Source organism: Rhinolophus sinicus, chromosome 1 (genome assembly GCF_057876585.1).
Source record: "Rhinolophus sinicus isolate RSI-liver-muscle chromosome 1, RSI-T2T, whole genome shotgun sequence".
NCBI lineage: Eukaryota > Metazoa > Chordata > Mammalia > Chiroptera > Rhinolophidae > Rhinolophus > Rhinolophus sinicus.
In genome coordinates, this window is record NC_142501.1 from 27,070,803 (window position 1) to 27,214,981 (window position 144,179).

At 35.2% G+C, this 144,179-nt stretch overlaps 2 protein-coding genes, 1 non-coding gene and 1 pseudogene across 7 annotated transcripts; 1 reads left to right on the forward strand and 3 right to left on the reverse strand.

Annotated features, from left to right (window-relative positions):
• Positions 1-17,551: 17,551 nt before the first annotated feature.
• Positions 17,552-80,509, forward strand: LOC109435566 (ubiquitin-conjugating enzyme E2 S-like; annotated as a pseudogene). The gene is made up of 2 exons (XR_016021121.1): positions 17,552-17,879; positions 72,942-80,509. The product of XR_016021121.1 is annotated as a ubiquitin-conjugating enzyme E2 S-like (transcript).
• LOC109435528 (ovostatin homolog 2-like) lies at positions 21,784-61,309 on the reverse strand. Of its 3 annotated transcripts, XM_074326044.2 has the most exons (36): positions 61,196-61,309; positions 60,687-60,870; positions 60,005-60,161; positions 58,133-58,185; positions 57,671-57,691; positions 55,756-55,924; positions 55,161-55,245; positions 53,009-53,126; positions 50,489-50,600; positions 49,818-49,927; positions 49,347-49,505; positions 47,559-47,786; positions 46,556-46,610; positions 45,971-46,116; positions 45,470-45,616; positions 42,504-42,674; positions 41,298-41,439; positions 38,649-38,745; positions 37,993-38,221; positions 37,486-37,615; positions 35,844-35,962; positions 35,062-35,113; positions 34,166-34,249; positions 33,277-33,453; positions 32,419-32,500; positions 31,650-31,806; positions 29,382-29,456; positions 28,357-28,522; positions 26,958-27,169; positions 25,771-25,980; positions 25,207-25,331; positions 24,011-24,101; positions 23,573-23,641; positions 22,864-22,966; positions 22,092-22,161; positions 21,784-21,919 (listed from the first exon to the last, which is right to left on the reverse strand). In XM_074326044.2, exons 1-35 carry the CDS (start codon positions 61,258-61,260, stop codon positions 22,109-22,111), a joined length of 4,353 nt encoding a protein of 1,450 aa, XP_074182145.2. In that variant the 5' UTR covers positions 61,261-61,309; the 3' UTR covers positions 21,784-21,919; positions 22,092-22,108. The 3 variants fall into 3 exon arrangements, with proteins under 3 accessions (XP_074182145.2, XP_074182146.2, XP_074182147.2); XM_074326045.2 differs by lacking the exons at positions 60,005-60,161; positions 60,687-60,870; positions 61,196-61,309 and having other exon boundaries at positions 58,018-58,141; XM_074326046.2 differs by lacking the exons at positions 60,005-60,161; positions 60,687-60,870; positions 61,196-61,309 and having other exon boundaries at positions 53,009-53,142; positions 58,018-58,141.
• Positions 80,510-90,536: 10,027 nt separating the features above from the next.
• Positions 90,537-111,676, reverse strand: KLRB1 (killer cell lectin like receptor B1). 2 transcript variants are annotated; one of them, XM_019713479.3, is made up of 6 exons: positions 111,530-111,676; positions 107,474-107,572; positions 106,672-106,746; positions 104,837-104,991; positions 104,354-104,469; positions 90,537-94,482 (listed from the first exon to the last, which is right to left on the reverse strand). In XM_019713479.3, exons 1-6 carry the CDS (start codon positions 111,615-111,617, stop codon positions 94,353-94,355), a joined length of 663 nt encoding a protein of 220 aa, XP_019569038.2. In that variant the 5' UTR covers positions 111,618-111,676; the 3' UTR covers positions 90,537-94,352. The 2 variants fall into 2 exon arrangements, with proteins under 2 accessions (XP_019569038.2, XP_019569039.2); XM_019713480.3 differs by lacking the exon at positions 106,672-106,746.
• Positions 111,677-140,272: 28,596 nt separating this feature from the next.
• LOC141570298 (U1 spliceosomal RNA) lies at positions 140,273-140,433 on the reverse strand. The gene has a single exon (XR_012494303.2). It is a non-coding gene; the product is annotated as a U1 spliceosomal RNA (small nuclear RNA).
• Positions 140,434-144,179: the final 3,746 nt, after the last annotated feature.

Genomic DNA, 144,179 nt, shown 5'->3' on the forward strand with positions numbered 1-144,179 from the left:
GGGGCCAACGCTACAATGTCATGGTCCTTTTTGACAACGCAATTTGGAATTCACAAATCTTGTATATTGAAAAACAAAACAAAACATAGTTATAAATAGTAGTTCACTTCTGCCATTAGAACATTTCATTGTAAGTTCAACTAGTTTGTGTTTGGGCTTAAAAGCTAACCACCATTTATGACATTTTTAATGGGGAAAAATGCTCTGAATTCCTTACAACTTTCTTATAAATGACCTTTCTGAGGATGGAGACAGGAAGTACGTGATAGAGTCACATGGAACGAGTGTTTTTTGGCTCCAAAGTCAGCAGGGCAAGTGAAGGAAGAAAAATTGCTTTGAGTTGACAAAGCCATGCGCAGATCCCTTCAGTGTTGGGAGAAACTTTCGCCTGACAGAGACTAAAGCAACATGACTTTTGTCAGCTCATGATCTTTGCTGGCAAATATCATGGAATTGGCCTCAGTTGAGACTTTGTTGCCAAACTACTTAATCTTTTGGCTTCAGGTCTCGAAGCCTCTTCTGGAAACTGTGAACATGGCCCAGAGGTTCTGCAAAGCTTTATGAAGGGTGACTTAAGCAAACTTTTCTTTCTCTTCGTTGCACCTTAGCAACTGACATTTTTTTTTTTTTTCAGAAAGGTATCAGAAACAGACCAGAGGACCAGAGTCAATGGTCTCTTATACAAATCTGGTATTTTAGAATGGCTCATAAAATATTATTAAGGAATTCAAACCTAAGAACCCAAGGTTCTCAAGCATGTCTTCTTCCCACCAACAGGAATAAAGTAAAACATATGAAGGATTTAAATAACCCCATTACTTGGATATATCTGGATAGAATTTTAAAGTTTTGCAGAAGTCAGTGGGCCTTGCTGCTAGAAAGAACTGTAGCTTGGGAAAGGAACTGTCCACATCAACAGTGAAGAGCAAAGGCCTAGAGTTAAGGTTAATGAGGAAAAAAAGGAAACAATTACAAGTGAAACCAGCTTATGAAGAGAACAAACCCAGTCCCTGGTGAATGAAAGGCAGAGATCCCTGTGTAAGATCTGGCCAAGGTTTTGAATGGCAGAAATGGGGCACCTCGGAGGATGAGGGTACAAAATCTTTCCATAAAGCATAAGACTGAGAATAACTTTGTGGGTTTTGTTGACAGATTCCAAGGAAAAGAAACCCAGATGTTTCAAGAAAAGACTGCAGAACAATACACTGGGGCTGAAGTGAACAGGTTGCATTGGGGGTTCAGCGGTAGTTCCAGGAATGAGTCCTTATCCATAAAGGGTAAATGGCATTAGGATTGGAGGGGGTCGTTTATCCAGAGGTATCTCTACTACCCTCTTGGTCTTTCAGCTTATGCCTTGCTTCACTGCCAGCTGAGCATTCAGGCTTGGCTCCTGGGCACTGTCTGCTTCTCTCTGCCTTCTATCTCATCTGGCTCTTTTCTGGGCAAGATGCTCCTTGCCTCTCTAAGGTCTGATTTTGGGTCGTCTCCTTCACACCAGAACACATGGCCCTTGAGTTTGTTTAGGTATGCCAAGGGTGAAGTGGCAGTGACTGGGGACCCCAAAATGTCACTGTTCTTCCTACCCGGTGGGTTCAGATGCTGTCAAATCTGTGTAGATGTTGATTTGTCAAAAACACCAGTACTCCATCCCCCTCACCCCCCCACCCGGCATTGGTCCTTTTAGGTATATTCTGAGGTTGTTCATTTGGTCCAAAATATTAGATGCCATCCTGTTAGGCCTGCTTGAAAGAATCGCTTTTTCTGGACTTCTAAAAAGATTGCTCGATTCTCCTCCCCAGGGCTTCATGGCCTTGGAGCTCCCAGGCCCTGGAACATGTCACCCACTGCTGGGCACTTTATTCTTATGGAACTCTCAGAAGCAATACAAATATTGATGAGTTAGGGGAAGGAAGAAGTGTGGGTTTTAAATGAAAATTGTCATTATTTCCGCCACCCACCACTATTATATGTATGAGTGCAGAAAATTTCAAAATGGGCCTAAAGTACCCATTTTTAATGTCATACTTATTTTTTCATGTAACAGAAATATATTTAGGACAGGTAGATATATAAGGATTACAATGGGCTTCTGATGCCTTAAGAGAATTTGTGCGAATGTCAACATTAGATTGCTTTTTTGTAAAAGATAAGAAGTTTTTCACTCTAAAATATATCTACAACACATATGAGTGAATATTTCTATGTTAAAATAAATCCACATCATGTCTTAATTGTTTTATCAATATTATTATAGTGATTTTATATAATTCTTACCTACAAAAACCATAGGATTATTGATCACAATTATTGCACAATTTCAGGGATTCAAAAAATGATGTTGAAATAGGTTGAGGCCAAAGATGAATCTGAAGGGCAGATTTCAGCCAAATGTCAAAGTCAGGGATCAATGTCCCAGCATTCCAACTTTTTTTTTTCTTCTAATTTATTGGGGTGACAATTGTTAGCGAAATTACATAGATTTCAGGTGTACAATTCTGTATTACATCATCTATGAATACCATTGTGTGTTCACCACCCAGAGTCAGTTCTCTTTCCATCACCATATATTTGATTCCCCTTACCCTCATCTCCCACCCCCCACCCCCCTTACCCTCTGGCAACCACTAAACTATTGTCTGTGTCTATGAGTTTTGTTTCTCATTTGTTTGTCTTGTTCTTTTGTTGTTTTTGGTTTATATACCACATATCAGTGAAATCATATGGTTCTCTGCTTTTTCTGTCTGACTTATTTCACTTAGCATTATACTCTCAAGATCCATCCATGTTGTCACAAATGTTCCTATATCATCTTTTCTTACCACCGAATAGTATTCCATTGTGTATATATACCACAACTTCTTTATCCATTCATCTATCGAATGACGTTTTGGTTGTTTCCATGTCTTGGCCACCGTAAACAAAGCTGCAATGAACATTGGAGCACATGTGTCTTTATGTATAAATGTTTTCAGAATTTTTGGGTAGATACCCAGGAGAGGGATTGCTGGGTCATATGGTAATTCTATTTGTAATTTTTTGAGGAACCTCCACAGTGCCTTCCATAACGGCTGCACCAGTCTGCATTCCCACCAACAGTGTGTGAGGGTTCCTTTTTCTCCACACCCTCTCCAACACTTGTTACTATTTGTCTTGTTGATGTTAGCCGTTCTGACTGGGGTGAGGTGATATCTCATTGTGGTTGTTATTTGCATTTCTCTGATGATTAGTGATGGTGAGCATTTTTTCATATGTCTATTTGCCATTTGTATGTCCTCTTTGGAGAAATGTTTCTTCAGGTCCTCTGCCCATTTTTCAATTGGGTTGTTTGTTTTTGTTGTTGTTGAGTTTCATGAGTTCCTTGTATATTCTGGATATTAGCCCCTTATCGGAGGCACTGTTTGCAAAAATCTTCTCCCATTCATTTGGTTGCCTCTTTATTTTGTCAATGGTTTCTTGGTTTCTTTTGCTGTGCAGAAGCTTTTAACTTTCATATAGTCCCATTCGTTTATTTTAGCTTTTACTTCCCTTGCCTTTGGAGTCAAATTCATAAAATGCTCTTTGAACCCAAGGTCCATAAATTTAGTACCTATGTTTTCTTCTATGCAGTTTATTGTATCAGGTCTTATGCTTAAGTCTTTGATCCATTTTGAATTAACTTTGGTACATGGTGACAGATAGCAGTCCAGTTTCATTCTTTTGCACGTGGCTATCCAATTCTCCAGCATTCCAACTTTTAATAGTAGATAGTCACTTAACTCGTGTGAATGAAAATAGAGTAATGATATTCCAGTCATCGGTTTAATAGGAACTCAACAAATATTTGTTGAATGAAAAAAAATGACTTGACATCATTCCTGGCTAAAGTAATGTTCATACAGGAAGTAAAAGCACATGGAAAATAAACAATCTGAAATACAACAGAAGAATGTTTTAACTGCTCAAAGCAGCACACCATAGTGGTTCAGAGAATAGACTCAATTGTCAAACTGCCTGGGATAGAATTCCAGGTTCCTCACTTACTGTGCCATTTTTGACAAATTATATAACCTCTTAATGCTTCAGCTTCCTCATTTGTAAAGTTGGCTTTTCCTATGATTGAATTTCATTAATTAACATATGTAAAGCACTTAGAAAGTACCTGACATTGACACTTATATAAGTGTCAGTTATTATTAGTAAGACGGCATTTCAGTTAATGTTGTTGATTTTTGTCTTAGAAACTCTTCTTTATGCAAGAGACATTTGCTATACCTACTTGATGTGTAAGATCCATGGTTTTGAGCACCAAGTATAACTAACTGAGTCAAGAAATCCCCACACAAAAGGTAAAAATGCATCCACCAAATCATTTACAAAAGCAAAAATTAATACTGGTAAAACTTTAGCTAAGTGGAAATGTTTATTAGCAAATAAAACACATGTTGTATATTGCCTTCATAGATTATTACACATCTATCAAAAGTAATAACCATGAAGACTTTACCACAACATCAAAAGCTTTAGTTATTTACTGTTATATGAAAAAGACAGAACAAAAGCTAAGTTATGACTCTAAAAATGACATTAAATATTTACAAGGACTAGAGAAGACTAAAGAAACATGACAAGAATTGACTTTGTAATTGCTGATAATTCTGATATAATGTTAATTGTATAACAGATTTTTAAAAAGTTTTAAATAAAACTACTTAAAAAAAAAAAAACTATGAAAGACACCATTACCTTTGGACATATTTCTAAACCAATGTTATTTCCAAAGAAAAATGTGTTTACAGAATGTTGAGTAACTATGAGTGCGTGAGAATGAGTGTCCTTGACATCTCAGTGTAAGTTGGGGGAGGAACAGTTAGAATCATTACCATATGTAGAATGAAACTAAAACTCATATTAACATGTACGGGACACTTATAGCAATATTTTAAATAAATAAAATAAGTGGGAATCCTGGTTGTGGTGATTTATCCTTCATGATAACTTGCTGATTTTCTGTATATATTTCTTCTCATTTTGAATAGTTGGCCTGGTAGAGAGCAGGTTGGAAAATTCTGGGTCTTGAAGGACGTATTTCCATCTTTCAAGGATTTTCTAGCACTAATTATGAGAGGCAGGACAAATGATAAAAAGACTACCAGGAATGTGCTATTTTTGTCTTATTAGGAAGGCTCATGTTTAATATTACCATGTTGATTCATAGATGAAGCCACTGGGCTTGTCAACTGAGCTGTGATTCCTCCAAGCCTGCCTTATTCAGCCTGCAGTGGTATTTTCTTCACATACATCATTAAAAACTGCCCTAGAGGTAAAGCAGTGTCCTATCCAGCCCCATCTTCTTCCTCTGAGTCATCAATGGAAGTTTGTACAGGAGACTGACATTTTCTAAGCATACCCCTTCCCCACCATGATCCTCAGTCCCCACACGTCCAAATCGGTTGACCCCTCTACCTTGTCTGTTTGAGCCATACTAAACTCTTTGCTTCCCTCCCGTACTTGAGAACATTCCCGCCTTAAAGACTTTGTGCTTTTTGTTCCCTTCTCTGTATTTCTCTCCTTTCAGGTGTTCACGTAGATAAGTACCTCACTTTAAACCTTTGCTCCTCTATCAACTTCTCAACGAGAAGCAAGTGTCATGTCTCACGGGCACATGATTCTTCACCCACTTATTCACCGAATAATTATTGAATGCTTGCTATTCCTGAACATAATTCTCATTGAGAAGTGACCAACAAGACAAAATCTCTGCTTTATATTTCAATGAGAGGAGCCAGGCAACAAGAAATAAATATAATAAGTAAGTGCAGTATATGTCAGAAAACAATAAGTGTTATTTGAAAAAGAAGGCAGGGCATGGGAGATCAGTAGTGTCACAAGATAAAGAGGTAGACTGAAATTTTAAGTGCTGTGGTCAGCATTGCATTTATTGTTTATTGCATGGCTCCTCTCACTGGATTATAAGGGAGAAGTTTTGTCTTGATGGTCACTGTTCCTTGTCAAAGAGAGCTGTATCCAGTAATAGCAAGAAATCTGCAATTTCCTAAGGAGAAAATAAGCATACATTTTTAAGGAACTACTCAGAAAAATAAGTTGATTATTTGGAGGGAAAGCTGCCCTATTTTGAAAATATTAAAGGGATCCTTCAGATCCCCAGATGACATAAAAGAGCTCCAAGCTGGAGGGAAGAGGGAGAGATGGCTCTATATCTCGCCCAACTACTGGGCTGGACTCAAGAGTGGGATAAATTAAATCATGGAAAGTGCCCCTCCTTTGGGTGTGGAAAATCCAGCAACAGAAGTAGGTGCTGCTTAACTTCTGATCCAACACTTTTCAGAACTACAAGCCTGCCGATGCTTTTCATACCAAGAGAAGCCCAGGACGAGTGAGACGGTAGTTCCAATATAGGACTGAAGTTCTCCACCCCCGACACACACCAGGTTTCTGTGCAGCTCTGTGATGTATTGGCTTAATATGATTTCAAATCCACTTGTTTATGACTTAGTGAAGTTGTTTTAATCCACTTGTTTATGACAATGACCAAAAAAAAAAAAGTTGTTTTGATATAAGAATGAAATAAGTTGTGCCAAGATGTCATCATTTGACATCTGTTGTCATTGATAAGCAGTCTGACACCCAGCTGCTGAGGTGCCCCGCTGAGGGCCTATGGATAAGAACATGTGGAGAAGCAACTAGGACAAAGGGACCTTAACTATAAATACTGAGACTTTGTAAGGTCGGTTTGAGAGTTTCAGTTCAGACAAAGCGACATTTTGCTAATCTAGAAACTCTCTGAAGGCCCTTGAAACATTAGCTCCTACAGGGACTCTTTGGTCAGTAGTGCTATTAAACTGTGCAGTAGTCTCAGGAGTGATGATCCTCAGAGAAGCTCAGCCTGTCTGCAACACTGATGTCTTCATTCCCAGGCAACGTGCTCTAGCAAAGGGGACATTTACTTTTGTGCTGGCATCTAGAAATCAGCTTATTATTTTATTACAAATAGTCGTTAAAATTTTTCAACATTAAAAAATCTGTATTATATAAATTGATGTATTTTTTTAAAAAGCACTTCACTATGTCTAGTTCAATAAGCATTTTTTAAAAAATCACAAGCTTGCTGTACAGTGTCACAATTTTTTCCTTTAACACCTATGAGAATTATCATATGATAATTTTCTTTTTAATTTACATCAAATTATCATATGATAATTTTCTTTTTAACTTACATCAACAGATAATGTTACTTAATTTCTGTATATTGAACCATTCTTTAATTCCTGCAGTAAAGCACACTTCTTCCTAATATATTATTTTTTTAAATCCTTTTAAGAGACTAATACACCTATGTTAATGAATGAGATTTGTCTGCAGTTTTGTTTTATGGTTTTAAGTTAGTATTACATAGGAAAAAATATACGTACTATTAAAAAAAAAGTTAGAATGGAAAGAAACGTTTTGTTAGTGCATAACATTTTTTTTAAAATTTATTTTTTAAATTTATTGGGGTGACAATTGTTAGTAAAATTACATAGATTTCAGGTGTACAATTCTGTATTACATCATCTATAAATCCCATTGTGTGTTCTCCACCTAGAGTCAGTTCTCTTTCCATCACCATATATTTGATCCCCCTTACCCTCATCTCCCACCCCCCACCCCCCTTACCCTCTGGTAACCACTAAACTATTGTCTGTGTCTATGAGTTTCTGTTTCTCATTTGTTTGTCTTGTTCTTTTGTTGTTTTTGGTTTATATACCACATATCAGTGAAATCACATGATTCTCTGCTTTTTCTGTCTGACTTATTTCGCTCAGCATTACACTCTCAAGATCCATCCATGTTGTCACAAATGTTCCTATATCATCTTTTCTTACCACCGAATAGTATTCCATTGTGTATATATACCACAACTTCTTTATCCATTCATCTATCGAAGGACAACTTGGTTGTTTCCATATCTTGGCCACCGTAAACAAAGCTGCAGTGAACATTGGAGGACACGTGTCTTTATGTATAAATGTTTTCAGATTTTTTGGGTAGATACCCAGGAGAGGGATTGCTGGGTCATATGGTAATTCTGTTTGTAATTTTTTGAGGAACCTCCACAGTGCTTTCCATAATGGCTGCACCAGTCTGCATTCCCACCAACAGTGTATGAGGGTTCCTTTTTCTCCACAGCCTCTCCAACACTTGTTACTATTTGTCTTGTTGACGATAGCCATTCTGACTGGGGTGAGGTGGTATCTCATTGTGGTTTTTATTTGCATTTCTCTGATGATTAGTGATGTTGAGCATTTTTTCATATGTCTATTTGCCATTTGTATGTCCTCTTTGGAGAAATGTCTCTTCAAGTCCTCTGCCCATTTTTCAATTGGGTTGTTTGTTTTTTTGTTGTTGAGTTTCATGAGTTCCTTGTATATTCTGGATACTAGCCCCTTATCGGAGGCACTGTTTGCAAAAATCTTCTCCCATTCAGTTGGTGGCCTCTTTATTTTGTCGATGGTTTCTTTTGCTGTGCAGAAGCTTTTCAGTTTCATATAGTCCCATTCGTTTATTTTAGCTTTTACTTCCCTTGCCTTTGGAGTCAAATTCATAAAATAGTGCATAACATTTAGTAAGGATAGAAAGTAGTACAAGAATTACTCAAGTATATATTTATTTAAAAAAAACGGAATTCAATGGAAAGTAAGATGATAGAATAAATACATTAAAATATATTGAGGTAAATTATATCATTAAACAACAAACATTAATTTAAAATAAAAAATAGATTAAGCCTCGGTCAAAATAGAATTACTGACCTAGATAATAAGTATGAACTGAGAACAAAATAATTATGAGTTTAAAGGAATTAAAAAAGAAAATAAGTTTGATGCTCAGAGAAAAATAATTCAAAATAGATATCACTTGTGTCTTCCAAAGCATACTAACAAATGAAAAAGGTATTTTTAGGAATGAAGATGTCATACTTTGTCTTCAAATTGAAAAGTCACCTTTTGGGTGCAAGGGTAGAGACTTAGAAAGAGTTAGCAATCTGGGAAAGTGACGTGTTCAGGTCTCCAAACAGGTGAAGGGATTTGCCTCAGAGGAAAATGGAAGTAAAAAAGACATTAAGATGAAAGTCCAAAAATAGAGAGATACACACTTCAAATTGCTAGTTTTTGAGCATTGATAGACATCATCATAGAATAAAATTTAAAAAACGTAATTTAAGTGACTAAGACTTCCTGAAACAAAATTGCATTAGGGACTATGCTTACAATGATCTCTCATCTTCACCAAGATTTTTTAAACTTATTAACACATATATTTTGATTCTGAAGCAATAGGAAATACATGAACTATTTTAAAGGAAATGTTAATGACAGACCCATTAAAACTGTGCTGACTGAACTAACCCTGTATTTCAGGCTGGTGCCTGACTTAATCACAGCGGAGGCAGGAGGCAATTGATTCCATTAACTGTGTGAAGGGCCCCTGACCTCTTTCATGGGTCTGTATCCATTTCATTGTGTCAGCAGCCCCTCTGCCCCTCCAGTCATCTGCTACTCATCCAGTAACAAAGCAGAGTGGATGTGCATACTAGAAAAACAACTTGGAAGAGGGAAGAGTTTGATATTTTGTGAGATTTTGTTCTTTTGCTGAACATTATTCTAGGTTTTTTTTGATCATGGCTCGGAAGTTGAAAGCCAAGTAAGGAAGACTTTACAGTTCTTTTATTCTAGGAAGACTGAGTTCTATGGGGGAAAAAAGCCCTTGCAAAACCTGTATGTTGTACACAAACATTGTACGTTGTATACAGTAATATTGCATCAATGGACATACGATTTTCTTAAACAAGTAATTTCTTCAGTCACTCAAAAGACATTGATTATAAAATAAATTAGAGTTTCTGAAGTTTTGTTCAATAAATAATTTTCTAAAAGGAATCCTGTTGTAACAAAGAACTGAACCACTGATTTCCCAAGTGAATGAAGACTAAATTAAGACAAGTGCTGTTGTCAGTTTTTTTAATTAAACTTGTTCACATTATAGTTCACTTCCTCATGTATACTCTTTAGTAAAAAGTTAAAGAACTTTACAAGTCTCTGAAAGATCAGTTTTATAAAAAAATTGAGAGGAGATTTAGGAAGTATTTTTCCCTAATGAGGAGTGATTTCCTTTCCAAGGACAAATTGAAGTTTGTTTGTTTTTTTTTTCATCCCAATAGGGCAAAAATTCAAGGATAACGAGATTAAAAAAAAAATAAAACAGTCAAAGAAATTCACGAATACTTATTTTGTCCCTAAACACATCGTCAAACTGATATTTAATATTACTGGAATAGGAATGTCTTTCAGTTCCACCTAAAGATGGACAACAGCCCTCAAGCACAAAGTAGCATGCTGTTCTCTCGTGTCAGGATTTTCTGGAGTAGTATGGATGAGAAACATCATCTTTAGTTGATTTCTCTGTAGGAACTTTGGCTGATCTTGTTCAAAACAAACAAATAAAACATTTCTATTGAGCTGAGGAAGAAAAACCATCACTATTGACAGAGTAAAAAAACATCCTTTGGAATCCATCAAACATTTTTTAGTCATCACCACAATGCCAAGTTTACATTCCCTTTCTCAAATCCAAATTCTGGACGTGAAAAACACTGAGTCTGAACAGAAGAGCTCTTTTTTGGGGGTAGCCTCTCAATATAGTTATACTTAATCTTTTTTGGCACCACTATAGATCTTCCTAAATTTTAGGTGCAGGATAAATACTAATACGACTGTGTTTAGACACTAGACTCTCTAAGGATTTTCAACATGACTATTTCATAAATCGGCTTCAGGGATTATACGAGCCCCTCAGAAAATTTATGCACTAACATGAAAGGGAGAATATGAATCTTCATGTTTAAAGAGTCTAATGCTTTGATTGGGTTATCAGGGACACATGCAGCCTCACAGACCTGATCTAATCACTTGATTTACATCCAATTTAATCCCTTTGTTATCATTGATTTAATTTGCTTTCCCTTAAAAAGCACATCCTCTTGGCGGAAGTCTCTCTTCTGTGATTTCAGAAATGGAGTGCTTGCCATCCAAGGTTAAGTTGTCATTCATTTCCAGGAGTTAGAGGTAAATTGGATTAGCAGAAAGCTAATATCAAGATTATATAATACTTTTAGGACAAAGAGCATTCACAGGATGCCAAGAGAAAATTGACACGGACACATAAAAGTGCTAGTGACTGTGTTCAGGGCATGCTTTAGATCAGGCGTGTCCACACTTTTTTCAACATTTTTTACCAAGGGCCATATGCGGTAAAATACACAAACAGCCGGGCCACTCACTCGAGGTAAAGTATGTATTGCCTCACCTGGTTTATTTAAGCAAACTAAATATATTTTTTGGAATTTGCTGCGGGCCAATTAAAAATGGATTGCGGGCCGCAGTTTGGACACCCCTGCTTTAGATGGAGGAAATGTTGCATGAAGAAAGTATTAGTGGCTTGTCTAAGAGCTGTGTGAGCTCTAGAAAATTGCATATAACTGTAAATGGACTTGTGAGGTTTATGGTAGTATAAGGATGGAGCATGAGTTCACTGCAGCTGTATTGGATTTGTCACAAGCCCAATATTGGGCACAAAATCACAGTGGCATTGGGGCAAAGCCACAGACTGTAGAACTCTTTCCAACTTGACGGCAATGACCTAATTGCCTGTGAATATGCCAACTAAAATCCTTTGGATAAAATTTAAATCTGTAGGGATAACCATAGCCTTAGATTCACTTTATCTCCTGAGTGACAATATTTAGCAAAAAAAAAAAAAAGACACACATGTGTCAGATGAAGTCATCTACCATGTTCAATACATCTGAATAGCTCCCTTATGTTTAAAATTCTCACCGAAATAAAACTATTCTGAATTTTATTTTCCAGAATCATTCATTGGAGAGTCCTTTGAACATACTCCAAGGAGAAGATATCTCCCATACAGGTATGCCTTTCACAACATTGTCTTTCACCTCAGAAGTTGTGTTTATTATTGTTTTGTGTGTTACCTTTAGGATCCTTAATATTTATTTGTTGACTTTTTCAACAGTTTTCTAGTCTGGTTAAGGAAAAACATCAAGGCAGAAGACAAGACTATAAATTTAAATTTTAAGAGATTTGGGTCTTGTGTGAATTTAAATCCTTTCTACCTCTGTTTCACCGGAATACCTGTGCCACTTCTTATCGCTCTCAGATTGTGCCTGAATACCTGTGCCACTTCTTATCGCTCTCAGATTGTGCCTGGCAATTTCCCTCTTTTTGTTATCTAAATTTTTTTTTTTTAATCCTTGTTCTCCATTCCACCCGACTGGTACCATAACTCTAATTCATGAAGTGGGGGGTATTACCACATGTTGAGTAGGAGAAATATTCTTTGGTGAACTACACTTTCCTAGGAGGCTCCAGTTTTCAGCATTTTTTTTCTGTATTATCAGGTAAACCCTTCATTGGCAATGAATTTCTGGGAAAGTTTTTACAAAACTATGAAATGTAAGATGTTCAAATACTCTTAGAGATGTGAGCAAATGGAGAAAAAGAAACGGCAGGAATGATTGATGTCCCTGAAACTACTTCACCAGGTTTATCTGTCTACAAGAGGTTTTATAAGATAATTGGAATAAGGTAAGGGGTCTAGATGGGATGTGAGAGGTAACACATTTTATTCTTGGTTTCTTATATTTGCTAGGACCTATTTCAGGTTCCTAGCTGCTATCAATTAAATTGCTCATGCATACATTCATCCTTGAGTATATATATTCCTATATGCATGGGTCATGACATCAAATATCACTGAGTCAGGAAAAACTGACATTTGTTGTTTTCCCCTCAGGGTTTGTTGTTTTTGAAGGGCCAAACTTGAACCTCTATAAAGAGGAGGTAGAAAAGAAATCCTTGGTTTCTGAGAGTGACGAGGATGGAGACTAAGAAAAGAGAAGATACTGAGGAAAACTCACCGCCATTCTAGAAAAGAAGTAAGGCCAATAGCAATTTGTGAACCAGAGTCATCTCTCAAAATGCACATCTATCTTTATGTCAGAGGCTTCCTTGAAAGCAATTACCCTCATTTTGTTAACACTAGGAAGTAAAAGATACTGGTTTCTAATATTTAAAATTCCCCAAAGATCTACTCTGGAGAGTACACAAACAGACAATTTTACAGTAATTAAAAAAATGGACAATGTAATAATATAATTTTCTATTAGGTTGGTGCAAAGGTAATTGCGGTTTTTGCGATTATTTTAAACCACAATTACTTTTGCACCAACTTGATAACTTTTAAATTAAATAGGATTGAATAGTAAATTATAATTTAATTGTATTTTAATTAAGATATTCCTGCTCCACAAAAAGGAGAGAGCATTTCTCAAAATGTTGCATGAAGTAATGGAAGAAGTGAAGAGCTGTGTGAGCAATTTTTCTCAATCTGCCCTATAGTCAGTGAATAACTCTCACTTCCCAATTCCTTTGTTTCCTTGCAATGCTTATTTGGCTTGACCAGCATCTGTGGCTTTAGGTTCATATTAACAATGAAACCCATGAGCCACAAGGCTTCATTGTGCCCAAGTTTACTTTCTTTATGAAAATATGCAGGATAGGCAAAACAACGTTTTAGGGAACAGCATTCTGGCATCCCCAAATCACACAGCAACTGGGATACATGTGGTCATGAGGTCATGATAGATAGTACCGAGTTGGCTCAGGCCACTTTAGCTCAGGGCAGCCATCAATTCTGCTCTGTTAGTTACATCACCCTCCCTGATTAGTATCCCAGGCATATATGACTTGCCCTCTTTCTGGTGTCTATGTCTCATTGCCATAGGTTACTCTTTACTTAATAAACTTGACAATGAGTACAGAGTAACCTCATCCAGATTCCCATTTGTCTTAGATCTGATGTACTCATAAATTAGTTGAATTAGTGTGTCAAGGAGAATTTGACCAAAGATAAAATCCTCAGGCATCCCTGAGGCTGGAAAAAGGGTCATAAACCAGCTGTTTCCCCTCTTTTCACCTTATTTTTCTTCCTTTTTTTTTCCTGCTTGCTTTTTCTTGTCCTTCCGTGTCTATCTTTCTCTCTTCTTTTACACAGACTCTCTTAGTATTGTGATGGAACGTCTTACAAATCTTATTCGTTGTCTATTGAGTTCTTTAGAATACCATGAGAGTGTTTAGAATGTATTCTTCAGTCCAATTAAGAAAATATTTCTTACCACACTTTGTTTCTGAAATGTGTATTTTATCCAAGCCTTCAGCTACCCATAAATACACAAGGCTGTACAGTTAATTTAAATATTGTCTTTTCTTTCAGGAAGAACTTGTTTCAAATATCCTGCATTTTCTGAAATGAGCACTGCTTTTAAAAGATAAACCAACTGGAAATATTTGTGAATTTTCTTTCAGTGATTCATGACTCGTGCATACTAACAATACATTTAGTTTTCCTTTCAAATACTGAAACATTGTACATATATGTTAATATTTTCTACATTGGCCCTTTGCTTACTTATCACCAGCTCAGTGAGAAGTGTAAGGGCAAAATCTAAGTTTGAGAAATGTCTTTTTAAAAGGACCTTTAATTCTGATTGGTGAAGAATCCAATGAATGTGCATTGTTGACATAAATTATATTTTAAAAATGTCTAAATATTAAATTACTTTTGTATTTTGTAAATAAAACTTATTTTTTGATATATTCCTGGTTTTTATTTGATAACATTTCATCTGAATTTTTTTATCAATACTCATAATTGATATCGATGTCTGTTTTCATTTATGGAACCATACCTCTGGATTTTGGCATTAGGCTGACTTCATAAAGTGGAGTGGAGGTGAAATCTTATTGGAAGTCTCTAGCTCTCTAAAGGTTAAGTATATCGCAGTTAGGAAACCATACGTAGGTGCCTTTATTAGTAAAATTAAAACTTGCTAAGCTTTTCTGTGGTGTTCCTTCCGGCTTTCCATTCCCTTTGGATCAATTTTAGTCATTTATTTTATACCAAGAAATACCTGTTTTCTCTCTAGTTTCAAATTCTTTTCCTGATATTTATTGTAATAATCTCTTGTAATTGGGGAAACTATATACTATATTGCCCAATTTAGGACTTTTGAGAACAAATGGCCACTATTAATAATCATTTGAGGCCAACACGCACAAGGCAGTTGGTCCCAGGCCAACTAGGATTTAGGTTTTCCACTCATAAATTTTTCGATGCTTACATAGACATAAATTATGTATCCTTTCTCATTCCAATGCTGTTTTTGATCTCTGTTCTTACAATTTTTGTGAGAGGATTAGTTTTTATATGAGTATTTTCAAAGAATTCACTTTTAGATTTCACTGCTTTTTTGGTTTGACTTTCTGTTTTATTTATTTTTCCTTTGAGCTATATTAATTCACTCAAGTTTTCAGTTAGCTTCTTGCAATATTTTTTTTAATTTCACAAATTGACTCATAGACACCTTTATTTATAGTCTTTCTTTGATGATCATATTTTAAGTCATACATTTTCCTCAGAGTACTAGTTTTCTTCAACTCTGGTAGTTATAGTATGAAGGGTCTTTGATTTTCATTTTTCTTTAAGTAGTTTGTAATCTCAATTTTATTAACTCTGCAAGTAATTTTCAAGATAGAATATGAATAAGGCATGTGTCCAAGTCTGTGTAACTTGTGAATATATTGCAATATTATTATTCATAGATATGATATACCTTTATTTCCACCATATATATATATACACATATATATGTATATATATACATATATAGTATACAAACACATCTTATATCCATATAACCTTGTCTACCATAACAAATGGTTGAAAAGTATACAAGCAATAGATACTCTTAAAAAGTAAGTAGGTAATACATACTTGTGAAAAGTAAAAAGAAAAAGAGTAAAGTATGTTTCCAGTCTTAATGAAAATATATTCTCAGTTCCAAAGTCAATTTTGTAGTAGAACTTCTGTTCTGCTTTATGTCCTTCCCACCTTTCCTGTTTTATTTTCTTTAAAGTATGGCTCTTCAGATTGTATTTATAATTTTAATATTAGAGAGATATAAAACTTCTGGAAAGAACCCTAGCCATTTTCCAACCTTTGTCTATCATTACTTTATATCACATTTTGTGTTAGGCAACCTTTCTTCTTAGACAGAGTCTAAAGGGCATAGGGGCAATCTGCCAGGGGCTCACTGTGAGTTATGAAACAAATGAGAACTTTTTCCCTCCCCTCTCCAGTACCTGTTTTTATTGAGAATTCCACCCACCACCTCAGCAGGCAGATATGCCATGCAATAAATGGCAAACTATGCTCCTCTGTCTTTTCCCTTCAGACCTCTCTTGTGTGGAGACCCACACGGGTATGCACCTGTGGTAGTGACACTGTCAGGGGTAGCAGGCTCACAGTGCTCTCTTCGGAATTATCGTTACTGAAAATAATAAGTTGTCTGTAAACTTGTTTGGTGTTTAGCAAAGTTGTCACAGCAAGTTATAAAAATTTCCAGAATCTTTTTGCAAACAGAGGCAGACTTAGTCTTTCAGTCAGAGTGTGGTTGGGAATAAATGAACCCTGGTGGGGAAGTTTTATAGTCAATGCAACCACTTTGAATGAAAGAGTTATACTTTTGTTGTAGCTCAAAGGAAACTAGATTTACTCACCTTGTCTTGTAAACATTAGTATATTAAGAATATATATATATTTCTGTGTGTAGAATGTTTCTTCTTTTCTTTGCAGGCAGTTATAGAAAAGTACTGTGGTGCTGGAGCCTCCCAGCCAATGTTTGGATCCTTGGTAGAAAGAGTGGGTTGTGGGAAGAGAGAGAGAGAGAGAGAGAGAGAGAGAGAGAGAGAGACAAAAAAGGAGGAGGAGGAGGAGGAGGAGGTGGTGGAGGAGGAGGAGGAGGAGGAGGAGGAAGAGAAATTCTGATTAAATTGCTCCATACTTTTTTATTAACATCCCAGGCACCTAGAAAGTTCCAGAAAAATTCACCGCAGAAAAACATGACTCTTCTAACACACTTGTCCTAAAGTCTCAAGAAGAATGAGTACAATTTACTTTGATACATGAAGTCCCTTTGTGAGTACGTTTTTCTAAGTAAGTAAATGATCAATGTGCAGTTCTCATTTTACGTGACTAATCAGCAGCACTTCATACCAATCATTCCTTTTTTCCTTGATACACATTTTCATTTGACCTCCGGGAGACCACACTGCTTTGGTTTTCATCTTACTTCACTGGTTTCCCCTTCATGGTCTCCTTTTATTGATTCCTCCTCAACTAGTCCCTTCTCCACTTCTTAATGTTCAAGTGCCTCACAGCAACTCCATTGATTCTGAGTGATTTCTTCCCATCCATGGTCTATGAGGTCTGCAATTAAGTTTGTGAACTTGTTGCAACAATGTTGCTAACCTTTTTTTATATTAGAGGGATGATTCATTATGAATTTGTACCAACTGGACAAACAGTTAACCAAGTTTACTATTTGGAAGAGCTGAAAAGGCTGTGTGAAAAAGTTAGACTACCTGAACTTTTCGCCAACGGTTCACGGCTCTTGCATCACGACAATGTACCAGCTCACATGGCACTGTCTGTGAAGGAGTTTTTAGCCAGTAAACAAATAACTGTATTGGAACACCCTCCCTACTCACCTGACTTCTGTCTTTACCCGAAGATAAAGGAAATATTGAAAGGAAGACATTTTGATGACATTCAGGACATCAAGGGTAATACGATGACAGCTCTGATGGCCATTCCAGAAAAAGAGTTCCAAAATTGCTTTGAAGGGTGGACTAGGTGCTGGCGTCGGTGCATAGCTTCCAAAGAGGAGGACTTCAAAGGTGACCATAGTGATATTCAGCAATGAGGTATGTAGCACTTTTCCTAGGATGACTTCGCAAACTTAATTGTCCGACCTCATATTTGCTAAAATCTCACAAATTTATATTTTTAACCCATAGCTCTCTCCCAAACTCCTGTTACTGATTGTTCAATTTCCCACTTGATATCTCAACTTGAGTACAGCTGACTTGTGAAAAATATGGGTGTCAACAGCACGGGACCACCTATAAGCGGATTCTTTCCAATAAATACAGTTGTCCCTTCCTATCCGTGGCTTTCACATCTGCAGATTCAACCAACCACAGATGGAAAGGCAGACTGTAGAGTCAAAGTTATATGCAGATTTTCAACTGTGCAGGGCATTGGGGGGGGCGGTCTACTCCCCTAACACCTGTATTGTTCAAGGTCCACTGTATATAAAATCACAAACTCACTACTTTTAAAGATGAATTCCTAACCTTCCACCCAAAACTTACTTCAACCATTGCCAGCTCAGGTGATGGGAATTCTATTTTCCAGTAGCTCAGACTACAATCATGGGAATAATCTCTAATCACTCTTTTTCTTATTCCTTACATTCTATCCATCAGGAAATCCTATTGGTTTTGCCCTCAAAATACACCTAGGATCTGATCACTTCTTATCATCTCCACTGGTATGACCCTGACCTAAGCCAGCATTATTATTATTATTTTTTAACCTGGATTACTGCAATGGTCTCTAGAAGCAAGCAAAGGTCTCCTTGCTTCTACTTTTGCACGCCTATAGCCTATTCTCAACACAAAGCCAGATGACCATTTTTAAACACAAGCAGAGCAAGTCAGTCCTCTTCACAAAACCCTTTATTGGTTCCCAGTTTTGCTCAGAGTGAAAGCTAAAGTCCTAACGGTAACCCTCAGTCCCCTACTTATTCTGTCTCCCTGTTACATCCGCATCTCCTTACCTACTACTATATGCTCCTCTTTGCTCTCTGTTCTGGCCACTCTGACTTAGTTGAAGCTCCTTGAGTTCACGCTGCTTGAGTTATGCCTTACGCCCTCTTCCCCTTTATATTTTCTAGCTGCTCCCACTGTCTGGAATAGTCTTTCCTCAGATATCTATGTGGGTAACTCCCTCGCCTCCTTCAAACCTTTGCTCAAATCTCACTGCCTTAATGAGGCTGACTGTAAATTTCCCACTGGGTATTTCAGTCTTTCCCCTCTTCCTATCTCTTTGGGAATTCCAGATCCTCTTACCTATTTCTACATTTTTTATGACCCATAATACTTATTACCTTCAAATTCCCTATATTTTGCTTATCTAGAATGTTGATTTTGTCTGTATATATTGTTTGATAGTATTACATGTATTATTTGTCTCCTCCATTAGCATATGAGCTCCACAGGGCAACCATTTTTATTATTTTCATTCATTTTACTATTTCATATTGAAAGCATCTAGAAGAGTGTTTGGCACATATAGGCACCCAAGCTTGGTAGTCTGAACTATTGCAGCACAGCCGTGGTGGATAAAAACAAGTGGATCCATAATCATTCAGGAGATAGATCAACAATGATCAATTATCAAGAATAATTAATAGAATGGGAGACTGAGAGAGGGGAAGGGTTAATGTTGACATTTAGGTGATTGTTTGATGGTGATATTTTCACACACTGGATAGGAATCTCAACAGGAGATGGTTTAGGGATAGATGATGGATCTTATTGAGGTGCCTGTGTGATATTTGATTAAAAAAATACAGTAGGTAATGGCAAATATGGGGCTAAAATGTAGATATAGAGGTATATATTTGGAAATCATAAAAGTACAGATGGTAATTCAAATCACAAGATTTTTAGTATGTACAGTGAAAATTAAAGGTTTGTTAGAATCATGAAGAAAAATATTATTTAATATTTGGGAAAAGAAAGTGGAGCCAAAAAAAAGTTAATAAGTTTTCAGAAGGTGAAAAGAAAATGTGTATATTATGAGGAAAGAAATAAAATCTTTAAGTGGTGATGGTAGGGAAAAAACAATAAAGGGAAAGAAGCTGAGACTAAAGAAAAGAGAAAGAAGACAAAACTGATAAAACGAGAAGGCCAAAGAGGATGGGATTTCTAGAAGACAGTAAAAGGGATGTTAAGTATTTCAGGCACTCGTTAAATGTATGCATAATTTATTTCAAAATGTGAAAAAAAAAGTATGATTACTGCATAAGAACATGATAGATGGAATGAATTCCCATTCTCCACAGTATTTTTGTGTGGAAGGGAAAGAAGAGTAAGTGTCAGATAATGCTTTGATAACACAAGCCTCATTCAAACCAGAGCTGTAAATCTTGCATGAAATATTTCATGGTGTTCTGATTTACTAAGGCCTTTTCTTAAGCACACAAACACACACACATAAAATCACATCAAAGCTTGGCATTTCCCATTCAACACTTCTAAACTGGAATGTTCCTTATGCCCCATTTTCTGTTAAAATTTGGACTGGGGACATGATTGGTTTTCTGTCCAAAATAAACTAGAGAGAGGTTTTAATGAAAAGGGTAAGTAACAGAGCTGCATTGTTCATCTGAAGTCTTCAAATTTTTTTTAAATCTCAGTTCCTTGTTACCTCCCATACTCATTGTGACACCAATAAAGTTTTGCGAATTTAAACATTAAATCTCAGACATTCTCTGTGCAGGTATAGCAAGTAGTTGACTCTGCATACCCTCCTTGCTTGCTTATACTTTGAGGAACAATTTTATTATGTGAGCAGGCTAACTATTGACTACATGTAAAGTAAAATGAGGACTAAGTATTGATTATTGACTGGCAAAAAAAAAAAAAAAAAAAAAGTTTCCCACCAAGAGATATTACGTACCACAAAGTAAATTCCTTTCATTTTTCTTGAACCTTTAGCACAAAATGTACTATGAGTCACATTTTCCTTGAGTGGAATCCTTGAATCGCTATAAAGTCTGGGATGTTTTTTAAAAATATGAATACTGATGTCTTATTTACACATGTGATATGCCATGTTTTTGTGAAACAGGAGAATTGAAATGGTATAAAGGAATTCTTAACACAGTGAAATAAACTTTTGTAGCACCACACACAGACTGATGCCAACAGTTCACCTATGATAAACCAATTAATAAACATTTATTAAGGTCCAGTTGTAACTTAGGTGTTATTAGCAGTATACATTGGGCAGACAGATTATAAAAATAAATGTCTAGCCATCTTCTGTTAAAACACTGTATTTTAAATTTGTTGACTATTGATAGAGTTTAGGACTCTGTGTTTCCAATTTTTTTAACTCCACAACTGGGCAATTTATCTATGGCTTTTTGTTGTCAGTACCAGCATCATAGCAGAGCTATATATCTATACATTTAACTGCATTAAAGTTAATAGAGAAATTGTTTTCATTTCTTCCCTCTTCTCAATACTAATTCATTGCTATAATAGTAGTGTTAAGTTAAGCAAATGATAGACATTAAGTATTGCTTATCAATAATAAATGATAAGCTCAGAATAAAATAATTTTTGGAAAGATAAAATGCCTGCAAATTACCCTCTCAATAATGAACATGATCTCAATAAATCTATCAGTTAATTTGTGACTCCATAAGTAATCTCCCCATTCTTTGATGAACTTTTACTGACAAGAGGCTGTGTGTTTTTGTTGTGTTTTGTGTGTTTATTTTTATTTTCTTGAGCTCACATGAAATTCTCTTCAACTTAAGTCTCTTTCTCTCCCCTTCATCAACACTGCCTTTTATTTTTCTCTGAATGTTAGGGGATTCCTTATTCCGTATGTCATAATGTCTAAAAGCTTGAATTCAGAATTGACAACAATAAAGCAAATATTTAGAGTTGCTATAAAATGAAGTCCTGAGTTTTCTAGGATTAAAATTATAAGTGAAGTACTAGAAGAAAAGAAAATCATAGACTCAAATGCAAAATCACAGCATTTAATGGATAATAAGGAAATAAAATGTGAAGAGAAGTCATAGCAGTTTGCAGAATATGCATAGTTTTCTTCCATGTTGGATACAGAAGAATGAGTTTGTTCAAAGTAAATTGCTTTCCACCTGGGATTTAAAAACATAGTTTAAACAATAAATAAATATATCTATGTATATATACATAAATATATAGATATACAAATATACATATATACAGACAAATACACACATACATGTATAACGTTTACATGAATGTGTTTTCAATGGTCTGTGATATGTACAAGTTCCTTACCCTTACCTGTGTCTTGTTTTGTCTCACTGAGAAACTGAAACATTGTTGACATTGTAAAAAGCAATGGCATACTCATCTGGAAAATAAAGGGAAAATTCATCCTTATTAGAGCTCCAATTTTCTATAATCATATTATGTCAGATTATTGTAGATACATTAGGTCTAATCTTTTCAGTAACTTTGCAAGAAAATCAATCACTTCTTTTTTTCTAAATCCAAAAATATCTTATTAAAGCTTAAGGCACTTGATAAATTACATTCAATTAGTCAATGATAGAGCCAGAATTCCGATACTTCTTGACAAACTGTATGATATTCACCAAAAAATTAATGATACTCACAATCCAAGGAAAATTTTTCTGGTCTCTACAACATTTTAGTAATTGGTTTGGAACCTAATCAATCAACATTTTCCTATAACTTTTCAGAATATTGCCCATTCCCCTTCTCAAATCAAAGTTCATAAAGGTAGTATGAAATGGTAAGTCTTGCCACAACAACAACAACAACAACAAACCTGATGCTAAACATAGTTTGTATTTCAAATGAAAGGGGAGCTCTTGCACATTATATCAAAAGGAGTCTAGGTGTTGAAAAACTCTGATAAATGGAGACTGGCACAGTTATAAAATATCATGAAATAGAAAAAATATAAAGTAAAACCATTTATAGCTTAGTCTTTGTAGACAGGATGATTTTGTAAAATTTGGTAGTTCAGGGAATCCCTGATATAGATATCATGATCAATAGCTTTAAGGCATGGTTGTTGTTTGCCTACCTTTTCCATAATAATCATAAACCATGACTGGGGCTGGCTGAGTGTTGGACACAAGGTTGCTTTGCTCAACAGAGAAAGTGACACTCTTTGCTGTATCAGAAACCTATAAAGACACAAATTACAAATACATCAGAGCAGATGTGCAAAAAAAAAAAATTGTCACTGAGCAAATTATCTCCAGAAGTTCACGATCTACCCAATTAAATAGATCTAGGATATCAATATTTTACATAATGAAAAAATCATGAGTTAGGTAACATTATATTGTATAAAAATTCAAGTTCCATTGCTTATATTGAGGTGCAAGGAATTTAGTTGAAAGCAGTAGAGTAATATATGCATTTACGTGCATGGTAGTGATACACATAGAAAGGATAAGTTTAAAACTCACACCAGGTTTCGCTGCAGTTCAAGTCAAACTATAAAAGAATTATACATCTACTCTGTGAGTAGGTTATGCTAGATGCCATGAGGAATGAAAAACAGGGAAATTATGTTTCTAAACTTGAGATTTATCTAGTCAAGTAGTCAAGGCATACATGAAATAACATTAAAGTTAACAGGGAGAAGATGATCAGTGGGATAGAAGAGCACTGATCATCTTTAATGTCCCATATCTTTGTCATTTCTCTCTGTAAGAAATAGGATCATCTAATTACCCTTAGGAGAAAAGCAAGCCATGGAAGAAAAGAATTATTGCTCAACTTACATTTTCCAAGTAGAAAAGAACATGGTCATTCTTGACTTCAATCTTCATCACTTGGCCACTGTTTTCAAGCTTTGAATACATTGGCAGGGAGGAATGGGAATAAATATTAAAGAGTACCATTCCAGTATGCAATGCTTCATAATGTTTATTTAACCAATTGTCAGAAATCTATCTTATGGCATGTTCCCTTGTGCCATGATGTTTTCATAAGCACAAGTAGAAACAAAATAAAGAAATAGAGTATAAGCTATGGGATGTAATGACTGCTAATTGCTAATTAAGAATTCCACTTATCCAGTGTTACAGCAAAAATAAAAATGTGAACTCTGAATAAGTTTGTTTAAATGAAGAATTCCATAGCTTGGTTTTGCTAACCGATTATTTCATCTATATGCTATTACTTTTTCTCTGCTGAAAGATTGGGCTTCTGTTATTTACCTCCTCAATGGATGACATGACTGGAGTAAATCCTGATAGCATTTTTATATCAACAAGAACCTTATTGGAGTTATTGTGCATTCCAGTGTATCTGAAGTTTAAAAACAAAACACTAGTTTAGATATCATTTTAGAAAAGTGACATCTTATGGCAAGGGTGGTGAGTACGTAGGTACTAATTGGCTATAAGTCTGGAGGAAACACAAAGATGAAGAAAAAAGCACCTGAAGAAAGCCATTCGCAAACATCTGAGAGTAGGCACAACTAGAATGATAAAAGATGAGATGATACAAAGCAACATAAATTGGAGTAAATAATGAATTATCTGACCTTAGAATCTCCCCAAACCCTGAGATTACCTGAGGTCTCAAAGTCAGAACTTATAAACAAAGCTTGTAAATTGATAGTACATATACTTAGGGCAGCCTGAGATTTGCACAACACTCAAAGGAAATCTTTGTTTAAAAAGCAGGATGTTGGTAGAATCATAGAGTAGAAATGTCCCTCAGAGATCTTCTAGGTCATGTCCCTAAATCTGGATAGCACTGTTGAAACATGATGTTAAGAGTTCCACCACGTATTTAGTTCTGATTTTAGCTCTGGTGTTCATGAGATTATCATTTGGAAATCCTAAGAAAATCCTTCAAACTAATTTTACTCAGTGTTTCTTCACATATTAACTAAGGTTAAAACTCTTTGGCATCTATATATTATATTTGAGTTTAAGAGAATTATTTTGTTTTTCTATTCTGAAAAATAAATATCTAAAAGTTTGCTCTGTACAATTATAAAATAAGCGCTTGTAGGTTTTCTCCTACCAGCCCATCTGTGGTTGTCTTTAGGAGGGAAAGTAGCATCTCCATTGCCCCAAACTGACAGTATTTCCACACATACACACAAAAAAATGGAAGCATTGCTGGAATATCAGTGTGGCAGAAGCTTGCAAATTATACTTGCATATAGTACAAATTGTACTTGCATAATTCTAGTTCTGACTTAGTTTAAGATGTATTAAACTGTGTTGTCCACACAGAAAGCCATAAAGTGACTACGCTATAGAAATTACACAGCAACAAATGAAGTCATTATGGTTAACATCATTCATATTTTGTTATTTTGTTACTGCTTAAAATAATTCTTTTTTGATATATTGCCCTCTCTCTAACCTGGGAGTTGATATTAAAATGGGACACTTACTTGATGGTTACAGTCAGGTCAAAATTATTCTGGAATATCTCTGAAGAGTTTTTCTTTGCCATTTCCAACGAAAGGGAAAATCCAGATGCTTTCTTAGGTAATAGCACATTATACCTAAGGGTAGCCTAGAAAAGAACAAATCACAAGAAAATCCATCCATTTATCCTGTAGTAAAAACTAAAGGACTTACTGTTTTTTTTTTAATTTCCATTATTAATGCACTTTATTTTAGATCTTTACCATAAAGGAATACACTAAAAATAATTGTTTAGTTTTCAGAAGATACAAGAATCTTTAACAACATAATTTAACAAAAATATTAGAATACTTTCTAACAGTGACATCCTCAAGAAACTTTTCAGTTACCCACCCTTCAGAGTAAATCTCTCTTCATTAAATAATTTGCATTTTCAGCTATCGAGTAGAAAATATTCATGAGAGAAAGAGTAGAAATAATCATGGAAATATGCCAAATGGCAAAATAACAGTTCATATATAACTGAGCAGACAGTCTGACTTTTTATTAGCAAACATTTATCTCCCTCTCAGGTAGATTTCTATTACCTGGATAAATACACAGCCTTGTCCTTCCACGTCTACTGTGTATTGTCCACCTGCTTTTGTTAGTTCTGAACGTTGGACCAGTAAGCGGTTGTCACTGTTAACCTGGAAAATCTCACTGGATTCTTCACTGCTAAAGGTGACATTGTTTTCACCATTAGAGAAGGTTAACTTCATGTAGTGGGTTATGGCAAGAAGACAGACAGCAGTGCCCTGTACAGAACAGTATAAGCAACAATCCAAACTGTGTTATGCTGCAGTATTAGTCATAATTTGACCATGAACTTTAAATCTATTCATAGAAATATTCCTAGGACAGGTCAATAGAAGAACACCAAGAAGCGTTATCTTAAAGAACAGGAAAATATATTTGCTTGTGCTAGTTGTTGTTATTTAAAATTAATTTTCTTCTACAAATCTTAATCAAATGTTAGTTTTCTAAAGGATTACATAAAGTACAATCTTTTGTTGAAAATAGTGCCAAATCTTTCCTGAAAAATTAAAATTGTTATATAATTAGCCTGCTTGGGTAATGCTTATGCCCAACTGTCTTCAAAGATGGAGAGTCAGAATCTGGAAAGGATGTTAGGAGATTTACCAACATATGGTTTTACTCAGAAACTAAGACTAAAAAAAAGAAAGTAAAGAAGGAAATGAAGATTTTTTTCCCCATGAGAATAAAACTGCATTTCTTTGCATTAAAATTTTTTTTCCTGTTAAAACATACATCATTGTTGTTCATACTCATTTCTTCTCTTATTCATTCATTCCATTTCCTTTTGCCAATGTGCAGACCATAGAAATAGAGAGAAAATTTCTCCTTGGTTGATTTGTAGTTTGCCCATAGTATAATCATCAACACTCTAGTGCTTGTGACAACAATCACTTCTAGACTTACATTCTATTTTTACTATTTAAATGGAGATATAAATCAGGCATAAATTCCTTGAAAAGGGGCTTCATTTTATTCATTTGTATATAGAGAATTCCTACCGTAGTAGAGTGCCTGATATACAAGAACTGCCCCAATAGATAATTGTTAACTAAACGTAATAAAATTTATAACAGCAACCATTCTTCATCTCAGAAGGTATTTTCTATGATTACGTTTGCTGTCTAAATTATTGTAGAGTAGTGTCTTTTGCATTAAACATATTGTTATTTATGGATATCAGACCCATACCAATCACCTGGGTGGAAGAGAAGCCTCCATGGGAATTCATTTGTTGGGCAAGCCACTGCACAATCTTACTAGCATAAGTGAGGTCAGGAGTTTTCTGGGAAACAACAGCCAACAGCACATAGCAAGTCTTCTCAGTCTTAGCAGAAAGTGCCCCAGGAATAAAGAATGGGGATGCTTCTGTCTTGGGTTTCTTTGAGCTTTCCCAATATATCATGTTATCTGAGAAAAAGAAAAAAATTTTCACACAGCCTCTACCTAGAAAGAGAACTGGTTACACATAAGAATGACACAGATTCCATTCTTGGCCTCTGTTATGGGCTGAATTCCTCCCCTCAAAATTCGTACATTGAAGCCCTACTTCCCAGAACCTCAGAATATGACTGTATTTGGAGACAGGGCCTTTAAAAAGGAGATTAAGTTAAAATGAGGCAGTTAAGGTGGGCCCTAATCCAATCTGACTGGTGTTCTTATCAAAAAAGGAAATTTGGACACATGAAAGGGACACCAGGAATGCATAACACAGAAAATAAAGCAGAACAAAACAACATGAATGTGGAGGGGGAAGATGGTTATCTACAAATCAAGGACAGAGGTCTCAGAAGAAACCACACCTGCTGACACCTTGATCTTGGAATGCTACCTCCAGAACTGTGAAAAAACTAAATTTCTGTTGCTTAAGCCACCCAGTCTATGGTATTTTGTTATGGTAGCCTTAAGAAACTAACAGTTTTAAATAGCAACTTCTAAGGTCAAGAATGGTGTGATTAAGTTTCACAAGCAGTTTTTATCATCTATGGCATGGTCACTATGCTTGATTTCCTTTATTTCACTCATTTAAGAAGACACTAGCAGAAAAGAGAAAGCAGGAAACAGAAAATATATAATGTTCTTTAAAGATAAAGGACCACTCAAAATAGATGAACAAACGAAACAGAAATAGACTCACAGACACTGATGGTTGCCAGATGGGAGGAGGTTTGGGGGGGCTGAGTGAAAAAGTTGAAGGGAATAAGAAGTACAAATTGGTAGTTATGAAAGAGTCATGGGGATGTAAAGTACAGCATAGGGAATATAGTCAATAATATGGTAATAACTCTGTTTGGTGCCAGGTGGGTACTAGACTTATCAGGGTGATACCTTCGTAAATTATGTAAATGTAAAACCACTATGCTGTACATTCGAAATTAATATAAAATAATACTGAATGTTAACTGTAATTGAAAAACAAACAAACAAACAAACAAACAAATAAATAAAGTAAAAAATGATAAAATGCCACTCAGAAATGCCATAAGAAATATAGAATCATGCTAGTGAAAACAGGGTTCCTATATGATTGTTAAGTAATTTTCATCACTTCCTTCTCCAGCTCATCTCCATTAGCAAAAGTGAATAATAATACTTACTTATTTTTGTAGCATCTTTATCCAGGATCTGGAGTAAGAATTCCACTTTGTCCTGTTTTCCAGCTAATGAAAAAGCATAAGCTAGCATTGCATGATTATAGCCATTGGTGACACCATTTTCCAATGCTTCCTCTAGGCAGAAGAGCCCATTTCGTAGAGCAGGAAACTAGTCATGAAGAATAATAATATAGTATTCTAAAATAATATCTGAATACTTTATAAGTTTGCTGAATATTTAAACTAATCATTCTTTATACTGTATATAATATATAACAAATCCTTGAAGTATATGTTCATATATACAAACCTGTTCTTATATACATATGTGTTATACTTTATAAATATCATTAAAATTAATTTTAATGGATTACTGGTATATGAGAAATAAAAGTTAGGTAGTATGTACATGGCAGTCTCTATATCTGATCAGTCATATTCTAGTTAATAATATAAATTTCTTCTATGTGGCAAAGAATATAAATTTATTTTAGAGCTACGATATTTTACTCTAATGCCTCAGATAGAAGCTTGTATTTCTAAAGATGGTTTTTGAGATATACTAATGACCCTGAAAGTTCCTAGTATCTTCTTTCAGGAATAGATTTTGCAATCAGATAATTTGACCTTTGGATTGGGAGGCAGCCAAGATGAACAACACTTGGGTTGAAATGTTTACACACTGAATTGGTTAGACAAACAGAATACTGGGTTATGATTATACTTAAAGCACGAGTTCTTAATCTGAATTTCATGGCTGAAATTCAGGAGATCTGTAAATACCTGAAATGGTATGAAAAACTTGTGTGTATGTGCATACATATATTCTCCCTAGGGAAAAACCCAATAGTGTTCATCAAAGGTTTCTATGAATGCAAAAAAAGTTTGAGTAACAAGTTAAAGAGAGGTAATGAATGAAACGTTCTTTTGATGTTTCATCCAGTCTGAGAATTTCAAATTGCTCTGAATTCATGGTCTATTTGATACGCATTTACTGACTGAAACTAAAAGATGATGGGAATCCTTACAGTGAAATTGAGCCCAGCTTCAAGGAACGCTCCAACAACATAAGCAGTGAGTAAAATGTCCTCTTCATCTCCAACCTAAACACAAAGGAACAATGAGTCATACAGAGTCGTAGACCACAAAAGAACAGCTACTCTTCTGAAGTGAAACTAGGTATAAAAGAAACACTGGAACAACTACCATTATTCATAAAACCCCTGAAAATGTATAATTTTTAAATTAAATGGTTAATAACCATACTATCTGAGCAAGGTTCCATCACGATCCAATGTAATAATGAAATAAAATGTACAATTAATCTCAAGTATACTAAATGACATATATAATTATTTTTATGTACTCTGGTATTAGCATGAATTCCAAGCAATTCATAGGAAGAGTCATATTTTATTTTATTTGGTATTAACTTGGAAAAGTATACAAAGAATTTCTGACAGAACAGAAAGTTCCTGGGGAACTTCCTGAACATCTCTGGCAAAGTATCCTAGGAGGTAACAATAGTCAGGTCTCATAGATTCTTGCAGTGTAAACTTAGAAAAACATTTATAAGTTATGTGGTTTGCAAACTGACACTGCATAAAAATCCCTTACGAAACTTAAACATGAAATCAAGCAGTATCCACACAAGAGATTCTGATTCAAGAAATCAGGAATGAGATACAGGGAAATGGATTTTAATGGGTGCTCTAGTGTACTGACACAAATAACATTCAGATGGCACTTGGGATCCATTGATCTAGTATAAACCTTTTGTTTTACCTATTTAAGCAAAAGGTGACTGTTCTCTTCTTCAGAAACAAATATTTCTGAGGAGCTCAGTTTTCAAGGTGTATCACTATAGATGGTAGACACTAAAATAGGTGTGGGGACCCAAAGCACACTTAAATTATGGTTAGTTGTATTACTATTCCTCTTCAGTGCAAGGTTTTATTTTTCCCTTGCTTCTCTCTCTCTCTCTCTCTCTCTCTCTCTCTCTCTCTCTCTCTCTCTCTCTCTCTCTCTCTCGCGCGCGCACACACACACACACACACACACACACACACTCATATAATTATGGAAAAAAGGTTGGGTAAGATCAGACAAACTGAAGTAGTAATCAGTAATTAATTCAATAAGAAAGATGTGGAGATATTTTGGAAGAGAACATGAAAAATTCTGAGTTTTCTACATAGGAACAAGTACTCTTCTTTATCAGATCCTCTGTTGTGAGAAATAGGCTTGGAATAATTTAAAGACATTTTCCCCACTCTACATTAATAGTAAAGCAATTTGAAAACAATTCACATTAAAATTAAATACCATACAGAGTTGTCATTCACCCATATTTCGAAGTGGATTAGCTGTTGTTGTTTTTTTAAATTTTATTAGTTTCAAGTGCACAAGACAAAGCAATACTTAGACGTTTTTCATTTATATCCCTCACACTGTGTGAACCCCCCTCCCCCCATCCACTATCCCTCTGACATCGCACAGAGCCATTACATTTCCACTGTCTCTACTCCTAATTCCAAAATCCAAGAATAAGAGTGGTGATTATGAAGGAAACAGGAAAAGTCCAGGAGATTTCAGAGGATATCAGGGCATGCTAAAGTATGATCAGGGATTGTGTTTCTAGAGGGAAATGATAAAGGATACAGAGGATGGGATGGAGGTGGATAGCTATTTGCAAAGAAAGGAAATCAGAAGGAAGGGAGTGTTTGTGATTTACTTAAATATAGACAGGAAAAGGGAAGGAGTGATTACTATCAAGGACAAAGTTCATCTCACATTCTGACCTAGGGCAAGCTAGGCCTTCAGGCTTTCACTTGAGAGGGTATTGGAAGAGTGCTTCATTGAAACAATATAGATTACTAGATGCTCTTCCTCCAATTTTCTTGCTATCCTTGAATAGGAATTAATTATCTATTCAAGGCCCTTTTCTATAACATATTGTCTGGCGCTCCAGGTTTATGTTTCCTCTCTAGGTTTATTTTCTCTTCCCTATCTCCTATTTCCAGTTTATCTACTGAAAGAGATGGATTCTGTGGAAGGGCTAAAGACAGTAAGGCAAACAATAGATTCATGAGGAGTTGTAGCTAGATTATGCTTATTATGCAAGCAGCAGGAATAATGCTGTTGACCAGTACACCACAGGCCTATGACGGCAGCAGACTCAGGAGGGGTAATATTCAGAAGAAAAATATTCATGTTCCAGATTAGTTAGGCCAAAGGCAGGGAAGATTATACATAGGCAAAGGAGGAAGGAAAGCCTACTTCTGTTCATCTCTTACCTCCCAGGCATTGTTGAAAAGCTTGCCATCACTTTTGAAGCAGCCATTGCTTTCCTGTTGGCTTGAAAGCCAGATCAAGGTCTGTTGTTGAACTTGTTCATCAATGAAAATATATTTCTTCATTCCCTCTAATGTCTTAAAAGTAAGGGCACTGAGCCTGTAATGCAAATCACCAGTTAGACAAAAGTTAGATAAGAAAGATGATGTCAGCTACTCAACAGGTTCATCACCATTTTTCCCTTTGGGTGATCGATGCATCTACTAATAATTTGTCTAATGCTGACTATAATGAGTCTTTATTAATAGTGGCCCTTTCCTTTGGCAGTAAAATGTTTTGAGCAGCAATATGTGAAATCAAAAGTAGGTAATTTCCAGAGTGTTTGCATACAAAATTCTTAATATACAGTTCATTAGATTATCCACATGTGGAAAGAGAGTGAGTGTAATTAGATGCTTTGGTGCCTTCTAGTGTTACTCTCCTGAATCTACATGGGACTCTGAGAAGTGCAGACTATGCTGTGGAATTTTCTGTGGAATTAACAAGCTGTGGAGGTAGATGGGGTGTCATTAAATTTGCCATGAGACTCGAGGTATAGTGTATTAGAATTGAAATAATAAAATATTTTAGTTTTATCTGATTTACCCCTGTGAATTCACTTTGAGACCCACTTTGCTTTTTAATCCCCACTGAACTCTCTTCCCCTCATTCTCACAGAAGCCCTCCTCAGATCATTCCTACATTATTTAAAATAAAATTTTCATGTCTCACCATAAGCTTCCTTTCTGATTCCTTTGCCAAAACATACTATATGAGCCATCAGGGTTTTTGAAAGACAACTGCTTTTGATAACCTAAAATACAACATTGTAGGAGGTTATTTTTTTTAATCTAAGAAAGTTAGAAAAAGAATGGTGTAGTGCAAGCCGTGTGTTTAGGTGTTAGACAGACATAAATTACTAGGATGATCATTTCAGTTTAATTTCTGAAACTCAAGTTCTCTATCCATAGTGAGGAAAAATAGTTCCTACCTTATAGGATTTTAATGACAAATACAAGATGACATGTGACTAAGCCTGGCTCAATAATTAGCATTTACTAATTGTTTAATATCTTTTTATTAAGTTTGTTTTACTTCAGTGTTATCTTTCTGAAAAACAAACAAACAAAACCCCAAAAAGTCATACCCCTGGACTATTCTTTAACATTACATTTTACAAAGTTTACACATCTTTTTTCTACATACAAATCCAATCATTTCATTGCAATGGAACACAATTGAAAGACAAACATAGAAGTTGATAAATAAACCATTTCTAGCTACTAGAATAGCAACAACAACAAACAAAGTAGCTTGGCAAAATATTAGGCATTAAAAAACTGGACTTATTATTGGAAAGGTTACAGTTCTAAATTGTGAAACTAAATGACCACAAAGGTATTAAAATCTGAAAAAACCCCAAAATACCAAAAATAAAACACAAAAACATAGCTTGGACTCAAGAGTACCTCAGTTCAGATCCACTTTTTCCCCATGAGACTATTTTATAAATAACAGCTTTTTGACATCTTGGTATCAGTAACAACTGATTTCATCTACTATGAACAGAAATTACTTAAATATTCTCACCATTAGATAAAAAAAGAAAAGCCTTAGATTTAACTTCCTCTGTCAATTGTTTGGTAGATTTCAGGTAGTCAAGGACATAGGTATCAGACGCTAGAAGGGCAATATTCGGCTCTCCACATCCACAGGGCATTTGGAGAAGATTCTCCAGATTCTGCATTGCAAGTCCTAGAAGATCCCCTAAAAATAGGAAAAGCAGGAAGTTAATATTACTTAAAGTTGGCATTTCAGCATTAATAACTATAGATAAAAGAGACATAGTGCAAGTACAAAATATTTAAAATTTAATCTAAAAGGTGGAAACAGGGCAATTTTTCATGAAGTAATTCTAAAGAGGAGATAGACATGAAGTGTGAAGTTAAAGGGGCTTCTGGTATGAAAATTATTTCTGCAAATCTCATTACCAGATAGTGTGTTTCTTGCTTGTTTGTTTTTTGAGAAACTGACTCTATGAACTGTAAACTGTGATCCATCCCTTCCTAAAAAGTGTTAACATTAATGATAGACATAGAAGTTTGACTTTTGTAAAACAGATTTCTCCTATAACTGAGGAAATGCTTAGCATCTTTAATAAGCAAAGATTATTCTGATTCTCCAAAGGGGAATTTAATATTTCAGGTTAATGAGCTATAATAGAACACTTTGTTTTCTAAACACCAATTACCAGGCACCAGAACAAGTGTTTCCCAGAAACAGATTTGAAAATAGTACTGTAATTTTTTCAGATCCCATATACAAACAAACATAGAGGATAATCCTCAACAATAATAATTCTCTTAAATTGATGGCATGAGAAAAATCTCTCCATCCTGTTAATTTTAAGGAACTTTTAAAAGACCACCTCAATCAAGATTTTCAAATCATTGTGAAACACACAATTTAACCAACTTACCCACAACAGTGAAAAAGGCCCTGGCTGATCCTTCTACCACACCATGTGGCAAATCTAAAACTACCTGTGTGAAGGCTTTGGTACCTGGGAAGAAAATGTTAATAAAATAGATAATGTAGTGACTTCCTTTTATAAACAATAGCACAAGTTTTGTGGGACAAACATATTAGGAAATATATTCCATTATTTTTATTTCATAAATTGCTTTTTAGAAGAGATGAAATAGAGGTTTAGATTTAGCTTATAATAAGAATACATTCACAAAATGATATATAAATTTCTATGTTAAATAATGACTCCTATTCTCCATTAGTTTATTGCCTAAACTGTTTAAGAATGAAAAAAATATTTTTTTAAAAAACCTGCTGACTATGACATATAAAACAGCACATACAAAAGGTAAAGTTTAGAGAATTCTATCAGGCATTAAAATCATATCATCATCAACCAGATAACACAATACTCATAATTACCATAAAACAGAGGCAATGATTGAGGGGCTATAATTTATCTATGGGTTGTTTCATTCCAAGAGTAAGAAAGCAAAGGTTACATTATGTGCTATCTGGGCATAATTCTGATTTCCCACTGTCTAATGTTGTGCCAATCATGTGACAAAAGGAGCCAAAAGTATACAGGACGGGAAAAATAGGCTGAGGCAGGCCAATGTTATAGGTGAACTGAAAAAAAAAAAGTCATAAATATACCTTTTGTTTGTTAACATTATACAATGAAGACAGGGCATGAAATAAAATAATCCCCCATTAGGTATTTAGAATGAAATCACTGAGGTACTCAATATGGCAAGTGGACTAATGTGAAAGGAGAAGAAATAAAGTGATCCTGTTGATAAATTTTCTTTAAGACGAATTTGACCACCTAAAAGATCCTCTTACCTTTTGTACAGATAAGGAAACTTTGAGTCATTTCTTTATCAATACCTTCAGGCTGTCAAAGAATAAACAAAAAACAAGCACAAAATAATGAGTCTGGACCATCTTTCCATGAAGGAAAGGTAATCAAACATCAGCTTACATAGACATGGCTAGACATGTTTGTCCCTGGGAGGAGATCCATTCATTGTCCCTTCTGTTTATATCTGGAAGCCACTGTACATTACCAACACCCATGTTGGGCCCTGTCTTCCCATAGTTAAGGCAGAGATAACTGATGTCATTGTGGGACACTCTGAGCGCCTTGATCCTGTCTGGCATCTCCAGTAGACAAATAAGTGTTTTGCACAGTAGGAACAGGCCAAAAGGCGAAGTGAGAATACTTTCAATGACAAGCATTGATTCTTTTTGAGGATGATGAGAACTACATAAGAGTGTAGGACTAGTAGATCTGTCTCAGATTTGAGTCAGTTAAAAAAGGAAGGGAAGGAGAACAAGTGTTCAGGAAACCTCACACATCTAGAGCAAACCAAAAAAAAAAAAAAAAAAAAAAAAATCATCAAGCCTGTTTCAAGTGATGATTTTTACTATCCTGGGCCAGGTACTAATTAGAAAAGGATGGATTTTATTGCTGTTTTAATTCATTTAAAATGACATGTCTTGTCCCAAAAGTAACTATGGTACATTAATTAAGTCTCTTCAAGGAGAATGTCTTTTAATATTTAACCTATCAGATACTGTCTATTTCTTATCTGGAAGAACTTGGTAGTTTTGTGTGTACATACCTCTACCAACAAACTTTTGACCACAGTATCTTTCCAGTTTAGATTTTGCTGCTCGATTGTTCCATTTGGGCAAGCACTACTTTGTTTGGACTCAGCAACTACAGTGATATTCACTTTACCTGGAAAACATTCCCAAACATAAGTTAAATTGACCATTGGCCTCTTCTGAAATGGGAAATGAGAGTCTGTGAATCACATCTTGATTGGATGAATTGAATTCTATCATATTTATGCTTAGACCAAAATAACCTGCTTTCTGCTGACTGGACACAATTTGGTATGTTCTATTTTCTTTCTTTTAAGATTCTTTATAGTAAATAAGTGACTCATTTACTTAACTAGAACTTAAGAAATTAAAGAAAAATAATAATTCTGCAAAGCCAACTGAGGTATTTCCTTGATATTAACTGTTTATAAAGGTTAGACATGCTAATATAGGGAGATACCATTAGATAACCAGAGTTCTTAATTTTTTTTCCAAGATCAAACAAACAAAAATAATAAAATATGACATAATGGAAAGAGCACTGGATTTAAATCAAGTGCTAGAAAGAAATCCATTGTTTTTAACTCCCTGTGACTTCAGAGTTCACATAAATTTCCTACTTATACAAATTAGAGGATTAAAAAACATAATTATTTTGGTTTAATATTACCTTGTGCCTATGTACCAATATCTTATCCTTATTTTTTTTTGTTGGTGTGTTTTGTTTTTTAGGAAGCCCTTGATACTCCAATCTTAGAACTGCATCCTCCACTTAAAGACATAAAACCATACAAGTTAGTACAGTATTCTATCTCAATTCCCAGGGTAAGATTTTTGAAGACCTTGTGTAGTTAGAAAAATTGAGAAACTTAAAATCTAATAGGAAAACTAATCTTTGGCAGATCAACATCACAGGTAAACTAAAATGAGCTGATAAAATATTCTTTGTTGCTAAAATAATACAATGAATATAGGACATGAAATAGAGGAAATTTTAATGACACTTAATTTTTTAAATTAGTTATAATGTGTATTATGTCTCTACAACATCTAGCATTCTTTGTTTACTAGACTCTTTTTAACTTTTCCCTTCCCTTACATTTTCAACAAGATATCTTCAAACTTGTTTTTCTATACTGTAGGTAATACATGCACTGAGACAATACTCTTCTCAGTGTTTGATCTCCATCCATGTAGTCAGGTTTTTCGGTGTCTCATGATATATGATATATTTAGTAAATCTGCAACTCATGGCAATCATTTTGCTTGAGAAGCAATTTTTGTATAGGTGATACAGGTTCGTGATGATAGGTGAAGGAACAAATGAGAAGTGAAGGAACTGGTCAGTATTAATTAACATATGGCCTTCGTTTGGGATAATATATAGACTTGATAGGTCATGCAAATTAACATTTGTATTGTCTTTTGATCACATTATGCTTTTATAGAAATGAAGGGTGGTTTTGCTCTACACAAGCATTAGCAACCAGAAATTAGATTATAAATATAAGATTTTTAATGAAGAATTTTTTAAAAGGAGAATTAAAAGTGTGATGGAGAAAATTGTGTTTATATAGAGAATTTAAGGAAAATAAAGAGAAGCAATAAAAATGGGCTGGTTTTCCATGAGAGATTGGCATAGGTACAGCTGATTACCCAATTTCTTAGGTGTAAGAGTCCAGACATATGTTTTCATCTCTCCAGCTTGAATAATCTCACTGCCATTGTTTTTAGGGGTCTGGATATTTGCCTCAAAATTCTGAGATGATTCCAGTTGAACAGAAATCTAAAAAAGAGTCATGGTAATGAGAGTAGCACTCTAAATACTTTGCTATTAACTATTCCTCCTCATATCTTGAGAAAATTCTGCTTTATCTATTTTGTTTTAAGTTAGCAAAAATAAAAGATACCAAATGACTCCTTTCACAAAAAGATAAATATGGTAGAACACATATCATTATGAAATGACATCCTCAAAGCAGTATTTAAATCATTGCTGTGAATTACAGCAATTGCTTTTGCTTGAGGAATATGGAAACAAGTTGTATAACTTTATAGTACCATTTTGCATTCGAGAATAAAAATATGGCAATATTCAACGAAAATATTAAGGACTCTTGTCTTTGTTAGATTTTTGTCTCCAGAGCAAAGGGAACAACTTACCTCTGCACATGTATTCAGGTAGCTGAAAACACTGACAATCACATCAGATTGTTCATTTCGAACAACTGAAAATGGCAAGGTCATTTCAACAAAGAAAGATTGGGAGACTTCCAGAGCAATTGTTGACGAAATGCCAAATCCAGCATCTCCATTCACACAGAAGCCATTTGTCTCCCATTGAGTTAGAGTGTCAGGAATGAGGAATGAAAGATTTGCTGAACCTGAGGAACTACAAGGCTAGATTATTAGTGAAATGCATTTTTGTGTATGTGTGTAAATTAAGAAACTAAATTTAGTCTAGAACAAGCAAAAAATTAATAATTGAAGGTTAAAAATGAATTACAGTGTTTGGACAGGCATCAGATAAAAGCTTTGAGAGCTGTATTTCTATGAAATTAATCTTAAAACAATCACACTTCTTGAAAAACCACATTATTTTTTTTTAATTGAGGCATCTTATATCTATCTGCATGAAATTAATAAATGAGAAACAAGGCTGGAGAGAAAAATAAAATACATGGTTAGGACACATAAATGAATGGTACATATTTTACAAATACGGTATTGCTTTATATACCCAGAAATAAAATTCAATAAATAATAATAGTAAGAAAACAGAAATGTAGACACACAGGAGAAAAAATTTAAAAGCTCACTTGACTCTGACGAGGTCCCATATCCATGTCTCTGGAAAGTTTGCTCTTACTGTTTCCATTTTAGCCCATTCTACAGAGTCAGAGTTGTCCTTCGTGACTTCACCAGGTAAAAGAAAAGAGAAATGCTTTATTTAGAGAGAATAAAAATACATGTTTCAATGACACACACCTATAATCTACATCTTTAACGCACATACTTAGTGTGAAGCAGTATTGGGATTTGCTGCTGGGGCTCATTACCTATAAATGTACATAGCAACCTAGGCATCAGCATTTCGGGGCTCAAATCTCTCCCATTATTGGAAGCAACAACAAACAAACAGTCAGACTACATTGTTCCACCACAGCCAAATTTTGAGAAAGTGAGGTCTATTCAGTGAATCGTGTGTCTCATCTGAAATCCTGGTTTCTGCCAGAAAGCAGTCTGGTGCCTGCCAATTCTTCTATGATAACAATTACTTTCACTAAAGCTTCTAATGACAATAATATTGCTAATTATGAAGAACACTTTTTTTTGTTTGCTTGGCCTCTAGGCTATATTTGACATTCTTATAATCACTGTGTCTTTCTCAAACCGTCACTATTGTAAACTTCCATTAACATCACATCCTTCTAGTTTTCTTCTCTCTTTTGTCACTCTTGTTTTGCTATTCTCATTTGAGCATGTAATCTCCTCATCCTTGACTTGCTCCTAAGAGCTCTGTTTTAGGTTCTCTTGTTCTTACTGTGCACTGTCTCCTACTGATATCCTCACACAGGCTTCATTACAATACTTATGCTGAGGTCCCCTAATCTGTGTCTCCCACCTGGACCTCTCTTCTGAGCTCCATGTTGCACATGCAACATGCTTGTGCACGTGTCTTTTTTGATGTTTTACAGGCATTTCAAATGAAACTGTTCCAAAAGTAAACTCATTATGTCCTCCCCTGCTTCTCTCCAGTATGTGCCATCTCTATGAAAGGTACCAAAATCTATCCATTTACCCAAATCAGAAATTAAAGAATTGTCCTTGACCCTTCCCCCCTCATCCTGGATTTCCTATCATAACCAACCAAATGAAAGCAGCTTGAAAACAGTCTTTTTATAGTAGTTCAAGCACCACAGTCTCTCAACTCAATTACTAGCCCAAGTCCCAAACCATTTTTCTACAGAACAGCCAGAGACATTTTTTGAAAACACATATTAAATTGTCTGCTTAAAACTTGTCAATAGTGTATTATTGTATTAAAATGAATTCCAAATTCTTTAAATGCCCTACAAGCTCTTCGTGATCTGTGTGTTTATCCCTTTTGCTTTAGCTGTCTTTACTCTTGCCCTTGCCCCATGTTTTCTGCCATTCTGAAGTGCTTTTAGTTTCTTTATTTTTCATAATACTTTCCTCTCTGCTTGCAGTGCCCTTCTAATTCTTTTTTGTGGTGTATTATCATTCACCTTTCAGGTCTTAGTATAAATATAAATGTTGCTTCCTCCAGGAGGACATAATAGGCCCTTGAGAAATTTAGGTCTCTCCTGTTGATCTTATTTCGATTTAATACAGTCTTCCCAGGTTTTAGGAATTACCTGTTTTACTGTGAGGCTTCCCTGTTAGACTAAACATTCCAGGAAAGCAGAGATTACGCCATTGTATTTACAGTATGTAACTAAATTCCTGGCATCAATAAATGTTTGTTGAGTGAATCAATAAATGAATAACTGAAGAAAGAAGATATTAAAAGGAAAGACTTTGAGTTTCAGTACACTTTATTTCAGCACATTTTAGTCAAAAATACTAAAAAAGTTTAGATGTTTCTGATAAAGCTCAGTAAATATGGTTTAATTTAGTAGCAGAAAAGTAGATAGCTTCAACCTCTTGACCGGGTTGAAACTTCAAAGTAGTTTCAACTTCTGGACTTCAGAAGGCCTCTTTAACTCATAGAATCTACCCTTGTATAAAGTTGCCAAAGCTTTCATTTTTCTCAAGTGGAGTTTCTGATACCCATGTACAGGATCAGACCCACTTCAATTACTGGATTAATCTCAACGGCAGGCCAGAGGGATTTGAGGAATGTTATTCAAGTATTTTCAGATCTGGAACACAGCTTTGATTTTGGTTCTATTCTGATGACCTTGTTTCATTTTGCTTCTCAGATGAAATTTCTGTATTGGAAATCTGCCTAATTACCTTATTCATGTAAGACTGTGACTGACTTTTGTGCTTATGGCCCTTCTAATAGGAAATAACTAGTATTTGAACACAGTTCTCTGATGCCAGCTGTTTGGCCTGGGAATCAAAATATCCTCTGCCTTGAACTCTGGGAATTGTGGTTTATATATATTAAGGGTATAAGACCCCCACAGGATACCTCATACCCTTGTATCATACTCACTTACAATGACTGTCCTCCCCTATCACCACCCATTGCCTTCTCCTATACCATTCTGATATTGTATTCTACCAATAACAATAAACTTCCACTCATATCTGAAGCGAATTCTTCTTTTTAGCCCAAACCATTCCTATCTTGCCTTATTCTGCTTTATTTTGCAAAATGTGTAGTTGTAGCCCAAACATGTAAAATCCAATTTTTAAAAATAATTTTATCCCAAATATGCCCAATTCCATAAAATCCTTTTTGCCATCTTCCAGATACAAAATTCTACATTACCCACATGAAATTCTAGATGGGGCACTGGACATCAGTTCATATAATTCTCTGTCTAGATCCAATGGCATAGGGAATGGCATCCTCTCCATCGAACATATTTTTGGTTTCCGGTAATGGAGATTGGTAAAGATTTTCAGACCCATGTCCTTCAAAGAAACAAACAACAAAAGAAAAGTGCGTTCCTTTCATGCAAGACCTAAAAAAGGCCTATCAGCTACATATAATCTCTTCTAGCAGGGGTCTGGTATTTAAAAAGTCAAGTCTCTCCTATTTGATATATAGCAAAGGAAAAACAATAATCAGTCTGATTTATCTAGCACCCCTCACTATGTGTTAAAATTTTGCTAAGTATTTTATATCATTTTCCATTTGATTCTAAGGGAAAATTACTTATAAGATAAGCACTAGCGGAGTGGCCCGATGGCTCAGTTGTTTAGAGCGTGAGCTTGCAACAACAAGGTTGCCGGTTCAATTTCTGCATGGTATGATGGGCTGTGCTCCCTGCAACTAAAGATTGAAAACGGTGACTGAACTTGGAGCTGAGCTGCACCTTCCACAACTAGATTGAAGGACAACTACTTGGACCTGATGGGTCCTGGAGAAACACTGTCCCTCAATATTCCCCAATAAAATGAAAAAAAAAAAAAAAAAGATAAGAACTATCATTAACCTGATTAACAGCAAAGACACACACATGTACAAGTCAATAATTTGGAGAGCAGGGACTTAAACTAAAGTCTATCTAATTCTATGCCCATTTTCTTCTATACTTAAGACTTCAATTATAAAGGTCCTTTCATGGAGGTCTCAGCATATCTAATTGATAATCCAGGTAGGATGAAATCCAGATTATATCCTAGCATCTTGATTTGAAGATTTCTGTATAAGATTTATCACAATAAATTGAAGACTATCTCATTACTTCAAACATGAAATTTTATAATTTCAGCTCCCACTTATTTTATTTGCAACAAAAGAAAGAAAATCAATGAAAACTAATATCTCCTTTTTATTGTGATAAATTATCATTTCACTTTTTACAGTGAAATGATGAAATGATAATTTTCAAGTGCTCTTTAAGCAGATAACCGACACCTATCTCAAAGAATAGGGAAAAAAACCCTACATAATTAATAAACATAGATACACTTTATGAATACTAAAATTAAAATGGAGATAAAATATTTTTTAAAATTTTAGGTGATCTTACCCTGACAACATCATAGGTGTCTCCATCCTCATTGTTGCTTACAGCTATGTAATACAAACCATTATAAAACATATCCTTCTGAGGAATGCAAGGGTCTACTTTGCCATCATCAAGGTTGAGACCATTATAGAAATAACCATAGAGTTCTACATATGGAAGAAGGTCGTACACCTATGAGAAAAAAAAAATCACATGGTTCCTAATGATTTTAAGCATTCACTTTATTTTTACAAACTTGACAAACTTGTGCCATAACTGTTTATTGTTTTTTTTTTTCTTTAACAGCATAGCTATAACATTGAATCCAACACTTTAGGGTCAACTCATTCTTTCAGAAGAGGAAACCTTCAATTTTAGGTGATCAATGACATGTTTACAAAAATTTTCAGCTCTGGTGCAGAAATTAGGACAGTGTGTAAGAAAGAGAAGCCTGAAGATCTATGGCTTAATTCAAGGCCTACTGTACAGATAATTCATTGCAATTCTGATGCTAGAATTTTCAAGTCTGGAAGAAATCTTCTCAAATATCCTTTCAAAGAAAACACAAAATCAGGGAGAAGTAATAAAGTCCATGACATGTGTCTTTAACATTACTAGGATACACATAATACTGTGACCTTCAAATTATTTGTTAGTAGAGAAATAGACACCAAATTCCAACAGAGTTTCTACTGCTGCTGAACATCTGTGGATATGGAAAGCTGGAGAGGGAAGGCTTGAGAGACTACATGAAAAAAGAAGAGAATGGTTTGGAGAAATTAGAGGAAATACACAAAGTCAACTCCAAATAAAAGAAAGTACAACATGAAGTATCAAAAAATGAATAATAGTCCTCAGATCAATAGTTACCAGTATAGGAAACAGGGAAAGGCTTGAAATGAATGGGCTGGAAGTGGCAGCTTCCAAACAGCATGGCTGATAGGAAATCATCAGATCATTCCAAGAGGTATGGTGACCCTTGGAAACAGAGCACTTAACGGAGGAAAGGTTGTAAAAGGGTAAAATTTAGGACACTGCAGAAACAAAAGAGGAATAAAATATGCTAATCTCTCCACTCCTATTTCTATCACCAACAACATTTTTATTAAAGAAATTGCATTTCATGAAGACAACAGGAAAGATTACTCTTTGCGCATGAACACTGTCCACAAAATATCAAGAACTGGAAAAAATTTAATTCTAACAGAGATGCTCTAAGATTAAGGAGAAATAAATGCTAAAGTATTAGGAGCTCAAGAAAAAAATAGTAAGAAAACGTTAAAAAGTAGCATAAGAAAAAAACAAGAAAAAAGAATAAAAATGGGAGAAAGAGTGAATTAAAACAGGTCATAGGCGAAATGGTTGAATTGGGAAACAGGACCAAGACTGAACATATTTATAGAGTATTTCGAGAAAGGGGAAAATAAACAATGGAAAAACTAATATTTAAAATTATAATTCAAGAAAAATTCTGGAAATATTAGGAGATCCGCGTTTACACATTGTATATGAGTCCACTAAGCACTTTGTAAAACTTCCTCTAAACTGTAAATTCTGGCACATACTTTACTAAAACTATTAAATTTAAAGTAGAAAGAAAAAAGCCCTTAGGCAAAAATATTAGTTAAGTTATAAGGGCAAATGAATTAGACTTATGTCAGAATTCTTAAAAAGCAATATTCAAAGTAAGGCAATAGTGGAGTAGCAATTTTCAAGAAATTAAAAGAAAGTGAGAACCTAGAATTTAATATACACATAACCTGCCCTTCTTATAACACAACTTTAGTAAAACAATTTTATATTGAGAAAAATTATATAGAGAATATCATGATTCATGGTTTTCAGATATTAAGTTATTAATTAATTTTTATAGCTTTATATGTAAAACTAGATTTACTAGAGTGTGAAAAGCAAAATGCAAAATTACATTTTTCAATGAGATCTTGTTTGTAAAATATATATGCCTTCAGAAAAGAGATTTTTTAAATTACAAGAAAATGTACATACATTTCATTTTAAGATAATGAGTGATTTTAAAGATTTCCTTCTCTATGCTTTTGTTTATTTTGCACATTTTCTACAATACTAGGTGCTACAGTCTGAATATTTGTATCTTCACAAAATTTATGTGTTGAAATCCTAATGCCCAATATGATGGTGTTAGGAAGTTGGACCTTTGGGAGGTGATTAGGGCAGAGCCCTCAAGAATGAGATTGATGCCTTTATAAAAAAATGCCCAAGAGAGCTCTCTTGTCCCTTCCACCATGTGAGGATAGAAGAAGTCTGCAACCCAAAAGAAGGACTTCACCTGATCTTGCTAGCACACTGATTGCAGACTTTCAGCCTTCAGAACTGTGAGAAATAAATTTCTGTTGTTTATACGCTACCCAGTTGGTAGTATTTTGTTACAGTTGTCCAAATGGATTAAGACAATAGGTGCAATTTTAATATTAAGAAAAAATAGTAATTATTAGATTAATTTTACATATGATCATAAATTTCCATATTTATATGTACTTGTGTTAAAAATAAAGAGAAAATATCCAGCAGTTATCAACTGAAACAATTTTGGTGTGAAATTCTGGGATTTCTGGTCTGAAAAGGCTTGTGAAAATATAAGATCCATTAATAGATTATAACTTTACATGGTATCCAAGCATATCCCTCAACACAGAGATTTAACTCTCTCTCTCTCTCTCTCTCTCTCTCTCTCTATATATATATATATATATATATATATATATATGATTTTTAAAACCACATTGTTGTATTATCCCTAACTCATTATAATTATCTACAGAATTCTATGTTGTTATGAGTGCTGGGTCATCCAAGAGAAATATATATATAGAACCCATGAAAGAACAAATAAAGGGAATATTTGTTATTTTCAATATGTTTCATCTCAAATAAAAATAACATCTGAAGGGTTGGACTTGTAGGAGTACAGATAAAAATGAGAAAAATGAGGAAATCAGAGAGCTTACACTTTCAGCTGACAGCTCTTCTTCCGATTTCAGTAGAACACTTTTATCCACAGCCCGGAGTGCGCAGAACGAATCAGGGGCTGCCTGAAGATAGAGGCTAGTAGTGGAGCCAGGTAGTCCCTGCTCTTTAGAGAACTTTATGCTAACCTGAAGGAGAGGAAGAAAAGGAACGAGAGTACCATAATTTTATATGAAAATAATTTGAATATATTACATCTTTTCCAAATAAATCTTTATAGGTCTCTGTACCTCTATTTCTCCTGCTTACTCTCACTCTCAACTCTCCATACAGGGACAGCCTCCTAGCATCTCAGGATTGGCATTACTATCAAGTCATTCATTCTGTTTGGGGATACTCTCATCCCCTAACAATTAATTTAGACCAACATTTATTGTGAGATTACCAGGTTAAGTTTACAGTAGCGAGAAAAAAGGAGAAGACAGGAAGAAAACTTCTCACCCCTCTCACTCAAGACAGGCAAGAAATAAAAGAAACAGCACCTTGTTTTTAAAGCACTTGTCAACCTGGAATTTGACACTGTCAGCCACAATTTCCCCATCGGGATGAAGGGTGTAGACGAGCAAGGTGGCCACAGGAGCCAGATCAGCACTGATGTTGATTGGGAATGAGAAGTTTCCATTCCACGCTGTGTAAATACAAGACGTCATCAACAGATACAATGCCCAAAGTTTCCTGACTCACTGGGTACATTTACATACAAGAGAATGGCTTATGGATAGAAAGAGCAAATTGAGCTTTATTTTAAAGGCAGAGAAGTAAAATAATGAGAACAGTATATACAAATAAAGAAGAATGCATAATTTAGGCAATTTGGGTTTTGGACATTACTTTTCTATAAGTTACTTGATAACCTGGCAATAATAGGAACAGATTGAAATCTCCTTCATCAACATACTTAGCAGGCTGTCTTAGGCCATCCATGCTAACTATTGCCCTCTATTAACAAATCGTAATGTTAAGCACTGTTTTAACCTAACTGAGGACTCTACCACTACAATATTTCCTTAAAAAGAAAGCAAAATGCAGGTAGAGGACGTATTAAAAATTAAATGTATTATATATACCTTTGTTTCTGATTTCCTTCTGTCCACTGAGAAAGATAGTTCCTTTGGCCATCATCTGTGCAGAACAAAAACAGCACAATATGTGAAATCATATCATTTAATATGATAATATATTTTTTGATAATAAATGATGTAATGATAATTGTATTCTGTAAGATAAGGTATTTTCCATGAACAAATATTAAAAATGGACTTTGCACAACTTGCAAAAGAACAGAGAAAATGACTACAATTGATTGAGAGCCTATTATGTGCTAGAAACTTGGTGAATAATATGCAATGTACCATGCAAGTGGGTGCATAAAGCTCTGAAATTGTTTACACTGTCTGACTTCGAATCAGCAAAGTCATTTCACCTTCTTTGCCTCTGTTCCCTTATTGGTAAAAATGGAGATATCCATAAGGCTGATTAATGAGTTAACACATATAAAGCCCCAGGAGGTAAGTTTTATTATTTCAAATTACATATATACAGCACAAGAAGCTAAGGCTTAGAGAGTTTAAACAATTTCTCCAAGGTCAACTAACTTGCATGATGAATAGGAGAGGGGGGAGAATTTCAATTAAGAGTCTTAATTTCGGAGTCTGTAGATTTTCACCTTTCCATATTCCTTATAGAGGCAAAATGGACAAATATGGAAACAGAACTAAAAGGGAAAATTCCTTTTATTGCTTGTCAAAATCAACTTTCTATTTTAGTCTCTGGTATCTGCCTAATATTTTACTCTTATGAAGGGTCATAGATACTTGATATGAGTTATAAGTGAATGCTTAAAATAGCAGACTCTGAGGAGTAAGTTTTTCAATGTTAGGGAGACTGAAATTGCCTTGGAACTTTTTACGTGTCCATTTATTTGCTTCTATGTTTGTTTTTAGTGGTACCTATAGTATTCACCAGCAAAGGGAAGTTGCCTCACTCAGATGAAGACGCACGACTGTTGTACACATTCTAAGCTGTACTGTGAAGCAGACGAGATCTAAGAATCTACCAGCTGAGACTTACCAAATAAAAGAAGTTTATATTTGAGTCATCACTATATGCTTCACTGTTTAGTGAGTAATGCACAGTAACAATTTTCTGTTGATCGCATCTAAGTTGCTTTGGTTCAGGAACAATCTTCAGGAAACTGTTAGTTCGGGAGTAAAAGCGTGGGACTGAGAACTGGTCATCCCTATACTCAGGCGTCAACCAGCTGGGATGATAGCAGCTCTTATGGTAAATATATGTGGCCTGATAAAAGAAAACAAAGGATCCCAGATAAGAAAAAGCTGAAGGGTTTTAAAGAGACTTCTTTAAGAAAAAAAGAACAAAAAAATATGAATAAGAAAAAAAAAAAGGAAACTATCTCAAAGAAAAAAAATCCTCACTGCCAAAGGCAAATACATAATAAAAGCAGTGGATCAACCAATACTTAAGCTAGTGCAAAAGTTAAAAGACAAAAGTAGAAAGATCATGTGTAATTACAACAGTAAATCAAAGGATATGCACAAACACACACACATACATAAGAAGTAAAAAATAATGACAAAAACAAAAACGTGGAGGTGAGTAAAAATGGTAGTGATTTTAGAATGTGTTCGAACTTAAGTGATCATTAACTTAAAATAGACTGTCATAAACATAGCTTGGTATATGTGAAGCACATGGTAACGCAAACCAAAAATCTACAAGACATATACAAGGAATAAAGAGAAGGGAATCCAAACACAACACTACAGAAAGTCATCAACGTATAAAAGTCGTGAGAGCAAAAGAATAAGAAAGGAACAGAGAAGAACTACAAAAGAAATCAGAAAACAATAAAATGGGAATCCAAAAAACAAAATAAACACATAAACAAAACAGAAAAAAACTCAAAGATACAGAGAACAAACTGATGGTTGCAGGATGGGAGAAGGGTTGCTGGGCTGGATGAAAAAAGGTGAAGGGATTTAGAAGTGCAAATTGGTACTTACCAAATAGTCACAGGGATGTAAAGCACAGCTTCAGGAATAGAGTCAATAAGACTGTAATAACTATATATGGTGTCAGGTGGGTGCAAGACTTACTGGAGGGATCACTTTGTAAGTTCTATAAATGTCTAACCACTATGTTGTACACCAGAAACTAATATAATGTTGAATGTCAGGTGTAATTGAAAAACAAAAGAATCTTAGCACTGTAAAGATCTTTCAAGGACAGTAGTTATTATGGAATGGAAGGCTTCTTATGTCTGCAAAGTAGAGAGGAATCTTAGCTTGAGGCTGACTTTCAACTGTAAGTTATTGGAAGTAAAATAATAATAGTACTATCTCCTCTTTTTGTATACAAAACATGACCATGAATGTATATCTATTTCATTAGGCTTACAATGAATTGTTTATTTTTACTTTGTAATTGAAGTCAGAGAATAGCCTTAGGCCCTGTGGGTTTCTGCTATATTTGAAAACGGATAAATTGTTTAACTGCAAGATTCTGTTTAGAAAGCAGAAAAATAGAAATCATAGTATCCCCTATCTATGCATAAAATGATTAAATGAAAAAAATCAAATCATCTTCATGAGCTATGTCGTTTCTCAAAGGAAAATATTGGTTGTTAGAGAATTTACCACAATTATAATAAGCTATTATCTTGTCCTTTTGTCCCCAGGTTGCCCATAAAACATGACCATTGAATATGATTCTCATGTATTATTTAATGAAAAAGAAAACATAAAATACCTTAAATTTTAAAAGTTTGTTAAAATTCTCAATACAAGCTATTTTTTTAAAGAAATTCCTAACATTCAAATCCTCTTTGGGATGTCTTACTTTAAGGGTGAACTCTGGATCATATATATCTGAAGTGTCAATGGATAACTGAGCTTCACCATTCTCATCTGTGGTGTAATTTCCTATAAATTTGTCATTAAGTTCCAATTGCAATAACTTGTTCACCATAGGTTCATCATTAGGACCGGAAAATTTAAGCTGTTAAAAAAAAAAGAAATATTTTTAAAAATTCAAAATGTCATATTTATACAGAAAACAAATTTTCTATTCATAAATGTGGTCATTTATTTGTAATTGTCTTAAATTCCAATAGACAGAAAGATGTTTTATTAAATAAATATATAATACGGAAACAGCTATAATTTTATCTTTCAGCCTAGGACTTTCTCCAGAATATCAGATGCAGTAATGTTGCAAGTGTGTTATGAAAAATGTTCTCAGAAATTTCCAAAGGTCAGTCTATGATCCAAGAAAATGAAAGGAGAACATATACTTTTAAGTCAAACTTACAGTTCCAAAATAAGGAATTCCTCTTCTATAGAAAGTGTCCATGTTCTCAAAGTTCACACTCCCAAGCACTTGAGTGGTGGTAATAGAAGCCTTTTTACTGATCTGCACACCTGTAAGAAATGAAAAACAGTGTCAGGGAAGAGCAATCATTTGATCAAGAATTTTAAAAGAATAAATAGCTTAGGGTACATGTGCAAACACTTGTGCACAGGATTATCTTCTTGTTCTACATTGAAAGGGAACTGGGGATGCTTTTGAGTGTGTTAGAGAGTGCTCTATATCAATCTGCTTGTAGCATACATCAAACTAAATACTGTAATTAATATGAAAATGTTTGAATCAGAAGCAGGAGAAAACACTCTTAATTTCCTTCCTCTTACCATTCTATTCAGTTCTAGCTTGTTATTCTATTTATGATAGGGAATGTCAGAGACATCTCAAGAATAAGGCTTTTATTTTCTGAAATCTTTCTTCAGTCTGCAAGGTAACTGTTTTTAGACTTTTACTAGATTTGAAAGATATCTGATAGTAAAGTAAATAGAAATGGATTGTGATATCACTACTGTGGTGAACAATTATTGATCTATAGTTGGTGAGTGCTGCTAGCTCAATAAATTTCTCCCCGATGAGCTGCATATGTCCCCAGATTGCCCATAAAACATGACCATTACCTGTCCCAGTTTCTGTAGCAGTTACAGTGATAAGAAATGACATGTAAAGTCCAGAACGGTGGAGTTGGAAGACTTTTGTGTTTACAGTTTGAGAAACACAACCATTTCTCAACTGAAAAAGAAAGTATAAAAAAGTTAGGGATTCAAAAGTCTTAAAAGAATAATGAGTTTTATTTAGCATGGATGTATAACTCCCCTGCTGCCCCATGGCACCATCTCACAAAATTGTTGAAATGATCAAAGAATTACAAAAGAAGTAGAGAGGGGGAGTTTTCAACAGCAGTTAAAACAAAGTAAAGATATAATCTATATTATTCTCCTGGAAACAATGTGGATGGGAAGAAATTAAAAGATAAAAATGGAACCGAATGATATTTTAAGAATAAAAAATTAAAATAATCTTGAGGGGCACTAAGAACAGATGGAACAGAAGCACTCCTCAAATATGTAACACTAAAACACAATTTAAGGTCAACTGTTCTTTTAAAATAAGGAAAAATCTGCATATAATCTTTCATCAGTGATATAAGTCATTAGAAAAATACAAATTTAGTTATATTTTAAAATAAAAAGTGCTTATTAATTCAAAATTTAAAATGTTAGAGAGATATATCAATTCATTTGTTCCTCCTCAAAACTATCATATGAGCTTGAGGCCGTTATCATCTCCACAGTGAGAAGGTTTGGGAGCTAAGAAGGCAGGCGTGCTGATTTCAGAGTATATGCTCCTCTGAACCATTAACTATAATATCATCATCAACAACAGAAAAGGCAACTTTAGTGATATTTATCTGATAGTTATTTGATATTTATCTAGTGACAATTATGTAACAATAATACAATCAAATTAAAAGGAAATAATGAAAAATAATCAGAAGAATCTTAATTGCTTTGAAATTAAGAGAAAAAAAATATTTTTCAGTAATCCCTGAGTCAAAGAGAAAATATAAGGTAAATCAATAAGAATCTAGATATTAATGTCAAGGAAAAAAAACGCTTTGCATCAAAATCTATGGTGTTAAGATATGGTTGAAGGAAAATGTAAAACTGAAGGTGTATTTTACAAAAAGAAGCAACTAACCTTTTTTTAAAACTAACAAAATTAACTAAAATTTTAGGGAAAAGAATTAATAAGATGAAAACTAAAATAAATTATTTAGGAACACAGAAATAATATTAGCAAGAAAATAATAAAAACAAAAGTCAGAGTAAGACCCAATAACATAGATGAACTTTTTATGAGCATTTTTAAAAATAAACAGGGAGAGCAAAACTGTACAAGATTAGGTGCTAACACAGCTGAATATCCCTCTGGAAGAAAACAAAATTCCTTATCTTAGAACATAATAAAAAAACTATTTTATGTTGATCAGATAAATTTTTAAAATCTTAAAAGCATACTTAGCCACATGTATGGCACAGTGGCAGGTGATACCTTTTTCGAAAGCTGAGAACCCACAAACATTAGGAACTTTAGTATTTCAAAAATATCACAATGGAAGTCAATATTTAAATAACAGACTTGAACAATATTTGCTTAGGGCTAGAGGACAATATTTATAATAAAAGAAAGTTTCAATTTCACATAAACAGGAAAAACAAGAATAAATAAGAGTTCTCAAATGAACAAAATCAAACTGACAACAAAAATATTTAAACACAATAAATTTGTGTCTATAAAAATGATAACATTTTAAAACTCCTATATAGATTGCTGATGGTAATTTGGAAAACATTATGTATTCATATAATTATTGACAAGAATTTGAATTCTTAAAAAATTTTTTGGACAAAATGCTAATATTTTTTAAATTAAAATTATATATGATGCTATCTATCTAGCTATCTATCTATCATCTATCTAGTTTGACTCAGAAAATGAACTCTAAGTAACCTATATTAAATAAATAAAACCTCTCATATAAGAAGACAGTTTTAGCAGATTGTTTAAAATATAAACTGTGTGGTGTATACCAATGTCACTATTGAAGTCCAAAGGTGATCCTCAGAGAGATGGACAGAGTTGTAAACTTAAGATTAAAACGTTACAGATCAAGAAAGCAAAGTGACAGCTTCAGAAACGATCTTCTAATTTTAAGTAATAAAAGTTGATACTCTGAATTGCAGATGTTTGCAAATGACCTTTTTTCATAAGGGCAGTTCTAGGTTGCATGGAGAATACTATGAGGGATTCATTTATTTAAAGGATGATTAATGATTCACCAAAGAAAGATCAAGCGAGGTCATCTAGACAGAATATAAAACAAGGAAGCCAATAAAATCTTTTGATTCTAAAAATGTATTAATCTATACATGGATAACAATTTACATGGCCTAAAGAATAAGAGACTATCGTTAAACATCTTATTATCTCCTCATTCTTTACCTTATCTAGCTGCAACCTCCATTATCCACAAAATGAAATGTTGTTAATTCCATTTTATAAATGAAATCAAAGAAAGAATAATAATGAAAATGCACAAAAACATGTGTTTTTTGAATAAAAATCATGATCTGTACCTGTGCAATGAATTGTTCACATATTTCATTGTTGTCAGTCTGACAATTGCCAGAGTAATAATATTCTCTGCACACCCGGATTTGGGCTTTCCCTTGCACAGGCTGGCCAAAGGTGTACCTAGTAGGAGAGTGTACTGGTAATAAAAGATGAATAAAACCATGGTAATATTTTATAGTCTTCTTCAGAAATTATATATGAAATCTCTAAACTATGACTACCCCAATGACCAAATTCCATTAGGAATCCTCACCTACTGGTGCTATCGTCCCCACAGAATTTAGGATAAATTAGGCATTTAGATCTGTTAGGAGGATTCAGCTGCTTTTTAAAGATCAAATTCAAAGGGGTGGCCGGTTAGCTCAGTTGGTTAGAGCCCTGTACTCTTAGTAACAAGGTTGCCAGTTCGATCCCCATATGGGCCACTGTGAGCTGTGCCCTCCACAACTAGATTGAAACAACTACTTGACTTGGAGCTGATGGGTCCTGCAAAAAACACACTTAAAATAAAAAGTTTAAAAAAAAATCAAATTCAAGGTAGTTAGACTCTCAATATCTCAGTGACTAGGATTTAATGATTAAATTGAGTTTTTAAAATTATATTTTAATCTGATAGAAATATAAAAATTGCAGCACTTTTTTATTAGCATATATATATATATATATATATATATATATATATATATATATATATATAAATAAATAAAACTAGGATTATTCAGGATCTTGAAATACTGCTTGATCAATATTTTAAACAATTCTCATATTACCACTCTATAACTAGAAAAGGTATAGAGATTGGCATAAACTAAATGTGCTTTGATCAAAAGCATAATGTCTTATGGGATAAGGTTAAATAAGTATCTCATTGTCTCTAAAAACTACAATACAGGTTTTTAAAGATTCGGTGATAGGCAAATACAGTTGATTTGATCTTTTTGTTACTTGAGAATTCTGTCCAGTAAGATTTAGAAAAACAGATAACAAATGTGAAATTAGTACACAGCAAAATTCAACATAATTAAATTGATCAATTATAATACTTATTTTCTAAATGTTGGATACTAGTATATATCTGCTGTTTACATACATTATCTTATTTATTTTTCCTCAGTGAAGCTGAGATGTAGGTATATTATCTCATTTTATAGATTAGTAAACTGAAATCAAGTAACTCACTTCTCCACATTGTTAATTAACAGAATTAAAATTCAAACTCAGATCTTCCTCACTCCACAGTCCATGCTCTACAGTAATTGCCATATATTAATAAGTATTAGCTATTTTTTATTATTCGAAATTTGAAAAAAACACACAACACTTTAAGAAATGATAAACAGAACTAGAGATAATTTCCCCAAAAAATCTTTTCAAATCATATAGAAAATTTTTTTAATTAAAAAGCTTAAAATTAATTCACATTAAATTGATAAAATGCCTTTTTCCACCAAGACATTTTCAAAATTTTCTTTTGTTTTCTTTTTCTTTTTTTAGTGAAAATACCCAAGATGATGAAGATTCAATGAGGCAGGTACGTTTGTACCAGCTGTTGGAAGTGTACATTGGTACAACATATTTCACGAGCAATATGGCAATCAAAAGACTAAAAGAGTGTTACACATTTTGTTTTGGTAATTCCAATTCTGGAAATCTTTCTTAAGTAATTTTTAATTCAAAAGGTACTTCTTACACACTTATACACAAAGACATATACTATAACATTATTTATTACTAAGAAAACAAAATGTAACAGCCTACTTATTATATAATAAAAGAATAGTTAAGTAAAGTTAGTATAGCCACATAGAGATTTGTTTATATAGCAAGGAATTGGAATTCATGAAAAGGTTGGCAAAATATAAGGACATGATTTCTTAATTATAGTGGGTAGAAAAGTATGATTACAGTTGTGGAAACGATTCATACAAAATTAGAAGAAAATAAATCCTAATGTTAAAGGTCAGTTAGTAGAATTAATTATAGGCAATTTCTTATGTTTTTCAAGTATTTTACCATGAGAATTCATTACTTCTCTAACAATTTTAATTTAAGCGTATAAATAATTAAAGTTACACAGTTCATTTTATTTCATTTCTTATTTTCTCTGAGCCTTGTATTGACCTGTGGAGTCAACTCTCCTGAATAAATACTTACTTAGCACATGTATCCACTTGGAATTCATCATCTGAAATAGTTACTGTTTGTGGTACATTGACCTTAACTTCAAACTTGGGTAACACTGGAAACAAAGAGAAATATACTTCAGCCTTCACAATCACTGGTGAGCAAAGCTTATTACAATCTTGTAAATAAGTATGCCTCCAGGCACAACATTTTCCTATGTATGCATCTATATAGGCCATGTTTCAATTGCCCCAATTTTTGTGTGGCACCAGGAAGTGATGGTGTCTCATTAATGATGCATTATTCCCCTTTCCTTTCTCTTCCCTATTCTTAGAGCTTCATGTTTTATTTGTTGCAACCCTTTAGATCCTCCCTAGAAGATGGTCTGGATTCTATAAAATGAAATATTCCTAGGGAGAAAAGGCAGCAGTCAGAATAAGGATACGGGCCAGGAGTGAGGATCAAGAAAGGAGAGACAATAAAGCAGAAAAGGCTAAGAAAAGAAGATGGCAGAACACCAAATCAAGCTTTGCCTACTTTTGCCAAATTCTAACATAAAAGTTGTTTTGTTCAGTCCTTTGAACTCTTCATTTTTATAGGACAACCATAAGTAGCAATTGGTTACCATATCTAATAACAGTAAATTGACGTGTCAATGTCTTTCCTGACTTCCTTTTCACGACAATAGAATAATCTCCAAACATTGGTTCAGAAATTAATTGGAATGAGAGTTGGGTAATATTTTGAAAAGAAGTCACATTTTTCCATTGAAAAATCCCATTGTTTTGAGGGTCCTAGAAAATAAAGAGGAAATAAAAGAGAGGTCATGTAAGAGTATTATTCTTTCCTTCTTTTCATTGGGTACTTCCTGTAGTTATGTGAAGTAAAGAAAACTCTATCATTTCATCAGATTGATATCTCAAATTGTAAAAATAACATAATTTCCTTAGATATTCAAATTCAGTCTTATGGCATATCTCTCTTAAGCCCAAAAGGATAAGAAAAAAAAATAATGCTTTTGACTTTGATCTTTCTGAACCAGAGTTGCATAGTTAAAAAATTTAAAATTCAATGTGCATACTCCAGAGCAGTGCTCTCTAAAGTATAGTGAACCCATACCAATAGATGCACAAGGAGATACTCATTCTAACAAATACTTACAAATATTCTCACAGGAGTTTGTTTGGTCTGTAAGTAAGTTAGTTAGGAATTCCACATGCATGCAAGAGCTGTTAAATGGAAGTTCTACAATAAGAAAGGATTGATAATGTCACCCTTTCTCCTTTATTTGCTTTTAGCATTTTACATATTATGTGAGCATGGCTCAATAAATGTATTGATATCATCCAATTGTGATTAAAGAATTCCTGATAAAAAGATTTCTACAAAGAAACAAAAACATTATTCTTTACCCACCTTTTTTTCTTTCCTCTACTATAAAGTCTAGAAGGCTGAATTAATTTTCCAGACTTCCTTTCAGTAAGGATTGCCCATGTGACTGAGTGCTGACCATCTAAATGTGAGTGGAAGTCACTGGGTAAAAATTCTAAAAAATCAGACTCAGCTGGCATAAAACAACAAATTGAGGAAGGCAAAGAAGTAGAAGGCTGGGTCCTCAGTAACATTATGCTGTTACTATCTTAAACCTGAAGTGCCTACACTCAGACATAATGGTTTGTGAAAACAATAAATTTTTTACTAATTTAAACTAATATTAGTTAAACTTTCTGTTGCTTTCAATGGAACACAGCACTAGCTGAATTAGGATTCGAAGAAAATACTATTTATAGATTACTAATAATGCAGAAAACATAAAAATGGCTGACCTGATATTTATCCTTCTAGAAGAATGAGCTATTTGTCTACCATATAACAAAGTCAAAAACATTCAAATTATAAAGACTATTTGAAGTGTGCGTTCACACACATAATCATTAATGATGAATCTAGATCTCAGTGTACTAACCTGCCAAATTAGTTAATAATAATGGTACATATATTTTATGTAGAGATTCAAATATATATGTTGGAGTTGATTGTTATTTACTGACAGACATAAGACTTCAAATACAGTTGAATGTCATACTACATGACATTAGAGATTTGAATTAGTTCAAAAAGACTCCATTAACTATTTTCTGAAAGCAAATATTCCATTTTATAATATCACTTTCTAGCTAATTTGTAAATTTATAGGTGTTTATGTTTTCTATTCCTTTAAAATGAGACATGGCTAAATTAAGATTTAGAAGGGCCAGCGACCAAAATTTGCAATTTTAAACATAAATTTCCCTTAAAAAGAGGCCAATATTTTATTTACCATGAAAATCTAAGTTACTGTATTTGCCACGCAGCCTATACTAAAAGTAACAGCCCTTTATTTAGATCTTTTGTCTGATGTCTTACATTGTGTATATAAAAATTTCTCTCTCCATTATTTCAGTTATCTTAATTTCTAACTATACATAATAAAAACTACACACAAATCACTATTTATCTGAATATTTAAAATAATGGGTATGAAAAAGCAGATCTCTTACCTGAAGTGTGATTAAAGGATACTGAAAGAGAGAAAAAAATGAAGGTTAATACGATAATAATGCATTCTTTTTCTGCCACATATTGAATTAAAAAGATTATCTGACTTAATTTAACTGCTGAGACTTTAGCCCTCACTTTCCCAGAGGGCAAAGTTTCTACAGCTAAAGATGCCAAGAAAACCCCAAATATGAAAGAGATCCCAAACCTCTTCTTGGAACCGAAAGTAGATTTCATGCAACACATTTTTTTCTTATGTTCTAGAAAGCCCTAAAGAAATATAAATTAGCTCACTATAAAGAAAAGTTTTTTGTTTAAATTTGAAGTTTAACAATGAAATTATACCTACATAGTTCTCCATGTTAGAATCCATTTTCATACTTGTGAAAAGCTTCCTGACCACATTTTATATCGCAATGGATTTGTTTACATTTCATTGTACCATTGTAAATTACTGAACTCACCAAATCCTCAACAGGTTTGAGCTTGGTATTCAGTGTCACAATGCGAATTTGAACTAAAAGGAAAGAAGAAAAGGGGACAATATTTTTTTCTTGTTATTTCTTTTCCAGGTATGATTGTTTATGAATAGACATAGAAATTAATTGCCTTGCTATCATAGAATACTGCCTTCCCTTCTCCTCTAGCTCTGATTTGACACTTTGAGATTTGAGTTCCATTTGGAAAGATCTCTTATTGCACATTTGTAATTCCTCTGTTGACAAAACTCTTGTTACTAAAGCTGACACTAGCTACTACCACCACTGGAAACTTTTACCCTAACAACCCATAAGCTTATCTTACAAATTGGCAGCAGAATTATTCATAGAAGGACAAATGTGAAATATGTATGGTAGGAGTTAGACATAATTTTTCTGGAAAAACATATGGATCTTAGCAAACATTACAGTACATTAATTTTAGTAGAATTCTAGAAAACCATTGTAGCTACTTTTGTATACATATCCGTCATCATAGCATTTTAATAAGTACAGAGAGAGAATATAATGCAGTAAAAAAATCTCATCATATAAATTCTGTTTTAATTCTTTTCAATAGTTCATACAAATATATAATATTAGCACAAAATGTTCTGATTTAACTCCCTATTTTACAAATGAGAAAACTAAAGATCTCAAAGATCAGAATTTACTTGGCAAAAGCCAATAATTTATTAAGCGAGCGAAGACAAAAGCCATATCCTTCTGAACCCTTGTTTGGTGTTCTTTCTGCTGTATTCTCCTCACAATAATAATAAAGGAAATAGAAAGGCTCTGCATAGGTTATCAGATTTGTGATTACTTCTACTGTTATGAATAATAATAATAACAGTGATAAGAAATATAATTTAAGGAGTCTTTACTATTTACTAGGTACTATTTTACATTCATTCTCTTATTTTATTCTCACAATATTTATGTAAGTGAGACACTTATTTTCTCTAGTCTACAAATGAAAAAAATCAAATCTAAATAGAAATTTAGCTACCTTACTCAACTGGTAAATTATGGAGCAACAATTCAAACCAAATAATTTTGCTTCACATCCCATGCTTGTAATCATTGTATTATGTAGACTACATAAAATTTGTCATTAGAATTTGTCAAAAGTGAAAGTGGCATGCAAAATTTTAAGAAGCAAAGCATTCATTTACTGGAGTTGGAGGAAATTATTTTATAATTGACCTAGCCAATCAGTTAAAATTCTAGAAATCCCGTAACATTAAGAATAAATTTAAGACTAAAATTCATGTGTGTGGATTGCTCTGAATTTGAAGAATGCATTCCTAATGCATTTGTATCAGTGATACGAAGGAAACATGAATATATATATACATATTTTTTATTAGTTTCAGGTGTACAAAACAATTCTAGGTATCTATCCAGAGAAATCCAAAATGCTAATTCGAAAAAATACGTGCACCCCTATGTTTATTGCAGCACTGTTCACAATAGCCAAGACATGGAAACAATAGGAATGCCCATCAGTAGATGACTGGATTAAGAAATTGTGGTACATTTATACAACGGAGTATTACTCTGCCATAAAGAAGAAGGAAACCTTACCATTTGCAATGACATGGATGGACCTAGAGAACATTATGCTGAATAAATGAGCAAACTAAACAGAAATAGTCTCAGCGATATAGAGGAAAAACTGAGGGTTGCTAGTCGGGAGGAGGGTAGGGATGAGGAGAAGGTGAGGGGATTAGAAAGCACAAATTGGTATTCATAATATTGCCAAGGGGATATGAAAGACAGTTTGGGGAATATAATCAATAATATTGTAAAGACTGTAGGGTGTCTTTGTAGATTCAGACATGAATATTGACTTACCATTTTCTCCAGGTTTATAGATTGGTTTGTCTGTTTGCACAAAGGTCACTGTCTCTTCTGAAGTGACTACTACGGACCTCCTCTCAAAGATTTTAAGAGTATCTCCTTTAGCCAGCAATGTCACAAAAGCCAACTGTTCAGAGGGCTTTTGAGAAACCTGTTTATGTGTAAGAGCAGAGAATGGAAAAATTATTTTTAGACATTAATGGTAAATAATATCTTAATTTGGCTTCTCAGACTGAGAGAGTCTTATAAATTCATTATTTCGTAACGAGAGACTTAGTGATCACCTGTTATAATTCCTTTATGTAATATGAGAACTGTTTGTAATAGTTATTTTTATATTTTCTTGCCTCCTATTTTCTTTTTTTTTGTTGCCCTATGTCCCAATTTTGCTTCTCCTTACCTAGATTCTCTTTCCTCATATTGTTAAACAGTTCTACCAAAAAGCAGCAATTATGTCTTATCAGCCCCTGTAATAGAAAAATGGCAATATTTCACAAGCTTTTTTGCCTGTGTAAATATTTGCTTTATTTCTTGCCTATCAGAAATTCTCTAGTTTTACTCCCTAGTTTCCACAATTCATCTGAAATCAAAATTTGTTTTTTCTTTCAAAATAAATATTAAGTAATAATTTCATGTTCCTATCTTAAGTTCTGAAATGGCAAATTCAGTGCCTCACCTTGAAATCTGCACAATCATAGAAGTTCTCCTCCTCCACAGACTGCTCAAAGATAGTGGTATTGAATTCATTATCCTCTAAGACAACACTCAAGTATACAGATTCATTAAGGTTTAAAAGGTGGAGACAAGCTTTTTCTGTAGAATGACTCTGCATCACAGAGGAGACCAATAGAATATACTGCCTGTGTAAAGACAGTAACCAACACTCTAAACAAGTGTAGGAAAAATGCAGAACATGCATAAAATGCAAGGTTAGCTTATTGAAATATTCCTGCAACATACACATTTTTCATAGACAGTATTACAATAAACTTGAGTATGTAAAGAGAGGTATCTTAAGAAAAAGATATCAATTCCCTTCATACACTTGTTTAACATTTATAAGGCAAACCAGCACTCGGTCTCAGAAGTTGAAGTGGTAAAACATCAAATTTTAACACAGAACATATTTAATAAGATCGCTTTGCTAGCACTTTAATATGAATAGAGAGTATAATATTCCCTTACGGTTCTGAAGCCACAGCAACAATAAAATAAAGCCCAAAGGTACTCAGAAAAATGGTGGGCACCATTTCAACCCAATGCCTGAACAACAAAGAGTTCAAGATAAATAGTCTCTCTGTCTCTTTGTCTCTCTTTTTTTCTTATTAGAAGTCAGCTGCCTCAAGTCTCCACTTTCGGTCCTTCTACTCTGCTTCTCTCTGTACAGTGTTGCTTTTATAGTCACACACAATGAAGGATCAATTACTTTTTGGAGCAAGTATCATGAGACCTACCAACGACATTTTAAATTACCTTTCCCATTCTCAGGGGTGTCAATATATGACTTCCTTCTTAAGTTCACTGGATGCTGCTCTGTTTTTGGAATCAGCAACACAGGTTGAACAGGAAGAGAGAGAAAAACAAAGAAAGCAGTTGTATGAGACTTAGGAGTTCATTCGTTTAATTTAGTACCTCACTCAGAGGGCTGACCGCAGTTAATATGTAGGAACTAGAACTTGGAAGAAAACTGCCCCTCCAAAAAAGCTGTTAACTATCACTCCAGTTTCCAAAAGGTAAATTTTCCAGGCTTCTGGAAAAGTAGCATATCTGATGTTACCAAAACTCAGATGCAAATAGATATCTCAATACAGGCTCGTTTTACAGGTAAGAGAAACTGTTAAGTTATTCTTTTATAATTTCATAATGCAGAAAAACGATAGTGAGGTTTTTATTTACAATGTTCACTATCCTTTTCTACCCTAAATATAATTTAAAAATGAAAGAAACGGTGATAAATACATACATGTGTGAGTGCATACACATGTACGAATCACTTATTGCAAAAAAATATATAAAAAAAGAGAGATTTACCATCATTTTGATTGAAAAACATTTCTACGAGGAAAATGAACCATACCAAAGAAACTGGCACCCACTTGACAGTCTCCAGTGCGTTAATTCTCCCATTTGTCTTGTTTTCTTTAACATCCTTTCTATTTCAAATATCGATGGAGTTAATGCCTCTGGTTTGAAGAATGTTACACTGGGTAATGAAAGTTTCAGATTTTTAGAAATAAAATTGTAGCACTGCAACAGCAAATATGAAGGAAAGAACAACAAAACCAATTATAACAGACAAGGAGCTGTAATGGAAGGTAAAATACAGGCAATGATGAGACCTAAGGAATGTGAGAACAAGGGTTCCGTGTTGACCACATTTTGTATTCCAACGCAGAGCTGTGTTCATGTTGTTCTCTTAGTGGAATTAAGACATCATTCCTTTTCCAATTCCTATTTAGGACTTTAGTTTTTGACTGTCTTTCCTCTAACATGCTAATCCTCAATGGCTGACCTGTCCTACCACTTTAAGATTTAATATATTTCCACGGGAACTTCAAACTGTGAGTCTCCCTTTTCAACCAATACCCTTCCGTCAGCCGCGTAGGCTTATTATTAGAAGAACTCTCCACACTCCACTCTCCATAAGATAAATTAAGTCACTAGCTTCCAAAACAATTGAAGCTCACAAGCTTTCATTCATCAACATTCAAGACAAACAGCACCACAAGGCAGATTGTGTATAAATCAAAACAACAAATTCTTTATTCCCAAGGCTCATAAATCTAAAGCAGTGAAACGTCCCTAAAATAGTTTTATTTTTGTAAATGTAAAATTTTTATGCTGAGTAAATGACCCTATCTTAGCTTTAATCAAGCAATTTACTGTTAACAAAAATATGTTTTGCACTATTCTTTTAAAATATCTTGGGCACTAGCATGCTTTTATTATATCTCTTTTCTCAAATATGATTTTTTCTAATTAACATGGCCCAAAACAATTTTATCTGATTAACATGTTTATCAAGTAATGGGCTTTTATTCCAGAAAATTCAGATGTGAATCCAGCCAGATCTATTGAGTACTTGTTATTAATTAGCAACAGTGCTAGTTTCTAGAGATAACAAGTTGAACAAGACACAGTTCTTGACAAGAGTTTACCTTCTAATAGAGAAGGGAAGAAAGGAAAGGACACAGGGAGGGGGCAAAAAGAGAAAGAAGAAAGGAAAGGCGGGAGGGGGCATTGGAGAAAGGGGGGGAGATAAAGGAAGAGAGGAACTGTTGAAGAGGGAAGTTATTTGCTGAATACTTAATAATTAGCAGGCAATGTGCTAGATGCTGATATTGACAATATCTCATTTAATCCTCAGAAAATACAATTTTTAATTTATTATTTATTCTCATTTTATAGATAAGAAAAATACAGCATCAGAAAAAATCATTAATTTTCATAGGGTAACCCAGACAGTAAGTGGTTGGGAAAAAGTTCTTTTAACAATTATAAATTAAGTGAGATTGAAGGATATCTTCATATGTAAGAATGAATACAAAAAGACATGGATTAATGTACTATATTCTAATTTCTCAGTAGATTTCTACTGAGCAAAGGGGTATATACGTAATAGAAAATAGATGTTACATCATCATCAGTTGACAAATTCAATACTATTTAGGTTATTGGTGTTCACTGCTACGGGAATACCTCTATTCACTCATTCATTCATACATGTTTATTGATTACCTACTATCTGCTAGAATTGTGGTAGATGGTTGGGATGAAGAGGTGAATATAAGTTTTGGAGTTGTTCTATCAGGAAAGGCAGAGGCTAAATAACTAATTGCACTATTAATTATTTCATTGCACTCATGGCAAATGTGACAGAGGAGAAAGAACTATAGGGCATCATGAGAATGTACATTGGGGAGGACTTAGTATTGAACCAGGTCCTGATGGTAAACAGATGAGTAAGACCTAGTCTTTTCTTAGAATATTTCACTGTCCACTCAATATAAATTGCAATACCATGTGATACAAAGACTATCTTATATTGAAACTATGAGCAATACTCAATGGAATCACATTAAAAAGATAAATGGGAAAATTGGAAAAGAATTTAATAAGAAGATTTTAAGTTGGAAATATTAACATGCTTGTGAATTTTTCAGGTAGAGTAGAAACTGCAGAAATTGTGACTGAAGTAACAGCTTTTTGAAGAAAACCATGACTATAATCAAACACTGTGTGTGCTTTAAAAATAGTAGTTTCAGTTTGGTGAAGAAAACAAAATGTGGTGTTAAATGACATTCAATAAGCTTACTGACAAAAGCATGTGGTTGCCTTATAAAAAGTGTTTTTCTTACGTTAGGAGTTTGAATGTTATTTTGAAGAGTAATGAATATAATAATAACTCTGTACTCCATGGAAAACAGAAAGGAGTGAGGGTAAAATACTGGTAGTAGAACCATATTTGTGTCTGCTCAAAGACGAGGTTACAGAAGTAAGAGCCTGAACAGGGGCAATATCAAACAATATCTTTTTCACTCCAATAGAAGTTGAGGCAGTTTTGATAAGGGGATGAAAAAGAGGGAGAGGGTAAGATTAACACTGATGGCAAATGCTGTTGCAATTAGACAAGAGAGAAAGACAAAAGGAATATATAGATGAAGTGGTGATTTAACTTTGGTATATATTAAGTGTGAGGTGACTGCTGTACAACAAAGATATGATACCAGTAGACAGTTGAAATAATAAATATGGCACTCTGAAAAAAGTTGGAGCTGTGGATGTAGATTTGGAAATCATTACATCCTATAGATGATGTTTGACTTCATGGATATTGCTAAAATTATGTGGGGAAACCATTTACAAAGGGAAAGAAGAGAGTCACCAATAAGGGAAAGACTGGTGAAGACTTGGCTGGCTACTCTGCTACTCCAGTTGGGTGACATTCATCAGGCATGGAGCAATACTGCTGTATTTTCCTCACACCGCTGAGTTGAATCTGAGGAGATGTTGTTTTGACATTATATGTTTTACAAATACTTGAAATAACAAGGAAACATTTTCTTGATTTTCCCAGTTGCATAATTAATGATGACCCATTTGAAGTGTCTGTCAGAAATTCAAAATTTATTTCAGAGTTCCTGAGAACATCTTGAACTTCTAGTTCACCTTTTGATACATTTAAGCCAACACTACAAATAAGAGTATTGCCCAAGACCAGTAATGTATAAGCTGTTAATTATGTTTTAAAATAAACTAAACTACTCAGTTCCTGATGTTGTAATCCATTAAAAGGGAAATCACTTTTTCCTCATAAAGGAACATTCTGCCTGACAAATGAAATCGCCCTTCTTGTTCTCAGATATTTACTTTCTGCATCACTGATTGGTTGTTCGAGTTGCCAAGAAATTTCTAATTATACAGTATTCACCTGTGTATGAGAAACAACAACAACAACAAAATAATGGAGGAGAAGTGGATGGATAATGAAGGGCCAAGTGAAAACTTATGATGTGATTGGGTTTACAGAGCCATATTTTTTCAACTGGACAAAGTTGAGCACTGTTAAAGATAGGATTCTATCCTAGGTCACTTAGTGGTAGTTTTTATCTTTCATTTGCCTAAGCTTCCACCACCAATCCAAAATACTATCACTTCACCCTATCAGACAGACAGACAAATAAATAGAAAGACAAATATCAAATGGAGTCTTACCAAATGTTACCATCAGTATACATTAGTTTAGACACTCTAGTTCTACAACTTTTTCCTTTACTAGAGAAAATATTAACAGCTTGAGATAAGGGGTGGATGAGGTGGGGGAAGGAATTATAATAAAAATAAAATATAATGTAGTATTTATAATTATGTAATTCATCACTAAACCACCATCCCCCTGGAAATTTTTGTTACTGTCCGTAGAGAAACACGACCTTAGAAAGCATTTAGACTTCAACTAATATTATCCATTCAATACAGAAGTTTATTCATTGGCTTAGAAATATTTATTGATACATGTTTTAGATTTTGTGAATGGGTAGAAACAAACAAACTATATGTATATATTATTTTCTTCAAGAATGTGGTGATAAAATTGGTGAAATACACATATAATCAACTCCAGACCATGTAAATGCAATAATAGAGAAATATACATTTTCGAAAGTTTTCTACCTGATGGAGGGTAGGGTCAAAGAGGAGTGCACCAAAGAGGTGTCACTTGAGAATCTTCAGATTCTTAATTTTATTATTATCTAAAACTCAGAGCCATAATCAGATGTTGTACTCCATGCCCGAGACTATTGTTATACTTTAACTTGAGCAGGCTGGATGGTGCAGCAATAAATACAATTTGGGAGAGGTTATGAAACTGTGGGGCCAATTTTTTTTTTTTAATTTGGAACTTAGACATTAGGTATGAGTGATGAGGTATTATCTGATTATGGGGCAAAAGTGTAATGGCCACCATAATGAGAAGGTACCTTAAGATTGAAGCGTGACGCAGGCAACTCCATAGAATATTAAAAAATTTATAATAGGGTAATTTACTTACAGGATGTAGGGGTGGAGCAGACAGATGACCCAGCAATATGTGCAGATTATTCTCCACTAACAGACTCCTGTAACTTTTTTATACAAGTATAACTCATGACTAATGATTGACAAGACAGAGACGAAGAATGCTGTACATGCCAGGGGCCATACCTCCTGGTCATCTTGTGATGGATGATTTTTTATAATGGATACTATCACCTGTTTGATATTTATCTCAGTCGCCATACCATTCTGGCCATTACTAATAGAAATATTTATGGCTACGTGTTAAGGAACACAGATAATCATCAACTAGAAGGCTTTGGTATGCTTGCTAAGGATATGAGGTTGGTTAAAGGTCACAGCATGAAAACTTACAGACATCTGGGACACAGAGAGGAAGATGGTTTTTGTTCACAGCCACATCTATAAAGACATGATTTTCTCTTTCCTCCCCAGAATAAAAGGGAATACAAGTTAGCTAATCCAGGCTTCTGGATTCCTCTGAACCAGTGAAACTATGCTCCTCCTTCCATCATCAACTCCTAGATTGATAAAACAAACTAAGATGGCACTTCTTTGAAGGACAAGGGAGGCACTGGAAGTTGTATCCTTATTTTCTTGTACATCCTTTCCTTTGCTTGCTAAATGAAAAGACAGTAACATAGAAGTGAAATGACCTTAACTGAGTGGGTCTGACCTACTTCACTGTGCCCATCTTGGACTATCCTCAGACTACCTTGAGTAGTGCTTCTAGTCTGGACACCTAGCTCACTGTGATTACCATTTTGATATTTAAAATAACTTTTTCTATGTGACTCTTGCCATGTTATTTCATATAAATTTACACATCAGTCTTTCTGCCATTTTCTAATATCACAGTGATACAGTGATGATACATTTGATGGAAATATAGTTTGTTGCTGTGGCCTGAGTTATATTTTCAAAAATACTTTTTCACAGCCTATTTTTCTTGAGGCCAGTCCAAATTTCCTTCTACTGTGCCTGTGATGGTAAATATCAAGCATGTTAATCTGAATTGCTCTTATGACACTCATAGAACAAGATACGATATAATTCAACAATTTGGTTCAATTGCCACTCACAGGTAATCTTGAACTTTCAGGGATACCTCCAAGGCATGATTATGAAATTGCTGTGTATAACACATGGGAGTTCATCATGTTCTTCTTGTCTTTGGACTCCTGTCAATGCCTATAACCTAAGTATTGCTTGAAAAGGCCTCCAGGTAATTAACTAGGTAAAGATGTAAAAAGGAAGATAATTTGTTTTTAAACATTGTTATTCATTAAACAAATAATTACTGTACACCTACTATTGGCCAAACCTTTAACAAGGCACTAGGAATTCAACAATTAATTAACAAGGTGTAAGTGATTCGCAATCTAAGAGATTTTACAACTTAATAGCAGAGACAATTTCAAAACTAGCTAAATCTAGTGTGATAAGTGCCTTGACAGGAGCAAGGCAAGATGGAAGAGGAGCATATAAGACTGGTGCCTCCCACAGACCTGAGCAGCAGGGACGGCTACCTCCTTGAATGTGTGATATAGCTCATGTGAAAGACAGGAAAGTGTTTGCAATTGAAATATATGTCTCTTGTTGGAATGAGCAGTAGGTCCCAAATGAAGGTAAAAAAATGTTCCAGAACTTAGAAGTAAGAAAAAGCCTGTCAAGTACAAGGGTTCAGAGTGGCCAGAGCAGGTAGAATGCAGAGTGAGAGAGCAGGACATGGTGAAGCTTGAGGCAGGAAGCAAACTGAGGTGCCAAATCATGAGGCCATTTTTTATTTATTTTGTCCAAATGGCAACTGTGATCCAACAAAGTGTTTTAGATGTGGGAGTGAGAGAAACAGTTCTTTGACTGGGAATTGGATTCAAGAACGTTCCAAGACTGGTTTTATTCCAATTAACTAACTAAAACAATAAGAAGATTCAGGATAAACTTGATTATTTACATTTATCAATCTATCCAGAAACTCCTTAGCATGTAACATTTCCATTTTTCCTTGCTGAGAGAATGTTTGGTAAGTTATTTCAGATAGCTTATTAAGTTCAGTAATGGATTTATACATGGAGACAATGTTTACCAGAAAAAGAAAATTAGAAGGAAAAATAAGGAAAGCAAAATTTATTAAGCCTTTATTACATGACAGACACTGTGCCAAGTACTTTCAAGTGTATTTTGCCTACAAATTTACCTTGGGAAAAGGGAGGTAATGAGGAATGCATTGGATTAAATGGTAACCAACTCTGACCCACGTGTTTTCAAATATGGGTCAAAGTCCCTAACTGGAGTCATAAAATCCCAGGAAACACAGCACTGATGTCCTTTTTTAAGAAGTGTTGCCCTGAACTGTTACTGAACTGCTGTCTTGTCAATACAGGAATTTCTTTACTCCTTTGATCCCTTAAATTGGGGTTTCTCAATCTTAGTATTATTGACATTTTGGGCTGGATAATTCTTTGTTGTGGGGACTGTCCTGTGCATTGTATTATAGGATGTTTAGCAGAATCCCTAACCTCTATTTGCTAGATGCTAGTAGCACTCTCCTCCCCTACCTATAACTACAAAAAGTGTCTCCAGACATTGCCAAATATCCCTTGGGTTTGCAAAATTATCCCCAGTTGGGAACCACCAGAGCAATGCTTCTTAAATTGTGATGTAAGAATATCTGAGACTAAGATATTAGTGTTGTTGACAAAGGTTGCATTAATCCTTGGGGAAATAAAGAAACCTGACAACATATTAGGTTCTTCATTCTAAATTTACAGTCTTCCTACATGTTTAGTATCAAATGTCCTTTCTTTTATAGAGTAATGGTAAAAATAAATGGTTTTACTCTTCAATTTCTTGCTTGGAAAAATAAAAAATCAGCCATCTTTTATCAATTTTCTAATTTTTATTTTATCGATCTGTGAAATACAAAATATCAAGTAACCTCTCTTAGAGGTTATTTAATGTCTGCCTAGACATTAGATAATTTAATGTCTGCCTCATCATAGAGAAAATCTAATGTCTGCCTCATCAAAAGAGAATGTTCTTACAGCATCTGGGAAGAAACTACCTGGGCTTATTCTGACTAAGTAAAAAATAACAGTTTGCCTTAGAATTCCACTCTATCCCCTTCTGAAGAACCTCCTGCTGTCACTTGTAAATTCATTCTGATAATATTGATGAAAGTGCTAAATATACTGGGGTACGTACATTTTATATAAAGTGATGAATAGTAAAGAAATACTTCAAGGCAAAAAGAAAAGTCTCTCTAATAGTAGATTTTCAGGCACAGGTGATTGTGGAGATATTAGGGTCAGGGAGTCTACCTTAAATTATGTTAATTTAACTGTTAAGATTAGTCCTATAAAGTGATATAATTTCCACAGAAATTAAAAATCAGTACCCCTTAATAATGAGGAAGGAAAATGAATAAAGCTTATGTTTTTCATGGTACTTAAAACTAAATTGTTTGCAAGTTACTAGGGCTCTTTTAATAGTTTCCAATGTAGATTTGAAACAAAATTCATAGGCATGATACTCTTTTAAGATGCTAACATGTTCCAAGTCATTATAGAAGATGGGAATAATGTGATCTATCTCTGTGAAGCAAGGACCGTGACTGGATTTCCAACTCCTGTGAGTGAATCTATCCCCCAAGGTCTATGCTATTCCAGGATTTTTGACAAAACACAGAAATACTGTTTCTGGCTGGTCTGTAGAATCACGTTTCTATATTCCTGAGTCTTCTGTTTGGTTACTTACCCGTCCCTTCCTATTTCTTCCATGAACAAATGTGTGCTTGTTTCTTACATTGCCAACTTGAAAAGTTGTTATGCGTATGCTCACAAGGGAATATCTGATTCAGAGAGAACAGACATTATGTTAGCCTTGGAGTGATTTCATAAGTCTAGTCTGAACAGCCTTCAAAGTTATAGTGACTACTTGGGCAGTAGTGAAAGTATGCTGTCTTTGACTGTGAGGAAGGAATGTATGTCCTAAGAATTTAGTAAAGTCCTGAATGTGACCATCAGAAGCCCAGGTACATGTCTTTAGAACACTGAAGAATTACTTGCTGCTCTTTCACATCCTTAAAGTGAGGGCTGTCACCAGCTTTTATGCCGTCTTTGTGTGAAGAGAAAGGAACCTCTCTTCCAGGTGGATGCAGACAGGCACCAAAGCATAGTTCTTGTTCAGCAGAGCTTATGATGGGTTTCTGGCCCTCAAGTCAATTAATTTACCTAACAGTAAATTATTTGATTATTCTATAACTGATATTATGAATGTTCTATTGACACTAATTTTAATTTTTATATATTCTGTAATTAAAATTTTGATGAACTCTTTCAATGAAATTTCTATAATTCACTGTTTTCTAATTTGATATTTTGTGTTTCTAATTCAGTGTTTTCTAAATCCAAGTGGATTTAGTCCACTTGGATTTAGAAAACTTTCTTGACTAAAGTTTTGATGTCAAGTTCCATTTATGTGTGCTGTAATATATGATTTTTTAAAAGTACATTTCCATGAGAACTGTAAAGTTTTTTTTTTCTTTCTGTGGTACAAATTTCAAAGTGAATATTGGTGTAGTAGTAATGTAAACTTCATTTCATGGATCAGCATTGGACATTACTATCCAGAGCCACTTGAAGCTAGAATAATGTCTAGTATTATTTAGTTTGTATTAACTGACATCAATCTGGGTGGCGTAAAATCTTCCTACTCAAATTGTGGTTCTCTAGACCAGCAGGATCAGCTACTTGTTAGAAATTCACCATCTCAGACCCTATCCCTGATCTATTGAATCAGAATCTGCATTTTACCAAGATTCTAAGGTGATTTGTGTGCACAGAAAAAAATACTATATTTTTAATTAAGCCATTTAGTCTATCCTCCTGGTTTGCCACTGCTTACCAAAACTACTTCAAATTTCTAGACCTTGTTTTCTTTATAAAACAAGAATTTAGAGCAAGATAATCTTTAAATTCCCTGTAAGTTCTAAAACTCATTGTCAAATTTGTAGCAATTTTACATATATATATTTCAAGAGGGCAAATATACCTTTAAATGTTTTGTTCTTTAAAATTTAAGAAGTAATTTAAGACATAATTTGATCTTGTTTGAAAAGAATGAAAGTTTGAAATAATTTGAAATTATTTACATATGAAATACTTCACCAAACACTTAATGCAATTCAACTATTTTATATTATTGAACCTCTTCTTACCTTAATATGTATGCTTGCCATGCTTTTCTTTCTTCAGACCTGTATGCTTTAAATTAGTCATAGATCTCCTGTCTTTTAATGATATGAGACATGTCCATATATTATGACTGGATAATGTCCAAACAAAAAGGGCATTAGGCGCACTGCATGAGAAAAACTCTAAGCTTTGGATGTAGTTTAGTGTGTTGGAACACTTCAAATTATTATTAATATTTTATCTCCAATGTTTGTTCTATAGAATATATATATATATATATATATATATATATATATATATATATATATATATTTTTTTTTTTTTTTTTTTTTTGCTTTAGAGAAGAAACTGATATTTCTATTGGAATAAATTTTTTCAGCAAGTATGTATTGTGCTCTGTCTTCTCTAAGGACAGACACTAATTGTTCACAAGAGTTTTCCAGGGATGATCACACTATTTGAAACATAATGTCTGTAAATATGCAATAAGTTTGTGTTAATTGAAATATTAAATAAATGGAAACTTTTGTTACTTTAAAACTATTTCTAGGGATGGTAGATCACCTCAGCCATGGAGACTTAGCCATGCCCTTCTGTATTCTACCTTTTCTATCCTTTTCCACTAAGCTAAGCCTTGGAATTATAAAGAAGTATGTTCATGTGTTTTAAGACACTCCTTAGATAAAATGTTAACAACTTATATTAGAACTAGCCCTTTTATTACTTTCACTGATATGTGGTATATAAACCGAAAACAACAAAAGAATAAGAGAAACAAATGAGAAATAAAAATTCATAGACACAGACAATAGTTTAGTGGTTACCAGAGGGTAAGAAGGGAGGGGAGTGGTAGATGAGGGTAAAAGGGATAAAATATATGGTGATAGAAGGAGAACTGACTCTGGGTGGTGAACACACAATGTGATATATAGGTAATGTATTACAGAATTGTACACCTGAAACCTATGTAACTTTACTAACAATTGTTACCCCAATAAATTTTAATTAAAATAAATAAAAAAACAAAAAAATAAAACCAGCCTCCTTTATTACAAACCTAGAACCTAGAAGTGCCAGAATTTCTTCTCTCTCTTTCATGAGGTGAAGAGGAATCCTAAAAAATTATAGTATGATGTACATGCTTCAAGACTTTTTCACTTCTTGTTTTCTCTTCACAGAATGTTCTCCTCCCATAAATCTTTAAGGCTCACACCTTCATCAGTTTCAAGTCTTTTTCAAATGTCAACTATTCAGTTCAGCATGGAGAACCTGTCCCCCACCCCACAGGCCACCTGCCTGGTGTACAAAGAGGTCATGATGTTGACTGCGGACCCACCCACTGGCATCAAGTTCCTTCCCAATGAGGGGAACATCAATGAGGTTCCCAAAGAGGGGGATCTCACTGATCTGCAGGTCACCACTGAGGGCCCTGAGGGGGCCCCAGATGCCAGAGGCCAGTTGGGCATGGAACTCCTGCTGGGAAAAGACTTTCCTGCGTCCCCACCCAAGATGTACTTGCTGACCAAGATCTTCCATCCAGATGTGGGCGCCAGTGGTGAGATTGGTGCCAACGTGCTTGAGTGGAACTGGACAGCTGAGCTGGGCATCTGGCACATGTTGCTGACCAGCAGGTGCTGATCCAGACTAACCCCCAGTCTGTCCTCAAAGAGGAGGTGAGTCACCTGCTCTTGGAGAACTGCTGGGAGTCTCCTGCCCTGGCCTGCCTGAACAGACACATTCACTGGGGCCAGTGTGGCTGTGGTCTCCTCCACCCACCCCGGGGCACCTGGGTGCCAGGGAGGAGCTGAGGGCACCATGGCCAAGAAGCATGCTGGCCAGTGCGGTAAGAAGCTGGGGGCCAAGAAAGTGACAGACAGGAGTGTTTGGAGGGATTATAAAACATGGAAGGTTTTAAAAGAAGATAGTGTTGGGGATACATTAGCAAAAGAAAAGAAAAGATTATTTTTAGACCAGGGCATCTTCTTTTGGGTGGAAGGGATCAGCAAGGCAAGCGCTTTATCATGCAGATTGCTTCTTCCTATGGGGAATGGAGAGGGTCTGCATGACAGATAACCTCATTGTTGTTCAGCAAGTCCCAGACTGGTTGGTTAAGATGATTTTTCGGCAAGAGGTTAAAACTGCAATTAAATCAGGATTAAATCTAGGTTTGGTATCATGGATATTTTAGCACACGTGCATTTTGGGTCTGTGGTTTCTTTTTAACAGCTCTTTCATTTACAAACTTATTAACATTGGTCATGTTGAAACCTCTTGGAAACTACTTTTCTTACCTGCAAAACGAGGAAAATAGTACCAATCTTGCAGAGTTTTTATGAGGATTAAATGTCTTAGTGATGAAGTGCTTAGGACAATCCTTGGCATTTAGTAAAAACTCAGTTTGGGATATATAAGGTGAAGTAAGAGATTGGACATAAGCAAAGTAAAACTCTTTGACCTGGCCTCATGTTTACTTTAGAATATGGCTATTATACAATATATAATCTCTATGATTCCTTCTTTGTTTATACATCTTATCTCTAAGGTTAGATTGATATTCCAAGACAGGGACAGAATCAATTGTCTAGGAAAGCAGTAGCCATTTGCCTGATTCCAGGGCAGTGATTTGCATTGTTCCAGGAAGGAGGAAGGAGAATCAGTTGCTTGCTATGCTCTGCCCAACTGGCCTGGAATTGTGCAAATTAGTACAACAATATTTGACTAATTTAGTCCAACACAAACAGGGAAATTTCTTCCTGACCAACTCTATCCACCAGGATTTAAAAAAGAAAAACAAAAAAACGACCCAAATGTAACTGACCTCTTATAAAACCAGGCATTTTCCTTTATAAACTAAAGATTGTATAAATAAGAAAGCACTTATGCAGGATTAGAAAATATTCTAGAGTCAACAACCACTAAAATCTTTGTTGAAAGCCTTTTAAAGATCTGAATAGTGTGTGTTTCCTTTTCTCCATTGACTTGTGGTACTTTCAAAGTATTACAGAGAAGTAAAGAGAGGAGTTGCCAATCTATTATGCCATAACAAACAAAGAGAAAAAAATGGAATACATTTTATTGCAAAATATTTGTTATTCTAGATAACTTTGACCAAGAATAATGTGCTCTTTTTTAAAACCATGGCCTACTCTTGAAAAAAATAACACAACTATACAAATTAATGCCTTATAGAGCAGAACTTTTGGTAGCCCAGCCAGGCAGGTCACTAAGTACTACCTGTGAGTTCTTTTACTTTCTCAAAGTTTTATTTTCTTTCATCAATAAAATTGAGAACATCACATGTGATTTCACTTCACATCTCTCACAAACTTTCAAATATATTTCAATTCATTTTTCCTCAACTCCTTTCTTTTTATGTCAGGAGATGAAGTGTCCCTCCTGCATTTAAGGTCAATTCTTTCTCCACCTGCATTTTAGATCTCATTCTGTCCATGTCTTTGAAATCTTACTTTAAAAAAAATTGGCCTATGGCTGAAACAAGCTAATATTTTGAATCAACTAGTTTTTTTCCTCATCATATCTATAAGAATACCCAGTCTTGATAATACCTTTGCAATATGCAATCAAGCAAAAAAAATGTTAGACTATGCTTTGACCATAAAAGTAGATGAAAGTACTTCCTGTTTCAATATTTAAATCAAATCACATTCACTTTACTCTATATTACAATACCTAGGACTATTGATTTTTGCCTATATGATGAATATTATCAAAATTAAACCTGAGGCTGGTGGCACTGAGCAGGAGGGGCTGACCTTGCTTGGAGCCAGTGTAACTGATGGAGGTCAAAATTCTAAATAAGCAAAAGGTGTCCCTTTGAAGTAGTAGAGAACTGGTATTCTGTGCTTTATGTGAATCTCATTGACAATAGCTTTAGAATTACACAAATTTTCTTTAGAACTGGCTTTCATCTTTCAAGTCCCAATTTATAATAACAAAGTCTGAACTCAACAAAATTCTGTAACAAAAGCAAAAGCTTTTTTTTTTTTTTTTTTTTTTTTAAAGTTTGCCCCACATCAGACCTAGTAGACTTCTTTCAATTTCTCGAATAGTAAGGTCTTTCTCACTACAAGGCTTTTACCATGCTATGATCTACAACTAAGATGCTTTTATTCCTCATTCCCTAGAAAATCTCTACACTTGACCGAAGGTGTAATATAATATATTGTTACACTAAATCTGCAAGCGAGGGTAATTCCCCTACCCCATCACTACTATTTCTTTTTATCACACATGGCACAACCTATGATTTCTCCTTTATATTGCACTGAATTTGAAATTGATGATTCAATATTTGTCTTTCCTATTTAAATGTGACTTTAATGAGGGCAGACACTAAAAAACTGTGTTTTCTTTTTTACTATACTTTCAGTGCCTAGAATTGGATAGCATAATGATAGTTGCTCAATAAATATTTTTCAATAAATGAATTTTGTTACAGTAGAACTGACCAAATATCACTCATTCAAATAACAATTGTAAATCAATTAACTTTTAAAAACAATTTTGACTTTTTTGATGAGAATAGGTTTTAGAGAACCAAATATGGAAGCAGGGAGACCACTAAGGAGTCTATGGAAGAGGTACACTGAGAGATGATGGTGGCTTTGAACTGGGGTGGGAGCTAGGGAGATGGAGTAGAAAGGAGATATTTGGAATATGTTATGAAAGTGAAATAACCTGGACTTGCTGTGAAGAATGAAAGAAAGTGAGGAATGAAGAATGATTCTTTATTTTTGCTAGTGCTACTGGATGAATACTTAAAGTCAATTTCTGAGATCGGGTGTGATGAACAGAGAATTAAGAGTTCTCCTTTACACATGTTGTGTATAACATATAAACACTTTTTTCAGATATCATATAGAAATGTTAGGTAGGCAATTGGATAAATTGAACTACAGAGGAAGGTTGGGAGCTAAAGATACAAATTTGCAAAATTTGTGTCTCACTGGTATATAGTTGATATTCGTATCAAATATTGGCCAAGAGGAGCCAGGTTCTTTTAGGTTATTAAACTAATAGCTACAGTTATATTTATCTTAAAGCTACATAAAGTGAGTTTTTATATACTTCCAGAGTAAGCAAATTCTCTGGAAATTTTTCTTAGAGATTTTTCATATGTGATCATGTGGGACTTAAAAAAATCCAACCTCATAATTTTTCCTTGAGTTTTAATATATTTTGATAATATATCTAGATTTAAAATATAAATCCATTATTTTAGGCCAATATTTTCTCTTATTAGGAAAAAAAGCAGTTTTGGGCAGAGACTATTAGGACTTAAGAACACTAATATCTGTAAATATCAGAGGACTAAAGACTATGCTTTGACCATAAGAATTTGTACCTCTGTTATTCTTTTCAGATTTCATTAAATTAAAAAAATATTGTGGAGTGTGAGATATGTACCAGAACTGACCAAAATGCTTGAAGTACAAAGATGAATACAATATAATCCCAGCTTGAAAATATGAGCCACTGTGTTCTTTGCTGTCAGAGTTATATAACTTTCTTGTATTATTGTTAAAATTCCAATTATATAACTGAAGTACAGATCTCTAAGCACAGAGTTACCTTAATAAATGTTGTTTTAATCAAATTGAATTACACATGGAATAAAATATACTAAAATTTTCCTTGCATACATATTCCCCAGCCCAAGCCAACAAATTATAAACCCTTGGATGAATTACATCTAGAAGTGGCCAATCCTTTCCTAAATATTTAAATGAATAACATGAGGTATTTAGGTCAAAAGTTCATTCTGCTGGGTCTTTTGATGTGCCTACAAAACTGTCAATCCACACTACAGTTTTACTAGTATGTTCCAGAAGTAACCTCAAGAAGAAAATAATCCTGTGAGATTATGTTTGGAATGAGCAGTTCAATATAAATTTTGTCAAAATGATATAGTAAATTTAGGCAAATAAACATATAGAAGTTATCATAATTAGTTAACTTGGCAACAATTTTAGGATTAATTTATCCTGAAAGATCCAAAATGAGTTATTTTTATATGTAGATAAAGATGTGAACTCCTTTTAGCATTAATATTTTGACAGTGAAGAATGCTGGTGCATCAGAAAAGTACAACAAAAAAAGTGTATATTTGAACAAATTAAAAGTATTTTGTGAACTAGATGTGCCACGAAGACTCACATTGCCTGGTATTTCCTACTGTTATTCTTAGAGCTCATTAACTCCAGTTGGTTCTTTCTGTATAGTGTTGTGAACTGCAAAACCATCTTTATCAGAGTAAAACCAGGACTTCTAATCACAATTCATTGGATGAAGAATGACTGAACATTACAAAAGTGACATAATAAAGATTCTCCATTTTTTTTGAAATTTATTTTTATTAGATTGTTCTTATCTGGGAGTAAGAACTTGAGAAGGCCAAAGAAATGATCCCAGAAGAGCCAAGAAAAATCTCTATATTTAGTATACTACCGTTATAACAATTCTACCTTTACATATATAGAATAGCTTTTTCTTTAAATCTGAAAATATGAAAACCTGTATGAGTCAAACCAACACAATTTAAAAGAATTATTGGTCCTCCTTGCAATAGATTATTGAGGCCACATGTATGTAGAAGTGGACTGTGTGATAAGCAAGATTTTCCCAGCTAACTCAGCAGTGAAGGAATTTATTGAAAAGTTATTAAGGATCCTTTTTTTGCTCTTTCTTTGTTTCTTGTTGTTGTTTTTGCTCACAGTGAAGGCCACCAATCATAAGAATTCTTTACCAGTTGTGTAGTCTTCAGTTCACAAACTGAGGAATCTGTTTCATTGACAGTTCTACTTGAATGGGGGGAGGGGTGGTTACATTAGCCTCCTGTTAAATATAACTACTTCATTGTGGTACATGGTGGGGCTTCATAAGATCATTGTGGTTCCATTTATATTCTTGCCCCCACTGTGCATCAGTAAATCTATTATTTCTTGAGGATTTGTATGTGTTATATCAGAGACATGGACATGGAGTTCCTGAATGGCCAGATACAAGTTTCCAATTCAGTGGAATTCTAATTGTATTAATGAAAATATATTTCTTTCCTGGGTTCTAAAACATTTAAATCAGAAGGGCTCAAATTCCCAAGATTGGAAAATAAGCATTTTACAACTGCTGCCAAATCCATGCCTTGGTTCCCGGAGTCATGTATTTCCATTTCTAAAAGAAATAGGAACAAGCTCTGGGGTATAACTCATTCTTAAGCCTCCTTGCAACAATCCCCCAAATTGTCTTGTTCTAAATGCGTAATCATCTTAGAATACATTTGTTAAGGCTCATAAAATAGTGTGGATCTTTACCTCAGGCCGTTTGGTGGATTTTTTATGTACTTTGATAATTATCCAATATGTGTGTTTCACTTCCAAGAAATAAGTTAGAGGACTTCATTCCTAGACTACCTTGAAGCCAGGGAGCAGGTAAATGATAGAGGTTCAACCAATTACATGCATTTTTATGACATTTGGAATCAGAAATAAGTGAAGTGAGGAGGCAGGGTGAGGAGGAAAGTGTGAATGTGAGTGGCAGCTTCTAGTTCGTTGAGGATATGATAAGCAGAACCCTTTTTGCTTCTAGTCTAATGTGTTTATTCCATAGATCAAGAAGTCAAAGGTGGGGATTATGATCATTGCTAGTTATATCAATTATAATCACACAATTGGGAACTGGATAAATAACCAAGAGATGGATCCGGACTCTGTTAGATCTACTGTGAAGCCAACTTGCTTCAAAACTCCAGTTGTTCTTGATAGTCATAATCCTCCACTCTCAGATATTATTAGCATGGTAGTATACAAAATTTCATAAAATATTTTTATATTTTTCTTTCCCAGATATCATGTGCTTTAGTACACTGGTTGCATTATCTTTGGGCAAGCCAGGAGTAAGATTAGGTATAGGTTATCAACCCTAACTCAGGTGGAAACCAGTGATAATTATGTAAATATTTATAGATAAAAATTCAGTTGTCTGTATCACACACTGGTGGAAAAGATAACTAAATAATCTCCTGTTCACCATTTAAATGAAGCACCCGCTGAGAGCGAGAATTTGAGGACCACACTTCCATTGCTATTGTATACTAGTACTGGGCTGACTGCTTCTAAGAGTACTAGAAAAATTGAAGAAAAGGAATGACAAGCTCATAACTCTAAGTCAGCTATTCTCATTAATTCTTCTGTAGCAGAGTTAATTCCTAGATTCTTGATGGGTGTAATGAGTTACTTTCTCTCCTATGTATTCATAATGATACTATGTACACGCACCATCCTTGAAAGTATTGAAAAAATAGTCATGTAAATCATTCTCTGTGGGACTTAATTCTCTCATATTACCCAGTTGACAAAGGCTGCCCTAAAGTCTTGGCTCAAGTTATGCACTGAAGATGGATGTCACCAAGATGGCAACATAGGAAACTCCTGAAATTCCCTCCTCCCATGGACATACCAAGAATACAGCTGCACATGGATCAGTTTTCTCTGAGAGAAATCCAGAAACTACTTGAGTAACTCCTACACATAACGCAGAGGATTATCAACATGGATGAATGTGATGATTAATATGACAGGTTAAACATTTTTGATTCAATGCTTATAGAAAAACATGAATTTGTATACACAATAATTAATATGATTTATCTATTCATTAAGGATATTTTTACACCTTATTAAGACAGTAAATTCAATAAATATAGATATTGTTCTATATTACCAACATAGCAATGTTATACAACATTGTCAAATTGATAATATAATATAGACATTGTTTATTTAATATACTATATTTCTATAATTGCCTCCTAACTTGTCTCCTTGTTTCTAACTTTGCCTTCATACTCTTTTGTCCATACAGAAAATGATCTAAAACTAAAACTAAAATGTAAGCCAGATCACATACTTACTCTGCTGTAAACCCTATAATGGCTTCCTATTTCCCACAGAGGAAAAGCCAATATCCTTACAATGACCTGCAGGTATTACATGATTTCACCTTGTTGCTTCTCTGTGCCTTCATTTACTCTGCTCCAGGCATTTTCACCTTCTTGCTGTTCCTGGAATATGCCAGCCACAATTTGTTTCTCACTGCTTTTCCTTCTTTCTAGGTCCCTTTTTCACTGTGATAGTCTATTGCCTAACTTAGCTCCTTGATATTCTATTGGCCAAATCTTTCACCCACTTCAAGCCTTTGCTCGATGTGTATGTCTGACTTTGACCAACTTATTTAATAGCAGTCTATACCACCACCATCCCTCACATGCTTCACACATTCTTTTCCTTTTTTTTTAAAAAGATTTTATTGGGGAAGGGGAACAGGACTTTATTGGGGAACAGCGTGTACTTCCAGGACTTTTCTCCAAGTCAAGTTGTTGTCCTTTCAATCTTAGTTGTGGAGGGTGCCATTCAGCTTCAAGTTGTCCTTTCGGTCTTAGTTGTGGAGGGCGCAGCTCAGCTCCATGTCCAGTTGCCATTGCTAGTTGCAGGGGGCGCTGCCCACCATCCCTTGTGGGACTTGAGGAGTTGAACTGGCAACCTTGTGGCTGAGAGCCCACTGGCCCATGTGGGAATCGAACTGGCAGCCTTCGGAGTTAGGAGCATGGAGCTCGAACCGCCTGAGCCACCAACCAGCCCCACTTCACACTTCCTTACCTTTTCTTCCTTCACTAGTATTTATTACCTTTTACATGTTTATCTACTTTTACTGTTTATTGTTAACCTGACCATCAGAAAATGTAAACTCTATAAAGTCTGGGATCTTTTTGTTTTCTGCTCACAGGTATATTCCAAGTGATAAATATATTGATGGGCATTGTAGGTCAATATTTCTTCAATGTGTAACTGATCCTGAACTTTAATGTACTACAAATATAGACTATAAATCTCAAAGAAATGTTTTAAAATATGTGAAATATATAGAAAAATTATAGTGGGAAGCTTTGGCACACTAAACTCTACATTTGCTACATTCACTTGACTAAAGATTCACTAAAATTTAATAGACTATAATCAAATAACAGGGTATATTTATGAGCTATTTAAAAAATGTACTTCAGAGAACACACCACTTCTTTTTTTAAAAACAAAGTACCGAGTTAAATATTTTGTCATTATTTTAGGCATTATTAAACATTTCAAACAAAAAAAAACCTCAATGCTTGGAAGAAAGAAAATCACTCTTGTAAATAATTCTTGAAATGAAAAGAATTTCAAACAGTAACTACAAAGTATTTACAATAAATGATATTAACAACTTTGCGTATCTAAATGTATGACATGTGGCCAAAGTCCCACCCAGAGAGAATGTCATTGTCTTTAATGCTCTTATTATTGATGAGTAAATTAAATTTGTAAGAGATTTGTCACTTATTCAAGGTCACACTATTCAGGTGGCTGGATTAGTACTGGAATCCCTTTATTTTCTTACTGCATAAGCTGTATAACAGTCCTGCTTAGAAAAAACTTAGAGAAAAATAACAGTTAACCAACAGCCTCACAGAGCCTCTGTCTCATCTCTGAAGAAAACATAAAGAATAAAAAATAAGAAATAAATTGGTGATGATATTTAAAATCACATAGTGGTCACATAAACACTGAGAGATAAGGTTTGACAGATTGATGCATTTTGTTGGTAACAAATATATTTTTTAATTAATATTTTAATCACTTAAACAATTAAGATGTGAGCCCCTTAAGACCAGGAAGTTCTTTCTTTTGTTTTATGAAAACAAAATAACACATGGTTATTATGAAGCCTCAGTAGTGACACCTGCCCCATGACTTAAAGTTGAAGATGAAGGAACAGTATAAATAATACTGTTGCAATTATCTAAAGATGCATAACAAATCATCACAAAACATAGTGGCTTTAAACAACCACAATCATTTTATTATCTCTTATAGCCTCTGAGGGGTGACAGGGCCTAGCCAGGTGTTGCTCTGTTGAAATTTCTAGTGCATTTGCCATCAGCGGGTGGCTGGGTCTAGAGTCATCCCAAAGCTTTCCTCACTTACCTATTTAGCCATTGAGCATGGTTGTCACCTGGAACTTCAGCTGGGACTATTATCTACAATACCTACCAGCGGCCTTACTTCTTCTCAGCCCCGTTGCTGAATTCCAAAAGCAAGTTTACCAAGAGCTTCTCAATGTAGGCAGAAGCTATTTTGAGTTTTACAATGTAGCTTTGAATGTCACATTTGTTGAAGTAGTCAAAGCCCAATCACATTCAAGGGGAGTAGGCACAGACCCCTCCTCTTATTAGAAAATGTCAAAGAATTTGGAGGCCACATTTTAAAATTGACAATGACGTTATGAGGAAACAATCAGGTCAGATTCCATAACGCAGTGCATTCTATAATTAAATTGGCCTAGACTCTTCAATAAATGAATGCCGTGGAGTGGGGTGTGGGGGAGAGTTGATAATGAGGAATAATGAAACTATTCTTCATTAAAAGAGACCAAACTGATGCTGAAAACAAGATAAGAGGCCCAAAATGGAGTCACTTGTGCTAAGCCCATGTCACCAGAGACTCAACTCAATTACAATTTCAGCTCTCTCAGAAATGGAATCTTAAACCAGTCAATCAGGAATCTCCTAGTTAACACTAGTTAGGAAAGCTGCCTGGTAGGACCCTGTGATCCTTAAAGGAAAGACCTCGCCATAACCAAGCTGCTTTTTTTTGCCTAGTATAACTTCCTTGTTCCTGCTCCCTTCTGCCTATAAAAGTCTTTCATTTTGTACAGCTCCTTGGAGTTACTTTGCATCTGCTAGATTGAATGCTGCTCAATTCGAATCAATTTTTTTTATCAAATAAACCTTTAACATTTTTAATATGTCTCAGTGTATCTATTAACAGTGACAATAACCAAAATGCAAGTTGTAAATCTTGAGTAGGTCCTGTATTGAGGACGTAAGGGGTCTAAAGATATTTTAGGAAAATTTGAATATATCTTAGAATATATATTGAATTATTTTTAATTTTCTTGGTTTTATTTATGTGTGCAACTTTCAAAGCATTCAGAAAAAAAGACAATAGAAAGCAAGAGCGAGAGGTAAAGTATGTGTGTAAAAGTTGTAATAATTTTTGGAGGAAAATACTATAGGTGAACAAAATACTGGTGTTTATTGAACTATTCTTGAACCTTTGGTAAATGTGAAACTCCCCTTAAAATTTTTTGGGGAGAGTTTTATTGAGGCTTGTTTTGTGGCCTAACATGTGGTCTAGCTTAGAAAATGTTCCATGTGCACTTGAGAAGAACGTGTATTCTGCAGCGTTGGGGTGGAATGCTCTAAAAATATTGATTAAATCCAACTGGTCCAATGTGTCATTTAAGGCCACTGTTTCCATATTTACTTTCCGTCTGGAGGACCTGTCCCTTGTTGTCAGTGGTGTGTTGAAGTCCCCTACTATGATAGTGTTACTGTTGATCTCTGTCTTTATGTCAATATCTGTTTTATATATTTAGGTGCTCCTATGTTAGGTGCATAGATGTTTATTAGGGTTATGTCCTCCTGTTGGATCGATCCCTTTATTATTATGTAGTGCCCATCTTTGTCTTTTCATATATTCGTCATTTTATTGTCTAATGCCTATCGGTGCATAACTGGATGAAGAAACTGTGGTACATTTATACAATGGAGTATTACTAGGCCATAAGGAAGAAGGAAATCTTACCATTTGCAATGATATGGATGGAACTAGAGAACATTATGCCAAGTGAAATAAGTCAGATGGAGAAAGACAAATACCATATGATCTCACTTATATGTAGAATCTGAAGAACAAAATAAATGAACAAACTAATCAGAAACAGTCTCAGAGATATAGAGGAAAAAATGAGGGTTGCTAGATGGGAGGTGGGGTGGATATGAGGGAGAAGGTAAGGGGATTAAAAGCACAAATTGTTAACCACAAGATTGCCATGGGGATACGAAAGACAGTTTGGGGAATATAATCAATAATGCTGTAAAGATTTTATAGGGTATCCGATGGACACTTGTCTCATTAGGGAGACCACCTTAGGGATGATGTAAATGCTTGATCACTGCACTGAAGGGGAACAATAATGAGTGTCAACAATAATTTTATATATATATATATATATATATATAGATAGATAGATAGATAGATATATGTATATATATGTATATATACATAGTCACAAGAAGTGGAGTACAGCCTAAGGAATACAGACAGTGGAAATGTAATAGCTGTATGCAATATCAGAGGGATGGTAGATTGGGGGAGGGGTTTATCACTTTGTGAGGAGTATAAATGTATAACTACTACATTGTTTCGTACACTGAAACTAATCATAAAAAATAATTTAAAAAAACCCCAAAACTGCACGTTTACTATTGCAGTTGTACATTATAATCACAAGAGGGCGATAGACTCACTTTTGAATTTATATAAGACCACTCCTGATGTAAAAGGAGCATCCAGAAAAAAAATATGTATTTCTTAGCATAATATTCTCAAATGCTGGCTCTAGGAGGAGAAATTTGTAAAAATCTCAGAAACCAAGAAACAAGGAGAAAATCAATACTACAGTTGAGTAGTTAATATTACAATAGGAGTGCTAGAAAATGGAAGAAACACTGAAACAGGAAGAAGCAATAAGGACTTATCATTTAGGAGAATTCCAGGGTCTAGTCCTGACTCTGTCAGTGTTTAATTTTGTGACTTTACCTAGGCAGCTATGAATTGCTCTCACATATAAAATGAGGACATTGGAGCTGAGAATCTTTTGCTTTCTTTCTAGTTGTAAAAAGAGTCACTCACATTTTGGATTCAACTTGAATATGGTAACTCTCTAGTGACGTATATGCTGAATCTTGGTCCTAGGAGACAATGACACTAGAAGGAAATGACTGATAAACTCAATTGACAGGATGTCATCAAAATGGCGGCGTGAGGTGAGCCTCTGTAAAGCTCCCCTGGAATTTACAACTAATCGAACAACAGTAACTCCACAAGGGACTCCCTGCTCAGCAGACAGGCAAGACAAAGAGGCCCACTACTGAATTCACCTAAAGGTGGGCAAATCGCGTGAGTGGGGGAGGAGGGAAGGGAGAAGTGCAGAGACGGAGCCGAGCGGGTGCAGGACGCAGATCTAGATCAGTGCTCGGAGCTCGCTGCATACCGGAACTACCACAGCTGCGGAAGATGGAGGAACTTGGACTGCTAGGGCTCTGCTTATGGCCCACAGGGCTGAGGGGGCAGCATATAACACAGCTGAACCCAACACTCATGGCAGAGACCTCAGAGAAAAGACTGAAGGAAGAAGGCTGAAAACGGTGGCTTAAGCCCTCACTGCCAAGCAGAGAACGGGAGCCTTAGGCACTGAGACTAGCTGCCCACTCCCTACACTTCCAGAGCTTGCCCCACCCCCACCTGCCGGTGCTAGAAGAGGAACAGTGCAGTGTCAGATCAAAAGAACAGAATATTTGCTGTTCTGAGATCTGTGGACCGCAGACACAGATTCAGAGCCCAACTAGTTCCGGCAAAGGGGAGGGAGCTGTGGAAATGGAACCGGCTGTGGTGATGGTCGCCGCCATTGCTCTGGGCCACCTCTCAAAACTCACAAGAAATACTAAAGGAGGCTATTCAACCAATGTGATACATCACATAAACAAAATAAAGGACAAAAATCATATGATTTTATCAATTGATGCAGGAAAAATATATGACAAGATACAACATCCATTTATGATTAAAACACTTAATAAAATAGGTATAGAAGGAAAATACCTTAACATAATAAAGGCCATATATGACAAGCCCTCTGCTAATCTCATAATTAATGGTGAAAAACTGAAGCCGTTTGCTCTATGTTCAGGAACATGACAGGGTTGTCCCCTATCACCTCTGCTTTTCAACATAGTTTTGGAAGTCCTTGCCAGAGCAATCAGGCAAGAGAAAGAAATAAAAGGCATCCAAGTTGGGAATGAAGAAGTTAAATTATCACTCTTTGCAGATGACATGATGCTACATATAGAAAACCCTAAGACTCCACCAAAAAGCTATTAGAAACAACCAAGGAATACAGTAAAGTTGCTGGCTAAAAATCAACGTACAAAAGTCCATTGCTTTCCTATATACTAAAAATGAAATCTCAGAAAAAGAAATACAAAAACAATTCCTTTTGTAATTGCAGCAAAAATAATAAAATACCTAGGAATAAACTTAACCAAGGATGTGAAAGACCTATATGCTGAAAACTATAAGACATTTTTGAAAGAAATTGAAGAAGGCACAAAGAAATGGAAAGACATTCCGTGCTCATGGATTGGAAGAATCAACATAGAAAAAGGAACCCTCATACGCTGTTGGTGAGAATGCCATTATGGAAGGCAGTGTGGAGGTTCCTCAAAAAATTACAAATAGAATTACCATATGACCCAGCAATTCCTCTCCTGGGTATCTACCCAAAAAATCTGAAAACATTTATACATAAAGACACGGGTGCTCCAATGTTCACTGCAGCTTTGTTTACGGTGGCCAAGACATGGAAACAACCAAAATGTCCTTCGATAGATGAATGGATAAGGAAGTTGTGGTATATATACACAATGGAATACTATTCAGCGGTAAAAAAAGATGATATAGGAACATTTCTGACAACATGGATGGATCTTGAGAGTATAATGCTAAGTGAAATAAGTCAGGCAGAAAAAGCAGAGAACCATATGATTTCACTGGTATGTGGTATATAAACCAAAACAACAAAAGAACAAGGCAAACAAATGAGAAACAAAAACTCATAGACACACAATAGGTTAGTGGTTACCAGAGGGTAAGGGGGTGGAGGGTGGGAGATGAGGGTAAGGGGGATCAAATATATGATAATGGAAAGAGAACTGACTCTGGGTGGAACACACAGTGGGATTTATAGATGATGTAATACAGAATTGTACACCTGAAATCTATGTAATTTTACTAACAGTTGTCACCGCAATAATTAAAAAAAAAAAAAACACTATAAAAAAAAAAGACTACATTATCCAGATAAACGGGATGTGAATTACTAAAGTTAAATTTACCTAACTTGGGTTGGCAAAAGTAAACATCAAACTCTACCATTGTTTTGTTAGTTGGTTGTTTTTCATCTAGAACAGCAGTTTCCATCCTGAATAAGAAAAAGGTCAACACTTCAGTCGACTTGCAGCCTGTTAATCTATGCAGTCAACTGACATGAATGACATGATGTGAGAGTATCACTGAATGAATGTTATTTGTCAGATATGTTTCAAGAAAAAATGCTGAGAGCTATTGTTCTGAAGATGGATGGATGGATGTGTGGGTGGGTGGTTGGATGAGAGTGTATAAGATAATGATTATGAGATACCTGAATAAAGACTGGTTTCAAATGCTGAAGAAAAAACAACCTCAATTGACATTCTGTTGCTGAGATAGGTTCCTATGTTGAAGGAAACATAATTCTTCTTAAAATACATAACATATATGATTATAGATGCCGTAAAATATCTCTGTAAATATAGTGTGTGTGTACTATATCTGTTTGCAGTGCACGAGGAGGTGTTTCTAAAAAATATGTTTGTATATATATATATATGAATAAGTGTGTGTATATATGTATATGTACTGGATTTCTGTAATTGTTACCATAGAGACAGTTAATTAGAGCCAATTACTCCTCTCCTTGCTCCTGTTTATTCCCATTGTCATTGTCAGCAAAGACAGGAGAGTAAAACAACAGAACAAAGGATGAAGAGGCAGTGAGCAATAGGACATACAATAAAAGATCTGGAAATATTTGAATGATAAATTTCTTTGATGACAAAAGTTAATAAAACTGGTTCTGAATAAATTACCTTGTGAACTTCGTCTTTCGCATGCAGAAAGCAATTCATCTTGTTCGCGATCCTCTCAAACTTTCTGATGTGCCATGTCCAGGAGACTGGTGTCCTTTTACTGTCTTCTGGCTGATTCAAATCATCTAGCTCTTCCCTTTTTTATCATATCCACTGTTAATAAAACTGTGCAACTTCTTTTCTTTCTCAAAACTAAACTTCATTCCCTAGGCAAAACATATTTTCAAACTAGTTGACATATTTTACTTATTGAATGTCCCTTTTCAGTCTCCACTCTTCTAATTTTTGAAGGTGAAATCATAGACTTGTTGAATCCTTCCATTGGGAAACACCTTTGTGGCCATCTAGTACCAACATCCAGTTAACAGAAGAAATTTGTCCATATACACCGTGTGGAATATGGTACAACTAGAAATAATTTTAAAGAGTGATACGTAAATTGAGTAAAAACATTAGCACCAGTTTTGGTTGTCTACAGCTCCTTGTTCCCAACCCCTTTGTAATGTGACTTTGTACCTCCTCCACCCCTTGATTCTGGGCTGGCCTTTTGACTTCATTTGTCCAACAGAATACGGGGAAAATGACAGGGTTCAGTCACAAACCTAGGCCACTTGATCTCTTGAGATTCTACACCGCCAGCATGTGAACAACCTGAGATAACTTGTTGAAGAATAAGAAACACATGGATCTTTCAGTCAAGTGGACAGTGAGCCAACTGCCCTACAGGTGACAGGTCATCCTGCACTGGTCAGCCCTCAGTTGGTTGCTCACAGATGCATGAGTCAGCCCAGACAAAATCACCTGAATTAGGACCAGATCAATAGAAACTTCAAGCTAACTTGTAGTCTCATGAGTAAAACTAAGTCTTTATATTTTAAACCGCTAAATTTTGTGGTGATTTATCATGTAGCAAAATTTAACTGACTCAGGTAGCAAGTACTTACTGTTTCTATTACAATTTTATTTTAGCATTATATAATTCCATTAATTAAATTGAAATATGTTTGAATAAGTTGTTGCTGACTTGTTTGCTCTGATTGATTGGTTAGACATTTTGGAGGTTATTTTGGTTTGTTTTAGCAATTATTCCTCTGGGTTGCTTTTATTTGTATCTGGCTGATAACTGCAATGCATACTAATTTAGGAAGGAATATTGATAAAGCAGACACAGCTCAATTATGTGCTAAGCTGATGCTAAGTCCTATAAAAAATTTAAAAGAAATATAATAAGTAGTCATAAAGACCTATATTTGTCTTAGCAAGATAACAAAATCGAAAGAGAAATTGATAATATGTTTAATGCAAAATATGTGACCAAGACTGAAAGTACAATAAGATTTCATAGAAAACAGCATTTATTGCCATCTGAAACAATCACGGGCAGCTCCATGGAAGATAGATTTAATTTGAGAATTAAAAAATATTCAAAGTTTTCAACAGGTAAGGAAGAAAATAAGGGCATTCAAACAGAAATATAGCATTTTTATTCTATATAACATTGCCTGAAACATAGTTCTATGGCTACCTACAACTTCCTAGAGTTTAAACTTTGACATGGAGTATTTATATTTCTTTTTCCATCATCATTCATTTACTAGTTAATAAGTGCCTACCATGTGCCACTCATGTTTCTTGGGATACATCAGTGAAGAAATAGACAATGATCATTGTGATTGAGGAACTTGCATCCTAGATCTACACTTCCATTGCTGGTTAGGCAAAATCACTTAACTTATAAATTAATGATTAATTTAAATCATCCTATAATCATGTTAGCACCAAACAATAAGTTGAAATAAAGTAGTAATAATTGGATACTGCTTTCCATGTTTCCAGCCTGAAAATCAGTTCTAATGAATAAAAATACCTGAACAAAAATTTGGGGTAGAAAATAAGCTATCTGGAGAGCAAGTTGAGTCAAAATTGAAATTAGATTTTAGAAGTTGTACCTATTGAACGTCTTTGCCTAGGAATTTTCAGATTTCCTAAAATAGAACATTAAAAGTTGAAGCACAAAGGGTAAATCCAAAGAACACTGATTATGCAGTGTTCCAATGTTTACTTTGAAAGGGCCCTGATAGACTGTGTTGAGAGTGCAATTGGCTTCATACACTGGGGAGGTCAGATTTGGGTTCTAGCTCTATTACTGGGTCACCTCCTAAATGACCCACAACATTCCATGCTGTTTGTATTGTTTGAAAGATGGTCCTGTTAGAAAAATTACTCTTGTTACACAGCCACCCCGCTGAAGTTCCAGGCAATCAACAGCCACATATGTGAGTGAGGAAGGCTTTGAGATACTCTGCCCAAATCACCATCTGACTTCAATGACATTAGAGACCCCAAGCAAGAACCATCTAGGTAAGGCCATTCGATAAGCAAATCTGATTGGACAAGTATTTATTTGTTTAGGAAATATTCATTGATCATCTTCTATGTGGTAGAACCATGCATTGGTTAACAATATGATGAATGTCCTTATTTTTATGGAGCTCTGATTCCCATGGAGAGGGCCTAATAATAATAGTAGGAGTAATACCAAAATAATAACAATAATAAGCAAATAAACAAAAAAAGTAATTATCCAATTTCACATATTATGAAAGAAATAAACAAGAGACAAAACAAATAAACTTCTGATTGATATAAAACTATTTTTTTTCCTTTGTTCTGTTTTGCTTAGTTAGAAGGGAACCAGTGGTCATAAAAACAAAAACAAAACCAAATAAGTCCACAAGGTGGCATCATGGAGTTTGTCACAAACAATTACAGAAGTAAATAAATTGCAGCCAAGGAGTGGACTAAAGGCTATCTCCACCAGATCAGGTTAAGTTAGTTGCTTCATGACTATAGGTCATGAAGTCATTTATTTATTTATTTTCTTAAAGATTTTATTGGGGAAGGGGAACAGGACTTTATTGGGGAGCAGCGGGTACTTCCAAGACTTTTTTCCAAGTCAAATTGTTATCCTTTCAATCTTAGTTGTGGAGGGTGCTGTTCAGCTTCAAGTTGTTGTCCTTTCAGTCTTAATTGTGGAGGGAGCAGCTCAGCTCCAGGTCTAGTTGCTGTTGCTAGTTGCAGGGGGCACAGCCCACCATCCTTTGCGGGAGTCGAGGAGTTGAACCGGCAACCTTGTGGTTGAGAGCCCACTGGCCCGTGTGGGAATCAAACCGGTAGCCTTAGGAGTTAGGAGCATGGAGCTCCAACTGCCTGAGCCACCAGGCCGGCCGAAGTTATTTTTTAATAATCTTTTTACCTGTGTTTTTTGGATTTTCCTTTCCCAAGGTATGAAAGTCAAAAGTTACTCTTGTTTACCCATACTTGCATTACAAAGAGAAGAATCTGATTACTGGCTGCCTACACATACGTGGATTAGAAATAAAGGTTAAAAAGAAAAAAATCCAGTCTGATGCATCACGAATATTTTATTTTTTAGGTCCCTACCCCTTAAGTGTTTTCCTATGATAATGGCTTTTTAGCCCAAGCATACATGTTGAAGAGTTCTCTCAATGGGTGAGCAAGCACATAAAACAGAAACAAATAGATTTCAAATTCAAGTACAGAACATAGAAAATAAAAGGAATCTCATTGGTCCAGACTCAAGTTCCATTTACTACAACGTAAATGTACCATCACTATGCCAATACTCTTCTTACCATATTAAAATGAGTAGTCAGGGCCTGTCTCTTTTCTTCCTTTATTTATTCTATCTTGGTATTTGTCCACCTCTAGCCAGAAGGAAAGTGGAACCAGCCGTACAAACATAAAAACAACTAATTATAATGTAGCAAAGAAGAAATTAAATCACATTTCAGAAAAGTGGAAAAAATAGATTACAAATTGTGAGAGACAGACAAGTTTCAGAAAAAAATTACAAAAGAAATTAACATTTAATTCAAGCCTTCCACAATTACTAAGGTTTTTCTAGGCAAAGAATAAAGGGGTAGGGTGAAAAGAGCATCTCACATTTGTGGGACAACATGCATTAAACCATGAAATCGTAAAACATCAGAATGTTTTGGAGAATGGTAAGGAGTCGGTGCATCTGGAGCATAGGCTGCAGAGAGAAAATGTAAATGGCAGGTGTTCAATGACATAATAAGTGTCTTATTTTGGCTTGGTTTGGAGTCAAAGTTAGCTTATTGTCAATAAACTCTGAATCAAAAACTGTAACCAAAAATTTCCCATTAGATCTAATGTTATTTTATCTTCCTGCACTATGGTTAGACATGCCTTCCTCATGGAATTGTACCTTCCAAGTTTGAATTTCAGAGATGATCTCAGCAGTATCATGCCCCATTTTAGGTTTACTTGATTATCTAATACCACAATAGCGAATGAAGTTAGTGACACAACCTAACTTTTTGGGGTTAGTTTCATTGTAAAAGTTTCTTGCAGGTGTGTGCTTTTGGGGCACTTGATTTCAGATCTAAGTATAGAAGGAGGAAAAGATTTATGTTTGGAATGAATTCTGGACTAACTGTATGAATTTAGAGAGTCTTACTCCTGAATTTCTCTAGAAGGTTGCTTCGAGCATTGTTCCAAAGAGGTGGAAAGGTACATTGTCAATCATGGGAACATTTATTTTTCAGATTTTTGTTCTTTAGAGATCTCTTCCACTAAAGTATCAAACATCTCAAAAATCTCACTTTTATTGTGTATTATTTTGTAATGAAGCTCCTGTCTGGAATATTTTCCTAAATAATTTATGTCCTAAGTAATTGGTACAAAACGAATTATACTTTGGATTTTTGATGCGTTCAAATTGTATATTAATAAATATTATAAATCATTATGCATAGAAAACAGGAATTGAAATGATATTTTGGTCATTATAGTATGCACTTGAATTTATATAATTCAAATTGGCATTGACTTATCAGAGTAAGTAGATATCTATTTTTCAGAAATTTTATTTTAAGTTTCCTTATGGGTAAATTCAATATTATAATTTATATGATTTCCATAGAAAGCTTTGCATGTGATTTTAAAGAGTGAACACTCAAAAGATCTATCAAAATAAACATTTCTCTTTTGTTAGTTTTGTTCCCCCAACTGCAGAGTTAAAAAAATATATCACTTATTTTCCATTAGAATAATGACATTTTTGATTTACATATTTTCTACAGCTTGTGTGTGCGCCATACAGAGATGGAAATATATAGAAAATAAAAAAGTAATGAGAAAATTAAAATGGGAAGAATTTTGAAATGGTGGGATAGAGTTAAGTTTCCTTCTCAAACTCCTTTGGTTATGGGTCTCTGATACAAGAATCCAGAGAATTCACTTTAGTCAATGTTCTGCCACAACCCAGTTGTGTGATGGTATAAAAAAAATCATAGACTATGCAAAGGACTTTAGAAATCATTTACTCCAACTTTTCTGAAGATGAGCTAAGGCATAACAGGGATCAATGAATACCAGACATACATGCCAGGTTTAGAAACCAATTCCCCTCAGCTGATCTGGGCTTCTTGTCATAGAACAGTCTTTTAAAATGATACATGTTTTCTCTATGCATCTCTTTCCTCATTTGTAGAGTGAGTAGGTTAGATGTGAACTTCTGTAAGATTCACAATAGTTTTAGAATTCTATTAGGTTTTTGTTCACTTTGTGACACTAAATGTACATTAGGCCACTTTAACAGTATATATAGTTAAAATTACAGAACAAGTAATGGAAAGTAAACAAATCGAGAGGGGATGCATAGTCAAGAGTCAGGACATTCCTAATTTCTGAGGGGTTTTAGGCATTTTTGGCAGATCCATCTATATTCTGTATTACAGTCCTCAGAAACAAATGATTTCTGTGAGATGTAAGCACAGCTGTCTTCTTTAGCATCACCAGTGATTTGTAATCTGCGAAGCAAAAGAAAAGCCTCTCTTAGTGTTTAGAATTTTCTCACATAATTTTCCTCCTCCAGCCAGTATTTTCTACAACTTTCAGGAAAATAGTGGAATGCTAAATTATTATGTAGAGAGTACAGTCACAAATATAATGGTATAAACATTTAATGTAAAGCTCATATAAATCTTTGGAACATGCAAGTATATCTTCACTGGAAAACAATCCTTCTAATAACAAGAAACTTCATAATGATACTTAAAAAAAGAGAGAAGCTTCTGAAGCTGGGAATTGATTCACTTTATTCTACGACTAACATGTCATGTGAAAAGTTTCTTAACTTCACTGAGCCTCAGTTTTCTTAAATATGTGGGATATAACTATCTAACATTTGAGGAAGGCATTGAGATGATGCGTGTGAATGTGTGACAATGCTTTAAAAATGTACAGGCATACCTCGGAATTGTTGCCAGTTTGGTTTCTAGACTATCATACTAAAGCAAGTATCAAAAATGTGTCACACAAATTTTTTGGTTTCCCAGTGCATATAAAATATATATTTACGTGATACTGCAGTCTATTAAGGGTGCAAAAGCATTACATGTAAAAAATGTATTTATCTTAATTAAAAATACTTTATTGCTAAAAAATTTTAATAATTATCTGAACCATCAGTGAGTTGTAAATTTTTGGCTGGTGGAGGGTCTTACTTTGATGTTGATGGCTGGTGACCGGGGTGGTGGCTGCTGAAGGCTGAGGTAGTTGTGGCAATTTCTTAAAATAAGACAATAGTGAAGTTTACCACTTTATTGACTCTTACTTTCACAAACGATTTTTCTGTAGCATGCAATGGTGGTTGATAGCATTTTACCCACAGTAGAACTTCTTTCAAAATTAGAGTCAATCTTCTGAAACCATGCTGCTGCTTTATGAACTAAGTTTATGTAGTATTCCAAATCCTTTGTTGTCATTTTAATAGCCTTCACAGCATCTTCACCAGGAGTAGATTCCATCTCAAGAAACCACTTTCTTTGCTCATGCATAAGAAGCAGCTCCTCATCCACTAAAGTTTTGTCATGAGATTGCAGCAATTCAGTCACATCTTCAGGTTCCACTTCTTTTATTTTTTTTTAAATGAAAGCTTATTGAGGTGACAATTGTTATTAAAGCTACATAGATTTCAGGTGTACAATTCTGTAATACGTCATCTATAAATCCCGTTGTGTGTTCACCACCCAGGGTCAGTTCTCCTTCCATCACCATATATTCAGGCTCCACTTCTAATTCTAGTCCTCTTGCTATTCCCACATCTGTAGTTACTTCCTCCACTGAAGTCTTGAGTCCCTCAAAGTCATTCGTGAGCATCGGAATTAACTTTTTCCAAAATCTTCTTAATGTTGACCTCCTACCATGAATCTTGAATATTTTTAATGGCATCTAGAATAGTGAATCATTTCTAGAAGGTTTTCAATTTACTTTCCCCAGATCCATCAGAGGAGTCATAATTTACGGCAGATATAGCCTTATGAAATGTATTTCTTAAATATTAAGACGTAAAAGTCAAAATTACTCCTTGATCCATGGGCTTCAGAATGGATATTGTGCTAGAAAATGTGAAAACAACATTAATCTATTTGTACATCTTTATCAGACCTCTTGGGTGACCAGGCACTTTGTCAATGAGCAGTAATATTTTAAAAGGAATCTTTTTCTTTTCTAACAGCAGGTTTCAACACTGTCCTTAAAATATCAGTAAAGCATGTTGCAAAAATGTGTATTGTCATCCAGGCTTTGTTATTCCATTTATAGAGTACAGGCAGAGTGGGTTTACCATAACTCTGAAGGGCGTAGGATTTTCAGAATGGCAAATGAGCATTGGCTTCAATTTAAAATCACCAACTACATTAGCCCCTAACAAGAAAGTCATCCTGTCATTTGATACTTTAAGCCAGGCATTGACATCTACTTTCTAGTTATAAAAGTCCTAGATGTTATCTTCTTTCAATATAAGGTTGCTTCGTCTATATTGAAAATCTTTTGTGTAGTGTAGCCACCTTCATCAATTATTTTAGCTAGATCTTCTGGATAACTTGCTGTAGCTTCTACTTTAGCACTTGCTGCTTCACCTTGCACATTTATGTTATGAAGATGACTCCTTTCCTTAAACCTCACGAACAAACCTCTGCTTGCTTTAGACTTTTCTTCTTGAACTTTCTCATCTCTCTCAGTCTTCATGGAATATATGAAAGTTAGGGCCTTGCTTTAGACTAGGCTTTGGCTTAAGGGAACATTGTGACTGGTTTGATCTTCTATCCAGACCACCAAAACTTTCTCAATATCAGCAATATGGCTGTTTCACTTTCTTATTCCTGTGTTCACTGGAGTAGCACTTTTAATTTCCTTCAAGAAGTTTCCTTTGCATTCATAACTTGGCTAACTGGTATAAGAGGGCTAGCTTTTAGCCTATTTTGGCTTTCTACATGCCTTTCTCACAAATCTTAACCATTTCTAGCTTTTGATTTAAAGTGACAAACATGTGACTCTTCCTTTCACTTGAACATTTAGAGGCTATTGTAGGGTTATTAATTGGCCTAATTTCAACATTGTTGTGTCTTAAGGAATAGGAAAGCTCAGTAAGAGTGAGAAAGACAGGGGAATAGCTGGTCGATAGAGCAGCCAGAACACACATAACATTTATCAATGAAGTTCTCTATCTTATGTAGGCATGGTGTGATGGCACCCCAAAACAATTACAATAGTAAAATCAAAGATCACTGATCACCATAACAAATGTAATGAAAAAGTTTGAAGTATTGTAGTAATCACAAAAATGTGACACCATGACAGAAAGTGAGTAAATGCTATTTGAAAATGGTGCCAATAGACTAGCTTGAAACAGGGTTGCCACAAACCTTCAATCTGTAAAAGATGTAATATCTGCAAAGTTCAATAAAGTGAAGTGTAACAAAATGAGGTATTCCCAAGTGTTCTTGATAAATGTAATAAGGACCTAGAAAGCAATTGGATATACATAGTCTACAGAATTTGGATGCAGCTAGGAAAAGAGGCTCAGTTCATGTGGTATGTAGTCAAAAGTCCTTTTTTTCTTTTCCATTCCAAGCAGAAGTTGGTGGGTGTCCACTTCAATATATTGTTAGTTCCAAACAAGCATGAGTCTTGTGGCTTAATGTAAGTGGGGGTAGGAGTAGAAGTCAAACAATGGATAGACAGTATCCAAATAGACATTCTGGAGCTGAAGAACTCAATAAAAGAGATGAAGAATGAAATAGCAAGCTTAGGAAATAGAGCTGACCAGATGGAGGAAAGGATTAGTGATATCAAAGATAGAAATCTGGAAATAACACAGATGGAAGAAGAGAGAAACTTGAGACTAAAGAAAAAAAAGAAAATGAATGAATTCTACAAGAACTATCTGACTCCATCAGAAAGAGCAATATAAGAATAATAGGTATCCCAGAAGAAGAAGAGAGGGAGAAGGGAACAGAGAGTCTGTTCAAACAAATCACCAATGAGAACTTCCCTAACCTATGGAAAGAACTGATCCTTGAATCCAAGAAGCAAATATAACACCTAATTATCTCAATTCAAAAAGGCCTTCTCAAAGGCACATTATGTTAAAACTGTCAAAACATTAACGACAAAAGAATTCTCAAGATAGCTAGAGAAAAGAAGATGTAACCTTTAAGGGAAATCCCATTAGATTATCATTGGATTTTTCAGCAGAAACTCTACAAGATAGGAGGGAGAGGAATCAAATATTCAAACTATTGAAAGAGAGAATTACTAGCCAAAAATAACATACACAGCAAAGTTATCCTTTCAATATGAAGGAGAAATAAAGACCTTTCCAGACATACAGTAACCGAGGGCATTTTCAACCACAAAGCCTGCATTATAGGAAATAGAGTTATTCCATTTCATGTAATGGAAGTTATTCTATCTGAAACAAAAGGACAAAAGGATATAAAACTATGAGTAAAATGACTAACAGACAGATAGAAGCAAGAAATTGTAACCCTTACTCAGAATAGGGCACTATACACTTAAAGATAACATAAAGATTAAGAGGTAAAAACATTGAAAAAAAGAGAGAGAAGAAGACAGTAGCTACTGAAAAATGAACTCAGAGCATAAATAGGGATAATTTGTGACACCAAAAACATAAAAGGGTAGGGAGTAAAGGTCTGAATTTGCAAAGAGGAATGAAGATAAGATGCATGCAGTATAAAAAGAACTACTGTATATATGAAATTTTATTTTACACCCCCCCCACAAATCCATAACTGAGACACATGACATAAAAAAGAAGAAACAGAAGGAAAAAAATCATAGCATACCACCAAACTGAAATAACAGAAACACAAGGACAAAGAAACAGTGGTGACACCAGCTACCAGAAAAGAAAAGATCAAATGTCTATAGAAAATCATCATATATTAATAATCATCCTAAATGTAAATGGACTAAACTCACCAATAAAAAGGCACAGAGTAACAGATTGGATAAAGTAGCAAAACCCAACCATATGCTACCTTCAAAAGACACATCTCAGTTGCAAGGACAAATATAGACTCAAAGTGAAAAGATGGAAAATGATACTCCAAACAAATGGCATCCAGAGAAAAGTGGGTGTAATTGTACTTATATCGGACAAAATAGACTTCAATATAAAAACGTTAGTGAGACAAAGATGGACATTTTATTATGATAAAGGGGGCAATACATCAAGAAGACATAGCACTTATTCAATATATATGCTCCCACTCAGGGAACATCAAAATATATAAAGCAACTACTAACAGAACTAAATGGAAAAACTGACAAAAACACAATTATAGTAGGGGATCTAAATACTCCATTGACAGCTATGGGTAAATCATCCAAACAGAAAATCAATAAGGAAATATCAGCCATTAGGCCAAATGAGCACAATTGACATTTATAGAACCTTTCATCCCAAAACACCAGACTATACATTCTTTTCTAGTGCACATGGAACACTCTCAAGGATGGACCATACGTTGGGACACAAAACTATCCTCAACAAATTTCAGAAGATTGAAATCATACCAAATATATTCTCCCACCACCATGTTTTGAAATTGTAAATCAACTATAAAAAGAAAACAGGAAAAAGGAAAAATATGTGGAAATTAAACAACATGCTACTAAAGAACAATTAAGTCAAATAAGAATGAAAAGGAGAGATCAAAAGATACATAGAAACAAATGAGAATGAAAGAACATATCAAAACTTTTGGGATACAGCAAAAGCAGAAATAAGAGGTAAGTTTATATTATCACAGACATATCTCAAGAAACAAGAGAAATCCCAAACTAACAACCTAACATTACAGCTACAGCTTAAAGAACTAGGAAAAGAAGAACAAATGAAGCCCAAAATCAACAGAAGAAAGGAAATAATAAAAATTAAAGCAGAATTAATGAAATATAGAACAACAAAAAAGAAAAATATTATGCAACAAAGACCTGGTTCTTTGAAAAGATTAATAAAATTGACAATCTCCTGGTTAGCCTCAATAGGCAAAAAGACAAAAATAAACAAAATCAGAAATGAAAGAGGAGAAGTGATAATGGATACCATAAAAATACAAAGGATCATACAAAAATACTATGTAAGGCTATATGCCACCAAATTCAATAACCTAGAAGAAATGGACACATTCTTATAAATATATAGCTTTCCTAGACTGAATCACGAAGAACTGGAAAATCTAATAGACCAATCAACAGTAAAGGAATTGAAACAATTACCCAAAACCTCTCCCAAAACAAAAGACCAGGACCAGATGGCTTCACTAGTGAATTCTACCAAACATTCAAAGATGATTTAATACCTCTTCTTCTCAAACTCTTCCAAAAAAATTGAAGAAGAGGCAATACTTCTTAACTCATTTTTTGAAGCCAACATTATCCCGATACCAAAATCTGCTAAGGTTAACACAAAAAAAGAATGCTGAAGACAAATTTCTCTGATGAATACAGATGCAAAAATCCTAACCAAAATAATAACAAATCAAATACAACAATACATTTAAAAGATTATACATCACAATTAAGTGGGGTTCATTCCAGGGGTGCAAGAATAGTTCGACATATGCAAATTGAACAATGTGATACATCACATAAACAAAATAAAGGACGGAAATTATACGATCATATTAACAGGTGCAGAAAAAGCATTTGACAAAATACGACATCCATTCATGATTAAAATACTTAATAAAATGGGTATAGCAGGAAAGTACCTTAATATAATAAAAGCCATACACAACAAACCCTCAGCTGATATCACATTTAATAGTGAAAAACTGAAAGCTTTTCCTTTAAGATGAGGTACAAGACAGGGCTGTCCCCTATCAGCACTGTTATTCAACATAGTATTAGAAGTCCTTGCCAGAGCAATCAGGCAAGAGAAAGAAATAAAAAGCATCCAAACTGGGAATGAAAAAGCCAAATTGTCACTTTTTGCAAATGACATGATTCTTTATATAAAAAAACCCTAAAGACTCCACCAAAAAACTATTAGAAACAATAAAAGAATACAGTAAAGTTGCAGGTTATAAAATCATTGTACAAAAATCCATTGTGTTCCTCTATACTAATAATGAAATTTCAGAAAAAGAAATGAAACAAACAATTCTTTTGCAATTGCAATAAAAAAGAATTAAACACATATTAATAGTAATAAATTTAGCAAAGGATGTAGAGGACCTGTACACTGAAAACTACAGTATATTATTAAAAGAAATTAAAGAAGATACAAAGAAATGGAAAGATATTCGTATTCATGAATTGGAAGAATTAACATAGTTAAAATGGCCAAATTACCCAAGCAATACACAGATTTAATGCAATCTCATCAAAATCCCAATTATATTTTTTAAAGAAATAGAACAACAGAAACAAAAATCATCAGATTTGTATGAAATCACAAAAGACCCTGAATAGCCAAAGCAATCCTGAGAAAAAAGAAGTCTGGAGGTATGACACTCACTGACTTCAATCTTTACTGCAAAGTGACAACAGTCAAAACAGCGTGGTATTGGCAGAAAAACAGACACACAGACCAATGGAATAGAATTGAGAACCCAGAAATAAACCCCCATATATATGGGCAGATAATTTTTGACAAAGGAGCCAAAAACATAGAATGGAGAAAGGAAAACCTCTTCAATAAATGGTGCTAGGGAAACTGGAAAGCCACATGCAAAACTAGACTGCTATCCCCATACTCCAACATTAACTTAAATTGGATCAAAGATCTAAATATAAGACCTAAAACAATAAATTGCATAGAAGAGAACATAGGTACTAAACTTACGAACCTTGGGTTCAGAGAGGATTTTATGAATTTGACCTCAAGCACAAGGGAAGTAAAAATAAACAAATGGGACAATATCAAACCAAAAAGCTTCTGTACAATAAAAGAAACAATCAACAAAACAAGGAGGCAACCAACCAAATGAGAGAAGATATTTGCAAACAACATCTCCCACAAGGGGCTGTATCCAAAACATAAAGAACTCATACAACTCAACAATGAAAAACCAAGTCACCTGATTAAAAAATGAGCAGACGACCTGAACAGATACTTCTAAGAAGACATAGAAATGCCCAACAAATATATGAAGATACTCAACTTCACTAGCTATTAGGAAAATGAAAATCAAAACCACAATGAGATACTACCTCACACCTGTTATAATGGCTATTATCAAGACAAGTAATAACAATTATTGAAGAGATTGTGGAGAAAAAGGAACCCTCATACACTGCTGGTGGGAATGTAAATTGGTACAGCCACTGTGGAAACAGTATGGAGGTTCCTCAAAACATTTAGAATAGAAATACCATACAACACAGCAAATCCTCTTCTGGGTATCTACTCCAAAATTCTGAAAACATTTATCTATAAAGATATATGTACCCCTGTATTCACTGCAGCCTTATTCACAGCGGCAAAACATGGAAACAACCAAAGCGTCCTTTGATAGATGATTGATATATAAAGAAAATGTAATAAGAGGTCTGACAATTAAGTTTGCAAACTTGTTGCAATGATATTGCTAAACTTTTTGAATATCAGAGGGATTATTCATTATGAATTTATACCAACTGGACAAACAGTTAACCAAGTTTACTATTTGGAAGTGCTGAAAAGGCTGCATGGAAAAGTTAGATGACCTGAAATTTTGGACAACAATTCATGGCTCGTGCATCTCTACAATGCAGCAGCTCACATGGCACTGTCTGTGAGGGAGTTTTCAGCCAGTAAACAAATAACTGTATTGGAACACCCTCCCTACTCACCTGACCTGGCCCCCAGTGACTTCTTTCTTTACTCGAAGATAAAGGAAATATGGAAAGGAAGACATTTTGATGATATTGAGGACATCAAGGGTAATATGATGACAGCTCTGATGGCCATTCCAGGAAAAAAGTTCCAAAATTGCTTTGAAGGGTGGACTAGACACTGGCATCAGTGCATAGCTTCCCAAGGGGAGTACTTCAAAGGTGACCATAGTGATGTTCAGCAATGAGGGACGTAGCACTTTTTCTAGCATGAGTTTGCCAACTTAGTTATCAGAACTTTGTGTGTGTGTGTGTGTGTGTGTGTGTGTGTGTGTGTGTGTGTACAATGGAATATTACTCAGCCATAAGAAAAGATGAAATACTGCCATTTGCAGCAACAACATGGATGGATCTTGAGATTATCATGCTAAGTGAAATAAGTCATCCAGAAAAAATTGAGAACCATATGACTTTATTCATATGTGACAACATATAAAAATGAAAGCAACAAACAAACGAAACCTCATAGATGCAGAAAACAGTTTAGTGGTTATTAAAGGGAAAGGGGGGTGAGAGGAAGTAGAAAGGGTAAAAGAGGTCAAATTTATGGTAATGGAAGGATATTTGACTTTGGGTGGTGAACATGCAGTGCAATATATAGATGATATATTATAGAATTTTACACTTGAAAACCTATGTAGTAATTTTATTAATCAACATCACCCCCAATAAATTTAATTAAAATTAATTAATTTTTAAAAGAGCAAGCAGAGTCTGATACTTTTTCTATTATAACCTGATCACTACTATTTTCATTAAAATGTAATTTTTCTCCTCAGAATAAAATGGAATGTTCAACTGAATTTAACCCATCCACTTTACGTATATTTCTGTTCATAAACACTTCAGTGTTTTAAATTTTATTTGTATTGAACCTCAATAAAATAAACATGACCTGCTAAGAAACACATGTACACGCACACACACACACACACACACACACACACACACACAAACACACACAAGTTAATAAGCCAAAATTAACCTTTATTATGTATGAAAAAATCAAAAGAAATTAATGTCAGGGTTTCATGTTTATGTAAATAAAATATAGAAAATAATTCTCAGAAAGCATAAAACAAATCAGGTTAGATTTTATTTAATAAAATGAGTATGTTTGCCTTTTCATAAATTTATTCTAATCTAGAAAATTTATTTTAAAATAATCTTCATTTTAAAGTCTCATATTTAAAAAAAATATTTTAGAACATGGGTCAAACAATGTCAAAATTGCTAGTTAAACCAACCTTTCTTTCAATATTTAGTACTTTTCCATACTTAATTTTTCACAACATTTTAGATAAACTTCAGCATGCTCCTGTGTTTTGAATTTTAACCTTTTTTTGAATGATAAAACACATTTTAAGAATTTGAGAATTTTTAAACTAAATTAAAAGTATAAAACTCAATCTTCAATAACAATGTTACTACCTTGCAATATAAGTCTGATATAAATTGAATATTAAAATTAGTTTATCTAATACTCACATATTAGAATTTAGAAAAGAACCATTTATCCATTTCCATTTCTTCTGTGGTAACGTAAAATTTAATCCAATTCCATATAGAAGTGCCTCAGTATCTATCAGGTTTTGTATGAGTTTCTGTATATGGAACAGAAAAAATGACTGAATATTGAATGTTTTTGTCTAATCATAGTTTGCATTCTTCTACTCATCCTCTAAAACACAGTTCAAGTGTTACCCCCATTATGGAGCCTTTTCTAATTCACCCTTAATTATTCCTTCTTTGTGATAGTTCTCTCTATATATATATAATTGTGTTGTTGTAGTCATCAAATTATAGTCAATTATTTGCTTGCATGTCTGTTTAGTCTCTCAGATTGTGGCCTTCTTGACGTCAAAGTCACTGCTTCCATCTGTATAGAACCTTTAGGCTAAAGCCCACAGCTGTTGATATGGTTAGAAGAAAGTGGTAAGTTCTATTCAAGAATTTTATTTAATTATTTACCAATTCTTCCTGATCTTGAATTAGCAGCAAGCTAGATTCTTGTGTGGAACAGTCAGCTAGACTGTTATGCCAAGTGTTAATATCATGAGAAAAAAACAAGCATTTCTCTTGGAGTGGATGCCAATGCATTGGGCACTTGACCGGACTTGGTCTCTCTAAAGTAAGAAAGAAAAGAAGAAATAAATGTTACATTACTAATCCGCCCTCACTCCACTGATACTAATCTCATACACACACACACACACACACACACACACACACACACACACTTCCTTATGATGCTCAGCAGTTTTTATCACCATGAGAACAATTAATCAATTTATTACAATTTTCAAGTTTTTGAGACCTACTATTCATTCTGGAACCAACAATTAGAAATTAGTGACCAGTTATATTGAGCATATATGGAACCACAGAATATTAGAATAGGAAACGACCATCAAAATAATTTAAGCAGCCACGTTTTACATTTTAAGACACTAATAGACAGAATAATTTGGCCAAGTCCACACAAGCAGATGGTGGTAGAATCAAAACTATTTCTGAGTTTCCATAAATTCGTCGCCAGTGCTTATTCCCTGCACAATTATTAAACTTACCCCGCAAATTTTTACTTCAAATAACATGCAAAATGCTAAGGAAGTAATAATTCATTTCACTAAATTAATGACAAATACCATGGAGAAAATTATCATAAGAAAATTTCTAACTGCCAAATGGTATATTTGCCTAGGTAATATTATTTATTGGATAGAATTTTCCAGAGGATTATCTAGGTTTCTTAAAATGTTCTGTAAAGTGTGGGCACAGATCACATTCTGCTACAGTCATTCAACAATAGTTATTTTTAACAAATACAGTTAACCATTGAACAATAAGAGTTTGAGTCACGTGGGTCCACATATAGGCAGATGTTTTTCAATAAGTACATACAGTACTGTGAATGTATTTTCCTTATGATATTTTAAATAACATTTTCTTTTACCTGGATTACTTTAAGAATATCATAAATAATACATATAATATGCAAAATACGTGTTAATTGACTATGTTGTTGGTAAGGCTTCTAGTCAACAGCAGGCTATTAGTAGTTAAGTTTTGGAGGAGTCGAAAGCCATATGCAGATTTTCAACTGTGCAGGGGGGCGAGCATCTCTAACTCCCAAGTTGTTCAGGTCAGCTATACTTACTGGAACGAGATTTATTTCTTAATGACGAATACAATCAATATTAAAGAATACATTTATATTTGAGTTCTATTAATTTTCAGTCCAAAGTTAACTATTTGACATATTCATTGAATTCATCAAATATTCCACTTCAATGCTTATTTTACTTTTTAACTTGATATTTGGCTATTAATTATTGAATATCCTAGTAGCGACTGGGATATTCAATGAGGCAGTATGCTCTGGTGACCCGTGCTCATGAGGCAGGAAGCTCTGGTGATTAAGATCAGAGGCTCTGAAGTGAGATTCCCTAAGTACATGTCCCAGGGTCACCACTTACTACTTGTATGACTCCAAGTGAGTTGCTTAACCTTTTCGGGCCTGAGTTTTGTCAAACATAAAATCAGAGTGATAATACCATGTTTCCCTGAAAATAAGACCTGACTGGAAAATAAGCCCTAGCATGATTTTTTTAAGACATCTCCTGAAAATAAGCCCCAATGCATCTTTTGGAGCACAGCTTAATATAAAACCCAGTGTTATTTTCGGGGAAACACGATGCTATCTTAACATATGGGATGTTATGAGCCTTAACTAAAGGAACGCATGATATTTATCAAATGTTAGCCATTGCTTTTTTTTTAGGAAATTCAAGCCACAAAATTACCTGTTGTTTCATTTCTTTTCTCTTGAACATCCACACTGCTTTTTTCTATTGATGATTTTTGTCTTAAGAATATCACTAGTAAATAAGGAGAGACTATTAAGAAGACTACATACTGAAACGTGGTGAAATGTGTATGTTCTATTTATCACTTCAGGAAACTAAGTTATCTTGATAAGTTTGACTATGGACTGTAGATACGGGCAACAGCAATATGGTGACAAAGGGTCTAGTTGGAAGACAATATACGTAAAGAAACAAATAAACAGACAAGAAAACACATAACAAGTGAATTCACACAGAGGTTGGGTCACCCGTTATCAACTAGATAAATTTGTCATCAACTAGACAAATAAACTTAAAGGTTTTACTTAAACTCTTACATTGCTTAAACTCTTGCCTGAAATTTCTCATGTTTGAGTGAGTTTTATTATGCATATCCCAAGGGAGAGATTGCCTAGTGCAATCTGGAATTTAGTAGGTATTTAAGAAACTGTAAATAATTGGGAATTTACATTATCCTCATTATTGTCATATTTTCATCGCAATTGTCATTTTTTAAAAATTTCTTGAAACACTTGTGAAAACCCCAGGAAGACTATCAGAAAAATTAGGAAGAGAAATGGGAAAAGCTTAAGTTTGTGAAGTGGATATGGACTGAGCATTGTTTGAAGCATTGTTTTGTAATTTATTTTCCATTGGGGTTTCACTAAGTTTGGGGTGGCCAAATTATGTTAAGATATTTTAATATTATGATAGGAGTAGAAAAAGTAGAGCAAGAAACAAACGATGTTGCATCACTTACCTGTAGCACTCAACCCAATTACAGTCAAAACAAGAAGAATCACCCCAGTACACGCAAGTTTCAGAGCAAGTCGATGCCAAGGTGGACCTTGACAGACATCTGAGAAGTTAAAGAAAACAAAATGCACTCGATTAACTCAGTTTATCTATTATAAAAAGCAAAGGTGGTTTGGATCACATGTGGAAAGTTAGATTCCAATTGAGAGCTGGAAGCAGTAAAGAACATTTATCAGCCATCTTAACGTTGAGTCACAAGATGGGATCTCGATCTGACTGAGAACTTGCTCATTGATAAAATAGAAATATTTATACTTGTCTCATGTATGAAGGATTGATATAAGAATCAAGTGAAGTAGATGTGACAATGTTTTGAAAATTTCAAGTGCAAAATGAAGCATCTATCCTATTGCAGGAAGGAAGTCAGGATTTCCTTCTATAAAGGATGGCCTTCATTCTAGACAGCTTTAATAGATTTCCGTCTATAAAGGATGGCCTTCATTCTAGACAGCTTTAAAAACATGCATTTCATATGAAAAAATAATAAAAGAAGAACTTATTAGTTTAAAAATATTGGGAAACAATGGGCTATAGCTTCCAAAATTAAATCATCCCTGACGGGGCTTGTTCTGGTAATTTATACTTTAGATACTCTACTTGAAGCTGTGCTTAGGAAGCACCTATACCTCTGATTTAATTATAAGACCCTTTTTGTTTCCATTTGGTTTATAACACGTTAGATATACAATAATTATAAGTTGTTTTCTAAATTGTATTAGAGGCAAAGGACTTTGCAAGTAAAGGCTTTTAAATTTATATATAGCTACTGATTTATTTATGTTGTCTATTTCTTTTTATATTTTTTCAGTATACATGATCTGAGTCACACGTTAAAATATTTAGTATTAGATATGTTAAAATGTTGTATTTTATTCTCATTAAATGTTCCAGGGTGACCTACTTTGTTTTTCACACTCTCCTGGCCATTAAACTGTACAACCCAGTTTGCGGACAACTGCTAATGGTCTCTTCCATTAGGATGCTGACATTCATATGAGTTAGCTGTTTCTAAAAGGATTCTGGGGAGATGGAATACAGGATAGCTAAATGTGATAAAAGATTATGGGAGGAGACAGTTAATAGATTAGATTCACGGTAGTGACAGGTGGATTACCATCTAGAGTGGGAGGTTGGAATAGATGCTCAGAGGAGACTCCAAGACTCAGGGCATACATCTGAATATGGGAAAACCAAACTTGAAAATATTGACCTAAAACTTCTAATGAGAGACAGAGTGACACAGAGTGACGAACCTCAATGAACATAAGACTAGCCCTGGGATATCATTGCTTCCGGTTGTATATATGTATACTGACTTACCTTTCTGTCTCTTTTCTTCCTCATCTTTTTCTCCCTTGAAACTTTGCAAAATGAAAAACACTCCATATAGTCACTATCTGAATATTTATTATTGAAGTATAGCAGTAATTAAGAGCAGAGGTTTTTGACTATAGCCGATCTGAGTTTGAGCATGCTACTTTGAGCAATGTATTCAACCCACATAAAGCACAAATCTCCTCACTTGTAAAATGTAGAATCCTATCTACTTCATAAGGTTTTGAAAAAGATTATATGAAACAATTCTAAAAAGTTAGACTAGTGCCTGGTACATAATACCTGTTCAATAAATATTAGGTTTTTTTTTTTTTAAGTTTTTAAAAAAAACTATAGATAAAAGGTAATTTGGAGTGACTCTTAAAAATAATTATTCATTTTTGCTAAAATTTAAGGACTTGAATGGAAGGTCATGCCTGGGCAGTATGCTCTCCTGTATTAAGTTTTTCCGCACCACCGCATAAGATTAGAATTAATGAAGTTACAATAACAAGAGTCCAAGTAAACTTTAGTTATCTAGAAATACCCACTTAGGGCTGTTTTTTGGAATGTTGAATCACCTTACTCCATTGCTTTATCCTTTAGTGGCTTTCTATCAAGCAGACATGACTCTATAAAAAGTTGATAAAAAGTCTACAAATCCTTAATTAATATGGCTTCCCATTACTTCTCTAATTTCATGTCCTATTAGTCATCATACATACATGCTGCTATTTCACACTAACTTACATGCTCCTCCTGCAATGTGACAGGCAAGTTCTCATCTGAGGGATTTTGTGCTCTCTGATACAACTTCCTAAAGGCTCTTCTTCCAGAGAACATACCTTTGTCCTGCAGTTCTTTCAGGTCTTGACTTAAATCTCATCTTGTCAGGGAGAGCTTCTATGATTATTCTATTTGATATGGCACCCTCCCAAAAAGCTAAATTCTCAATTTTAACTTTTATTTTTCTCGATTGCACTTAATATCACCTAAACTTTTCATACATACGTAGTTTTTTTGTTTATTTGTATGTCCCCATAGCAGTATACTATAAACTCAATTAAAAAAATTTTTTTTCCTCTAGTTTGTTTACTGCTGTACCCTCAGCATCTAGAGCATGCCCAGCACATAGTAAGTGCTTATTTTTGGATGAATGAATGAACTCCAGAGGCATTTTGCCAACACCTCATCTACTTTTGTAAGAGAGCAAACCCATCACTGTAAACAAAATACAAAACAAGTCACAACTCATGTTTCTCTTTGGTTTACTGACTGCCTTTGACACAATCACACTATTCTATATGGTTACCACAGCGTGAACAGTTTAGCTGAAGAGCTCAGTAGTGTTTGCACAATAATTGTAATACCAGATTAGTGTTTTATAGTCACACATTTTGTTCTGACTTTATTTATTTATTTATTTTTCATATTTACTTTTAGGATGATATTTTGTAAGATAATGATAACAATCCAACTAGACAAATTTCCTGACCCATTGACTTGGGATCACAGATAGTAAGTAACTTTTGTAGAAATCTTACTGTCTTTCTCTATATTCATTTTCTGATATCCCTTTTCAACACCATCATCCCGCTCCCCACTTTTGCTAGATCTGAAATAAAGAAAAAGAAAGTCTTTCTCTTACCCATCAAAAAATAACTTTGACTTGACCAAATCCTGACTGTAGTTGTCAAAATCCTCCCATTTCCCTTAGCTCCCATATGAAGAGTATAGTGACACTTGTTTGATAACCCTAAGATTTTTTTCACAATTTAGAATGCTGATAATGTGATAGTTTCAAACCTATACCAAACCATCTTAAAAAGGTATAATCCATATGGTTAGTACAATATAGAATGAATACCAGGTTGGATAAAAATCACAATATTATTGAATTTGGTTAGATTTCAAAAGGTAATACTGTGTCATGATAATTTTGTACATGTTTTTGCCTAGTTTCTGGTCTTTTTAAAATCCATTCCTAGGCTATAGCATCTATCACCTATTACCTCGTATTGTAGTTCCCCTTTTCTTTCCTTCAGAATAGTAACTCCTCTAATGCACAGAAAAGTGCCAATTTCAACAAATGCCAAATAGGTTCATTAGTAATATTTTACCAGGGTCTTGTGGTTTATCTCCTTTTAAGGTGTAATATTTTTCATGTTATAAACTATCAGATTATAATTATTCCCAAATCTTTGCTCTTAAATATGATTTCTTCCAGAAAGATTTATCCCCTTTTCTTTGGAGACTGAAGGATGCTTATCATTAATCCAACACTTTGCATTCTAAAAGGAATGCTGTGGATGCAAACACACTGGAACTTAACCATAGTATTAGTATTTTGTAGGAGAATTTGAAATAAGGTAGGTTAGTATTACAACAAGGTAATAATGTGTCCCTCAAATTTTTCCTTTGTTCACACATTTAAAATATTTTTTCCAGGTCTTTAATCCAAGGATCAGCAATAGGAGCAATGGTCGCTTTTCACACTGATATCTTGATAAAAAAGAAATCTCTGAGGTATGTGTTCTCCCCAGATTACCTACAGACAAGTTATGTTATTTAACATGAATAAGATGTATGCTCATCTTCAAAACAACACTTTAAAGCCATATATTTACAAATAAAATCTAATTCTGGAAGATACACAAATGCCCACAGGAAAATCAAAGCCACTTACCCTGAGGAAGAGATGGGGGTGACAAAATTTCAGGGGACGACGAATCCCTGGATATTTTTAAATCAGCATATGTTACTTGTCTGTCCATTGAAAACAGGAGAATGTAGCATTAACCATGTGCATAAGGGCAAACTCCAAGTTCTATAAGGTAAGATCAGCAAAAGGAAGTCTTATTCTAACACGCTTTGTCGTCTCTCTTGTATTGGTACCACCCACATTTTTAGCTGTGGGTTTTCTTCATAAATTAGTGAAACAATCCATTTACTGGGTGTCCACAGTGCTTAGACATGTAATATCTACTTTGCCTCTCTGTCTATATATATGAGAGATTATACATGCAAACACACTCATAATATATATAATATTAAAGCTGAAGATTTTAGAGGGTTTATGACTAAATGATTATAAGTTACTCTGAGATTTAGGATGTAGCAGTAGTAGAAATAATATTGAGTAGCTCAAGGAAAACTAAAGGTAAGTATTTCACTATGTCTCCAATTTTGACATTGCGCTTTACCAGGTTAATAGTGGGATTTGGGTGAACAGAAAAATAAAGTAAAAACAAAATTACATTTGAATGTGAGGAAGTCAATTGAGGCAAGAAGATGGCTACAACATGGAGAAAAGAGTAATAAGACTCTTTTTGTACAAGAAGGTGAAAATACAAGAGCATCCACTCCAGGCTTAAAACAGAAAACAAAATTGTGACTTCAGCCAGGTGGCTGAACTTGGAAGCTATCTTTTTTTTTTTTTTTTTTTTTTTTTTCCCACAGAGATACTGAGCTGAGAATAATATATGGAGCAGAATACTTCTGTGAGGGCCCTAGAGACCAGTTGAGAAGGTATGTCACTAAGACCATTGTAAAACCAAGAAGAAATTCTAGTAAAAGGATTTGAATAATTCCCAGCATTTGGTGCACCCATCAGTGCCCCTCCCCCTACATGACATAGTATGGATGCATCAGCAGGAAAGCCCATATAGTTGCGATGCTTCCTCAAAATGGAAACAAAACAGTGGACTATGCATTCAACATCTGGATTGTTTGGGGCTACTCAAGGGACAGGTTTCTGTTTTGTCTGACTTACGGTGCTTATAGGACAAGTGCAAATTTGGAAGGCACTTAAAACTGAGGCAAGCAGCACACAATGCTGCTGTTCTGCAGCCAGACCAGGTTGCAGCAAGAGATAAGAAAATGTTTGTGATATTCTACAGTCTTCAGCCGGGCTGACTGGTGAAGGTCTTACCCTTCAAGAAACCAGTACACAAAGACTTTGAGCAGTGGTTGTTTCTTTAAATGTTGAAATACCATACCCAACTCCTCCAAGAAAACCATAAAAGAAACAGGGAAACATGGCCTAATCAAAAGAACACAACAAAACTCCAGAAATTGACCCTAAAGAAGTTCAGATCTATGAGTTGCCTGATAAATAATTTAAAGTAACTGCTATAACTATGTATAGCAATGGATGTTAACTGTATTTATCGTGGTGATCATTTCACAATGTATACAAATTCAAATCATTATGTTGTATACCTATAACTAATATAAAGTTACATGTCAATTATGCCTCAAAAAAAAAGATAAAATAACTGTTAAAAGATGCTTAATGAGCTAAATGAGAATATTGAAAGACAACTTAGCAAAGAAAGTACTATAAACAACTGTACACCAACATATTGGATATCCATATTGGAAATGGATAAATTTATAAAACACACCAGATGGAATCATGAAGAAATAAAAAATGTGAACAGACCAGTAATGAGTAAGATTGAAACAGTATTTAGATACATCCTTAAGGGGTGGCCGGTTAGTGCAGTTGGTTAGAGTGCAGTGCTCATAACACCAAAGTTGCCGGTTCAATTCCCACATGGGCCAGTGAACTGCGCCCTCCACAACTAGATTGGAAACAATGGCTTGACTTGGAGCTGATGGGTCCTGGAAAAACTGTTCCCCAATTAAAAAAAAAAAAAATTTTTTTTAAAAATTAAAAAAAAAAAAAAAAAGCCCTTACCACTTCTATTTAACATAGTATTTGAAGTCCTAGCCAGAGCAATCAGACAAGAAAAAGAAATAAAAGGCATCCAAATTGACAAAAAAAGAAGACATGTGTCTCTATTTAGAGGAGACATCATCTTTAGAAAATCCTAAAGACTTAACACACACACACACACACACACACACACACACACCACAAACTGTTAGAATTAATGAATACATTCAGGAGGCAACAAACCGAATGGGAGAAGATTTTTCCAAACAATACCTCTGATAACAGGCTAGTATCCAAAATATATAAGGAACTCATACAACTCAACAACAACAAAAAACAAACAATCCAATTAAAAAATGGGCAGAGGACCTGAATAAACATCTCTCCAAAGAAGACATACAAATAGATATATGAAAAAAATGTTCAACATCACTAATCATCAGAAAAATGCAATTAAAAACCATAATGAGATATCACCTCACACCAGTTAGAATGGCTATCATCAACAAGACAAATAATAACAAGTATTGAAGAGGTTGTGGAGAAAAAGGAACACTCATATACTGTTGGTGGAAATGCAGATTGGTGCAGCTGCTATGGAAGGCAGTGTGGAGTTTCCTCAAAAATTAAGAATAGAATTACCACGTGACCCAGCAATCCCTCTTCTGGGTATCTACCCAAAACATCTGAAAACATATATGTGCTCCATTGTTCATTGCAGCTTTATTTACAGTGGCTGAGACGTGGAAACAACCAAAGTGTCCTTCGATTGATGATTGGATAAAGAAGTTGTCGTAAATGTACACAATGGAATACTATTCTACCATAAGAAAAGATGAAATAGTACCATTTGTGACAACATGGATGGATCTTGAGATTATTATGCTGAGCGAAATAAGTCAGACAGAAAAAGTAGAGAACCATGTGATTTCACTGATATGTGGTATATAAACCAAAAACAACAAAAGAACAAGGGAAACAAATGAAGAAACAAAAACTCATAAACACATACAATAGTTTAGTGGTTACCAGAGGGTAAGTTGGGAGGGGGGTGGTAGATGAGGGTAAACGGGATCAAATATATGGTGATGGAAAGAGAACTGACTTTGGGTGGTAAACACACAATGTGATATATTTAGATGATATATTACAGAATTGTACACCTGAAATCTCTGTAACTTTATTAACAATTGTCACCCCAATAAACTTTAATAATAAAAAAATACATTCAGCTAAATTGCAAGACACAAAGTCAACACACAGAAATCAGTTGTATTTTTATACATCAATAATAAACCATCTAGTAATGAAATGAAGAAAATAATTCCATTTATAATAGCATTAAAAACAAAATACAAATACTAAGAATAAACTTAACTGACAAGATAAAAGACTTGTACACTGAAGGTTATGAAACATCTCTGAAAGAAATTAAAGAAGACAAATAAATGGAAAGATGTTGCTTGTTCATGAATTAAAAGATAAGATGTGCATACTACCAAAAGTGATCTACAGATTTAATGCAATCCCTATCAAAAATCCCAATGGCATATTTTTAAGAGATATATATATATATATATATATATATATCTCCTAAAAATTACGTGGAATCTCTAGGGACCTCAGAGAGACAAAACAATCTTTAAAAAGAACAAAGTGGGAAGACTCACAGTTCCTGATTTCAAAACATATTATAAAGCTACAGTAATCAAAACAGTGTGGTACTGATATAACTACACACCGAAAAATAGACCAGTGAAATAGAATAGAGAGCCCAGAAGTAACCCCCCATGTATATGGCAATATGATCTCCAACAATCTAGGTGTGCCAAGATTACTCAATGGGGGAAAAGACAGTCTGTTTAACAAACAATGTTGGGAAAACTAGATGTCTTGTACACCTGAAAGAATGCTGTTGGACCCTTATCTTACACTATATACAAAATCTAACTCAAAATGGATTAAAAATGTAAATGCAAACTCTAAAACTATAAAACTCTTAGAAGAAAGCATAGAGGAAAAGCTGCCTGACATTGGACTCGGAAATAATTTCTTTTACATAATACCAAAAGCACAGGCAACAAAAGCAAAAATAGACAATTGGACTCCATCAAACTGAAAACCTTTTGTGCATCAAAGAACACAATGAACACAGTGAAAAGTGAACCCACAAAATGGGAGAAAATATTTGCAAATCACATATCTGATAATGGGTAAATATCCAGAATATATAAAGAACTTCTATGAATCATCAACAAAAACATTAAAGAATGTAATTTTAAAATGAGTAAAAGGAACTGAATAAACATTTCTCCTAAAATGGTATACAAATGGCCAAATAGCATATGAAGTTTATCAACATCACTAATCCTCTGAAACATGCAAGTCAAAACCACAATGAGATAGCACCTCACACCTGTTAGATATGGTTAGCTTTAAAGGAAAAACAGAAAATAGCATGTTGGTGAGGTATGGAGAAATCGGAACCCTTGGGCACTAGTGGTATAATTGTAAAATGGTGCAACTGCTATTGAAAATACAAGAGGCATGCCTCATTTTATTGAGTCTCGCTTTATCGCACTTTGCAAATGTTGCATTATTTTTACAAATTGAAAGTAAGACCCTCCACTAGCTGAAGGCTCAAATAATGGTTAGCATTTTTTTAGTAATAAAGTATTTTTTAATTAAGGTATGTATATTGTCTTTTAGACATAATGCTATTTCATACTTAATAGACTACAGTATAGTGTAAAAACAACTTTTATATGCACTGAGAAACCAAAAAAATGCATGACTAATTTTACTGACTTATTAGCTTTATTGCAGTGGTCTGAAACCAAACCTGCAATATCTCTGAGGTATGTATGCCTGTAAAGAGGTTCCTCAGAATTTAAATATAGAACTACCAAAATTATACCAATAACCCCACTTCTGGGTATATATTCAAAACAATTGAAAGCAGATTCTTGAAGATATATTTGCATACCCATGCTCCCATCAATACTATTCGCAGCAGCCAAGAGTTGGAATCAATGCAAATATCCACTGACAGATGAACAGATAAACAAAATGTGCTACATACATACAAAGAAATAGTTCAGCCTTAAAAAAAGAAAGAAAACTTGTCACATATTACAACCGGGATGAATCTTGAAGATATTATGTTAAGTGAAATAAGCCAGTTACAAAAAAACAAATAGTGCATTATTCCACTTATATGAGGTATCTAAAGTAGCAAAATGTGTAGAAACAGAAAATAGACTACTGATTAACAGAGGCGGTGGGGAGGGGAAAAAGAGTTGTTTGATGGGTATAGTTTCAGATTTGCAAAATGAAAAAATTCTGGAGATTTATTTCACAACAATGTGAGTATAGTTAACACGACTGAATTGTACACTTAAAAATTGTTAAGAAGGTACAATTTATTTATGTGTTTTTACTACAGTAGACAAAGAAAAAATTACAAAAGGAAAGTTATATAACTAAGGGAAAACTAGTATTTAGTAATGATGAATAAGGGAAGGGAGGGTCCATTATCTGAAAATATTCAAGCTGTTAGGACAATGTTTTCAGTGGAATATCTTCCCTCTCTCTCACCCAGAGAATTGGAAAATGGTCAACTGTTGGTGGAATGAAGTGAGACAAAGGACATAGAACATGGAGTAAAAGCCTCTAAGGATTAAGGAGTGTGCAAGCAGCATTGCCCCACTTATCTTCTATCTCATTTAGCATCAACACATGAAACTGTGGCACTATTAACTAGATAACTCACATATGGAATTATGAATAAAATGATTCCGGCTAAATTTAAATAAATTTAAATTTAAGTTTAAATATTTCTTGCCTTCTAAGAAAATGTTTAAATATGAGAGTGTTAAGTGTGGTTTCAAAGACGTAAGACTCTAGCCACTGAAGAACTCATTATTTGGCTATGGCTGCCCTTTCTCATTCATTAGCATCCAGCTGTACTGCTTAAGTATCAATTTTTGTTGTTGTTGTTTAAGTCTTAGTACTTTAGTGTTCTATAAAGACAGATCCTTTGCATCCTTTGTTTTCCTTTGGGTTCTGCAGATTTTGCACACAAAACATATTTATAATTTATTTTTAATGTGGTAATATCAATTTATCTGTTTTGCCATTAAATAGAAAATTTCCCTTGAACCATGACTGTTTTGTAATGCCTGAGAATAATTACATGCATATACATTAAAGGATTAAATGAATGTGTAATGTACCTATGGTGCCTACTGTATGCTTCATATTTCCACAGGGAGGTAAATATGGAGCACCTCCTGTATGAGTCTGCTAGGGCTGCCGTAACAAAGTACCACAGACTGGGTGGTTTAAATAACAGAAATGTATTCTCTCATAGTTTTGGTGGCTAGAAGTTTGAGATCAAAATGTCAACAGGGTTAATATCTTCTGAAGCCTCTCTCCTTGGGTTGTAAATGGCTGTTTTTCTCTATATCTTCATATGATCTTCTCTCTGTATGTGTCTGTATTCTAATCTCTGTTTATAAGGACATCAGCCATGTTGGATTAGGGCTCACCCTAACAGCCCCATTTTAACTTAATTACCTCTTTGAAGACTCTGTCTTCAAATATAGTCATATTTTGAGGTACTGGAGCTAGAATTTGAATATATGTAATTTTCTGGAGAAAGCACAATTCAGTCCATAATATCACCTAATGAATTTTCCAAATTTAAGCCAGGCTAATGGTTTTATTTGGCTGAAAAAGGTGTTTTTGTGTGTGATTGAATATTATAACTGACTTTGCAGTTATTAATATAAGCAGATCATACCACAAAATTTCTAAACACCAATTAATCCTACTGGTTAATGCAAGACCAAATGTAAATTCTTCCAAATAATAAATGCACTTTCTATAGCTTGTCCTATTAATGGATTATATCAATCCATTGAGTCAGAATATGTTCAACTTTATGAAGAGAAAATACAGTTTTTGTATACAAGGTTCAGAAATTTCCACTGCAAACAAAATGAGGTCAGTTGTCTTTTTGTACAGGAAATATTTACCACAAATATTTCCCTAGAAACGTTTGAATTTTTATAGCTATGGTCAATCTTTGTGTCAGCTAGCAGTGTCCTTATTAGCATTTGCCTGAATTCCAACCTCGAAAATGAGGATCAATATTGTTAAAACTCACTTTCATAACCTAAGAACTATGTTTATCTTTAGAGTAGCATAGTTCTTCTATCAGTTTTGTGTTGTCAAATACAGAGGATGTAAATGGGAGATAAGTGCTGCTAGACATCAAATTCTTAAAGTCCTTTTTTTGAAGGCTAAGAACATATTTTTATTTTTTTTAATTACACTTGACATTCAATATTATTTTATATTAGCTTCAGGTGTACAGCATAATGGTTGGACATTTATATAATTTACAATGTGACTCCCCCGTTAGTCTCGTACTCATCTGACACCATACATAGTTATTACAATATTATTGACTAGATTCTCTATGCTATATTTTACATCTACATTGTCTATTTTGTAACTGCCAATTTGTACTTCTTAATCCATTAAGCATTTTAACCCAGCCCCCAACCCTCTTCCCATCTGGCAACCATCAGTTAATTCTCTGTATCTACGAATCTGTTTCTGTTTTGTTTGTTCATTTACTTTGTTTTTTAGATTCCATATATAAGTGAAATCATATGGCATTTGTCATTGTAGTTTTGATTGTACTTCCTTGATGATTAGTGATGTTGAACATCTTTTCATGTAATTATTGGCCATTTGTATGTTTTCTTTGGAAAAATGGTACTCAGTTCCTCCGTCCATTTTTTTATTGAATTTTTTGTTTTTATTGTATTGTATGAGTTTTTTATGTATTTTGGATATTAACCCTTTATCAGATAAGTGGTTTTCAAGTATTTTATCCCATTGTGTAGGTTGTTTTTATTTTATTCTCTAGCTAGGGCTTTCAATACTGTGTTAAACAACTAGTGAGAATGAGCATGCTTTTCTTATTCCTGATCTTAGAGGGAAAGCTTTCAACCTTTCACTGTCTTTTAGCTGTGGGATTTTTATAAATGGCCTTTAGTATATCGAGGCATCTTTCTTCTATACCCAATTTGTTGAGTGTTTTTTATCATGAAAGGTTGTAGGATTTTGTCAATTGCTTTTTCTGTATCTATCAAGATTATCACATGAATTTTATATTTCATTCTATTAATATATTGTATCATATTTATTGATTTGCATATGTTGAACCATGAACTATCCTTGCCTCTCAGGGATAAATCTCACTTGATTATGGTGTATGATTCTTTTGATGTGCTGTGGAATTTGTTTGCTAATATTTTGTTTAGAATTTTTCCATATATATTCATCAGGGATATCAGTCAATAGATTTCTTTTTGTGTCATGTCCTTATCTGGCTTTAGTCAGGATATTGCTGGCTTTGTAAAATGAGTTTGGAGTGCTTCCTCCTTTTCAATTTTTTAGAAGAGTTTGAGATGAATTGGCATTAATTCCTCTTTAAATATTTGGTAGAATTCACCAGTGAAACCATTTGGTCCTGGGCTTCTCTGTGTTAGGAGTTTTTAATTACTGATATAATCTCTTCACTTGCTATTGCTCTGTTCAGATATACTATTTCTTCATGATTCAGTCTTGGTAGGTTGTATGTTTCTAGGAATTTATCCATTTCTTATACCATGTTTCCCCAAAAATAAGACCTAATTGGAAAATAAGTCCTAGCATGATTTTTCAGGATGCTCGTAGTATAAAATAAGCCCTACTGTATTTCCCCCAAAATAAGACCGGATCTTATATTAATTTTTGCTCCAAAAGACACATTAGGGCTTATTTTATATTACAAGCATACTGAAAAATCATACTAGTGCTTATTTTCTGGTTAAGTCTTATTTTTCAGGGAAACACGGTAAGTTATTCAATTTGCTGGCATATCATAATAGTTTCTTATGATTCTTGTATTTCTGTGTTATCAATGGTAATGTCTCTTCTTTTATCTCAGGTTTTATTTGAGTATTCTCTCTTTTTTTTCTTGTTAGTCTAGCAAAAGTTTTGTTTATTGTGTTTATATTTTAAAAAAATAGCTATTGGTTTCCTTTATCTTTTTAATTGTTTTTCTGATCTCTATTTCAAGTATTTCCACTCGGATCTTTATTTCCTTCCTTCTTTTAAAAATTTTTTTGGTTTACTCTATGCATTTAACATTATAAGCTTCCCTCTAAGAACTGTTTTTATAGCATCCCATTGATTTTTATGTGTTGTGTTTCCATTTTCATTTGCTTGGAAATATATATATATATATATATATATATATATATATATATATATATATATATATTTAAAATTTCCCTTTTGATTTCATCTTTGAGCCATTGGTTGTTTAAAAGTGTTTTATTTAATTCCACATGTTTGTATAATAATTTTTCCAGTTTTCTTCCTGTTGTTGATTCCGATTTTCATACTATTGTGGTTGTACTTGTAAAAGAAACATGGTATTATTTCGGTCTTTTTAAATTTGCTAAGACCTGTTTTGTGTCCTGTGGTATGAAATGTACTGGAAAATGTTTCATGTGCATTTAAAAAGAATGTATATACCGGTCCTATTGAATGGAATACTCTGTAAGTACCGTGTTTCCCCGAAAATAAGACCGGGTCTTATATTAATTTTTGCTCCATTAGGGCTTATTTTCAGGGGATGTCTTATTTTTGTATGTACAACAATCTACATTTATTCAAATACAGTCATGTCATCTTCTTCTGGAACATCGTCATGATGTACTAAATGCATCTTTCTGGCTGAGATCTTAACTGGGGCTTATTTTTGGGGAAACATGGTTATCTGTTGGGTCCATTTGATTTAAGGTGTAGTTCAAATCCAATGTTTTTTTTGATGATTTTCTTTCTGGATGATTTATCCATTGCTGAAAGTGGGGTATTGAAGTCCCCACACTATTGTTGTATTATTATCCATTTCTCCTTTCAGATTTGTTAGTATTTGCTTAATATATTTAGGTGCTTCTGTGCTGGGTATGCATATATTTACAATAGTTATATTTTCCTGATGTGTTGATCCCTTTATCATTACATAGTCATACACTGCATAATGACATTTTGGGCAATGACAGACTACATATATGATGGTGGTCTGTTAAGATTATAATAGATTATAAACAAAATATTTGTTTGTGATATTGAAAAAAGAGGGGCGGGGGCTGAACTTGACTAAGATGAATGTACTGCTAGCCTGGGTGGTTTAAACAGATGAGGAGGCTTAGCATGCTGTTTTCTCACCCTATGCCCACCCATAGCTGGAGCCCAGATTTGGCCTAGGGAGTAAGGGAGGGGACTGGAAAGGTGGGAAGGCCAGAAACCAAACTCTCTGCCACCCCATACCCACATCTGTCCCTGCACACACATGCATTATATGCATACACACTCTTGTGCACAAATTCACTTCCCTCAGTATCCATTTGTCTCTCTTTCTTCCCAGTCCCTTTTCTCTCTTTATTTCTTCCCTTCTGTCTTTCTCTTCCTCTTCTTCTGTTTCCTCCCCCTCTTCCTTTTATGATTTTTCATCTCATGCTTTGTCTCTCTGGTTCTCTTTCTATCTCCATTCTCTCTTTCTCTCTCCTTCTCTTCCTTTCTCTCCCTCTTCCTTCCTTCCGCCTGATGTCTACTTTCCCTTCAATGGCACCTCCCTCCCTGCAAAAGTATCTTATAGACAGCCCTCGCCCATCCCGGCAATGCACACACACATCACACAGTGATGAAATTGCCTAAGGATGCATTTCTCAGAATGTATCCTCATTGTTAGGTGACGCATGACTGTAGAATAACCTTCTTTGTCTCATTAACTGTTTTTGGCTTAAAGTCTATTTTGTGTGATATAAGTATAGCTCCCTCCACTTACTTTTGGTTTCTACTTTAATGACATGTCTTTTTCCATCCTCTTCGTTTGAGTCTTTGTGTGTCTTTAAAGCAAAGGTGTCTTATAGACAACATACAGTTGATTCTTTTTTTTTTTTGAAAAAAAATCCATTCAGCCACTCTGTGCCTTTTGATTAAATAATTCAATTAATTTATCTTTAGAGTAACTATTGATGTGTAAGGACTTAGTAATGTTCTTAACAATCTTATTAATTGTTTTCTGGCTGTTTTGTAGTTCCATTGTTCCTTTTATTCCTCTCTTGCTGCCTAGTGAATTGGTTATTTTCCATAGTGGTATACTCTGATTTGCTCCTCTTTATCTTTCATGAATCTACTAAAGGTTTTTCCTTTGTGGCTGAGGCTTACATATTAGGTTGGTGCAAAAGTCAATTATGGTTTAAAAGGTTAAAAATAATTGCAAAAACTGCAATTACTTTTGCACCAACCTAATAAAATATCTCATAGATAAAACAATCCATTTTATGCTAATAGTAATTTGATGTAGATTGCATACAAAAACTCAACCCTATTACACATCCCCTTTTATGGTTTTAGTGTCACAACTTACCTGTTTTATTTTGTATCTCTTAAGTAATTATTGCAGCTACAGTTAATTTTTATACTCTTTTCCTTTAGCTTTTACAACGTGATTAAATGGTTAACATGTATTCCGGAATTAAAGTTTTCTGAATCTGATTATATATTTACTGTTAGCAGTGTGTTGTATACCTTAGTATGTTTTCGTGTTACCAATTAGTGTTTTTTTTCATTTCAGCTTAAAGATCTGAATTCTTCTAGCATTCCTTATGAGGCAGGTCTAATTTTTATTAACTCCTTTAGCTTTTGTTTGAGAAAGTATTTATTTATGAAGGATAGCTTTGACATGTAGCATATTCTTGGTTGACAATATTTTTTCTTTCAGTACTTTGAATATATCACTTTCCTTTCTCCTGTCCTTTTAGGGTCTGCTGTGAAATCTGCTGATAACTAAATGGGGGTTCCATGTAGGTTAGAATCTTTTTTTTTTCTCTTGCTGCTTTTAGGATTCTCTGTTTTTTATTTGGCAGTTACATTATAATGGGTCTTGGAGCACATCATTTTGAATTGAAATATGAGTGATTTATTATCTTCACAAACTTGGATGTCTGAATTTCTCCCCAAGTTTGGGAAGTTCTCAGCCATTACAGTAGTCCTCTCCCTCCCCTTATCCAAGAGTGGTATATTCCAAGACACCCAGCAAATGCTTGACAGCACAGATAGTACTGAACCATATATGCAGAGGGTGCCAAAAAAAATGTATACACATTTTAAGAAAATAAAACTGTATTAAAATTGTAATACTCAATATATATCGATAACAAAAGGTGAATACAAATCACATTTGACTTCCACAATTGCAAGAGGTGCTCAAAGTGGTTACCACCAGTGTCCAGACACTTTTAAAAAAATGTTTTTAAGATTTTATTAAAATATAGCTAACATACATATTATATTAGTTTCAGGGGTACATCATAGTTTGTGAACATTAATATACCTAAAGAAGTGATCACCATGATAGTAAGTCCAGAAACCATCTGATACAATACCATGCTATCACAATATTATTGACTATATTCCTCATTCTGTACATTACATCACCGTGACTTATTTGTTGTTGTTGTTGTTTTTAATTTTATTTTTTTATTAGTTTCAGGTGTACAAAACAATTATATAGTTAGACATTTATAATTTATACCCCTCATAAAATGATAACCCCCCCTTCCCCAATCTACTACCTCTCTGACATTGCATACAGCTGTTTCATTTCCACTGTTTCTAGTCCTTATGCTGTACTCCACTTCTTGTGAATATATATATATATATATATATATATATATATATATATATATATATGATTATAGTTGACTTTCATCTATATATATATATATATATATATATATATATATATAATTATAGTTGACATTCATTATTATTCAGCCCCAGCTTCAGATGTACAGCGCAGTGATCAGGCATCTACACCACCCCTGAAGTGGTCTCCCTAATAAGACAAGCATCCATTGGATACCCTACAAAATCTTTACAACATTATTGATTATATTCCCCAAACTGACTTTTGTATTCCCGTGGCAACAGACACTTCTGATTATGGCAAACTACTGCTTGAGCAATGTTGACCAAAGTGTCCACTTGTATACATTTTTTTGGCACCCCCAGTGTATATGCACAGACAAACATATATTTATATGTGTGTCTGTAATGCTCATATTTACTTGTTCTCTTATTTCAACAGGTTTTCTTCTATTAATGATTAATTTTTACTGTTGAACACCAGTCTTCAGGAATATCAATTTTGTGCATGTAAGTTCTCCTCATTCCTTCTTTCTTAAAAGTCACCTTTTTAATTGCTTTGACTTGGTTGGCAGAGTCAGTTTGACATCGTGATATTTCTAAACTAGTTTTTCTTTCTTTAAGAGTATCAGAGTACATTCCTTTCTTTCTGATAAGACTATCAGAAGTGTTTTTCACCTTCCTTTCTTGTGTTGAGTGCTGCCAACATTTTTCATCTCCATTTATGTCTTATCCTTTTAATTTCATTTGTTATAGGAGTTCTTTTTCAGTTTAGGTTGTTCATAATTTCTTAAAGTATGAAGTATTTATATGAAATTATCTTTTTTTGCCTGAAATGTTTGTTCTAATACAAAATCTTCACCTGCTTTTGGATTCTTTCAACCTAATTTTGATAGGAATGGCAGTAAAACAGTGTGAGGGGAGTATCTATGTATAAGTAAGTCCCTTGTAAGTTATTCTGGACATTACTCATTGTGTATGAGAGTAACTTTTCAAGTTAGGCATTTATTCAAATATAGTTTTGGAAGGGAAAGGAATATTAATATGGATGAGCCAGGAATTTTCAAGTATATACCAGGTGTAATATGATACTATTGAAGGATTTTAAGGAAGAGGTAAACTATACATGCATACATTAAGAAAATAGAATCTGTGTGAAATATAAATGGAGAAATTATATAAATACGATACTATTTTCAAACAACCGATAAGAAGAAAAATCTATTGTCTGTCTCTAAACACCCATGCAGAAATCCTTAATGTCAGCTGATTTTCAGAAAAGACTTTTCTGATAGTATTCAAACAGTCTCCACCTCTGGATCCCCTACAAATTCTTTAACTCTTAATATGTCATTTATTAAGTATTAATAATAATACCATTCTAATTTGGAAATGTTACAGTCTTGGTCAGTATGACCTACATTTAATCCTCTCCTAACCACACTGCATTTTTCCCTTTCATTCTATTTTGTTGATTCAATTTTAATGGGTGTACTGTTTTGATAGTGGTTTAACAAATTACCTCCAAAACTTTGTGGCCTAAAACAACCAACATTTATCGTATCTCAGATGCTGTAAATCAGGAATCTGGGTGCAACTTAGCTGGAAGCTCTGACTCAAGGTTTCTCAATCAAGGTGCTGGCCAGAGCTACAGTCATTTCAAAGATCAACAGGAGGAGGATCTGCTTCCAACCTCACTCACACGGCTGTTAGTTGGGCTCAGGTTCCTTATGGCTGTTGGCTATAGATACCAGTTGTTTAACACATGGAGAAATAGAGAGTAGAAGAGTTCATGCAAGAGAAAACTCAAAGTTTATTGTAATATAATACAAAAGGGCATATTATTTTGCTGTATTACGCTCATTAGAAGTTAGTCATTTGCCCACACTCAAGCAGAGAGTATTACACAAGGGCATGAACATAAAGCGGCAGAGTCATTGTGGCACATCTTAGAAACTGTCTACCACAGTTCACTCTCTGACCTGCAATAATTCATATCTCTTTACATGCAAAATACATGTGCCCTCCCAAGGTCCCCAAACATCTTATCCCACTAAAAATCAGCTCACAGTGCCGAATCTTATCAAATAAATCAGGATCATATGTGGGTGTTTCCTTGGGTGTAGATCTTTGAGTTCAGTTTCTCTAGATATGTAGATTTGAGAAATTAGAGACAAGTTATCTGCTCCACACACACTCAGCATACAATGGTATGATACTAGATAATCACTATAGACATTCTTGTCCAAAAGGGGGGAAAGTGGCAGGCACAGAGGAGGGACTGGTCCATAGCAGTGCTAACATCCAGCCAGACAAATTTTCATTATTTGATTATGTATCAAGACATGAGAATAATTCTTTTTTCAAATTGTGAGGTGTTTTTTTAATTCAAAAGATAAAGCTGAATTTATTCCCCAAAATAATAAGTCTATTTTCAAAACAGGACATACAAACGAAATCATAATTTAGGCTGCTCTGAACATTTTTACACACATAAAATGTCATTAATGCAAAAAATAGTACTTCCATTAATTACAAGACAATTATTATGGATTTTCAAGTAGACTTATATAAAATCTGTTTTGTTATGAATATTAAACTTAAATATTTTAGGGGTTTTAGATTTCCTGAATCATATCTACTTAAAAATATCACTGGTGATTTCTTTGAGGTTTTTTTTTTTTTTTTTTTGGCTTGGAGATCTTTTATTTATTTTCTTACTTTTAAATTAAATTTATCGGGGTGACAACGCTTAGTAAAATTACACAGGTTTCAAGTGTACGATTCTGTAATACATCATCTATATATCACATTGTGTGTTCACCCAGGATCAGTTCTGCTTTCATCACCATATTGTAGACCCTCTTTACCCTCTTCTACCATCCCACCTCCCCCTTTACCCTCTAGTAACCACTAAACTGTTGTCTGCGTCTATGAGATTTTGTTTCCTTATTTGTCTTGTTCCTTTGTTGCTTTCAGTTTTATATCCCACATATCAGTGAAGTTATATGGTTCTTGACTTTTTTTGTAGGACTTATTTCACTTAGCATAACAATCTCAAGATCCACCCATGTTGTCACTAATGGCAGTATTTGATCTATTCTTATGGCAGAATAGTATTCCATTGTGCATATATACCACATCTTCTTTATCCAATCACCTATCGAAGGACACTTTGGTTATTCCCATGTCTTGGCCACTGTAAATAATGCTGCAATGAATATTGGAGTACATATATCTTTACAGATAAATGTTTTCAGCTTTTTGGGGTAGATATATGGGAATAATTCTTAATGGCTCTCAGCTCCACCCTCTATGCTTTTTGTTCTACCTGCTAAGTCATCTTTCTTTCATCACAAAAGGTAGCACATATTTGTAACTGAGAAATTTTCTCAGCTTTTTTTTTCATGAGAGTAGAAATTTGGGGATCCAACTGCCATTTTCATTTTATATAGTCTTTGACATTTCGATCCAAATTGGTAATGTTTCTGCCGATACCATTCTCTCAAAAACCTGGTGGGTTTTTGAGAGAATGGTATCGGCAGAAACATTACCAATTTGGATTGAAAGTTACTCCTGTAACTTTCGTTAGGGTGTGTGCCATTAAAAACCAAAAAAAAACCAAAAATACTCCGAACCCATAAATCTCTGCAAGATAATCCTTTTTTTTTTTTTTTTTAACTTAGATCCTGCCGAGATACCTAAAGACAATACTCTTACGTATCCTAGAAGTCTTATTGTTTGGTTGAGAATATCTGTGTGTTATAACCTTAAAACGTTGAAGGGGCTTTAATGTGTCTATAGAACTTTAGACACCAGTTTTAATTTCCCTGAAATCTAAACAACAGGCTTTACAGTAACATCCTAGGCTACATCTTTAGACCACAGTACTCTGGTATTACCCTTCATTTGGTATTTGTACAGAAACCATTTGTTAATGTTACCATCATTTGCCATCTGGAGAGGCTAGGCATGTTATAATTCATAAAATCCTGGTTCCATTTGGGCTAAAACATTCTTTCCTGAATTTCTGTCTGTCCTTTGCATTCGAAAACATAGCAAAGGAACCAGACCACTTCTTCAACACTTTGCTTGGAAATCCGCTTAGCTAGATCAACCCATTTAATTAGGGAGATTTTCTGCTTTCCACATTAACTGCAGATAACAGAATTGCTAGACTTTCTGATAGTGTTTAACAAAGCTATTTCCTCCAGTTTCCAATAACATGTTCTTTATTTTAAGCTCTCAATAACAGCAGCCATAAAGTCCAGACTTCTACTAAAAATCTGCCCAAGGGAATTTGGATATTCTCTAGCACACTTCTTAAAGCCTTCTAATCTCTGTCTATTCTCAGTTCCAAAGTTATTTCCACATTTTTAGGTATTTGTTATGTCAACACATTCTGTTCCATATTAAAAGATGTATTATCAATTGCCACATAACAAATTACCTCAACTGCAGAATAAAACAAACAAACAAAACACATTTATTATTTCAGTTCCCAAAGCCCAGGAATTTAAGCACATTGTAGTTGGTCGTTTTTGATTCTGGGCCTTTCACAAGTCTGGTCAACAAGGTATTGATCAGGGTCAGTGATCTCAAGGTTGACTGGAAAAGGATCTACTGCCAAGCTCATGCATAGGAAGTTGGCAGGCCTCAGAGGGCCAGACACTTCAGTTACTTGCCAGTGGGATATCAATAGGGCTATTCATGACATGGCAGCTTGCTTCCCCTAGAGTAATGGCTCCTAGAGTATTATGGATCGAATTGTGTTCCCCAAGAAGATATGTTGAAATCCTAACCTCAGGACCTCAGAATATTATCTCACTCAGGAATGGGGTCAACGTAGGTATAAGTAATTAAAATGAAATGATATGGGAGTAGAGTGGCCCCTTAATCTAATATGACTGGTGTGCTTGTAAAAAGGGACACTGACACAGTAACAGTGGGAAGAACACCCTGTGATGACAGAATATAGAGTTATGCAGGTACAAGTCAAGGAATGCCAAGGATTCCTGATGACACCAGAAGCAAGGATTCCTGATGACACCAGGAACAGATTCTCCCCTAGAGGCTTTTATAGAGCATGATCTTCCCCATAACTTGATTTCAGAAGTTCAGTCTCCAAAACTGTGACAAAATTAGTTTCTGTTGTTTTAAGTCATGCAATTTGTGTTAATTTTTTTATCACAGCCCTAGGAAACAGAAAAGGGAGGGAGGGAAAGAAAGAGAGAGAGAGAGAGAGAGAGAGAGAGAGAGAGAGAGAGAGAGAGAGAGAGAGAAAGAGAAAGAGAGAGAGAGTAGAAGTTGCAAAATTGAATATTGTCTACTTTCATTATCAGCATAATCTTCAACACTGACCTAAAAACCCCCTTTGTCAGTCAGAACAGCCTAAACTATGCTGTGACTCTGTGGTTTCTTAGAATCATGCTACATTTGGACATTTTCCACATATTGTAGGTCATATGCCCTCAATATAAATACTGTTAGAATTTTCTCACTGAAACCACATCAGATATTTTTGAACATGAAAAATAAATGTTGTCTTGGTTGAGATGTTTAACTTCTAAGTGAGCGATATAAGCTAGCAGCTTACGTTGTGAAACCTAGCAGCAATTAATAAGTCCCAAATTCCAATATTTATTTTCTTCTCATGCTTCATGTCCATTAAGAGTTATTTGGTGTTTCTGCTTTGCATCTCTCTCACTCCAGGAACCAGAGGCACAGAGAAATTACCACCTCCCAGATACACCAGAGGCAGGAGGGAAGTACTCAGAACAGCTAACCATCCCTCCTAACCTAACTCACTAGGGGTTCTGTTTCCCAATTACCATGTGGGTGGGGGTTTTTCTCACACAATCAAGAAATTCTCATACACCAGGTGGTTGTCTTACAATTCAACTCAGTTCTGACACTTCTACCTGGAGATAGCTTCAGATTCCACAATTTAAGGGCTCAGGGCTACAAGACTGCCTCTCCCTCCTACTTCAGCTGCCAGTTACATGTCTAGGTTGTCATTTGTGTCTCTGATCCATCAGCTGTAGATTGGAAGTCCCAACTACCTCCTCCCAGGTTTGACGAATTTACTACAGAAGCTTACAGAACTCAGAGAAACATTCACTTACTACATTACCAGTTTATTATAAAAAGACTTAACTCAGGAACAGTCAGAGAAAAGAGATGCATAAGGAAAAGGCACAGATCTTCCATGCCCTCTCTGAGTGCGCTGCTCTTTCTGAAATTCCACCAGTTCAGCAACCTGGAAGTTCTCCAAACTTTGTTCTTTGGGGTTTTGATGGAGACTTCATTACATAAACATGAGTGATCAATTATTGGCCACTGGTGATTGATTCAGCCTCCGGCCCTTCTTCCACTCCCAGAGGTCAGGGGTGGGACTGAAAGTTCCAATCCTCTAATCACATGGTTGGTTCCTCTGGCAACCAAGGCTCATCTTTAAGTTACCAATGCACTATCCAGAATGCATGTCATTAACATAACAAAAGATACCTTTATTGCTCTTATCACTTAGGAAATTCCAAGGGTTTTAGGAGCTCTGTGCCAGAAATGGAGAAAAATATCAATTACATATTTATTATAAACCAGAATATTGCAGTCCATCTCTTAGTCTATGAGCATGGACCCCTGATAGCAAGACAAGCATAAAGGTCAAAAGATACTGGCACATTACTAGAATCCCATTCAGTCATTAATAACCATTTAGTCCATCATCATATCATATGAAATGTCTCCCAGGGTGAAGCTACTCAGGTTCAGAGGAGCAGGCTTGTCAGGTTCCAGAAGCAAGAGTGGTGTTGAAGGAGGGCCCAGTTGGGACCCCCTTAGTAAAGGCCTTTAGTAGAGGCCTGTATCCCCGGCCTCACCTTTCCTTGGCCTATAGCTTAGTAGTAATCGGTTATCCCCCTTGAGCTTGGACTGTCCCCTGCCCCAGTTTCCTGCTTTAAAAATTACCCTGAAACTTACGAGGCTTATTGATTACAATCTCTATGGTCTAGCATTCTTTCCAGGTTACTCCTATCATTGCTCCTGGGTTGCTGATGCCACCAGAGAGCCATGTTGCCAGAAGGAAGGCTCCATGCAGACCACTGTACTGTCATGTAACCTACGGAGGAATATCCAGATTTTCCCTTAAATACCCCAAGGCGGTCTGAGAATGTTAACACAGTTTTTGGAGGTGTTAACCCACTACCTTCTCAGACCACTGGTGCTCTGATAACAAACGCTTATCCTATAGCCCAACTCCTGTGTCGGCGCAGGAAGCACGAGCCCCAGACTTGGCTGCCTTCTGGTTTCAGTGTCCTCAATAAATGACTTCCTTTCAAACACCTGGTATAACGGAGCTAAGAGACAATTTCTTGCTTAGGAATCACCCTTGCTTCCAGCCCTAGTAATTGCAGCAGCCCTGATTCTGTGGTCACTGCATCAAGTAAGAGAAAAAAAACAAACAACTGAGGTGATGTGGGGAAGAAAGAATAGCAGCACCTTCCCCACCCCTCCTTCCCCAGATCCACCAGAAAAACCGAGAAATAAATAATTGTAGTGGGGACATTCCTTTAGCCTCACTCATGTTTATGTTGAATGTAAGCACAAACTCCACAAGGCTTGTAATTCAGCCCTTCATGCCCTTATCTTCCCATTTTAGACAATCAATGTTTCAATTGCCCATCCATTTCTCTATCAAAACTATTATTTTAAGGAGGATAGCTCTCTGTTCATTGTTGGACATCATGGGCTGTCAGGTGAGTTCCTTGCTTTGAAGAAAATGACGGTTGGCTGTCCAAATGGGTGCACTATCTTCTGTTTTGTTCATAATACTCTGACGTATAGGAAAAAACCAGTCTTTTCTTTTCTATGTGGGAAGAAAACCCAGTTCTGGGTATTTCTTTCCTGTATGTATGTCACATATAACACTTCAATTCTAACACTCTGGTCACCAAGTGTGTGGAGGTTTTTCCCCTCACCTAGCAAATCTGTGATAGATTAAAGAGTCAGTCCCACAAGGCCGCCCTCACTACACCCCCACACACACTGCACAGCACAGTTGCAGGCCCAGGTGGTATCACCTGTGCTTCTTTTTGACCAACTGGCTAAAGGTCAGAGGTTCCAACCACCCCCTCCTTGGGTTCAGTTAATTTGTTAGTGTAGTTCACAGAACTCAGGGAAATACTTATGTTTATCAGTTTATTAAAGGATATGATAAAGGATACAGATGAACAGCCAGATGAAGAGATACATAGGGCGAGGGAGGACATTCTTTTAATAGGTTAGGTTTCCATTGCCTTCATTTTTGACCTTATGGCCACATCATTGGCCACGGCTCATGAGTCAGTAAAAAGCAGACATAGGGGTTTTTACCACTGTTCACTCCTTCTGTCACTGCCAGGAAACAGCATGTAATTCAGTCCACTAGGCTGATTTGTTTTTACCTTCTTTGATTAAAGTGGTGGCCATTCAAACAAGATGTTGGCCATTCACAGTGGAACTTCTGTCCACAAAGCAAGCAGCTCTTTGTTGGTCGGTCAAGGGCAGTTTATAGGGCACTGTTCAGGTGAGAGTAGAACCCAGCAGTTTCTTACACAGTTCCAGAGTCAGTCCTAGGGGGAAAGAGGCTTCCTGCTCATGAGTATCTCCTCCTTGCTTTCTCCTGACAGCATAATCTTATACAAACCATTTCCATTTTTTAATGAGACTCTTCTGGGTGCTTCCATCTCCTTTAGAGTATTTCTCCAACATGACACTAGACATATGGGAATTTCATGTTTTAAGTTAATTTTATGCCCTCAGGGTAGCTTGAATTAACATCTGATAGCGAGGTAGTAAATACCCCTTGAATGGAAAATCTCTACTCCAAAATGCCAGTAGTCATGGCAGGGAGGCATTCACAGTCTCTTGCCATAAGCCCCAGTCTATACACAACATAGGGTTATTACACAGACAACTTGTCCCTACCAGCTCTCCAGCTTCTATTTTACCTTGTGTGGGTTCAGGCAATATTACTCATTCCCATTTAGCATGTCCAATTAATATTGCTTGAAGGGTGGATTTATATGCCTTCTGTTTTATAATACCGGGTATGGTAAATGTTCCCCAGTCAGATACAATGTCCATCAGCATGATACAAACAGGTAAAATAAACACAACCACTTTACAGAAAGCCAGTTCAAACATACCAATTCTCCAATACTCTGTACCAAAAATGGGGATGAAGGCCAACTATATACCTTGTTTCCCTGAAAATAAGACCTAGGCGGACCATCAACTTTACTGCGTCTTTTGGAGCAAAAATTAATATAAGACCCGGTCTTACTTTACTATAATATAAGACCGGGTCGTATATAATATAACATAATATAAGACTGGGTCTTATATTAATTTTTACTCCAAAAGATGCATTAGAGCTGATGGTCCGCCTAGGTCTTATTTTCGGGGAAACACGGTATTTCTTATTATAAATCACAATACCACACTCATTTTCCTAACAACAACAACAAAAACTTTCCAGATCAGGGAAGTCACTGCCCAGGTCTGTCTCAGTCACATTCAAAGCCACTCAGTTGCTCTTTCTGCTTTCCCCAGTTCCAGACTCAGAAGAAGTGGAGTTTAGGAAGAATAATTGGGCTTTGAAGAAGTCTGAGCAGTGATTCTTAAATTTGTTCCAGATAAGTAAGTGTTTTGTCTCCCTTCTGGTCCCCGAGTGTTGCATGAGTACGGTCGGGTGGGGGAGGGGCAAGGGGACCGGAAAACCCAAGCTACTTGCTGCTGGATGCAGGCTTTCCGCTTTATGCTGGTTAGCAACCCGTTCCTGACCCAACGCAGACTTCCTGTTCACTGCCCTCCCTACCTCCTGCTCTGGGAGGGGCCTCTCCTAAGGACTGTAGGAACCTGTCCCTCCTACTAATCTGGCAGTGAGCATTTCTGACTGTGTGCCAGGGCCAGAAGTTGCTGGGAGGTCCCACCAACAGCAGCATATGCCTAGTATGGGAGAATATTAGAAATACAGAACTTCGGGTCCCACCCCAAACCCAGTAAACTCCAATCGCAGTTTAACGGGATCTCTAGGTGATTCATAGTCACGTTCAAGTTTTAGAACCACTGCCCTGCTCAGTTATTTCCAGGTTTTCATTCCAATGTCCAGCGGGGAGAGAGGAGATGAACATTGGTACTGCTCATCGAGTTTACACTGGATGTTTGTCTGCACATTTGAAAGAAGTATTTGTACATAAAGAAATGGAGTAGTGACTGCTAGAGTGAAACTTCTTTTGCAGCTGCTCCAAAAACTCATGTGCTTTTTCTTTTATGTCTGAGTTAATTCACTAACAGGTCCCATCAGAGGGCGCTGTTTAGTGCTTTAAAACTTTGTATACTGAGGTCAAAAGTTCAAGTTATGTGTAAAATGCTTAAATCCATATTTCATTTGATGCAACAAGACCTGTGTTATTTAGGTATGATTTTTTCACTTTATAGGTAAGTAAAGAGCAAGACCGAAGTTCTGTTTCCTTACTCCAAAACCAACCTACAGTACCATTTGTTGATGTTATTATACTTCAAATACCAAGTCCTACAGAGAAAGAATTAAAACAAAAGTTTGCCTACCTCAGTTTTGCCTGAGGCTGGCCATAGTACTTAAAAAGATACCTCTTCTCCGGGTTCAGTACTCTAGCTAAATTTCGAGTGGATTAGAACATTATTTATTGGATGGTTTTACTAGTCTTTTAACTGCTTACAATACAGAATGTAATCCTTATTGTTCAGATTTTGAAAACTTAAATAAAATATTGTTAGGTCTTCTGCTAGAAAGTTTGAGGGTGAGTGGATATCAAGGTACCTCTGAACAAGATTTATAAATGTATATGATGACTTGGACAGCCTTAAAGTTTCCCTCAGCTTTTTTTTTTTTAAAATTTATTGGGGTGACAATTGTTAGTAAAATTACATAGATTTCAGGTGTACAATTCTGTATTACATCATCTATAAATCCCATGTGTGTTCACCACCCAGAGTCAGTTCTCCTTCCATCACCATATATTCGATCCCCCTTACCCTCATCTCCCACCCCCCACCCCCACCCCCCTTACCCTCTGGCAACCACTAAACTATTGTCTGTGTCTATGAGTTTTTGTTTCTCATGTGTTTGTCTCGTTCTTTTGTTGTTTTTGGTTTATATACCACATATCAGTGAAATCATATGGTTCTCTGCTTTTTCTGTCTGACTTATTTCGCTTAGCATTATACTCTCAAGATCCATCCATGTTGTCACAAATGTTCCTATATCATCTTTTCTTACCACCAAATAGTATTCCATTGTGTATATATACCACAACTTCCTTACGCATTCATCTATCGAAGGACATTTTGGTTGTTTCCATGTTTTGGCCACCGTAAACAAAGCTGCAATGAATATTGCAGCACCCGTGTCTTTATGTATAAATGTTTTCAAATTTTTGGGTAGATACTCAGGAGAGGGATTGCTGGGTCATATGGTAATTCTATTTGTAATTTTTTGAGGAACCTCCACACTGCCTTCCATAACGGCTGCACCAGTCTGCATTCTCACCAACAGCGTATGAGGGTTCCTTTTTCTCCACAGGCTCTCCAACACTTGTTACTATTTGTCTTGTTGATGATAGCCATTCTGACTGGGGAGAGGGGATATCTCATTGTGGTTTTTATTTGCATTTCTCTGATGATTAGTGATGTTGAGCATTTTTTCATATGTCTATTTGCCATTTGTATGTCCTCTTTGGAGAAATGTCTCTTCAGGTCCTCTGCCCAGTTTTCAATTGGGTTGTTTGTTTTTTTGTTGTTGAGTTTCATGAGTTCCTTGTATATTTTGGATATTAGCCCCTTATCAGAGGCACTGTTTGCAAAAATCTTCTCCCATTCAGTTGGTTGCCTCTTTATTTTGTCGATGGTTTCTTTTGCCGTGCAGAAGCTTTTAAGTTTCGTATAGTGCCATTCGTTTATTTTAGCTTTTACTTCCATTGCCTTTGGAGTCAAATTCATAAAATGCTCTTTGAACCCAAGGTCCGTAAGTTTAGTACCTATGTTTTCTTCTATGCAGTTTATAGTGTCAGGTCTTATGCTTAAGTCTTTGATCCATTTTGAATTAACTTTGGTACATGGTGACAGATAGCAGTCCAGGTTCATTCTTTTGCACGTGGCTATCCAATTCTCCCAGCACCATTTATTGAAGAGGGTGTCTTTCCTCCATTGTATGTTTTTAGCTTCTTTGTCAAAAAATTATCTGTCCATATTTATGTGGTTTTATTTCTGGGTTCTCAATTCTATTCCATTGGTCTATGTGTCTGTTTTTCTGCCAATACCATGCTGTTTTGATTATTGTAGGCCTGTAGTACAAGCTAAAGTAAGGGAGTGTGATACCTCCAGTATTCTTCTTTTTTCTTAAGATTGCTTTGGCTATTTGGGGTCTTTTGTGTTTCCAAATAAATCTGATGATTTTTTTGTTCTATTTCTTTAAAAAATGTCATTGGGATTTTGATGGGGATTGCATTAAATCTGTATATTGCTTTGGGTAATATGGCCATTTTAACTATGTTGATTCTTCCAATCCATGAGCACGGAATGTCTTTCCATTTCTTTGTGTCTTCTTCAATTACTTTAAAAAATGTCTTATAGTTTTCAGCATATAGGTCCTTCACATCCTTGGTTAAGTTTATTCCTAGGTATTTTATTCTTTTTGCTGCAATTGAAAAAGGAATTGTTTTTTGTATTTCTTTTTCTGAGATTTCACTGCTAGCATATAGGAATGCAATGGAGTTTTGTACATTGATTTTGTAGCCAGCAACTTTACTGTATTCGTTGATTGTTTCAATAGCGTTTTGGTGGAGTCTTTAGGGTTTTCTATATACAGCATCATGTCATCTGCAAAGAGTGATAATTTAACTTCTTCATTCCCAATTTGGATGCCTTTTATTTCTTTCTCTTGCCTGATTGCTCTGGCAAGGACTTCCAACACTATGTTGAAAAGCAAAGGTGATAGGGGACAGCCCTGTTGTGTTCTTGAATGTACAGCAAAGGGCTTCAGTTTTTCACCATTAATTATGAGATTAGCTGAGGGCTTGTCATATATGGCGTTTATTATGTTAAGGTATTTTCCTTCTATACCTATTTTATTAAGTGTTTGAATCATAAATGGATGTTGTATCTTGTCAAATACTTTTTCTGCATCAATTGATATAGTCATATGATTTTTGTCCTTTATTTTGTTTATGTGATGTATCACATTGATGGATTTGCGGATGTTGAACCATCCATGTGCCCCGGGGATGAACCCCACTTGGTCGTGATGAATAATCTTTTTAATGCATTGTTGTATTCTATTTGCTACAATTTTGTTTAGGATTTTTGCGTCTGTATCCATCAGAGATACTGGTCTGTAGTTTTCTTTTTTTGTGTTGTCCTTACCAGGTTTTGGTATCAGGGTAATGTTGGCCTCATAAAATGAGTTAGGGGGTATTGTCTCTTCTTCAATTTTTTGGAAGAGTTTGAGCAGGATTGGTATTAGATCCTCTTTGAAGGTTTGGTAGAATTCACTAGTGAAGGCATCTGATCCCGGACTTTTGCTTTTGGGAGGTTTTTGGATGACTGATTCAATTTCGTTATTGGTGATTAGTCTGTTTAGATTTTCCAGTTCTTCATGGTTCAGCCTTGGAAGGCTATATGTTTCTAAGAACTTGTCCATTTCTTCTAGGTTGTTTAATTTGGTGGCATATAGTCCTTCATAGTATTCTTGGATGATCCTTTGTATTTCTGTGGTGTCCGTGATAACTTCCCCTTTTTCATTTCTGATTTTGTTAATTAGCATCTTCTCTCTTTTTATTTGAGTGAGTCTAGCCAAGGGTTTGTTAATCTTTTCAAAGAACCAGCTCTTTGTCACATTAGTTTTTTCTGTTGTCTTTTTGTTCTCTATTTCATTTAGTTCTGCTCTGATTTTTGTAATTTCCTTTCTTCTGCTGACCTTGGGTTTCATTTGTTCTTCTTTTTCTAGTTGTTTCAGGGGTAACGTGAGGTTATTTATTTGGGATGTTTCTTGTTTCTTGAGATAGGCTTGTAATGATATAAATTTCCCTCTTAAAACTGCTTTCGCTGTATCCCCCAAAATTTGGTAGGATGTATTTTCATTGTCATTTGTTTCTACGTATCTTTTGATCTCTCCTCTAATTTCTTCTTTGACCCGGTCATTCTTTAAAAGTATGTTGTTTAATCTCCATGTATTTGTGTTTTTTCCTGCTTTCTTTTTGCAGTTGATATCCAATTTCAAAGCCTTGTGATCAGAGAATCTGCTTGGTATGATTTCAATCTTCTTAAATTTGCTGAGGCTGATTTTATGTCCCAATATATGGTCTATCCTTGAGAATGTTCTATGTACCCTAGAAAAGAATGTATAGTCTGATGTTTTAGGATGAAGTGCTCTATATATGTCAATCATGTCCATTTCATCTAATGTGTCATTTAGGGCTGCTATTTCATTATTTATTTTCTGTTTGGATGATCTACCCATAGCTGTCAATGATGTATTTAAGTCCCCTAGTATAATTGTGTTTTGGTCAATTTCTCCCATTAGTTCTGTTAGTAGTTGCTTGGTATATTTCGGTGCTCCCTGATTGGGGGCATAAATATTGATGACTGTTATGTCTTCTTGTTGTATAGTCCCCTTTACCATTATGAAATATCCATCTTTGTCTCTAATTATCTTTTTTATCCTAAAGTCTGTTTCATCTGATATCATTATGGCTACACCTGATTTTCTCTGGGTACTTGAAGTGTCAATTTCCACCCTTTCACTTTGAGTCTATGCTTCTCCTTGTAGCTGAGATGTATCTCTTGGAGACAGCATATGGTTGGGTTTAGTTTTTTGATCCAATCTGCTACTCTGTGCCTTTTTATTGGTGAGTTCAGTCCATTTACATTTAGGGTGATTATTGATATGTGAGGATTTCTTGTCATTCTATCTTTAGTGTTCTGGTAAGACTGTGTCTCCATTGTTTCTTTGCCTTTTTGTTGTTGTCTATTGTTTCTGTGTGGTGGTATTCTATGACGTTTCCCTCTGTTTCTTCTTTTATTACAGTATATATTTCAGTTTTGGATTTTTTTTTGAGTGGTTACCCTTAAGTTTATGTGAAAGAAAGTTTGATATTTAGAGTATTCCATTTTCTTCAGCACGCTTACTTTCTCCATTCCCATATTCCGGTTCAGGCCCTTACTCTCCCCCCTTTTATGTTACCGTTGCCACAAATTGTCCCTGTTCATGGTGGTTGAATAGCCTCCTTTAGTATTTCTTGTAGTGCAGGTCATGTATTAGAAAATTTCCTCAGCTTCTGTATGTCTGGAAAGGTCCTTATTCCTCCTTCATATCTAAAGGATATCTTTGCTGGATATATTATTCTTGGCTCATAATTTCTCTCTTTCAATAGTTTGAATATTTGGTTCCACTCCCTCCTGGCTTGTAGAGTTTCTGCTGAAAAACCTGATGATAATCTAATGGGCTTTCTTTTGTAAGTTACCATCTTCTTTTCCCTGGCTGCCTTGAGGATTCTTTCTTTGTCGTTGATTTTAGACAGCTTCAATACAATGTGCCTTGGAGAAAGCCTGTTGGGATTGAGGTAATTAGGTGTTCTATTTGCTTCTTGGATTCGAGGATCCAGTTCTGTCCACAAGTTTGGGAAGTTCTCATCAACAATTTGTTTGAATATATTCTCTGTTCCCTTCTCTCTTTCTTCTCCTTCTGGTATGCCCATTATTCCTATATTGCTCTTTCTGATGGAGTCAGAAAGTTCTTGTAGAGTTCTTTCATTTCTTTTAAGTCTCAAGTTTCTTTTGTTCTTCCATCCGTATCATTTCCAGGTTTCTATCTTCGATGTCACTGATTCTTTCCTCCATCTGGTCAACTCTACTACCTAAGCTGGTTATTTCATTCTTTTTTTTTTTTAAGGGGAGAGTGCGAATGCAGTCTCCCACTACCACAAATTATGCAGTCGAGATTCCAACATTTGGGGAAATCACAGGGGTCAGCACATCCGGAGTGCAATGGATAAGCCTGCCCTGGGAAAACCACCTTCATGATCATGGTATCTCCCCTGCCAGGTAAGTATGGTTATTTCATTCTTAACACGTTGTGTACGGATCACGAGAATCTTCATGAGGGATTTAAACCCCGCCGTACGCAACGTGTTAATTTCTTCTATTGAGTTCTTAATTTCCAGAAATTCTATTTGGTTCTTTTTTAAAATTTCAATCTTTTTTGTAAAATGCTCATATTGTTCTTTGATTGTGTTTCTGAGTTCATTAAACTGCCTTTCTGTGTTTTCTTGCATCTTGTTGAGTTTTTACAGAACTGCAATCTTGAATTCTCTGTCATTTAAGTCACATATTTCCATATCTTTAAGTTCCATTTCTGGAGACTTTTCACTTTCTTTCTGAGGTGTCTTGATGCCTTTGCTATTCATGGCAATTACTGATTTATTTCTCTTCCTAGACATGTACAGGAGTGGCTTCTGCAACAGATTGATAGGAAGAGGTCTTTCTTTTGTTTTCCAGTACTTGTTGGTAGGATGCTTTATTTTCTCTCTGACTGCAGTCTTTTCTTTTTCTCTCTCACATGGTAGTGCTATGTTTTCTCTGCACTATTCCAGCTTCTCACACAATGGGGGGATTCCCTGGGAGATGGGCTTCTGCTCTGTTAATAGTTTGCCTGGGTCACAGGACACAGTGTCTGTGTGGGTATGCAGAAAGCTTTTGAAGTTCCAAAGATCTTCCTGCACCAGATTCAGAGCCCGTATGTGGCAGCAGTTCTGTTTACTCCTGCAGGGATCCACCCAGATTGGTGGGGCCAGGGGCGGGGTGAGTTGTGAGAGGTGGCCCAGAGCAATGGCAGCGACCACCACCACAGCCCAGCCTGCTTCCACAGCTCCCTCCCCTTTGCCGGAAGTAGTTGGGCTGTGAATCTGTGTCTGCGGTCCACAGTTCTCAGAACAGCAAAAATTCTGTTCTTTTGATCTGACACTGCTACTTTTCCACTTCTAGCACCTGGCAGGTGGGGGTGGGGAGATCTGGGAGGGGAGGGAGGGGGCGGCTAGTCTCAGTGCTTAGGCTTCTGTTCTCTGCTCAGCAGTGAGGGCTTAAACCACTGTTTTCAGCCTTCTTCCCTCAGTCTTTTCTCTGAGGTCTCTGCCGTGAACGTTGCATTCAGCCGTGTTATATGCTTCCCCCTCAGTCCTGAGGGCCATAAGCAGAGCCCTAGCAGTCTGAGTTCTTCCCTCTTCTTCAGCTGCGGTAGTTCCGGGATGCAGTGAGCTCGGGGCACTGAGCTAGGTCTGCGTCCTGCACTCGCGCGGCTCCGTCTCCTCACTTCTCCCTTCCCTTCTCCTCTGCTCGCACAATTCGCTCACCTTTAGGTGAATTTAGTAGTGGGCCTCTTCGTCTTACCTGTCTGCTGTGCAGGGAGTCCTTTGTGGAGTTATTGTTGTTCATATAGTTGTAAATTCTAAGGGAACTTTACAGAGGCTCACCTCACGCCGCCATTTTGATGATGTCTCTCCCCCTCAGCTTTTATAAACTTTAGACAAGTTTCTTCCCAGCTATAGATCCCTGATGTTTTAGATAGGAGTGTGGGGACAGAGCCAGGAGTGCAGTTTCCAGGCTCTCAGCCTCACGTGGAAAGGTGCTGGCTCAGATAGTAAATGGCCATCAACTGTGATTGGATGGCCATCAGCTGTGGCTAGTTGGCCGTCAGCTGTAACCAGTGAGCCATTGGCCAGTAATATAACTGCTGTGGCTATGCTAGCACAAAATGGGGGCTAGCAAGAAAAATGGGGGCTAGCAAGAAGATGGTGGCTGAGCCTGCAAGAGGTGCAATGAGGGTTGAGAATTGTGTGGCTCCTGTTTCGTTTCTTCAACCCAGCCGCCAGCGAGAATATAATAGTATGACTCCCCTATCTATGGCTCCGTGGGTCTTCCTTTTGGGCCTCACCACATCCTGCATTCTTATGTGGGGAATGGGAGCAGAGACCCCGCCTGATGACTCCCTGCATGACAAATGGCGCAGTGAGCAGGGTACAGTGCCGACCAAAGCTCCCTGAAGGGTGGTGGAGCAGTTTGTACGTATGAACATTCAGTCTCAGGAAGACCAGGAGGAGCAGCTGCCGGAGAGCTGGACCCCCGTGGAGGGGTGGAAAGACCTGGATGGTTCCCCAACCAGCATAAGACGGAGAAAGCAAAGGTCTTTGCGGGCCTGTGGGCTGGGAAGTTCTTGCTGAGGCAGCCCGGATGCGGAACTAGTCCCAGGAGGAAACACTTGCTGAGTCCTCCGTGGGAGATGAGGGTGAGGTCAAGGTCATTCCTCACCCCCAGGAAAGCCCTGGTGAATGACTATGGACTATGGGGAATTGCCTTCCATCCCTAATTTAATAGAGAGCTTAACTGTTTGCTTGGGAATGTACCACCAAGTAGTGGAACTGGCGGATGTTTGCTTTTGTGTCTTGACTGGCCGCCATCAAGAATATGTAAGCACCTTGACTGTGAGTTGCTGTTTGTCGTGCGGGGCGGCCTGTGGGGTCTCTGCTCCCGCTCCCCATACAAGAACGCAGGATATGGTGAGGCCAAAAAGGAACACCCACGGAGCCATAGGTAGGGGAGTCATACCACTACGGTCTCACTGGAGGCTGGGTTCACTGGACGTGCAACCTGCTGTCCGTTTTGTCTGCAACCCACCGACGACTCTCTTTCACTCTCCTCCTCTCTCCTCCACTCTCCTCCGTAGCCGCAGCAGTTATATTAGCGGCTAATTGGCTAACTGGCTACAGCTGACAGCCAATCAGCCACAGCTGACGGCCATCTACTACCCGAGCCAGCACTCCTCCACGTGAGGCCGAGAGCCTGTAAACTACTTTCTGGGGCTCTGTCCCCACACTGTTGTTCCAGCACAGTACCCTGAGAGGCCCAGAGAGAGTGGCAGTGCCCTGAGAGCCCTGGCCAAGCCCAGGAAGTCTGGCTGAGCCCAGAGACTGGCAGTGCCCTGAGAGCCCTGGCTGAGTCCGGGAAGTCTGGCTGGGCCCAGAGAGAGTGGCAGTGTCCTGAGAGACCCTGGCTGTGTCTGGGGAGACTGGTCGTACCCTAAGAAGCCCAGGAAGTCTGGCTGTGTCCAGAAGTACTGGTGGTGTCCTGAGAAACCCTGGCTGTGCCCTGGGAGATTGGTGGTACCCTAAGAAGCCCAGGAAGTCTGGCTGTGCCCAGAAGTACTGGTGGTGCCTTGAGAAACCGTGTGCCCAGAGAGGCTGGCTGTGTCCAGGATATTGCATTTACCTCCAGGCTCCTTGCACAGGGCCCCTTGCGGAAGATGCTTGTCGCGTAGATTGTGAAGCGAGAGTCTGTAGGGGTAGAGTGTGGGGGCAGAGCCAGGAGTGCAGTTTCCAGGCTCTCGGCCTCACGTGGAAAGGTGCTGGCTCAGATAGTAAATGGCCATCAACTGTGATTGGATGGCCATCAGCTGTGGCTAGTTGGCCGTCAGCTGTAACCAGTGAGCCATTGGTCACTAATATAACTGCTGTGGCTATGCTAGCAAAAAATGGGGGCCAGCAAGAAGATGGTGGCTGAGCCTGCAAATGGCGCAATGAGGGTTGAGAATTGTGTGGCTTCTGTTTCGTTTCTCCAACCCAGCCCCCAGCGAGAATATAGTGGTATGACTCCCCTATCTATGGCTCTGTGGGTGTTCCTTTTTGGCCTCACCACATCCTGCATTATGTGGCGAGTGGGACCAGAGACGCTGCAGGCCACCCTGCATGACAAGGAATCTAATTTCCCTTAGAGCCAATCAGTCATTATTGTTTCACTATGTTAAGCT

What these genes read in the sequence shown, in the direction of transcription:
- LOC109435528 (XM_074326044.2), bottom strand. Translation starts at nt 61,260, where the DNA reads ATGGTGCCCACCATTTTTCTGAGTACCTTTGGGCTTTATTTTATTGTT. An exon ending in AAGGCTGTGTATTTATCCAG is followed by an intron (nt 25,332 to 25,770) that starts GTAATAGAAATC and finishes GTTCTTTTCTAG; the next exon opens with GCTACCCTTAGGTATAATGT. An exon ending in TCATGTCATCCATTGAGGAG is followed by an intron (nt 23,642 to 24,010) that starts GTAAATAACAGA and finishes ATGTATTCAAAG; the next exon opens with CTTGAAAACAGTGGCCAAGT.
- KLRB1 (XM_019713479.3), bottom strand. Translation starts at nt 111,617, where the DNA reads ATGGACAGACAAGTAACATATGCTGATTTAAAAATATCCAGGGATTCG. An exon ending in ACCCCCATCTCTTCCTCAGG is followed by an intron (nt 107,573 to 111,529) that starts GTAAGTGGCTTT and finishes TTAACTTCTCAG; the next exon opens with ATGTCTGTCAAGGTCCACCT. An exon ending in TCTTTTCTAAATTCTAATAT is followed by an intron (nt 94,483 to 104,353) that starts GTGAGTATTAGA and finishes TTTGCTTCGCAG; the next exon opens with ATTACAAATCACTGGTGATG.